This window comes from Rhinichthys klamathensis, unplaced genomic scaffold (genome assembly GCF_029890125.1).
Source record: "Rhinichthys klamathensis goyatoka isolate OS25496 unplaced genomic scaffold, OSU_Roscu_1.1 h1tg000896l_1, whole genome shotgun sequence".
In the NCBI taxonomy this organism is placed as follows: Eukaryota; Metazoa; Chordata; class Actinopteri; order Cypriniformes; family Leuciscidae; genus Rhinichthys; species Rhinichthys klamathensis.
In genome coordinates this window covers 80,266-222,773 of record NW_026607246.1, presented here as the reverse complement: position 1 = coordinate 222,773, position 142,508 = coordinate 80,266, and the positions used below count along the sequence as shown (strand labels likewise).

Sequence of the window (142,508 nt, the reverse complement as noted above, 5' to 3'; positions counted from 1 at the left end):
CTTTGCCAGAAAAGCCTCCATGTGTTCAAAACAGACGGACGGTGAGGTGTGGAATCCACACATGATGTCCAAAGAACAAAAGTATCTGCTTCATCATGCACACTTTGCCAGCCCAGAGAAAATGTTTAAAACATTAAGCAAGTCCATGTGTAGAGACAGTGCAAAAAATGTGTATTGCGCCTACAGGGAAGGGCCAAAACAAATAAGGTTATGAAACACTTTAAAACATTTATTTTCTTGCATTTTCTTAAGAATGAAGGGCAGGTACAATATGTTTTGAGGTGATGGTGGAAAGATATTGGAAAAACATGGAGCATACTTGGATACTGTAAGCCACTTCACTCAATAAATAATCAGTGAATAAAAAACAGGCTTCATGCGTTACGCCAAGAGAAGACAAATCAATAGCAACTGTGCATTTGGGTTTCTAATACCTAAGTGATCTTTAAATAATAAATAAGTTAAGACTTAACCACATACTTTAAATGGATAATTCATCCAAAAATGAAAGTTCTTAACCTCACGTAAATGACTTTCTTCCATGGAACACAAAGTATTATGTATATATCCAAGTTTTTTTTTTTGCAAGAAATTATTTATTTTATTCAGCAAGGATTAAATTGATAAAAAAGGGAGAATTTCATTTGTTATTCACTGATCCTCACCTCTAGTGGACTGGTCACTGAGTTAAACTCGAGAACCGAATCAGTCAATTTGTGGACGAATCATTAAGACTTTAAAAAGTACATCTGACTCAAAAAACTAGGGATGCACCAAAATTTAAATTCTGGGCCGAAACCAAACCTTCAGGATGCACTTGGCCGAAAACCGTTGATCGGTTTAAGTGTGACTGATCCGTGGTGCAGCTTAAACTGAAGCAGCTACAGTGATCGGTCACGCCATATTAAAGAGCGGCAAAAATACATTTATTGTTTGAATTTCGTAATTAAATTGACAGAATTTTAAAGTTGAGACTTTGCTTTATATTAAAAGTAGCAAAGCTTTTTGTGATTATTGGATGGCAGCAATGCTACAAATGTTTACTGAAGTTTTGTTCATGCATCAACAGCAAGCAGCACAAACTAAAAGATTTTAGAAACCATATTGGTGTAATATTGTCAATCCAGAGATAGTGTCCACACAGCTGACATGTTTAACATGTAGCTTATCCATGTTGTGTGCAGGAAACGGACGCTGAACAGTCAAAATGTGCTATTGGAGAAGCGCTAATGAAATGTCCGTTTAGGTCACTGATTTCGGCCTTCCAAAACCAAAAATAGCTGTTTCGGCAGAATAATTTCGGTAGCCAAAAATTCGGTGCACACCTACCCAAATTTTTTTGAAGAAATAAAACCTTATGCATTTGGAGTGACATGAGGGTGATTTAATGAAGACTAAGAATAAGGTTATCTAAAGGTTAAAGGTAAATAAAAAACGAAGGGGAAAAAATTAGCACCCCAGAGACCTCTCTATGGAGTCTCAGGAAAAGCGATAAATCCCCATCTTCAAAAGACAAGCCATTTATTTTTGCTGAGGTTGCCCCGGCCGTGTTTAATGCAACCAAAATCCATAAATCAATGGTCTTTGTTACCTCACACACTTGTGTGTACTGCGTTTGCGTGTGTGTGCTTTTAGTGGCTGAGGTCACTGAGGGGAGAAAGAGTTTAACGTATGAAAATGAACTTTTCAGACAGCAAAACAAGTTTCAACCGCATTTTTTTCCTTACCGTATTTGTCGGGTCATCTTGTAGTATTGAGTCGTACAGCTTATTGGCATCCTCATACCTTCAACAGAGAGAGATCATATTTAAGGATAATCAACAGGAACACCGGTCATGTGAAATTAAGTGGTAGAGCTATCAAATAAAGTTACAAACTTTTTGTATAGAGAACAGCTTGTTTCTATAGTGACAGAGGCTACGTATCCAAGCGGTAGAAATAAACAGCCATTACCGTAGCTGCTCAAATAGCCAGTGTTGTGCGAGGTTTACAAACTCCACAAAGAGCGTAATCCACAAACATGATTGCCTGCACTTTGATTTACCTCTAAACAAATCAGCCTGAACTTCCACCACAAATCAGGCATCGTTTCGAAGCGCATTTCGCTTAAAAGGCATTCCAAAGCAAGACATATACGAGTTACAGATGCAAAAAAATAAAAAAAAACACTCGACGAGCCCTTCAACCTGAACTGAGAGTTGGACAGCACAGTGTTTGAATAAACGTTACGAATTACGATGCTGATCTCATACAGTGTTTTCTGAAGAATGGGAGGACAATGCCACAAGCACTTCACTTGTCATGTCGAATGAAAGCTTGCTTTTTTTATTTTACGAGGGACATCCTGCACAGTTAGCGCTAGCACAGCCAAAGCAGCCGACCTCATGATCATGATCTGTTTCAGCTCGCAACCAACAACAGAAGCAGCTCTGGTTCCTATTATCATTGAGCTCCAACGCCACTCCTGTTCTCACATCCACATTAGAGTTCACTCACTCTCTGGCACATCTCAAATGGCAGCAGCCGCTTTGACTCGCTCTATTTATGTAGGATTCAGCCATGTGGGAGCGGAGGGGAGAGTTTCATTTAAGCCGAGCGTCTGATGGCAATTAGACTCAAATTTGCAGTTTATTTAATCTGACCGTGCAGGCGCAATCACTCTCAATTACGGAACAACCCCTGGCATAACTGATAAACACGTCGAAGACATAGTGACCAGAATGAAACAGATCTGAAATCCTGCTGAAATTCTATACATTAACATCAATTTACGACCTTCTTAATTGTTTGCTCAAACACTGAGAAAGAGTGAAATTCTCTGGGAGAGAAAAAGCAGACCATAGGTTCTATGTTTACAGGTCTGGCCGGCCTTGTTTTCCCAACCGGAGAGACAAAAAGAGAAGGGGGCGGGGGTACAGAGGGACCCCCAGAATAATAGCGGGAGAGACCACTTCCGTCTTTGGAATTCCTAGCACAGGCACAAGAGCCACATGACTACTGAGGGCTGAACCATTCTCTCTCGCTTTTCCACTTAGCAGAAGGAACAGTGGCTTGCAAAATAAACAGCCTCCCTTCCCACGCATCCTGCCACTTACGTCCCAGAACCCCCTTCCTTGCAGCTAATCCAAGGCCTTGGTGTTAAGATGGTGCTGTGGTGTATCTTACCTCTCCAGAGCCTCCAGCCGCATCCCTGCTAATCGCTTCACTCTGTGACTGTCTGGAAACTGCCTTTTCAGCTCCTGTAGGCAACTCTACGCAAAAGAACAACAACGGTGGGGTTGACCATGCAAACATTTAACTTTTCAAAACAGACTCCACAAACAGGTTTTCCAAACCTTCTTCATGTCTGCCAGTGGTTTGTCATACAAAAGTCCTGTTCTAAAGTCATGGTATAGGTTGAGCCAATGTGAGTATTAACCAAAAACAGCTTAGTATTGTCTGCATACGATAAATATTAATAATAGATCTATACATTTCAAAATGACTACCACAAGTTTTTGAAAGAAGTCTATTCTCAACAAGGCTGAATTTATTTGATAAAAAACCCCCAGCAAAAACGGTAATGTTGTGAAATATTTATACATTAGTTATACTTCTGTTTTCTATTTCAATATATAAAAATGTAATTTATTCCTGTGATGGCAAAGCTGATTTTTTAGCATCATTACTCCAGTCTTCAATGTCACATGATCATTCAGAATCATTCTAATACATTTGTTACAGCATTTATTAATAAAGTTAAGTTAAGTGAACAAAAATACAGCTGTTCATTGTTTGTTCATGTTAGTTCACAGTGCATTAACAAATACGACCTTTAATTTGAATTATGTATTAGTAAATATTGAAATTAATATTAACTAAGATTAATAAATGCTGAAGAAGTATTGTTCATTCTTAGTTCATGTTAACAAATAAACCTTATTGTAAAGTGTTACCAAAATGATATAGACAATTCGATTTTTTTTTTTTTTACTATTATTTCATATATCAGGCTTTACAGGGTTACCAACATCAACAAAATACTGACATTACCTTAAACATCAGTCATGATCATTTGCCCAAAAAATAAATTCCTATATTTATTGCACCACAGCTTGAGTGACTATGCAAAGACTGCTGGATTACAGAGCACTTGAAAATTATACTACAACTCTCAGGGGTGATGAAATGTGGGCTTCATACATTTTTCTTTTCATCCACAGCATTCAAAACGTTATAGATCTACTCTAAAAAGTGTGATGTGACTAGTTTGACAAGAGAATATTACAGCGAAGGTTTCTGCTAACCATAAAATGAAACCATAACTTTCCTGTCCGTGGGTGCCATGATAAACAGGTTGGCCATACAGCTGTGAGGGAAGACGGGAAAAATTGCAAGTGGCATGAGTGAGAATTCAGAACACTGCACAGCAGGATCCCACAATTCCACACTGGCTACTATAAAAAGCAGAAGCAGGATGCTACTTTTACCAGTTCTTTCCCACTGAGATGAACAGGACCTTGTTTTTTTGTTGTTTTTCACACACTCATGACTTGGTAAGGAATGGTTACTGTCAAATCCAATGTTTTCCTGGTTAGGATGGAAAGTTTGCTCTGTGGCTTAGCCCGCCTGACCCATCATGCTCTCAGACGTTTTTTTTTCCCGCTGTTTTCCTAGCTTCTGGTAAGAACCTCAGAAACTGACTACTGTAAGTGTCTCAAGTCAACCAGGATCCCTGATTCCTGATCGCTGAAAATCATGCCTGATTTGAATCTCAAGAAATTGTTTTTAGAAAAAGCAACGTGGGAAAACGTTACATTTTCAATGAGCAAAAACAAAAACTTGACGAGTAGGGTGCCCAGTTGAATATATGAGAGAATGCGAGAAAGTTACTTAAAGAAAACTCACCCAGGCCAGATCGTCACGACTGCAGTCCAACGCTGCGATCATCACCTGCTCGTAAATTATCCAAACTGAGCACAGGAGACAAACAGAAAATGACACCATATTAGTGAGTCTATTTTTCAACATGGTAGCGAAGATGACAAATGAACATCTAACCCGCGTGAACTCCTTTCGAGCAAACTGTGACTTTCTTCTCTGTATCATTAGAAAAGACAATTTTTAGCGTCCGTCAACGACGCAGTTTGTCTTCGTAATCTCCGGGTGTGGGCGAGCTGGCAGGTCTCATGGAAACGGTCAGGAAATTCACGCCAAACAAAACGAAGTCGCTGAATTTTGACAAGAAAACCTAAGCGTATTCATCAGTTTTATGTATCAGTTCAGTCAAACACCGCAAAGGGTGAGCGAATTTCACCCTCTATTCGTCATGACATGCGTTACGTGCTGAAATCGCGGAGCTATCGTCGTCTCGGCCCAAAAAGTGTGTCGTTACTTTGACAGATTACAGGAATTTTAAATTCCTGCAATTAAATGCTTAAGTCATTTCCAAGATGGCAATGTTTAACGTTCAACTGGCAATTGTAACAAAGCGAGTGGCTTTAGCTGCTCTATTTACCATAAAGAAAACTGATTAGTGGGCTTGGCTAATGGATCCAATTAATTAAATTAATGCTCCATGACAGACAAGTGTGTTTTGACAAGCATGCCCGAAGTCTTTCAGCTGAATGATTTCAAATGTGCTAATTGAGAAAGAGCAATAAAATCCCACCGAACAAGAAAAAAACTGATATGCCAAAGCAAACAAACGCCTCAAGTTTTTTTTTTTTTAGCTGTTTTTATGATTCCAAGTCTTGCTTTGATAATTACCATCTTGTTTCACAGCCAATTTAAGAGCTGGTTTCAATCAAAACAAGCTGTGTAAAGTATTTACCCTGCTCTTTAAAGACAGTATTGAATAATAATCACAACAACCAAAAATGAAAGTTTCAGTAAGAAGTCGACATCATGCATCAATAAAACAGACTTTTACTCATCTTTGCTTTATTCTTTCCTTAATTTAGATAACAGGCCCATCTAGAAATCTGAAAAGGTTCAACAACGAAAACCATCGTTATTTTTAATTTCTTTGATTGCTTGTATGAGCATATGTATTGCCGTAAAAGCCTTTTTAAGGGCTGTTTGGTAACTTTGACTCTTTCATTGTTGTTTGCTAAGACTCCTCAAAAAGCAGTGTTGTAATCTGATGAACAGCCAAAAGAAGTTTAATAATAGTTATTTGAGATTACATGTGGTTTTAAAATATTAATATGGACAAAGACAAAAAAGCCTAAATTTGATTTGAGTAGAAAAGAGCCCAATTTATCCAATTGGTAAACCGAAAATTGTCAACTATAGGAGTGAGTTTCAGAGCAAGTATGAAGGATCGGATCACCTCTGAGATAATGATTTTAGCTGAAGAGAGTCTTGGCTTTAGTGGCTATGTTTGACAACACGATTGCAGGACTTGTCTGGCTTGTCTGGCTTAGAAACCCATAACTGACCAAAGCAAATAAATATTAAGCCATCTGAAATGTTTCTGCTGTTTCCACTTTAACCTCATTTTAATGTCAAGAGAAAAGCTGAAAAGTCTTTTTGTTATCAGATCTTTCAAATCAAGGACAAATCAAGACAGAGAAAGAAAAAAGAATTGGTGCTCTTTTCCGTTTTCTGCAATAGTCATATTCAAGAGGTCAGATAACCGACTCAAAGACTTCAGCAACTTCATACACGGTATGTTTTTATAAATGTTAACAAAACCTATGCCAAAACAATTGCTGAATATATATTTGTTCTTGCAAATTAGTGGATCCAAATACTTAAGCAAAAGCACTTAAAAAAAAATCTGATATTTAATTTGAAAATTTTCCATTAACTGCTTATTTTCAAATGACTATGCAACTATATTTCCACCACTGAACTTTTGTAACTCTGACTGTGCTAAAGACCGCAAAACCATCTCTAGTCACTTAGTGAGGTTTATCTATATTATTTTATAACAAAACAAAAAAAAGTTTTAGTGGAAGTAGTTTAAAGAGTGAATTTTAAGACTTGTTTTATCTAACATTTTAAATAGCAAACCCTTTCCAAGAAGTTGCACTCTAAACTCATCCTCTTTAAATCACTTCTACAACTGCCATTAAAGCATAGCTTTTGTAACAAAATCAGTGCCTTTAATAAATTTCAAGACAATTACTGTCAAACTTTAGATCGCCTGCTGTAGGAAATGTTCCTATTAACTGTCTAATGGGAATATAACCTCAATATTTTGTTAGGACATGATGGTTCCATGCAATAAAAAGTTATAGTTTCAGCCTATTTATTTGTTAAATATCTGTCAGTTATCCTGTTGAAGGGCTACACTTAGGACCCATCCACACGTTTTAGATTCGAAACGGAGACCTTTTGCTACGTTTGCACCTCCCATCCAGACTAAAACGGCAAAAACGAAGAAGTTTAGAAACGCTGCCGACCCCGTTTTGCGTTTTGAATCTCCGGAGGGCGTTTTAGTGAAGACGGGTCAAAACGGAGGACTTTAGAAACGATGACGCGGAGGCTCACGCTCGGCTCTATGGTTGAGTGTCATCAGTCATGGCAAGCGTTACTGACTTTGATGTCTTTGCTAGCAGCTGTTGTGAAAGTAAATTCTGCCTTTTTTTCAATGCTATAGGCCTAACTGTGTACATACGCCGGAGGCAAGCTATTATTCGAGCGATCTGTGACAATTCCCGTGTGCAGTGGCGGTATCAAACGTACATGGAGCGTCGCTCTTTGCAGAGGTAACTTAGCTACTTTCTTCTTCGTCAAATCTGAGGAATAGTCGATCTGTTTCCTGTTTACACCGGCACGCGCCGTAGGTGTAGGTTAATGGTCACGTGATCTGCGCTTTCAGTCGTTTTTTTATTTTTTTATTTATTTTTTTATTGAAGGCAACATTGGGTACAAACATGATAAACCATCAATATACAAACAAACATTTATACAGACATACCATACCAGAGACGTTTTCAGTCGTTTTAATGTGGACGGATATCAATTCTAATACGCAGCTAAAACGCTGGTGTGGACGGAGATCGTATTCGTTTTAATTCTCCGTTTCTAAACTAAAACGCAGTAGTGTGGATGGGGCCTTAGTGTCCATATGTGCTTAAGAAACTCGTCTGATCGTAGTCAGCCAGACATCACCCTAAACCGGTCCAATTATAAAAGCCATTAACTTTAAGAAATATATAATGCTATAGACACCGAAGGTACTTCATTATTTATTACTTCTTATAAGTTTGCTTTTGTTTACTGTAATTGTACTTACTGTCATCTCCAAGTTTAGACGCATGCTCATTAATCAGCTCTTCACCCACATCCACAATCTGCTCACTGTTCCTGTAATTCTCTTCTCTCCACTTACGGAGTTTGTCACGCATCTCTGAAATGCAATAAAGAAACACATTAGCCCTTGGCTGAAACTTTATCACTTATTTATTTTCATCATCCATCAATTATTTATTGTGAATATAACTTGTAGTTTCTTTATTCATCTTCAAAAAAACAAACATCTATAGTGCTCCAAAATACTGACATGTTTCCTGACTACTATACTTGGTTTAAATTAATCAACACAAAACTTTTTAGAACTGTCTATATAAGAATAAAACACAATTATAATGATGTCAGATTCTGATAATGGTGTCAAAACAACTAAAAGGCCAAAACAAATCTAATTAATTACACATCTACCTTAAAATTACAAAGTACATACAGTGGGGAATAAATGTCTGAGAACATTAAAGAAAATACTTTACATTAAAGAGAACATTAAAGAGAATATATTTAGCAATTTCCCCATTAGAAATCAAATAATCAGAAAAAACATATGAGTGAAAAGCTGTATAGAAAAAAAAAAGTCATTGTTTAAGAATTATTTAAGCAGCATTATTTAAGAAACCAAGTTGTGGGACATGTTATATCTCATGTTTAAAGAGCCAAACACATATATCAGTTGTCAGGTAGTGTTTGTCGGTACTTTTAACAACACTAAGTTAGTTCATCTAAATCTGCATTATTGCACTATATTAGGATGTCAGATCTATGGCAACAAAATATTGACATTATAAAAACAACAAGAGATGATGATAATCTCAAGAGAACTGAATCATTCTTTATTATCTGACTGTAGATGACAACATCAATATGACAAATCACCATTTAACTGACCAGACAGACATAAAAAAAAAAATACAGAATATTCCGCTTAAATTTCAACATGACAATTTCTATAAAGCCCAATATGATAGTTAAATACAGATTGCAACCTAAACACCGTAATCCATTATATGAACAAATATACATGTCTTTCTAGAATAGAGATTTTGTTACTAAACTGTACAGAAGCTAACTGGCTAACTGTTACTTAGATCGCCTGTTGTAGTCTTTAATGAAACGCACCAAAAATAAGGCATTTAGTTCGCAAATCTTTACAAAATGCTCAACTTGCGTAACGGTTGAATGACTACAGATAAATACTGAATCAACTAATAACCGCTGTTAACGAAAACAAAGTCATTTACCTTCCCAAGTGACATCGTACAGCTCCGATACAGACGACATGTTTTCTTAGCTCCGCCTCCTGTGAGCTGATTGGTGGGACGACAGTGACGTCGAGAGTTAACGCTATGAGAAGGGTCATTAAAGGGCAAAGGCCAAATCCAGATTTTTTTTTTTTACTTCAAACATTCCAAACACAGACCTGATCTTTTTATGAATTACTATTAAAAGAAAGATAATGGGAAAAATAAAGTTTGAAGGATATATATGTATATATATAGCCTATATATATATATATATATATGCCAATCAAAGATCGGTGGCAATTAAATAATTATAAATAATTTATTCATTATTTAAAATGTTTATATGAATAATAAATTATATATAATATAAATAATTGTCTCTATTGTTTTCTTTGTTTTATCTGCTAAACTAAATTGGATTTGGTAACAAAAGTTTATAGAGTCTTCGTATCGTAGCATTTCCAAAGGTTATTGTGGTTTTATATGCTGTGTCTATTTTCTCTCTCTATGTACTCAATTGGTCTCTTAGGAGCTGTGGATCTGGCTCAGCGTGTGAGTTTGCTCTGCTGTGTCTACCACACAGTGCACTCACCAAGTGAACTCAGCACATGCTTGTTTATAGCAGCACAACCTAAACTTGATGTCGTTCCTATTGTGGCTGCTTGTCCATTGTCGAAGCTTTACCAATGTTTTTGTTTACTAAAGGACACTGTTAGCATTTAAAGGGCAACTATAATGTCATCCTCTCTGCAAAAAACAAAAACAAAACCCTTGTGCGGTTCATTGTGACCGGTGACTTGTGGATTTATAATTTCCAGGTCATCTAGATGCATGGCAGTCACTTAGTATACTGGAAAGCTATAACAACCACATTAAAACAAGCCAGCGCTATCTGATAGGCAGTGTTGACTGAAAAAAAATAACAATAAGTAAAATTTACTTTATTTTTCTTTCTTAAGTTTTGGCATGCAAATTTTTTAAGTAAATTTCACATACGGAATTGAGTAAACTTTACTTAACTAAGTTAAGTAAAAAAAAAAAAAAAAAAAAAAAAAAAGTACCTTTAACTTGGCCAGAAAAGTTTGTTGAGTAATTTCTACTTACTTGAATGAATTTTACTTTGCAATATTTTTTACTCAAACAATATAAAGCTGTATTAAGCCACGCTTTTAAAATGTAAGCTTTACTTTGAAACAGAAATACTAAATCCAAGAAAATACTACAATACATATTGACATCATTTCTACACATTTGAAGTAATGCCTAAATGCCAGTAGACATACCTAAACACAGAGGCCTCAATTCTATACATACACAATGATGGTAACATTCGATGGATCGTTTTTGAGTAAGAATGTGTCATTTTGAGTAGAAGAAGAACTCCATGTCACAAAATGGCAAGTTACTAAACCTAACAACAAAGCAATGATGAAACAGTGTAAATACAGTTGGAAAATAATGAAAAATCAACCTTATTAATTATTCAAGCCCCAGTGCATGATGGGAACACCAGTATCTGAAAAGTTGAGGTTTTACTTTATTTTCTAATGTTGATATTTACGCATTAATTTCTACAAGCTTTTGGGGTCAGTAATATTTTTAAGAAAGAGAGAATCAAGGACACATTAAAACATAGATTTCTATTTCTTTTTAATCTGTATTCATCAAAGAATCCTGAAAATAGTGTATCTCAGTTTTCACAAAAATATTAAGCAGTACAGCTGTTTTTACATTGATAATAATGAATGTTTCTTGAGCAGCAAATCAGCATATTGGAATGATTTCTGACACTAAAGACTGGAGTAATGGCCGCAGAAAATTCAGCTTTGCCATCACAGGAATAAATTACACTGTTTTAAATTGTATTCATATTTCAGAATATTCCTGTTTTTACTGTATTTTGTTTGATCAAATAAAAGTAGACTTGGTGAGTAGGGATTTCTTTTTAAAAAATCTTAAAATCCTAGGGTTAGGGTCAAACTTTTGAACAGTAGTGTAACATTTTTCCAATGGTGTGAAAATACTTCATCTTTTTTCATAATAAGCTTTTCCAGTAACTAGCTGCTTTTTCCAATGAGGTGTAGTGCGAACAAGCTGTTGTATTGTTGGAAAATCTGCTTTATGAATCGGTTCATCCTAAACAGTCCTCTCTTTCTCATAAAAATTCCAATTTATTCTAAAGAATGGTGGGGTTTTTTAAGGTAAAAAAAAAAAAGAAAAAAGAAATGGATGAAACATTCACAATAAGATCAATAACATACATTTAGAAGATGCCTCATGTTCACAGTTTCTACAAGCTCCTGACAGGCATCAGATTCACTTACAACTGTCCACAGGAAGTGAGGAAAAAGGTAGCACATGCTCTGTGTTTACTTTGGCGCTCCGCTTCTCGCCAGAAGTGTCACCATAAGGAGAGATCAATAGCAGCCATTTGAAAACCGAAATTGTGCTGCTTAACTACTGTGTGCGTAGTTTTCCGTGCCTTTGGAGCACCACATGTGACATGAGGTAGACCTGTGTTTCCCCTATGCCTGCTTCCATAGAAAGAGGGCATTCTCTGAAATACTCTGTTCAGACATTTTATTTTGATTTCTGACAGAAGTAGTCAAGGCTACAGATCTCTGACACGAGCAGTTCTAAAAACGCAAATTGGAGCAATGGGTGAGGTGTTCTGCGGCTTTAAACGACCGCCGCGCTTTTCCAGTCCTTTTTTTCAAGCAATATCTTCCAATTACAGAAAATGAAGGCAACAGTATTTGCTTTGAAAGCAAATCTCGACCCCAGTCTGACAGGATCGCTTTCAATCTTAGACAAATCATACATGACTTCAACTGTGTGCCTGGATTGTTGTAATGAAGCTTCTTCCATGGCACCTTTGACCTCTAGACCTGGACATTGTGGCAAATCCCAATTATTTCCCCAGAGCCGCACCAGCACACAAATACAGTTTACTAACATCTTACACACATCTCTTGTTCCAGTGCCAAGAATAATATTAAGCTCTCAATTGATCCCGTGACATAAAACCTGTGTTTTAAAACCTGTGTAAAAGTGTAATTGCTCACGGTAGAATGTCTGTCAACACATGAACAGCATTACATGTGGCTGGATAGGGTTTAGGATGTCATTCTTTCTCATTAAATTCAATTCAAACTGGGTCTCAAATGACACTTCACTGTGAAAATGAAAATGGGCAGTTGAAGAGTTATTTCTTCTAAAATGACTTTCATTGATGTAACCCAATGCATTCTCGTTGATTCAGTGATAAATTTAACTTAAATAAAGCTCATTTAGATGTTAAACATTAAGTATAATGTATGCTGTAATAAAAATGAGGTGTTTGTTGAAGGCAACAGTATATGAAGGCATTTAATGTCTTGACCGAACTGTCCAAATTGCTTTAAGTTATATCAATATTTCTACACAAGATGAATGTCTTTATTTCTGTTTTTTTTCTCATGCTTTCGTTGGGAAATTTACATGGTAAGCAAACAGCAATTCTTAAATACCGTAATATCACATTAAATTTGCAAAGACATAAAACGGCACACACAGTCCTCAACACTTACATAACACATTTCTGATCGGACACCCATTTAACAACATTGTAAATAAAACTGGCAAACTGCCCTAGTGCATGCTGGGAAGAGGATAAATGGGACTGAACCACAATATATATATATATATATATATATATATATATATATATTCAGTTTAGGCTCATAATGATCATTATAATAATTAATCCTTTGAATTTTAAATAATACAATTTTTCCTGAAAGTTGTAGGTTGTCAGAATGAATAATAAAAAAGCAAACCAAAAATAATAATAATAAAGTAAAATATTATTAACTTCATCTATGTATAGAGTTTATTTTTTAATGACCCTACACATTTGATTAAACCATCAAAATATGAGGAAAATGTTTTAAATTTGAGGGACGAACAAAACACTGAACTTGGTCAAGGTACTTGTTTTTGGTAAACTACAGCAACAGGGTTTATTTTACTACGCAAAAAAATGCATGGAATAACAAAAAGCTCATATAGGAAAAAACATACACCATAATCAATTAATAATATCTGATTGGTTCTCTCTTGTTTTAGCATGCTCGTCATTTCCATGTATGGCAGCATGGCCAAAAACTATGTCCAAACAATTAATACTTGGGGAAAAAAAGTCTCCAAACTATTTCTCGTGACTACGAAATTAGGCATGGATGCTAATATGAATGTGCTTGTAGTCTTGGTCCGTGATATCTCCCCAAAAATGTACAGACACATTTACTGGAGATGTGATTGTAGAAAACAAAGGCCTGTTGAAAAGCTATTGCATTGTCTCTCTACACTCCAACATGTGCTCTAAAGCTGTAAAACCACAACCAAAGAGCACCTCATTTAAGCTGACAGCCTGGAAACCTTTTTCCTGTTGTGAAATACTTCTTAAGCTCACGACACTGCACATTATTCCCCGTCCTCAATTGGAACTCATTTCGTTTAGCAAAACACTTCCTGAGACCGAATGGGTCACGCCTCAGTTGCCCTCAATATGTGAGGGCAATAGAGCATGACCCACAACTCACCCATGCCACTGTCACTCTTTGGACTCGGTCCGTATAAAGATGTTTTAGAGTCTTCCCAAGTGTCTTTTGGGGTTAGCAAAGCACAGCCACATCAGACACGATACAGGACACCTACTGTATAGCAACGCCGATACAAAGGAAGGACTGTTGTCACCAGCTCTGTAAACAGTAAGCACAATTACGAGAAACCACTGGAAATACAGCTTGTTTTTATAGCACGTCTGTAATTTCCTCAACTTTACTCTGGCGGTGAAGAGCAGCCGAAGCACAATGATTTCACAAGACCACTGCTTGATTCTCCACAGAAATAGGTCTATCCAAAGTTGCAGTATCCAAAGTAGCGGCGGTCTGGCCCTTCTCTGCTATTGTTGCAATTGAAGACGTCTACGTCCTCAGGGGGTCGGCAATCATTTGAGGTTTTGGTGCATTACAAAAAATGCAAAGTTAGCACCATAGCATTTTCATTTTTAGCTGCTTCATATTTGCCTCATCTATGTGTTATTTAAGGCACGGCCATCTACGTTTATAATCAAATTCATCTTGTCTTTTTCTCAGTGTTAGCTTTAACCCATGTCCTTTTATCACAGATTTTTCAGACATCATAGAACAAAGTGATGCTAAAATTGTTCTATATGCCTCACTAGCTATCGGTTTTTACATTGAAAATGTTATATATAAATGACTACTTAAATATATACACTATTCAAAACTTTGAGGTCTGTATGATTGTTTAATGATTTTAAAAGAAGTTCCGTTCAATTCAATTCACCAAGGCTGCCTTTAGTTGATCAAAAATATGATTACAAAAATATCACTACAATTTAAAATATCCTTTTTCTATTTGAACATATTTTAAAATGTAATTTATTTTTGTGATGGCAAAGCAGCCATTACTCCAGTCTTCAGTGTCACATGATCCCTCAGAAATTATTCAAATATGCGGATTTGATGCTCAGAAAACAATTCTTATTATTATCAATGTTCAAAACAGTTGTGCTGGAAACCACAATACGTTGAAGAATGAAGTTAACAAGAACAGCCTTTATTTGAAATAGAAATGTTTTGTCACATTATAAATGTCTCTACTGCTGAATAAAATAATTAATTTCTTTACTGATCTCAAATTTCCATGAAATCAAAACTGACCCTATTTACAATCTACCATTCTGGAATTTCACCATCCAGTCAGTTACAAATGGATATACAATCAAATTCATCCCCACATTGTTCGTCAGTTTCACCCTGAAATATATCACATTATGGAACTAAATGAGTTGAAAATAACATTCACAAAAACTTTACTCACATACATAAGATGAACTAGTGGCCTGATAAAAGCGTTTTTTTTTTTTTGCATCAACAAGGACCCTTATAGACAATAAAACAACATGAACAAACAAATGTACACAAATAACCGCCATTAGTGGATATTTTTGCTTCTGTAAATTAAAATAATCATGGCTGACAATTCAACAGAGGCAGAAATGCAATTTAATTTAATTTTATAATTTGCCAATTGTCAAAAAATATATACTTTTTTAATATATGAAATAGAATAATACATTTTAAAATGCATTTCATTACGGTTAAGTATTTAGTAGTAGAGGTTAATTTCAATCACGTTTTTACAATCTCTCAGATGCATTTTCAGGCCCACAAAAACATTATTGGACATTCAGCTTTTCCATTAAATCATTAAAAGCGATTAAAATGCAGTCTTGACATGAACTCTCAGAACAAGCAATTGTGTTCTGGCTTAGGCTACATGTGCGATGCAGATGTTGTCTTTGCTGTGCTCGTGCAATGGGAGGTTCTGTGTGAGTCTGCATTGTTTGCTCACCCCCTTGGCTCCAGAGATAACCCAAGTCCATTGGCATCAAATACAACAGTGCTGAAGTCAGCATCGGACACGGGATAAGGGGTCTGGGATGTTGATTTATTACTAGACACGTCCAAAGAGCAAGGTGATGCATATCTAAAAAACAGGGGGGAAATAATTTAAATTCATATCACTGGCACTGAGGCCCAAAGCGAAGGTTTGACTTTGAGGCATCATGCATGCATGGAGGTATTCGTCTTCAGAGGCAATTGATTTGGATTCATTTGATATAGCAATGAAAAGCAGCTGGAGACTTGTCTGGCAGTGTATTCCACTTAATAAGGCAGCTATCACAGGGGAATGGTTTTTCACGAAAAGTTTGGCTACGTGTTACTATGTTTTTCATTTTTTCATTGCGCGTCATGAATTGCATTGAAACGCTTAAAAAAAAGAAAGAAACAGTTGGGCAATTGTCCTGTCAATATAACATGTTAATTTAGTGCCATACAAAGAGCAATTCAAATTTAAATGTTGAGTTACCATCGTTATTCTTAACAATCAACTCCATGTTTTTAATCAATAACTTGCTTGAAATTACACTCTTTAATCTCATAGGCTGCATCTTACGACTAAAAAGGAACAATAGCTGCAAACTCTATCCTTATGTGCCAGAGAAACAAGTGCGCAGCCATCTTTAGAATATTAGAACTTCCGTTGTTGCGGTCGCTCTGTATATTTCTATGGCATCGCTGTCGATTAGCTGGTGAAGTGGATTTACTTACTGTAAAGTTAACGAAAGTTTTCATGAGGATTGTAATGTTTAAAGCAGATGTCTTAACATATATCAGTAGACCGGGAAGATTTTAAACGAGCCATTCATTCATAAATATGCAAGATCACTGTAGAATACAGACCGGAAGACAAAGACAACGAGCGCAGCGCTGAAAAGGGGCGGAGCCACATAAGGTGCTATCTTTTTTTTTACATAAGTCTTATCACATACCGGTATGCTATGTCCGTCAAACATCACTTAATGAGGTGGAGCTATAATCTCTGTAGGCTATTTGGTTGTGTTGTGAACTTTTGCAGCGCGTTTCTGTATTTGGTTGTGTTGGAGCACACGTGTTGTTAAACTGATGATGATGTTTTCTTAATTAGCGGGGGGGGGTTCTATTTGCATACGTGTTTTCTTCAGTTGCAGCTTGTTGAGCTCTCTCGGCCACCGTAGATTTCCGATTCGGGAACAAATCTAATGAACCGGTTATTCTGAATCAGACAGAAAGAGTCACGAAACCATAAATTATGGATATCTATGCACGAAACGGCTTAAACTCGAACAATATCCGGTTATGTCCGATTTGAAACGAGCTGGAAACCGTTGTATAGCCTTCTTTAGGTTAGTGATACTTACATTGTTTAGGGCTCAACACAAGGATTTTTACACAAGGATTTTTTTCTACTGGCCCGACAGGGCAAGTGGTTCAAATTTGTACTTGCCCTGTCAAACAAAACATGTGCAAATGATAAACTTTCGTGACGATGCGATGCAACACTGGCCCAATCGGGCGAGGACACTTCCGTCAACTGTCCCGCGCTGGCCATCGATCTGGGGCCTATACCATGAAGCCGGTTTAGATGGCTAGCCAGGTATGTTTCAGTTTAGTTTGCGCCAACCTTGGGTTTTAGGCACCATGAAAGTGGTTTGGCTTTTAGCAGTGTTCATCGCCATAAACTCCACGGCTAACCTGGTCCGGGGCAGGTTATGTTCCAGAGGTTGCAAACCGAACTTGGACCAATCAGCTGTGAGCAGAGTGACACGTCTGACGCGATAACGTCACTCCACCTGTTTCTACTCCAAATTAAAGGTCACTACATAGCAAATGATTTTTAAAGACAAAATCATCTGGCTTTTAGTTATGCTTATAGTAATGCTTATGTAATTATTATACCCTTAATCGATCACACATGTACAATTTTAGTTCATTTATTACGCAGATTTTAAATTAATAAATATATAAAGGTAATATACGCCTTAGAATCAATAGATGAAGCTACAAAATGACTACATGTGAGCTTAAATGTTCAATTCTCTCTATACCTTTATCAACTAAACTAACTTCACAACTTTTACTTGCACTGATATACAGTAGCGAGACTTTTTCTTTTAGTTGTCCTCTTTCATAGACAGCTATTTTCTTCTTGCTGTGTAAATTTGTTTAAATTCTTAATATTTTAATACTTTTATTTAATAAGTGAATTGCGCTGTTCGCTACTGATGTCACATCTAAGCTCCTAAACTCAGGATCAAAGCCTGAGTTGACAGAGAAAGTTGATGATCAGCATCATGGTACCAACAAAGCCTGGTTGGATTGGTTTGGTTTTGTCAACTCGAAACTAACCCTGAGTTTGTTCAACTACCATCATGGTACAGGCCCCAGGCAGTCCTTATTGTTGATCTCTGTTAACTCACTGGTTATTTTATATAACAACACATTTATATAATAAATGTGTAATTAAAGATACACATTCAAAGTCAGAAATATTCTTACAAACATCTTACTTATAACACAATCAGGATCCACTGCAACTTCAGATGCAGTAGTTTATGGAAATTGTAAGAAATGTAAGCAAAAAATTAAATCTTAAGGTAGTGTTATAAGAAATATTGAAATGATCCACCTTTGCACTAAAGGTATTTAAACCTCTGGAACTGTTATGTTTAGTTGGTAATGTATACTATAAAATAAACAAAATGGTAATATAATGTAATTATTTCTGATCAACAGAAATTAGAAATATTACTACCACAGTTTGCTATGGCAAAATACTATACCGGAAGCTTGTGTAGCACTGAGACTCACATATTTACAGAAATGCATATGCATAAAGTCCGGTTGAAGTATGCAGTATGTCTCCACTATATATATATATATACACTCACCGGCCACTTTATTAGGTACACCTGTCCAACTGCTCGTTAACACTTAATTTCTAAGCAGCTAATCACATGGCGGCAACTCAGTGCATTTAGGCATGTAGACATGGTCAAGACAATCTCCTGCAGTTCAAACCGAGCATCAGTATGGGGAAGAAAGGTGATTTGAGTGACTTTGAACGTGGCATGATTGTTGGTGCCAGAAGGGCTGGTCTGAGTATTTCAGAAACTGCTAATCTACTGGGATTTTCACGCACAACCATCTCTAGGGTTTACAGAGAATGGTCCGAAAAAGAAAAAACATCCAGTGAGCGGCAGTTCTGTGGGCGGAAATGCCTTGTTGATGCCAGAGGTCAGAGGAGAATGGCCAGACTGGTTCGAGCTGATAGAAGGGCAACAGTGACTGAAATAAGCACTCGTTACAACCGAGGTATGCAGCAAAGCATTTGTGAAGCCACAACACGCACAACCTTGAGGCGGATGGGCTACAACAGCAGAAGACTCCACCGGGTACCACTCATCTCCACTACAAATAGGAAAAAGAGGCTACAATTTGCAAGAGCTCACCAAAATTGAACAGTTGAAGACTGGAAAAATGTTGCCTGGTCTGATGAGTCTCGATTTCTGTTGAGACATTCAGATGTTAGAGTCAGAATTTGGCCTAAACAGAATGAGAACATGGAACCATCATGCCTTGTTACCACTGTGCAGGCTGCTGGTGGTGGTGTAATGGTGTGGGGGATGTTTTCCTGGCACACTTTAGGCCCCTTAGTGCCAATTGGGCATCGTTTAAATGCCACGGCCTACCTGAGCATTGTTTCTGACCATGTCCATCCCTTTATGGCCACCATGTACCCATCCTCTGATGGCTACTTCCACCATGTCACAAAGCTCTAATCATTTCAAATTGGTTTCTTGAACATGACAATGAGTTCACTGTACTAAAATGGCCTCCACAGTCACCAGATCTCAACCCAATAGAGCATCTTTGGGATGTGGTGGAACGGGAGATTCGCATCATGGATGTGCAGCCGACAAATCTGCGGCAACTGTGTGATGCCATCATGTCAATATGGACCAAACTCCCTGAGGAATGCTTCCAGCACCTTGTTGAATCTATGCCACGAAGAATTGAGGCAGTTCTGAAGGCAAAAGGGGGTCCAACCCGTTACTAGCATGGGGTACCTAATAAAGTGGCCGGTGAGTGTATATATATATATATATATATAGTGAAATGGGGGCGTTATTAATAGAAACTAAAATGGCATGTTTTGCTGTGGGTATATATTTTTTTTTTTTTACAAGCATCCAATCAAAATGTACTTTGTCCCTGGCATTTCCCCTGTTATTCACAGTGTGGGCCTACCATGGCTCCTCATTAAGTCTGCCTTCGTCTCTCCCAGGTTGGGGAGACTAGAGAGTGCCTGGCAGCAGAAGCCCACACAAAGGTGCGGAGAAACTGGCCAGACGCGGCTGCTGGACCACCCTCCAATCTTCCTCCCCCTGATGGAGTCAGATAAGTAACAACAAGAGGTCTCCACGACACTGCACTTAACAATAGTTCCCTGCAGTTAATGAGGGGCCTACGGGGCCTTTTCTCTCATGAACTTCCTTTATCACACTCACACGTAATATAAACATACAATGAGGTATATTTATTTATTTTTAGTGTGAAGTGGTATAATACAATGTTCAGTGTTTTGTTTTGTGTATGAATGAATGAATTAAGTGGTATATCTATAAGGGCCAAATTACTCATTAATTAAATAATCAAATAAATGTTATTCAATAAATAAAACATTAAATATTTACTTAATAATTCAAGTAATTTGGCCCTCTAGTGACTCTATGTAACACAATGTTTGTATAATTAGTAAATAAATGCATACATAAAGCAATGCAATTTGTATTGCTTTATGTATGTATTTTTTTTTCTAATTGTGAAGTGGTATAAAACATTGTTTTGCTTTTATTTATTTATTATTGTGGAGTTATAACAGTGTTTTGCTTTATTTATTGTGAAGTTTGTTAATACAATGTTCAATGTTTTATGCATGTATGTATTTATTTATTGTGAAGTCATATAGCACACAGCGTTTACAGGGTTGAACACAGTATTTGGTCGTGTAAAAATGCTAGCCTCTACGTGTAATGTAACTGTCAAGTGTGATAGATTTAATACAAAATGCAGCAGTGGTTTTTTACTTACAAGTCTTATGTAAGGTGCTGGGTTTGAGGTTTATGATAGTGAAAGGAAAAAAGATGTCCATTTGTGCGTGTGCACTCAGAGTGGAATACTTAATTGTGCAAGTTATTATTTTTGTGGTCATACCCACCACTTTTCTCAGTTGGGATGGGTGGAGATGGAGCGTGGGTGTGCAGAATGCCCTCCCGACGTGTTGTGGAGCATCTGCATAGTGCAGTTTCCAGACAGAAGAGTTGTAAAAAAGCAGCAACAACATCTGGGGCAATCAGAACTTTTCCTGCAAACATTTTATTGTCTACCACAGACATTTAAACCATCCATTTCTATCTACATAAACATTGCATGTCCAAAAACATCAAGAAAGATACTTCTGCAAATATATTAATTGAGTCCATTTTTACTTCAAATTGATTTGCAGCATTTTGGAGGGAATATACCCTCAACCATAAGCTCATTCAACACTTCGTCAGTCAAATAAGGTTATAAAAATTTAGGTTATTTAGGCCTCCTTTTAAAACACTGCCTTTAAAGATCCAGAGGGATTTGGGTTTACTAACTTTGCTCCAATTGCAAATGCAGAAAGGCCTCTATTTTCCGGAGCAGTGGGTACGTTTCCCTCAAAGGCACATCAGCAATTTAATCACCTACTGTATAGTGCTCACAGTTTCCCGTGCATTAACAAAGCCACAATTTTGTATGATTCACTGTAAAACAGTTCCTCTTTATAAACGACTCTATTTGTGTTGAAATGAACTGTTAAGGAGGTACCAATGCCAAGAGAACTTTTTTGTGTGTGTGCCATTGCATTTGTACCGCTTAAATTATGGGACACCACCAGCGTCACCTTGAATTGAAATCTGTAGTTGTTTTGGTGATTTTTGTTAGTCACTGTTTTTTTGTCAAGGTCTGTAACCACAGATATTAATAAGCAACGGTTTCACGTGTTCAGGAGTATTAGCTAACGTGTCAGTCTTCAGGAACTATTATTCCTCCATTTCCACAGATGTCACCTCCGTTTCCACATACATGTCACAAATAGGTTGCTTCAAAGGAATATGCACCCTAATATAAGGGTTTTATACATGTAGCTTTAAAACGGACATGCAAGTGAACTAAAAGGTTCATTTTCATCACGCTCGCTGTCTCTTCTAGCCTCAGTCTTGTTTGGTGGAGAGGGTAAACGTGGATTTTCCAATGCTGTGCTCCAGGGCCTCCTTCATTAAAATGATTGGCTGGTTGAAACAGGAGAAACCAGAGCAATTTGGCCTCAGAATTAATTTTTCAAAAGTAGTCTTAATGTCAATTAGTATTCTATTGCCGTCTTTAACCTATTGCTCCTTCCTTTTCCAACAGCCTTTGCCAGCATTGGACTCTTTCTGGAAGTCATTGCCTTATCAAGTTTACAAGCAAAATAATACTAATATAAAAAAGCAGTTGATTATTCTATTTGCTGATTTCAGCATATTGGTTGCATTCGCTCTGAAATATCTAATAAAACCGCTTTGCTGCACTTATATTCGGAAATGAAAAAAAGACCAATTTGAAACACCAAATACGATCATTTTGTCTCAAATTTAGAAAGAGATTATATTTGATAAAACTTGTTACTATCCCTTTCATATAAAAAAAGGACACCTTTATTCCCGAGAGAGACAGTGGAACACTTAGGTACTTTATAAATACGCATAGTGAGGAAAAAAATAATTCCACCTTAAGAGCCGAAGCATTTACAATCCCGACATGGTGCCTATTTGCAGTTAAACCAAACCACTTAGTAACAGCCGGTAATTTCCTTATGTTAAGCCATGGATAATTATTTCACAATAATTTTCATGGAGGTCTTCCCAAGCAGAGTGCCAGCTAGGTTTGATGTGCCAAATTGTTGAAACAGGGAAAATAAATTTTCTCATTGAGAATTATAAAACAAGTAAGTAAAATAAGCCTTAAATAAATTAGCTCCTTGCTTTTCTTTTGTAAAAACTCCAAGGCTATCGCTGTGCATATGCTCGCATGCAAGAAACGCATTATTGATGCTGAATAATTTGGACAAAAGGATTTTCTCATGAACTCTGGGAAGTTGTGGGAACGTATGGTGGGGTGTGACCGCAAACAATATACTCAAAAAAGAAAAACATGATTGGTTTGCAAAGGAAACCTCATGCACACACACAAAGACTGTGAAGACTGGCTCGTATAAAGCAATCGGGACATTTTGGTGTGATATTTCCCATGTTTCAAAGAGAGTTAAAAACCATGTTAACCTTTCAACCTCAAAACTAACAAGATGTCATTCCACGAAATAGCATTCAAAATGTCTGAAAAGGTTTGTCCAAAACACACAACAAAACACGTTCAACTATAAAGGGCTTTGTTCGGATATATAAATCCTCAAACAAAGACATCTTTAACTACATATGTTGTTTTCCCTCCAGCTTTCAGAGTTGCCCAGTTAAACAGAGTTGGCCAAAGTGACAGCTTTACGTTCGTGCTCATTCCACAGTCAGAAGAAACAAGGGTTCGATGTTACAAGAGGGAAATTGTTTTGGGATCCAGGACAGTGCCGTGTGGTTGTCAAGTAAACATAGTGCTTGTGGAACCCATTAGAGATGGACCATTTAGGAGCTGATATTGGCTCTTCTCTGCGGTGTATGGCAACACATGGGCATCTTTATGAGACAGCTGCTGAAGTGAGGAGTATAAAACCCGCTGGATGCTCTTCTGCTCCTGTCTTCAATTTATCATTGAGGTAGGCCCATATTGCATGATTATTTTGACAGTAATTTTTCCTGTTGGACCTCCGTTTTGTTTTGATCTTGAAGTGAAGGTAGCACTGTGTTCCAGAAAGAGGTTACTTCTCTCTGGAACTCTCGCTGATACTTGTCTGCTTGAGGAATTTCAGAGGCCCATTATTTCAGCTGGATTTTTAAAAATTCACCAAGTTCACTTGACCCCTTTAGAAATAAAATGTTTCATTGCATCAATTCTGCAGTCAAATTATATAGTCTTGAAAGGTTTATAGCATATGTGCTCCTATTTAAGTAGGCTATCAGAGAATTACACACTTAGGAGAGATTGTTGTTGGCTATTATATTCATGTAGAGTTTAGTAAACTTATTTTTCTATTTTATTCTATTTGTGAGTACAATAAATTATTCTCTCTCTCTCATTCGAATTCATAAAAAAAAAAGAAAAAAAAGAATTATCTACCGACTATATATCTGTTCCGTCAAATTTTGCACATGAAAACCATTCATGAGTCATGATAGTTATCTTGTCCATGCTGGAAAATAATCATGACCACCTGACATAACAAAAAATGTTTCTGGAACAAATCACCTACCCTGCCTTTAATACAATTTTATTCTTTACATTTCTTCTGTTCTGTTATTTTACAATAGACGAAATGTAATTATTAAACCTAATGTTTTTTTTTTAAAGTCAGTTTATTTTATTCTTTCCTAGAAGTGCAGTTGAGTAAATTTTATTTAAACATTGTATTCTGTTTCATCTGTTAACTTTAGCGGAGAATATTCAAGTAAATTTTATTAATACAATTTCATTTTATTCCTTAAATTATCCCCCATTTCGTTCTGTTTTACATTAGAGTTAGCGTATTATTAATAAACCCATTTGTTTTCAATTTGTTTAAACTTTATTTTATTCTACTCGTTTTTCTTGCATTTATAAGTAAGCTACAGATAATATAGTAAATTAAATATATATATATATATATTCTGTTTATTTTGTTACTTTATGCTAAATAAAAATATTATAGAATAAAGCTACAAAGTAACAAAATAAACAGTATAATATATATATATATATATATATATATATATATATTTTTTATTCTGTTTATTTTGTTACTTTAAGCAAAATAAAAATATTATAGAATAAAGCTACAGAGTAAACAACATTCAATTTAAAACAGTATATTCTCTGATACTCTGTGACTTTTTACTTACACCTGCAGGCTATGGCGCTTTGTACTGTGTGAACACTATATTAAATAAAGTTTTCCCCCTTTTGAAGCGCGTCCTCTTCCGTAGTCAACATGGCGGAATACGATCTGACCACCAAAATCGCCCACTTTTTGGACAGGCATCTCGTTTTCCCACTGCTGGAATTCCTTTCAGTAAAAGAGGTACATGTGTAACATACGTTCGTTTTTGCAGGCGTGTTGTAGCACTGTTTGTTTGTAGAAGGCGGCATAGGTAATGCCACGTGCGCGCAGCCGGTAGCCGCAATAGTGGAGCCGCACCGGTAACTTACGTCCGGTATTGTGTAAAAAAACACAACTCATGAGTTCAGCCGGCAATAAAATAACACACAGTGAATAAAAGACATTGACAGAACCAAAAAACTTTGACCTGAATAATTATGGACCCAGTTTAACCACAGTACAACTAATCCCTCTATTAGTTGTTTGCTAGCTGTGTAGGCTAGCAAAACACCGTGAGCTGCATAGCTTTCACAAGCAGCGTGAAAGAGTTTCTGACCAGCTGACAAACCAGTAACGTAACAATAGTAATATGAAATATCATTACAATTTAAAATAAACGTTTTCTATTTCATTTAAATGTATAATTTATTCCATTTTCAGCATCATTACTCCAGTCTTCAGTGTCACATGATCCTTCAGAATTCATTCTATGCGGTTTTGGTGCCCAATAAACAAAATTATCAATGTTAAAAACTTCATCTATCTTTAAAAAGATGACGAAATAAATACTTTTAATCAAAAAGAACGCATTAAATTGATTTAAATGACAGTAAATAGATTTATAATGTTGCAAAAGATTTCTATTTCAAATGAATGCTGTTCTATTCATCAGAATTCTGAAAAAAAGTATTACAGTTTCCACAGAAATATTAAGCTGGAACTGTTGTCAACATTGATGATAACCTTTATTGATAATTGGGCACCAATTGATACACTATAGAATGATACACTATTGAGCACTAAATCATCATATTATAATGATTTCTGAAGGATCGTGTGCCACTGAACTGAAGACTGGAGTAATGGTGCTGAAAATTCAGATCTGCCATCACAGGGAATAACTTGCATTTTAGAATATTTAAATGGAAAACATTTATTTAAAAAGTAATTATTTCACAAAATCACTGTTTTTCAGCATAGTCATAGTGAGCATAAGATGCTTATTTCAAAAACATTAATAAAATTGTACCTATATATGTATGCATTCTCACATCTGCATGAATGTACGGTCACTGTTTTCTAGATCTACAATGAGAATGAGCTCCTCCATGGAAAACTGGATCTCCTCAGTGACACGAACATGGTGGACTTTGCCATGGATGTATACAGGAATTTATATCCTGATAAAGAAATACCCAGCTGTAAGTGCTTTCAGTTCTAATGGTCTTCAGTGATAAAAGACGCGTCGCTAAATGTGATGCTTGAGAATTGACTAATGTATGAGATTCATATCTAAAATGTGTCACCTGTTTGCAGCTCTCAGAGAGAAGAGGACTGAAGTTGTGGCTCAACTGAAACAACTGCAAGCTGACACAGAGCCGATTGTGAAGGTTTTTGAGGACCCAGAGACCATGAGACAGATGCAGTCTACAAGGTACAGTAAATGCTGAAATTACACATGCACTAAATATTTTCAACTGTCTCGTCACATAATCTTATTGTTTTTTTTTAAAGGGATGGTTAAATCTGTTAATTCACTCACCCTCAGGCCCTCCAAGATGTAGGTGACTTATTTTCCTTCAGTAGAACAGTTAAGAAGTTTAGCTGAAACCGTGGTCCACAGTGATTCAATGCAAGTCAATGGCTACTGTCACTTTAGGAGTCAAAAAAAAAAAAAAGTATACATGCAAAACAAAATTAATACCCATGGCTCCTGACTATAAATTGAGGTCTTAAGTGAAACGATCGCGTAATGTACAAAAAATGTCTGAATGCCAGTGTATGGCAACTGCCATTATTTGCCATACGTAAACGCCGCCCCTGGTTTTAGCTACAAATCTTCTTTACTCTTGTACTTAAGAAAAATTATCCACATCTCGGATGGCCCAAGGGTAAGTAAATTAACAGCAAATTTTCATTTTTGGGTGAATAAAGTATCCATTTATTAAAAGGGTTTGTCTCACCGGAGTATCTAAATATCAATATAAGCCATGTATGAGATGTTCCTTTTAACACACCTGTCTAGATTGTGATCGCTGCATTCATTAAAGGTTGTTCCTGGTCTATGTCTTTAGGAAATTTAATTATCTTTTAGGCAAAACATTTTTTACACTAAAAGTTTGTTTTAAACAATCTGTGTATTGTTATGACCCAGATTAGGGACCAACATAAGTCGTTCAAAAAAAAAAAAAGGTTACAAACAAATCGCAATGGCCAGGGCAAGAAAAGGATTACATTTATTGGCAGTAAAAGTAACAAAACAAAGGAACATATAAACACACAAAACTCAACCAGGACTGTCAAGCTAACTAATCTAAACTACAACTAAGTTAACATTTCCTAACTACCGAGAAAAATAAACTCAAAAGAATCGTCCGGGTCAGCTTACCTATGCTTTCCCTCTATTCTAATACAACTAAACAAACAAAACTCACCATCCTGTACAAAAGAAAAGGAAAAACCACCAACAATAGGTTTCTTGAGGTAGGCCATCATGAGGTGCCACCAGCAGCTCTTAAATAAGCAGAGGCCGCAGGTGTTAGGGATAATCAGGCTCCGCCCCCATCCAATTGGTAACTATGCTCAGAAAGAAAAAGAAAAGAGAAAAAAAGAGAACGAGCAGAGGCTCGTAACAGTTATTATTACTTTGTTTTTACTTTGTCAGTGCTTTTGAATTTCAGTTAATTTATTTATTCAGCCAGTCAAGGACTGCTCGTCTTCATTGGCTCGTTTGTGTATTCAGACGGGTTTGGCCATGCCCTGTTTTTTTTGTATTTTGTGCACGCTTTAGAGTGTACAGTGGTTGACTTCAAATTAGAATTGATCTTTCTGTACTTAACAGTACATTTGTATAGACCTTTACATGTCTGTGGGTTTTACTGGAAGAAGACTGGAGAGTCGTTTAATGTTATGACAGAAGATTAGTCATTGTCTATTCCAAGCAACAGCTGAGATGGTACATTAGTTATTTTGTTGTTCATCTAATGCAAGTTGAACAGTGTACAATTGCACAATTGAGACAAGACAGTCCTCAGGGATGTGGGATGAAGCCCTGCTCGATGCTAGACGATACTCCAAACAGAACATTTGTGGCTCTTTTTCTGGATGGTCTGGCTTAAGTGCCATTTAATTAAGTGGATGGCAGAACATCAGCGGGCATTTGTAATCACAATCGGTTCACATTTGATTGAAATTGCCATGTGGATGAGTATATGGTTTCATTCTGCAAATTTCAGAAGAGCAGAATGTTAGAGCATCCTGTGGTGAGTTTCACGGAGGATACTTTTCGATGCTGACTTTGCCGTAATTAAAATATTTTGGTTAAACTTAGTCCTCATCTAGTGCTCTCTTTTCTTTGATGGATGTGCCTCATTTCTAGCTGCCGGCCAATCTAGATGTTTAAGGTTTAGATATGTGGTGTATTAGGGATTAAGAGATGTTTTTTCTTAATTAAAATAAGGTTGTAGTTGCATTGATCACTAAAGCAAGGAGATATTCTCAAATAGCATTACCATTAGCAGTTGGAGGGATTTGCTGGATTAGAGATAGTGGATTCCTGTTGATTATGTTGGATTGAAAAGACATTGTTCTGCTCTCAATCAGTCGCCATCAAACCTAGATAGAACAGAAGAGAATTTATAGCAATGAGTCAGTCACTGATTTAGCCACTATATTTGAGATCATTTAGACCCGATCATTTAAATATTTGAATCTTTGCCTGTCCTTTATAGCAGGGATTCCCTTTTTTGTCAGCTGATCCTTTAGCCTAAAATGTTTACTTGAAGATCCCTTTGAAGTTAATATTTCAATAATTTAACGACACTTTCACATGTTCAGGCCACGGTTCTCTGATGTTGGTTAATGGCCATATTTTTTAAGGAAGTGGTTTATTTTTATTTAACTTTCATTAGCGTTTCATTAACTAATGAACTGCATGCAGTTTTCTCATGAACCCAGCAAAATCTTATATGCTATTAATATAAATAATTAACCACTAAAATGGCAAATCAAAATACAATGACATGTAGCTTTCAGTTGTTTAAGTAATAATAATTTGAGTAATTATTCAAAAACAGTCAGTAATAAATAAAGATCAGTAAGTGTTTTCTTGTCAATATTGTTTGGTCGATATTAATGAAATAAATTACATTTACCGATCAATTTACATTTATTACTGTGAATGTTCGTGTTGTTAATTATAGTTGTAATTATAGCTTTGTGGTTTTAGCAGATTTAGCCTAGTTAGAATCTAGATTTTTACACATACACAAAAAGAAGTCGATGATACAATACTAGGGTGTTGTGGTTGGTTGCCAGGGTGTTGCTATGCAGTCGGTAATGTGTTCTGGGTAGTTCTTATTGCGGTCCTATAGACCCCTTTTGCGCCGACGTCACAATTACGTCACGGCGCTAGCTGGAGGCAAAACAAACGGACAACTGGAGGCGGCTAATACAAACCAGCACAGATTCGGCTACATAATAAGGAGCTTAAATTATTATTAGTATTATTAAATGTCATCTTGTGTTGTTGGGTGCAAGAATCAATGAAATATTAATATGCTGTATCTGGAATTTTTATTTGTAGAAAATATTCACATCATTAAAATTGCACCGTAATATCACTCTTTAGATTGTCTTCTTTGCGCTGGCTCGGCAGAACTGCGGATCGTACCACACAAGTCTTGTACATGACCATTCAGCACATAGTTATAGGCATCTAAAGATTTATATGCCCTCACCCAGTTTCTCTTTACGCTCAGTTTCTCTATCGGATAGGTGTAGAAGTCAGGCCCCTCAACCGAGGTAACGTTAACGTTAATCCTGTCAGATCGTCCATCCATTGAGTGAGCGTGTACGGGTCAGCCAATCTGGTTCCGTCCGTTAAAATTAACTTTTGCAAATAACAATCGCGGTCCTGGACACCGAGTGACCTTACACATTAAGATAAAATCGAGTTTTCTCCAGTCATTGTTAAAAAACAAGCTAACAAAACTTGAGCTAGCAAACTAACGTTAGGGAAGCGGCCAGAGGGATCGTTCTGCCTCCACCTAAGCTCCGCCCACAAAAAAACGTCACCATGTTTACTAACTGAAAAGGGGTCTAAACGTTTGTTAGGATGTTCAAAATCAAAAGCTGCATGATTTAATGTATCATTCATATCTTTAACACAAACCATGTAGAACAAGGTATGCTCAAGTTTAATATTTGGGTTAGGGGTTTGTTGAAATTTGCTTGCCGCAGCAATAATTGCTAATTGCTTTGGTTAACTTTTTAATCACATTTTGCTAGAGCTGTTTTATATCTTTTTTTGTCTGTGTTCTATGTCTTTTGGCCCCTGCAGGTATAGAGGCAGCAGCTGAGGCCACGATCTGCACTTAGTTATTGTTTAATTGCTTGCTTTGACTAGCGTTAATACAGCACCGCGCTTCCATATATTTTATCAGGCTACCGATGTGTGTTTGTGGTGTCTCTACAGTGTGAAATCTCAGTAGGTGGTATTGCCTTCCCTAGACATTTTTAAACACCAGTTTGCGTTTCGTTTCTCCAAAACATGCTTTTATCACAGTTTAGGATTAAGTATGTGGCCTTAGAACCAGGCGCAGTCTTAATTAACCCACTCAAATGGATGTCTGCTCTTCATTAACGAGCGACTTTGAAGTTTACTTGTTCGATCTGAATATTTCGGGTTTCGGGGGGGCATTTTTCGGTGTCTGGAGTTTCACAGGCCGAGACGACCACGAGGAAGTGCAGATCAGGACTCGTCTTTATTTGTTCTTTTATTTGTTAATAGCTGCTTGTGTGCGACATGTTTCTTTTAAACAACGTCAGTCGGATGTTTACTGGGTCAGCTCCGACAATGCCGCTCACAGGGCGGATGCTGTAAGCAGGTGATATCATGTTTGGAAATCTGTCAGGACCATTGTTCAGGAGAGTTAGGACATATGGAGTGGCGATGGATTTTTTCTTTAACAGACTGAGCGTGATGGATGGATGAGCTGCACTGAATGGCTGAGGGCCGAGTTATCTCGCAGTTCCCTCAGCACCAATGCATTGACCTCCATGGCGAAACCTGCCCTGTCTGTTCCTCATTTCAACCCAGACGGGAGGTGGTGTAAAATATGTAATGTTCTCCTCAGCAGACAGATAAACATGGACTGACTGTTAGTTTTTGGAGTTACTAGGTGAGAGCTGAGGAGGTTGGGCGAATGCAAAAATGTTCAGTATTGACTGTTCTAATCAGGTTTGATGCGACAAGACAAGCAATTTGAAAAGAGCAATCTCGATATTTGTTCTCATTAGTAGATATTTCGTGTTTAAAAGGATAGTTCATCAAAAAATGTGTTGTTTTCAAACCTACATGACATTATTTCTTCTCTGAATCACAAGAGAAGACTTTAAGAATGTTCACACTGCTCTCTTCCATACAGTGACAGTGAATGGGTATTGAGTTAGGCTGCACGATTAATCAGAATAATGTTAATGTGAAATATATTTGTAATACATTTGTAATTTTAAAGTTTTTTTGTTTTTTTGTAATAATAATAATAATTATTATTATTATTATTATATAGTCATATTGATATATAATCACAAAAATGTTGGCCAAATTATGTAGCCCTACAAACAAGCAAATCAAACCTGCAGACAGTTAAAAAAAATGTTTATACTGAAACATTTCTTAGAAAAATTGCAATACATTTTGTTTACCCAATTCATGCAGCCCAAGGACTAGAATCTAGAACTTTTTGACTGTTAGACTGGAGGTCAATGCATTTTATGATGTAGAAAAATACATCATGAAAGTGTTCCATATGACTTATTCTTTATATTCCAAGTCTTCTGAAGCCATACAATAGCTTTGTTTGAAAAACGGACTGAAATGTGAGTCGTTAGTCAAAATTAGCTCGACAGTTGTGCTCACAATTCACTTTCATTGTATGGAAAAGAGCAGCTTGGACATTCAACTAGAAATTTACATTTTTGGGTGAACTATTCCTTGTTTCCTGATGTTCTTATTTGGAGCGAGATTATAGACCAATGAGATTTCTCAAAGGGTGAGGCTCGCCAGCGCAACGGCATAGAAATATAAATCAGACAATTGCATAAATGTACTGTTGCTGGTTGCGGATATGTCTGCTTACATCAATAACCTGATTTACACCGAAGAGAATGGTAGGTTTTTATCACTTATCGCTGTTTAGGACGTGGCGTAAGGGAGGTGGCTCGTCTCCACCCAGAGTCCCAGCATCTGTCAGATGATAGTATAATGGAACAGAAGCAGTTCTGCAGGAGAATGCCTTTATAAACAGCCTTTGAACCTCCCCACAAATAAAATAAACGTGCAAACCTCCTCTTTCTGTCTGGAGCATGCATGGCTTCATTTGCCGAATTCTTCTGAGGCCGGCCACATTTGGCGGAGGTGGTCATGCGGTAAGCTTGGTTACCAGCCCCCCGTGCCGAGCATTTTGGCAAAACTCAATGATACGCACAAGTCGCAGTAGATTCTTACTCCCATCTCACCTGAGGAGGAGACACAATGTGTTTGTTTTTCATTTCTTCGTTACCTTATTTTTTGTTTAATTAGTGGTGTTTCCTAAGTGGTGTTACTTAAGGCTCGTGTTTTGGCTTATTGTTTTTTCTAAACCCCAGTATTAAAGGGATACTCCACCCAAAAATGACAATTCTGTCATCATTTACTCACCCTCAAGTTGTTGCAAACCTGTATGAGTTTCTTTCTTCTGCTGAACACAAAGGAAGATATTTTGAAGAACGATTATATATATATATATATATATATATATATATATATATATATATGAAGAGTTTGGTTCCAAAACGCAATAAATCCATTTAGATTAATTTGAGTTAAAATGTGTTTTCTTTACCAAGAAAGTGGAAAGATGAAAACCACTATTTTCTGTTTCAAACTTTCACATAGGATTTGTAGGTCATAATAACAAAAAAAATTAAAATCCAGGTTTTGATTTTCAAAGATTTATTATAAAAACTGATTATTTTTTCCCCCAAAATGCAATAAATCCATTTTTTTGAAAAAAAAAAATCAAAATGCAATTAATCCATTGAATCAATATAAAAGTTTTTTTTTTTTCACATTGAAACTGTTGAAAATACACAACAACGTAAGTTTATTAGTATAATATTTTTATTAAGAACTGTAAAGAAGATTGAAAACATTTTTCCTCCTCCCGAGTGCCTCATCTTCTTAATCTCCTCACGTAAATGATTCGATGTCGATGCCTTACGTTTCTTACCCACCGCAGAAACAACCACAGGTTCATCAATGCCGTCAAAATTATTCATTTTTTTGTTTGTTTGTTGATCGAAAAGTACAAAATAGATAAGAAAAACTAGGAAGCCGGGTGTATAACGGCGCTGCCGTTACTGTTTACATTGCGTGGAATGGTGCGTTGTGATTGGTTGAGAGCGGATATATCGCATTCTGCAGAGAAGGGAGACTGGCGTTTGTCGCGGTTTGGAAAGAAAGGGAGAAAACATGACAGAATAACACGGCGGATATCGCATTTTACTTAAAATTAAACATTGACTTTTCAATGCCAACCAGATACAATACTGATTTTTGCAGTAACAATTTTTTTTTTAAATGGCGTTTATCGCGTTTTGGAACCAAACTCTTCATATATATATATATATATATTTTTTTTTTAGGTTTTATTTTGTAACAATTTATTTTGATGGTCCCTTTTGAACATTCTGTTGATTATAAGTAACTTAGCAACTACATGTCAACTAACTCTCATTAGAGTATTAGTAGTGTTAGTCTGTTTAATATTTGCAAACTCTTCATTGTGATGCTCCTCCAACAGACATTCTACTGACTATAAGATACTTTGCAACTACATGTCAACTTATTCTAACCCTAACCCTACCAGCATACTAATACTCTAGTAATACATGTAGGTGCAACGTTACATAAGTCAACAGAATGTTAAAGGGACCATCAAAATAAAGTGAAACCTTTATTTTTTTTTATATAAATGTAAAATATTAAAATATGATTTTATTCAATATGATTATTTATACCTTTTAAAAATAAGTGTATTCCATCAACTGTTGCTCACCGCAAAATGTTTCTGTGTTCCAGGGACGGGCGTATGCTGTTCGACTATCTGGCTGACAAGCATGGCGTAAGTACTTCTGCTGACTCTTCCACCCTTCTGAAGAGTTCTCATGACTTCTCTATGAACCCAGTGTTGTTTTCGGGGGCCAACAGGAGGGGCGGCCCTGAGCAGCGAAACGACTTCCCAAACCTTAAGTCATTTTCGGGGATTTTATGGCTTGCAGAAATTTCTGTGGACATTTACATTCTGTGGCGAATTGTTAAGAATAAACAGAACAGCTCGGGACCCGTGGGTATGGCCTCAAGAATGCTGGGGATTCTATATTTGACTTGACGGCACTCCCACCCCAGCATCCTGAGACTGACCTGGGGCCTGTCCTCAGTGCACCTTCACTGCACAGGCTACGCCGTCTTTATGACACGATCCTCGCCTTAACAACCCTCTCGTCGCCGCCCCCAGGAAGGCTCCTGTGGCCTTAACGACATCCGCACCAGGGCTCTAGTTTACTGTGACCACACAAACACACAGATCTAAACTACACACACAATGAGCTCTCTGTTCTAAGACGCTCTGCCAGCAAGTTTCCCGAGCATGTTCTATCGAACTGTCCATCAAACTGCCGGTGCTCTCTGGTCATCGCTGTTAGCTGAAATTGAGGATTGTGTTTGAGGTCATGTTGGTTCACATGTGAACAAAGTTTCCTGAAGAGCTGTTCCTTGATGTTTAAGGTAGCTTATTAGATTTTGAAAGGAATAAACATGTTGTGGGGCGATATATCTAGATCTAGGTAGAGATTTTGGACTGTCGTCTCTATCGTGGTTACGCTCATGTGACGTTGCTGTGCTACGCCGTCACGAAAGCCTATCGTTTGCATGCGTTTTTAAGTATTTCTGTTTAAAAACGAGTGATTTTAAACCGTTGTAGCGCAGTTAGCAACGTAAAGAGATACTGTTTCTCAGCGCTGTCTGAGAGACGCGCACCTAAAGAAGCGTGAGAACTGAACGGAGTGCTTTTCACAGACAGTGAACAGTTAAATACACATACTTATGTGTCAAAGTGACCATGTCTTTTCAAGTAAACAGTCATTTATGTCTTAAGTGAGCATAAACAGTTGAGAAAGAAAGCGCATGAGTATATCCGTGCAGTCGCTCGCATACAAATTTACCTGCTGTCGTTATTAATGTTAATCAAACAACAAAAAAAGAGAAAATCTCTCACTGCTCTTGACTGAATCACTTTTGTAGCTTTAATAAGAATAAATGTATATTTAATTTACATTATAAAGGCTATGCAGTGTTTTTTTTATACATTTGATTACTTTAATAAGTTTAATTATTAATAAAAATTACTCCTATCGTGATATAAGATTTTGGTCAAATCGCCCACCCCTAGTTGTGCCTACTGCCTAGCAAGATTACGTTACGTGATCATATACGTTAAATACGTTACGTTATGTTTCACACCCTGCTGTGAATGTTATAGCCATGAATAAATAAAGGCTTTTTCTAAGTTCTCGATTGCCTTGGCCTTATGATTTTTGTAATTTAATTGTCTATTTAGCTAAATTGTTTAAAGGGACACCAGGCAGGAATCCCGTTTTTGTCAAACAGTGACCCCTAGAGTCGCTGTGGAGAACTTGTATTTAACGTTAATGTCGTAAATACCACTCACGCAGAGCGTGACGTGTTACATAGTATACAATAGTACATTGTTTAATTTGTCGTTTAATGAGATCTAATATATGTTGTTAGTGGTGAGAATTTTCACGTGATTAAATTCATAGATCCGACAATTATCCCCATAAACTTTAATGGTCCAGTGGCAGAACTTTTGCCAAGTGTGTCAGAGGTTCTGGGTTCTAATCCGTACTAGTAGTATAGTTTATTTTCCTCATCAAAACCGATTGTTTATTAGTGATTGTATAGCAGGGACAAGTTCATTAGGTTTTGTGATTTCACCGTAACAAATATAGAGAGTCTCTCAGTCCCCGCAACGGATTGAGGCGCGCGTCCGTGTGAAGACTATGCGCGTCACAACAGAACACTGTATCCACGCCACTGATCGCAGCGGCAACAGTCTGTGAGCGGCAAGTACATTGGTCACTTGATTTCAAAAACAACACATTTCAGATCGCCTCTTATTTAACAAACGAACGAAATGAGTCATAGAACCATTTCAATAACTCTGAAGCTGTTCAGTTAAGCTAAAAGAACTGCATAGAATCCCTTTAAGCAAGTACAAGGCTTATCCGGCATCTTCATATGGCAGAAATGTTATATGTTACTCTTGATTTCCTTTGCGCATAAACACACATTTTGTGTATCAAACTTTATCAGTAGACACTGTGTATGATTAATCACCTTGCATTGAAAAATGACTTTGTTTAACATCTGTCTTTCCTTGCAGTTCCGGCAGGAGTATTTGGACACCCTGTATCGATACGCCAAGTTCCAGTACGAGTGTGGGAACTACTCAGGTGCAGCGGAGTACCTGTATTTCTTCAGAGTCCTGGTATGTGTCTTACCACGCCCCTGTCTTTAACAGATGACAGAGTTGTGTTTTCTAGAATTCTCCTCTGGGACGTTCCCAGTGGGGCAATTTTCAAGAGCTTCTTTTCATCACGACACCCTTTCATTTTCTCCCTCTCAAATTGATGCCATTAAATGCATTCTTGTTTAATAAGTTCTTGTCTAATGGACAAACAGTTTTATTTTGATGGAGAGTCCCCTTGTGGGTGTTAATTGAGCCAGACGGTCGCCCTATTGAGACTTTGAATTATTGTCTCTGCTTAATATGGTTCTGCTTTTTTAGTACGAGACTCTGCCAAATCCCGTGAGTTACGAGCATTACGCATGCACTTAACGTTGTGTTTTTCAAAATGACGCAGATGAAAAGTAGACATGGCTCGCTCACAGGTAAATTTTCTCAAATTAGAATCCAAATCCTTTTATCATGAAATATTGTGTCATTTATTCATTGCTCCACAATACAGGCAACTTTTTTTTTTCTTCACTTGAGGCAATCCAAAGAACTAAAAGCTCACGATCTGTAATTACTTCTGAAAAGTGCCATCCCATGTCTTGTTAAATTCCTTGCATGTCTTGAGTGCTGAAAAGAACCTCTTCAAGGACTTGGTTAGGAGTTGTTTCAGGGCTGTGTTTAGTGGCAGACTTCATAAGCTTATGGGTTTATGGGCAGTGCTGCTCCCCATAGATGATTGGTGGGGATTTTGTGGCCTAATCACTCTTGGTTTGACAGGATTCCCCAGTTTTTGTAAGGGTTAAAGGTTACACAGCTTGTTCCATATATTCCAAAGACACCAAAAAAAGGCTTTTCAACAGAAGATGACTAGAATTTGTGTTCTTTTCCAACAGTCAAACCATTTTGAGACTTTTATCGAGCCACAATCTCTTTAAATAAATGGATACTAAGGCCACATTCATAATGCCGTTAAATGAAGCCCAAATCAGAATTGCATTGTGAAAAGAAAAAAATCCTTTTAAATCATTTCAGTTCTGATCTGGAAATAAATCAATTCATATCTGATTTTTTTGTGTGACTTCAGGTAGTCAGGTTGCAATTCCTTTAAATGAATCGTTACATTTGTTTTAATGCTTTCATGCATTTATTATTATTATGATTAATAATACCAGCTATATTATTCTTGCTTATAATAATAAATGCATATCATGCTATTTATTATTAATAATTATACATGTACATGGATTATTATATCCATGCATTATTATTATTATAATTTTTATTAATTTTGTTTGCATGTATTTATTTTTATTTTCTGTATGTAGCCTATATAATTTGTTTCTGTCCCCTAGGAAGATTTTTTTTTTTTTTTTTTTTTGAAACAAATGCTTTTCAAAAAAGTAATGTGAGTTTTACAAAATAGATTACAAGTGCTTTAAATCTTTTTTATTTTATACTATTTTTTCAGTGATAAAACTTTCAGGATAAGATTTTCACTTGCTGGTTAGTTGTCTCCTGATCATACGCGTGTCTGATATGGACTATATTTAAAAGGTTAAGTGAACAACCTCACCAAAAAAACTAAAATCTGATTCCAGCATAGAATTGGATGTTTTGTCTTGTGGTGTGAAACTAGCCTAGAGCGCACACAAACACTCACATCTTCCTTTAAGTTCCCTTTCCCTTTTTTTTTTTTAAAATGTTGTTGTCTGGATAATGATCCAGGCGGTGATGCACCGAGGACCTTGGATTAAATAATTTTCACCAGTGGAATACTTTTGGAATCAGATAATACCAAAGTAGGTTTGTGGGGGAAGATAATTGCAGTTCACTGAGAGTACTGGCAGTATCCATGTTACACGTGCGTACTTCTTATTTCCTCTATAAACAAAGGGCTCATTGCTGGGGCTCTGGTGTTTGTGGCTTCTCTCCCACTGCCTGTAGAAATGAGTGAAAGATGAACTTATGGGGAAAAGCATCCGGGTGCTCAGAGCCCAGCGCAGTGCTGCTGTCTAGCTAGTGGGGCGGGGGGCAAATGACGGCTGGGAACGAACAAATTGACCCGCTCCTTTCTCTCTGGCTGTGTGGAGGTAGTCCAGTGTCTTAAAGAGAGGTGCCCATTGTCAACGCTGCCCTGGGCCAAAAGTGTTGCAAGAGGCTCCATGCCTGGCTAAGTTATCGGACTCCCTTGCCGGCGAGCTTTTCTCACATAACCACATAGCCTGCCTTCTCACATGGAATACACTCCTGTTTCTTCAGACCAGCTCTCACGTATGATTCACTCAGCCTATATTGTTGTAAAAAAAAACAAAAAACAAAGGCCAGACGTTTGCCAAGCGTCGCTGTGGCAACAAGTGACCGAAAAGAAACCCTTTATTTGATTTTAAATAGTCTTGGTTTTAGCATTTCAGAGGTGTGATGAAGACTGTGTTGTTTAGATTTGCAACATGTTTCCCATTTGTGAATGATCTGCAGCGTCAGTCACGCTGTTTGTTTGTTTGTTTGTTGTGTCCCTGTGGTTTTCGTGGGAGCCGAGGGAAGGAACGGCCGACGAGCCTTGAATTACACCCTTCAGTTTTTGTCACTCTTTTTTTCATATATTAATTAGTATAGATGCTTCAAGGACATACTAAAAGGGATACTTGAGAATTCTGTCATCATTTTTCACTATCATGTCATCCAAAACATGTATGACTTTCTATGTTTTTGCGGAAAAAACACAACACAGTGTTTTTAATTATTTATTTATTTTTTAAAGAATGTTTTTATCCATATAATAAAAGTCAGCGGGGTCCAAAACAAACAACACTGGACCCAATAAACTTGTATAGACAAAAACATTGAAACATCAAAAGTTTGGGCTTGGTAATAAAAAAAAGGCTATACAGTAATATTGTGAAATATGAATACAATTTAAAATAACTGTTTTCTATTAGCTGTGATGGCAAAACTGATTTTTCAGAAGCCATTGCTCCAGTCTTCAGTGTCACATAATCCTTCAGAAATCATTCTAATATGCTGATTTAATGCTCACGAAGCATTTTTTATTATCAGTGTTGAAAACATCTGCTTAGTTTTTTTGTGGATTTTTTTTACAGGATTCTTTGATGAATAGAAAGTTCAAAAGAACAGCATTTATTTGAAAAAAAGTATTTATTTATTTAAAAAAAGTACTGACCCCAAACTTTGAATGGTAGTGTATCTTTTGTGTTCATACAGGTTTGGAGCAATATGAGGTTGAGTAAATGACAGAATTTTTATCTTGAGGAGAACTATTCCTTGTGTAAGTGTGCCCTGCCGAGAGCTTAGGAAACATGCATGTTAGGTTTTTCTCAAGGTTTTTTTAGGATAAGTTAAAATATAATAGTCTACTCATCCTAGAAAAACCACATTATTGGTATTGTGAACACATCAAGCGTTTTGAGTGGATTAGACTGTTCACACAACAACCAGCCTTGGTTATGTGTTCACTGCTCGATCTAAATAAATGGAAATAGCTTCCAGAAATGTTCTCCCTGTGGAGGTTTTGAAGCGTTTAAATTGTTATCCTTTTATTTCAAATTCTCAGATAATATGCTTTGTAACTCTTCTTCTATTCTTCTATCTTCTATTTTCATCAACAGTGAGAAGGCGATTGGAATAGCCATAATGTAACTGGTTTTAGTGGAGCTTTCTTACCGAATACCTGCCCCTTTTTCTTTTCTTATTTACTATCCATTTATTATCCACCTCTTTTCAAGCCGGACCTCCCATCTCCTTGGATGGCTCCTAGCATGGGAGATGTCAGGCTCTAGAACTCCTCTAGCGTGGGAAACACAGCCATTTAACGAAGGAAGCCAGGCTTGCAAAATCCAGACCCGAGGTCCTGTTACAGTGAGGGCCCGGTGCGAAAAGAGCAACTTATTCATATCATCTGTTAATGCAGGGATTGGATGTTGAGAATAAAGATTGAGTGTCCCGTCAGATCCCCAGCACAGTAAATTTATTGTTGCTGGTCAGTCAGTGAAAATGTGCCCGTTTCAGGAGGCAATGGAAACTCAAGGTAACTTGTGGAAAAACCCAGGTATTGAAACTATTCTTGCATGGCCAGTGCTGAAAGCCAGTTAGTGTGCAGAAAGCTGCCATAATGACATGGAGCGTCGCCAAATGTAGCAGGCAGGGACTTCCAGGAAAAAAAAACAAAAAAAACAAACACTTTTCGAAATGAAACGTTGACCTTTATATTGGCAGCATGGATGGCTTTTTCCCCGGTTGTCCCTCCGAGCTGATCTCTCAAAGTTTTTGGGCTTTGACTATTGTTTAGACACATCCAACTTGGGAATTTTGATGAAAGGGCTCCATTGTTGCAGGATGATTGGGACTGTACTGTATGGATTTTAGAAACATACTACTGTGTGTCACTATGCAAATATAGAAGTAGATTTTATCCTGCCATAAATCTACAGAGATTTATTTTAGGGCTGGATTTCTCGATTTTAACTGATGATTTATCTTATTTTGCTGAACCAATATCAATTTTTAAATCCCAAGAATCGATTTTTTTTAACAAAACTTTGTAGCATACCTCCAATCCAATAAATCGCAATAAGCTTTGTGCTTTGTCTCAGCTTTTAAATTCTGTCATTTTATTACGAAACCAAACAATAAATACCGTTTTGGCGATAGCATCTCTGTTCAAGCGAAGCTAAAGCACAGAGTATGAGAACCGATAACTTTGTTCTTTATTATTAGTTTAAGCACGCATTAAACATGAATGAACATCAGAAGGTATGTTGAAAGATACAGTGCAACTTAACGAAATACAGATCATGTCTCATAATCACTGTGTTTCAACTGCGGAAAGACATCAATAGAACATTTAACGCTTTCAAAGAATCCTGAAAAAAATTTACACTCATTTTTTTTTTTCAACATTGATGATAATAAGAATGGTCTCTTTAGCAGCAAATCAGCATATTAGAATGATTTCTGAAGGATCATGTGACACATATCTTTGATCACAGGAATAAATTACATTTCAAAATATATTAAAACAGAAAACAATTATTTTAAATTGTAATTGTGGCGAGCAGGACGAGGCCGAGGGACGTGAGTGATAATGAACGACACCTGTGAGACGCACCGGTCTCGCATCTCTCACTGTCGTCGCTCCTCCTTTATGCTTCCGCTCCTCCGTGAGAGATGCGAGACCGGTGCGTCTCACAGGTGTCGTTCATGATCACTCCTGCCACCGGCCTCGCGCCGCTCTCACATCCCTCGGCCTCGTCCTGCTCGCACAGTAATGATATTTCACAATATTTCTGTTTTTACTGTATTTTTGATTAAATAAATTCAGCCTGGGCGAGCTTAAGAGACTTCTTTCAAAAACATAATAAAATCTTACCGATCCCTAACTTTTGAACAGCAGTGTACATGAGGAGCAGTGTCCATCCAATCAGATTTCAGTGTCTGTCATAGGTCTAATAACTCCATTTCCCATGAGCCTTTGGCTATAGCTCATCCCCCTTTTTTCATGAAACATGCTGAGATGCTTCAGCAGCTCGCTAATCTGCAACACATTATCTCTTCCCTTTGTTTGTTTTTGTTTTGAGTCATAATTTAAAACATCTTATGTTCCTTTGAAGTTGATTGTCTGCAGAGATGCACCATGTTAAATCTTGTTCATATTTACATACAAGAAGCTGAGCTTCTTTCAGGGGTTTCATAACTCGATTCCGCAGGATGTTTTTCTTTTGTGCCAAATGTTCAGGAGATTATCACAATTACTAGTTAATCAAGTTACCTAAACATTATTTTCAAGGGCCTGTTTCTGTTAACAAGACTTATGTTTTTGGCTTCTGCTGTCAAAGGATTTTAGTCAAGGTAGATGTGACACAGAACCTTAGGACTGTTCAGCCTTTCGAACATATTGTCTGTGTGAATGTAAATTAAATAATACATTTAATCATTACTTGTCCAGCAAAGACCTACTCAAATGGTTTTCATTAACTTTGGCACCGCACAACTATCCATCCTCACCAAGTGTTTGTTTAGTTTGTCCTTCTATTTGGTTAGTTGATTTTCTTTACCTAATGTCTGGACCTCATTCTCTCACTCCTCCACAAGCAGACATTTTGATTAGCATCCCGCCACTCCGGTCCTGTCCACATCTCGGGGCTGATCAAAGCTTGCAGACATGTGTTAGGGCCAGTAACAGAGGCTGTAGCAGTAGTAGCACACCACACATCATTAAAGACCCTCACCAAAGGCAATGCATTAAGGTCATCGTAAGTTCACATGACCTTCGGGGAGCTTTTGTTCCTCATTTGTACTTGATGATGCTCCATACCGGATATCAGAAAGAATTACTATAATAGTAACTTATTTTAAACTAATTTGATTTATATGTTGTGCTTCTGAATAAAAAAAAAATTAAATAAAAAAAAAACGTTCCTATTCGTTTTGGTGATTTGAAGCCATTTTCAACTCTTGACGTGACCCTCCTTTCCCTCAAGATAGCACTTGACCCCAGGCTAGTTAAAGAGCACTTGTTTAACTTGCGTAATTATTTCCCAGCAATATCACAGACAAGTTGGCCTTTAACCTTTGGCCCTTGTCTTATGACCCCTTCAACCCAACCACTTCAAAAACACACTTTCTTGAATAAAAAACAAACAGATTCTTTAAATAAAATTTTTAAATGAATCATCATTATAAACATCAGAGTAAAATGATTAAACTTTCATTAGGTCATTCCTAACATTAGAAAACAGATTTTTTAATTTTTTTTTTTTTTTTTTTTTTTTTTTACCTCAGATGTGCTTAATAAGGAGAAGGGTTTGTGTGTGGTGCAGCAGTGACTTTATCGCAGAAATACAGCAAAAGAAGTTCTATAAAAAGCTAAATAGTCTTTCAAGATCCATTTTTCCCTTACGAGCCCAATTCTCGAACCATACTCCACCGAGCAGCTTAACAAAGAGCTTAACTTTTAACTCTGTGAAATGGCAGATGTCAGAAATACAGTATTTAGAAAGTGGAAAGGGACCAAGACTGCCACCCTACCAGTGTAATTTTATGGGGAGTGAGTGAGTTGATTTCATTGTCTACCTCTGTTTACAGTGGTTCAATGTATTTTTCTATGTTTGTGTGTGTTTGTGCAGGTCCCCGCCACAGACAGAAATGCGCTGAACTCTCTTTGGGGCAAGCTTGCCTCAGAGATCCTGATGCAGAACTGGGAAGCTGCCATGGAGGACCTCACCCGCCTGAGAGAGACTATCGATAACAATGTAATGCCCCGCCACTCAGAATTCAATACCACACTCAGATTCCCTTACATAGGCCGTAATATTGACCGCCTTGTGTTTGAGCATAGCACCGCTGCTGTTGCCGTTCCTCCCCTCCTCTTCTCCATCTCCTCAAATCCTTCTCACCGCAACTCACAAGTCAAGCAAAACCTTAATTGCTGTGTTATGTCGGTGCAGCTTGATTTTTAATTGGAGGAATTGAGCTGGGAAAGAAGGGTTTGGCTTTGGGAGAAGTATGAGTAAATAAAAAATTAAAGTCTTTGGACATTGTAAATTTCAATTCTGAACTTTTATTTGTACTGAGTCTGGAAGGCAGCGGAAGCCAAGTGTTGCTTTTCCGGAGTCAGAAGTTCATCTTGTTATGATCAAGTCACGATCAAGACAAATCACCTTTTAAAGGGATAGTTCAACTAAAAATGAACAGTTTATCAGTATTTACTTACATTCATGTTATTCACTATATTCTTTTGGTGGAAATTAATTTGTTTTCAACAAAAATGCATTAAACTGATCAAAAGTGACAGTAACGGCACTTATAATGTTCTTAAAGATTTCTATTTCAAATAAATAGTTAGAATTGGACACTAAACTAAAGTGTTACTGAATTTTCGAACTAGTTGCTCATTAGCATGCATATTACTAGGATATTGGCTGTTTATTAGTACTTCTAAAGCACATATTAATGCCGTATTCTGCATGACCATAAACCATCTCTTAATCCTACCTACCCAATACCTAAACTAACTACCTTACTAACTATTAATAAGCACTAATTATGAGTTAATTGAGGCAAAAGTCATTTAATAGTTAGTTAATAGTGAGAGTTGGACCCTAATCTAAAATGTGACTGAAATTCCTATTGAATTGCCATTTATTTAGAATCCACAAAAAATATTAAGCAGCACAACTGTTTTAAACACCAAATCAGCATATTAGAATGATTTCTGAAGAATCATGTGACACTGGAGTAATGGCTGTTGAAAATTCAGCTTTACCCTCGCAGGAATTAAAATATATTAAAATAGTAAATGGTTATTTTAAATTGTAATAATATTTGACAATATTACCGTTTTTACTGTATTTATCAAATAAATTATATAATCAAATAAATCTCCTTTTGTTTTCCATGGATGTTTTCCACAGTCATGCAGGTTTGGAACAACATGATGCTTAGAAAAAAATTAATTTGGGGTTGAACCAATCCTTGTCAATGATTTTTAATACCTTTTCCCCTCTATTTTTGTTATATCTCTACAGACTGTAAGTTCTCCTCTCCAGTCTCTCCAGCAAAGGACTTGGCTGATCCACTGGTCACTCTTTGTGTTCTTCAACCATCCCAAAGGCAGAGACAACATCATCGAGCTTTTCCTCTACCAGCCACAGTAAGCACCTTCTGAAGCTGCTCGTTTTCCATCTGGGATTTGGTTTTGCTTTGGTTTGACTCTAATAAAAACGGATGAGGTAGGAAGAGAGCACAGCTCCAGGTTGGAAAGCCCACCACAGTCCGCAAATGAAACTGCTGATGCTGGGCTCACCAGCCAGCCGCTCACAGACCCACGACCCCAGTGGTCAGCTCGAAAATGAGTCTGGCAGCACGGACGAATGCTGACAATGGCAAATGGGCTGCTTAACTCGCGTGTTTAATGTTTTAAGCTTCTTAAAAAGCAGTGTTGTCGATCCTGGACAAGCATGTTTATCTTTATTTAATCATTTTCAGAAATGTTTCCAAATGGGAAAATTATTTTAATGAATCACCCCTGACTTTCATTCCCAATCAGGTCTGAATGTTACATGAGGGAAAAGGGGTAGTTTCTAGTCACAAACCCAAAATTCATTTAACATTTGTACATATATTCACACACACACTTATTTTTCATAAGTGTGCATTCTAGAAGAATAATCTGGGGCTTTTTGTTGCTGACTAGTCAAGGTTTAACACATTAAAGGGCTACGAGGCTCTGTCTTGTTGTGTGCACATGAGTACAAAGAAGCTTTAAGGGTCTGCTAGCTTTTTTTAGTGGGTTTACACCTGGTACCTAAGGTAGGAAACTTGATCTACTAAATAATTCTACATTCCATCTATTTTAAGGCCACACTTTTCCACTAATGCACTTTTGTGGATCCTAATGCCTATACACTATTCAAAGACAAAATGGACTTCTGCCTCTAAGATGTTGTTTTCCATCGGTTTTCACCAGCATAGATGATTAAGGACGACCAGACCAATAATTAGTCATTAGAACCTGACCATAGTGGGTGAAAAGACAGATTGAGGTTGCTTATTGCACTGTTGCTAGCTGGAAAACCATATTTATGTTTGGCTTTTTCTTTGGCCCTAAAAAACAGTACACAGTGGTCATGACCTGTGGCCGTGAACCTAGAGTGAATGTTTGACCTGCCTTTCAGACAATTGGCTGGCTTAACAGCAGCCCTTTGGACGTAGGTGGTCATTATACAAGAACATTCCTTATGCTTCATTAAAACCACTCCAAAAAGGTACTTCTAAATTGCGGTTGGGCTCGTCAGATCAGAGGTCTTTCAATGCTGGCAGCGTACTTTTCGTTTTTGTGTTGTTCTCTCACCTCTTCTGCCTTCAGTTTTTATTTGCAGTGCTGTGGCCACGTAGAGCAATCAGACCCCATAAATCTGAATCCGAGTGTAATTTACTGCATTAGATGCACTGCGTTTTATGTACAATAACAGTATTGTCATGTTTTAGTTGGAAAACGGGATCATGGTCTGTTATTGACCCTGTGAAAAGATCTTTTCCTTTTTGTTATTCTTGAAGTTTTGTTGACAATTAGACTGACATCAGCTGGTGTCATTCAGGTTCAATTCATAGTTGTTTGGCTGTCATTCAGGACAGGGTACGATCCAGTGCTCTCGGCCTGAAGATCGTTCGTGTAGTCATGCCGTCGAGCAGACGGCCAAAACAAAAACCGAAATTTTTTTAGTGCAGGAAAAACGATACCAACGATAGGCTATCATATAATACGTTCTAACCAAGTCCAAGGGCAGTTCGAGAAAGAATATTGTCACAAGATGACCTATGATGTAGGTGCAAACAGGAAAGCTAATACCGCCGAAACACTATCCCGGCCATGCAGCGGAGAGTGGATTCAGAGTTTCACTTGATTTACCTCTTAATTCCCCTCCTCCCTTCAGATGCATCATGAAATTGGAACTGCACCACTGTTCTTTCCTTCGCCTCGTTTCTACCTTTTTCTCTCTCTGCTCTCTCGGACCAGCCAAATTAGGACTGCAACAGCTAAGAGCCTCCATCAGTGAAGCCACTTTAAAGTAGTAAAAACGCATTTGTTGTTTATTGTGCATTTATTTAAAAGTGACTGTGAAGACATTGTTATAAAACATTTCTATTTCAAATAAATGTTGTTCTATTGAACTTTCATCATTCAACACTAAAATATTAGAAAAAATCTTGCTGACCCTAAATGTTTTTGTATATTTTAATTTAATATCATTTATTATGTTGAACAATTTTGTGACTATTCACTTAAATGTTTTAAAAGCATGACATAGAATAATCATCTTTTTTATCATTTATTGTCAATAACATTAAAATAATCACCAGCTTATTGGTATCAGCCAGAGTTTGAATAATGGTGCAGTTTTGGTTATTTAAACACAGAAGAAGATATTTTGAAGAATGTTGGTAACCAGACAGTTGACGGTAGAAAAAAAATACTATGAAAGCCAATGGCTACTGTCAACTGTCTGGTTACCAACATTCTTCAAAATATCTTCTTCTGTGTTCAACAGAAGAAAGAAACTCGTACTGGTTTGGAAAAACTTGAGGGTGAGCAAATGACAAAACTTTCATTTTTGGGTGAGTTATCACTTAAAAACGCTCCAACAGGAAAGTACGTTGAGAGAGAGTCGAAACAGGAGCGGAACATGACCTAGGCCAGACTCGAACACGGGTCAACAACACAATCAAAACCTTAATCTATTATCAAAGTAGTTTTTAGTTGCAGCCCTATCCTAAATCCCTACCTCCCTGAGGAGAATGTGACGCACTCAAATTGAACTACTACTTCCTGTTTTGCCCTTTTCCTTGCGAAGTCATTTAGCAACCGATTAAGCCGTATCATGGCTTTGGTCGTAGCTGTTGGGCTCCGTTAGATAATGTTTTTTTTTTTTTGTGCGAAGCCCAGATATGGCATCATGACTCATGTGAGCGGTCTGGCCATCGGAGCCTCCCCGGGAGAGCGAGTAGGTGTAAGTTAATCAGGAACACAGCATGAAGTGTTGTGGTTTGCCATGAAGTCAGACAACTACAAAGGGAGGAGAGACCGAAGGCTGCGCCAACTGGGATCACACACCGCCGAAGCCCGCTGCTGTTTTTAGCTCCAACATCACAAGTGCCACAGGCCCCCTTGTCCCTTTAATTGTTTCGGCTAATTAAACCATCCGGCAGCCCTCCTCCTTTTCCTCCAAGTGACATGTGTTTCTCCGTGCTGATCTGTAAGGGAGCTTTAGGGCCTGGCCAAGACAGAGCAGCTCCACTTCCTCCTTGAAATTTAATTTGGTCCTCGTATGGGGGGATGAGGGAGAGAGGGGGGTCAAAGATGTTCGTACAGATACTGCAGGCGCGGAGGCCGTTCTCCAAATTGACTCGAAATGTTAAGTGCACTTTAACAGGAGCTCTTAGCCCTATGACAAGGCATCTGTTGTATGTTTTTTTTTTTTTTTTTTTTTTGTCCATATAAGAAAGCTCTTGCACGTCTCTAGTCGGTAGAGAGGAAACTTTGTCTTGGGTTGTAATAGTAGTGCTATGTAGCTTTCATTCTCGGTGAAGCCCACAGCTAGTTGACCTGTGGCTGAAAAACAAGTCCCTGGTGGATAGTGTTTCACTGCTCTGCAGGCCTGTAGCTGGTGATCCGTGTCTAGAAAGGGGCTTTTCCTTTTCCCTTCCCTCCACAGTGGGACCAATGAACAGAGGTGCTTTCAACACGGTCTGATTCTTGTTCTTCTGTTTAACAAGAATCTGCAAGTTCACTATATGAGAATAGGGAAACTGATAGTTCATCGTTCTTATAGAACATTTTTGCTGTGAAAAAAGGTGTCCAAACTTGACAAATTACATCATGTGACTTTCACTGTAGAGATGATAGCTGTCCTTCAAGCGTGTGACTGTTGTTGTTGTTGTTTTTGTTTGCAGGTACCTAAATGCTATTCAGACCATGTGCCCACACATACTGCGCTATCTGACCACAGCTGTCATCACCAACAAGGACGTCCGCAAGCGTAGGCAGGTGCTGAAGGATCTGGTGAAAGTCATCCAGCAGGTATCAGACAGGACTTTGCTTTTTCATTTATGTACTGGTTTTCACTGTCTTTCAGTCAATTTGTATTCTTTTATTGCATCATATTTTTATGAATATTTTTCAATAATAAATAAAGTAATGCTATTAAATTAATTTGATTACATTTTTAAATCAACTGACAGCCCTTGTATCAACATTTAAAGAAATATATATATATATATATATAATATTTATGAGTATTTTAATATTTATGCATGCATGTATAATATATTAATGTTTAATTTGATAGTTTTTTATGGTGCATCACTATAACTATCAAATTAAACATTATTATTAAGGTGTATATATAAATATTAAAATATATATTATAAATGATTTTTTTACATTAAATTAAAATGTTTATACTAGGGCTGTCAATTGAATTAAAATGTAAGTAAATTAATGTAATCAATATATGCTGAGAAATTGTATTATGTATTGTTTTTTTTATTTATTAATTTATGAACACATTAAATGGATTGGCCTCATGTTTGTGTGCCTAGATAAAAATAAAAAAAAGTTACAATATATTTCATTTGCATTCATGCTACTTTGTGTGTATCCTCAGGCTTATTAAATTCGAAGCCTTTTTTCTTTTAATTCAATTTGAGCAATTTGTCAGGTGGTGCTTTTTTATTGATAACTGTTTCGTACTCTGTTGGTCTTCCTGCAATCATCCACACTGGCCTTGCGAGTACTGCAAGATGTTTTCAATAAGAGGTTACTCATTACCAGATAAACAATGCTTTCTCTCTCTGTTGAATAAGAGTGTATTTTTATTTGAATTTAATACATCTAGGACGTTGCAGGGAATCTTATATCTCGCTGCGTCTGTGGAAATTAATGAATGAATGAGCGGTGTACATTGGCCTGAAAATAAAAGCTCTGTTTATCTATGTGCCTCCTCAGGCCGTGCGAGTCTTGAACCTATTAGATTTGATGAATGGTGCTGGACAGTCTGATTGTAGTGTTCTGATGTGTGTGTCCAACAACAGTAGCTTCTTCAGAGATCAATGGCACTGAAATCCAAATAAGTACATCCCGCAGCCTTTGCGTAATCATTTAAACATGTGTCCTGAGGTGCTCACCATATTCCCTGCACAAGTTTCTCTTCTCATGGTTACTCAAGCATCTATGGTATTTAGATCCAGGGAAGACCCAAAGACTATCACATATCCAAATGGGATTCATCCCATCAGGTTCTCTGCTAAAGGGATTGTACTGTACTAAAGTCTTTCAGCTCATGGCTGTTTATAGACATGGCACATTAAGCAGAGGTTATTCTCATTATTATATACAACCAGACAGGCAGAGTTCAACCAAAAATAAAAGTTCTCTGATCATCTGCTCACCCTTATATTGTTTGAAACCAGTAAGATTTTTTAATTCTACAATGGAACAACACAGAAGATATTTTGCAGAATGTTAAAGCTATTGTTTTTCATACACAGCAAAATAGAATGGAAGTTGCAAATTTAATTTATTTGATATTTTAACATTTCTATTAGTTATATTAGTTCATTTACCGTATTATTTTAGCCACGTATTAGTGTTTCCATTCAGCATTGTTATGTGGTATCCCAAAATCTGCATTACAATGTGGTTGGAAAAACCAGGCTGCTGTCGAGAACAGAAAGTGCCATAAAAGTAGTCCATATTACTTGTACACTGTTTTCAAGTCTTCTCAGAGACAGTTTTACTATTTTCCATATACGTGACTTGATTTCTTTACTGTAGGCAAATTAACTGTCAGCTTGTATCAATTAAGAAAATATATGCAACAGTTTGTCGACAGCCATGTTTGTAACCACAAGATGAAAGAAGCAGTAATTCTGTGCTTGAACAGCTGATATCAGTTCTGGTTGTAATGTGAAACTATTTGTTAATAAAAAGGACACATTTATAATGAAAACTAAAGCACACCCTAGTTTGAGAACCAATGGTGGAAGTTTATTTCTTGCGTGAACTTTCCCTTAAAGAACTATTTTGCATAAATTTTTCTTTTGTTCTCTTCTTTTTAGGAGTCATACACCTACAAAGATCCAATCACGGAGTTTGTGGAGTGTCTGTATGTGAACTTTGACTTTGATAGTGCTCAGAAGAAGCTGCGAGAGTGTGAGGCGGTAAGTTCCAGCTGTCTTTTCCAGCTACCTTTTTATTAGCTTGTTTCTTTGCGTGTCCTTAAAAGCATGGCACACCCTCCTCTTTATAGGGACTTCACAGATTGATTGTATCTTCTGTCATGTACCTGTTTTTTTCAAAAGCATAAGATTCATAACGTTTCATAACGGGTTCCATTAGTGAATGCGTTTGAAGAGACTATCCTTCTTCTAAGATGTTGAGCTCATCCTTCACTTCTTGTTTGGCCACAAAAAGCCTTTAACTTTGTATTTACGCAGATGATGTCTCAATTTCCCTAATGATGAGTTGTGATGACATCACACTGAGTCTCCGACCTCTGATTTGTCAGAAGTGTCCTCTGAACTTTACCATAACTGTTGATGGTCATTAGCGATGCTGTCTGTCACTTTTCTGCAGTCACAAACAGCCTACCCTTCTGTTTCAGGCCCTGAAAGGGGTCTTAAAGCTCAGGCGGTCTCTGCATGCTGCGGTGTCATGGGCAGCTGTGGAAGTGGGCCCCTGAAAGAGCCTCTGACTCACCATTTGTCATGTTTTTATGATAGCCGGTAATTGTCAGATCAGTGGGATGGTTAACAAGAAGTGCTTTTGGTGTGCAGAGGCGGACACGCGCACTGGAAAGAGCTTTCTGCGGTACAGACAAGCCAGTGATCTGTATTTTTGTTCCCGTTTATAAATGGCCTTCCATAATGGTCACTTCATCAGTTTTCACCCTTGCCCTGCTGTGTCATTCTTTCTGTTTTTACAGTTAAACTACTGACTCCCAGTGCCAACACCGCACCGAACAAAACAAAAACACAACGGAATAGAGTAAAAAGCTCTGTTTCAAAGGAATAGCTCACCTCAAAAATCAATCTTTTCCATGCAGTTTTTATTGAAAAGAGACTGAAGCTTTTAAAGGGGGGGGGTGAAACACTCAGTTTCAGTCAATCTAATGTTAATCTTGAGTACCTATAAAGTAATATTGCATCCATCATATCTCCAAAAAGTCTTTAGTTTTATTATATTTATAAAAGAAAGATAGGCTGTACCGAGTCTTTCCGGAAAAAGCCGAGCGGGTGGAGGCGTGCCGTGTGGGCGGAGCTAACACGCTGATAGACCGCGATAGACACACACAGATATTTGAAGCAGTTCTACTCACCGCCTGCGGTTCCAACGCAAGACCGTTAACCTTTAGTGTTGGGACTGCTCCATCCTTGAGAACTAAACGATTAGCAAATCCGGCTTCGAACTGGGTCTTGTTTATAAAAAAATCATCCTCGAAATGCATGGAACAAACAAGAACACTTGCACAACTGTGTTGATGTTCTGGAAAAACAAACTCCATCCACTGGTCCCTTAACGCTTGATTCTTGGGGAATCTGTGCAGTGTTTTCTTGCCTTGGCAAGCGAAAACACACTTCTTTGGTGACATATTGAGCGCAGCCGATGCACAGCGCTTTGATGGGCACAGGTTACGGCTAACGCTCTACAGCTGCGCGCGCGCCCTTCCGAGAGAAGTGCCCTTAGGACCGTATAAGGACATTCCGGCACTTCTGACGTCATACGCGCCCATACTCGAAAAAAACTTTCCGAAACTTGTGACAACCAGGAAGGAGTATTTTGAGAACAGAAATACTCAATCAAACGTACAACTTAATTTTTGAAACTTTGTCCATGTTTAGCATGGGAATCCAACTCTATAACAGTGTAAAAAACTCACTATGCATGAAATGGCATTTCACCCCCCCTTTAAGCTTCAAAAAAATCCAAGGCACCATAAAAGTGGTCCACATACTACTTGTGAACTTTTTTCCAAGCCTGTTGTCATACGGTAGTTTCATGTGAGGAGGACCAAATTTAAATTTAAGTCTATTCACTTGTAATCTATGTAACTATCAGATCAACTATCAAATCATAAATTAATCTTTCAGACTAATTGATTGAAAATATCAGACTCAAAAGAACGATTTGTTCATGAATCATACATTGGTATTTTTCTTATGAATTCAGATGACTAGGGTGGATATATTGCATGTTGTAGTTTATGTATAATGAATTTGTTCTTTGTCTTTCTCACACAAAACTATCTCAAGTCTTGGAATACGAGTCTTAAGGACCACTTTTATAGTGCTTTTGCATTTTTGTTTTAAACTTGAAAGCTTTAATCCACTCTCACCATCTTCAAAATTTCTCCTTTTGTGTTCTACGTAAAGAAACAACTTTTGGAACAAAGTGAAGATACATAAATTATGACAATTTCATTTTCAATTTTCAAGATTTTAGAGCTGCTGGTACAAAACACTGAACACTGAATTAATCACGTCTTGGCTTTAGTAAGAGAGGATTTTAATTTTTTTCAGTGAATTGGTATTAACATTAACATAGTGTAGGGAATAGTTCAAATGACTTTTGCTACCATGCGATTACAGACATTGTTGGCACAGCACAGAGATTTGTTCGCCATCCTGACCCTGGAAAACATTACATTTCAACCTAAATGCATTTGGTAAGCTTCCCCACAAACGTGCCAAATCTTAAACGGCAAAAAGTATTATAAGAAAGTCTTAGTGTGATAAAAGCCAGAAATGGCCTTCAGGCGCATTCTTGGTTGCAGTAAACACATTACATTACAAAGATTCATCCCAAGCGTAATTAGCTTGAGTGCCTTTAGCCTAGTGTGCACTTATGTCGAAGCTCATTCCCATTCTCTAAATTATTATGAATTCAAAGACCAGTCGCACTGCCCGTTGTCTACCATTGCCCAAAATAAAACAATTCAGTTTTGTTTATTAACAAGCTATGTTAAATAGCAGGCTTTTTATAGGAGAATGAAAAAACCCAACTTAACACTGAAATGGGAACCTTCCTAAAACGCTGACGTGATTTATAAACATTTACTCTTTTGCGAGTGCCCATTTGATCAGGCCAGCTGTTTTTCATTCTAGACGTTTATCGTCAAGAAGCATAGAAGAAAACGAGTGCTGGTCTAAATGATCGAGTCATTTGGGAGATCTCTATTACACTTTGCATGCTTGGAGTCCAGGGTTTGTAAGGCTAGGAATAATTAGCACACCTGCATCTGTGAGATCTCGTGAGAGCCCCCCGGCTACTGGACCACCAGAACCAGGCGTATTCCACAACCAGAGTTCAGCCCAGACACTGCATAAACGGCCACTAATAATTAGTCCTGACCCTGATTATGAAAGCCTGAGGCTTTATCGAGATCACAAGCTGCACACACACACAACAAAAAGTTAAACTATGTGGCATGTGAGCATAACTGGCTAGGCTCAGATGTATGTCAGCTATAAATGCTTACAAAATCACAGTCTGATTGAGTGGTGACTTACAAAATCAGAGTTGCCCTTCTACAACAGCCCAAGGCTTTTCCTGTTAGACTGCCGAAGCCTTGCGAGTCATCAGATTGTTTGCTCTTAACCGCCTTTACTCGTACAAAAACAAACATCCCCTCCCCTTCAAACAAGTTTGTTACAGTAACTATTTATTTTAGTGATTGTACAAGAAAAAATAAGTTGTATGACCCAAATGAGCAACTTATAAGTGGGTAAAAAGGATATTAACACTTTTCGCTAATAGGGCTCAATTTATTTATTTATTTTATTAATAAAGAAAATATTATTGAAAGGGGAGATGCTTAAGGTCCAAAAAAATATATATATAAAAAATATATTGTGTTGCTTTATATATATATATATATATATATATTAGTGCTGTCAAACGATTAAAATATTTAATCGCGATTAATCGCATTAATGTCATAGTTAACTCGCGATTAATCGCATTTAATCGCACATTTTTATCTATTCTAAATGTCTCTTGATTTCTTTTTGTCCCATTATTTTTTTCTCATTTTAATGCTCTTATCAACATGGAAAAGTGGATCGGCTTGCTTTGTGCAAATGTTTTTTATTGAAAACAATATTGGCATATACTGTTCAATTTCACACTAAAACATTATCACTTGGAGCAAATAATCTCTCACACAATATAACACTGTCCATCAATAAAAGGGTGAAATGAATACTGACGAGGTCCTGATATTGACGAGGGGGCGGAGAATTCGCATCAGCTGTGTGTGTGTGTGTGTGTGTGCTGGCCATCATCAAGTGGTATTCAGACTGGACGTGCTGCGATGATGATAGCTCAGTTCACAACGACAAAACACACAGATCACTTTGGTCTTGTCAATGGAACCATTTGGCAACTTTTTAAAAGTAAACTTTCCATTCAGAATCTTATTGGCATCCATTTCGGCGTCTCACGCTCGTCATCCACTCAAAACTGGACGTTTTGAACGTTCCTATAACATTCAGAAATAACGTTTTTATAACTTAATGGGAACGTTATGAAAACATTCTTATAACCTAAAATTGTTAGCTGGGGAAGAGGAGAGATTCGCGATTGCACTGACTGAACACGTTTTAAGTGCAGGCATATTCTCTGAGTGAGCCCAGAGAAAATTCTTACAAGAGCAGCGTGTATCTGAGAGCGCGCGCGACTCGAGCAGAGAGATTCGTGCTCGGCACATTATATTCCGCGCGCGAGCAGAGAGATTCGCGCTCGCGCATCCGGCTCGCAAGCCCAAACAAGTGTGTGCGGCGTGCCTGTTGTTTTGTTTCCGGTCTAGCTAGATCCGCTTGCGCTTTCAAAACGTCCTCGCGCGCCGCAAGCCATTGAAATGAATGGGTTTCATAGCGCAGCGGCCCGCATGCCGTCCTGTTGCAAAAGCATGTGAAAAAAAAACTACAAAGTTTGCTAGGCCAAAAAGACCGTTAATCGCGCGATAAAACAATTAACGCCGTTAAAATGGGTTTGCGTTAACGCCGTTAATAACGCGTTTAACTGACAGCCCTAATATATATATATATATATATATATATATGTGCGCGCATATGTCTGTTGACTGCTGCTAACTTTTCACCATTTAAAAAAAGTAATTTACGAAAGTCATAAAGATCTAGTGAAAAGTATTCCCCTCTTCATTTTATATATGTATTACCCTTTAAATTGAAATGTGTTTTGTAAATTAATATAACAGTTTTTTTTATATATTTTCAATTGTAATTTACTTATGTGATGCAAAGCTGAATTTTCAGCATCATTACTCCAGTCTTCAGTGTCACATGATCCACATGATCCTTGAAACATTTCTTATTATTATCAATGTTGAAAACGGTAGTTGATTTATTTAAAAAATAAACCATACTACTGACCTCATACTTGATGTCTAAAATAAGCTCAAATAACCCAAATACAGTACTGTTGTTTATAAGCAATTCCTTAGCATATCATTGGCACCCATGGCTCCAGAGGTTCTGCAGGCCTGTGATTCAGTCCAACTGGACACGGTCCTGGATCTGTAGAGACTGACCGCATAAGTGTTCTGGGATTTTCTTCAAGCTGTGGATCATCACATTGCTTACTTTGCATCGTGATTACCTTATCATGCTTATCCAGTCAGCTTTTGTAATTTTTCATTCTTCAGTTGATCCATCTCAGCGGAGAGGGGCCATTTGCACAATGGTTTGGGCTCATGATGTCTATGCTATGCATAAAACATAGACACAACCTTATATAGCCCTGTTTTCAATCTTTTGGAAGACTGGAAAAAAAACCCCTAAAACTGCACTTTTAGATTCCAGTAAGTTAAGCATAAATTTAATTTTTTTTGTTCTGCTACAAAGTTGTTGTAGCTGCCTTCTCTCCCCCTCTTACTAAAAAAAACCTCAACAGTAATTATAGCACTTATGCGAACCGTTATCAGCTTAAGATAAGACAATGTCAATGATGAAATGTGTGTCGGCTGATAGGGCCATGGCCATGTAGTTGGGATTGCTTCAAGCAGAACAACGGAGATAGTAGTTCTCAAGCCTAAGCAAACAAAGCGGGGGCTGTGAGCGCAGACGTGCACACGAAGACGCGGGACGGGGGACTGCATGTGAACCGTGCAGAGACAGCAGGGGCTCGCACATGTCTTCAGCTGAGTGGAATGCACCTCACTATTCGTGTTTTGACAGCAAGGTAAAGCACACCAGGTCTCTTTAGGATGTGGAGGTTAGTATGCGGTGATCAGAGCTCAGCTGAGATTGTAGACGCTAGTTGAGATGTTTGAAAGCAGTGGCACTATAAATTGGTTCCACCACGCAGTCCGATGGACCCTGCGGCAATGGGCAAGACAAACGGCGATAAGTCACAGCCATTGCGGTGGATTCAGTGGCTGGCTCTGTTCCTGCCCCGTTTCATGTGGGGACTGTGGAATTCCAAGATCTGTGGTTAGTTTAGAGTGCTGAGAATGACCCCAGATTTTCCTTTTTTTTGTGCTTCCAGATAATGGTTTTCTCCTAAGGATAGCATTAAACACTGTTGTATATGTGTTAACTATAGGCTTCCATTGCTTTAACTTGCAGCTAAAAATTAATTTCCATAATTTGTCATAATGCTTGCTTTTGGCTTTTTTCCGGCGTTACCCCAACCAGGTGCTATTACAGAGATCTCGGATGAAGTGGAACTGTTTTTATTTCAGTTCTGAGTTTATATAAACTTCCTGTTCTGCTCATTGTCCAGTTTAGCCACAGAGATTTCTGTGTTCCAGCAAACCTTTGGACCAAACTCTTCTCCTAATCCTAAAACATTAAAACAGTGATTTTTTTTTTTCTCTCTCTCTCCCAGTTTTGACATCAAACTGTAGACAGGCCAGGCGCTTACATTAATATTTGTATGTATATGCATATATATAATCTGTCTCAATATAACTTAAAACATGGAGAGATTTTATTTTTTAAATACTAATTTACAATAAAGACTTGCATACATTTACAAAAAAAATATTATTTAAAATACATGCTGTTCTTTCTTAACTTTATTCTCATTAAAGAATACTGAAAATAACGTATCACAGTTAAACAGCGCAACTGTTTTCAACATTGATTTGGGGCTCAGAAAGTTTCGTATTATTATCATTGCATTAGAAATCTTTTATGAAGGATCTTGTGACACTGAAGACTGAAGAAATGGCTGCTGAAAATGTTTTTAATCAAATAAATGAAGCCTTGGAAAAGAGATGAAATTCTTTAAAAAAAGTTCAAAAATCTTGCCGACCCCACCCTACACTTTTGAACTGTAGTGTATGAAAATAAAAATCCTTTGTGTTTCAGGGGTTCATGCAAAGGAATCATCATATTTGAGCGTCTGTGATATCAAACAGTTTGAAAATCCCTGGTTTTACTATAATCAGTGTAAGATTGTGTGCATGAAAATGCATGCAGTGTCTAATGTAAGCATTTAAATCTTTTGAAGGTGCTGGTGAATGATTTTTTTCTTGTGGCGTGCCTTGAGGACTTCATTGAAAATGCTCGTTTGTTCATCTTTGAGACCTTCTGCCGAATTCACCAGTGCATCAGTATAAAGTAAGTACTTGTGATTTTCAGTGTAGTACAAAATAACTGCTGGATCATGTAACAGATTTTAAAATTCCATTTAAAGTGGACAAATTGATGGATAAATTGTTGTCAGGAATGAAAAAAAAAAAGGTAGCAGGTCTGAAAATGTGTCCACAATGTGGGAACGCTTCCTGTTTCCTCTCTTCCATTCCCACTCCACTCTCTGATAAGTTTTTATTACCCAGTGTGCTAGAGGAAGCATGTCCAGAGACCGGCTGCCAGCACCTCAATCTCACACATGGAGACACGCATTCAGAACCAGACATCCCAGGCACATCCACCCATCTGTTTTGAAGCATGTATAAAGGGTCTACATATTGGCCCTCGGGAGGATCTTAATGGGTGCGCCCCCCGTCTGTGGATAATACAGCAGATTTTTCTCTTCTAAGCGCCACTTACTCCGTTATTGTCTGTTGCGTCTTGTCACGTCGTCGTAAAAGAAAGTGGCGTTTGGAATTTTTGTCTGCGCTAATTCACTTAGAGCGCAACCGAAGAGGAATATTGCCTTAATTAAACCGATTAAAGAGAATAGTTAAGATAAATTTACAGTGATTTATGTTGTTCATTGATCCACATGGTTCAATTACCACTGACACGATGCATCTTCTGAACTCCTCATAGACTCTCCGGTCTGCGTTACGGCAGGTGTTTTATTACCACTTTACTCTGGTTGCACTTTTTTATTGCCACTTTTACGGTATTTATAAGGCATTGTAGGCTTCCAGAGAAGACATGCAATGGTTTCAGTCCCCAACATTTTCCATTGGTGGAAAAGAAGTGGTCTGCATGGAAAGAGAGGTTTGGGCGGGTGTCACTGGTTTCCCTGTGTCTGGTTCCTATTAGCCTTTCAGTGACGGAGTGCAGAGCAGAGAGGCCGCGTTGCCCTCCTGCCTGTTTAATGAGCTTTCATAACTAGTAGTCGTTGAGCATCTGTCCTGCATTCTTTTTCCCGCCACCGCCTCTGTGCCAAGCAGAAAGCACTTGACGGCAAACTGGAGATCTGCTAACAGGTTGCATCTACCTCTGGGGATTTATGACATCCTGTAAATCCTGAAAGTCCATGTTCGTGAATGCATACACTCACCCGACACAATATCATATACCATGTTTGATGAAAGGAGGGTTTTTTTCCTAGCAGTGCACGTGCAAACATTGACAGACATTCGGAATCTGTTATTTCTCTTCTAAACGCACACCCGGCGATCAAAAAGGTTCTCGCACCATTTCCATGCTTCATTGTACAGCCTAATTGCTCGCTCACATTTTCTGAGCTGTATTAAACCGAGAAGGGCTGGAGTCAAGGTTGAAACATGGAATGTGATCAGGCTCTGTCCAAATCTCCAGTTGCAGATAGTCTGGAATTGATTTGGAGTCTTGGCTCTTTTTTGGCAGTCTCGTTGCAATTGAATCCATTTTCTTGTCAAAGGCAACAAAGGTAATGCTGAACTAGGAAACCGAATTGTGATTGCTGTTTATCTGTTCAGGTTAGTAGCTCAAAAGAGTCTCCTGAAATACAGTGTTATGTCTGTTTAGAGGATTGGAAAACATCCATTTTTGGTTTACTAGTGCATGTCATTGGTACATTACGCAGAAGGCCTCTGCAGCTAATTGTGGGCTCAAATGAAACGCATGCACGTTTTGTAGCAGTTTTGTTATGTTTACAGTTGTTGGCCTTGAACGGGTAGGCAGAATATATTTTTCCTGTGTTTTTGCCCTCAGCCTACACCAAAAAAAAAACCACAACTACAAATGGCTTTATAAAAATGTCTGAGAAGGCTCTATTTGAAATCTGATTTTATGACTTGCACTTATGAAGGCATTTGTATTAGTCTCTTGCCCTCAAAAGTCTTAAATTCCCAATTTTGCATTCATTGGCCTTTATTTGAGAAGAGAGTTTGTGTGCATTTGATGAAAATTTTAGTTTTAATATGGATGTCTACAATCTTGTCATCTGTAAAACAATGTGATCTCTTACAGTCCACATTAATCCATTTTGCAGTTGATTTGTGGGGCCAAAGCACATAGGAGACATTGTTGTATTCAATCTGCATGGTTTTATTTTTGGTAAAACATTTTTTTTTAATTCCCTTCCCACCGGGTTGGAATTGTTAATTTTTTACTCTTTTTAAAATTAACAATTAGAAAGAGGGGAGGTTGTTTTAGTGGGAAGAGGGGAATACATTTCCCCCCAAGATATGAAGCAGGGGTCACTTCCAATGATGTGAATCTCTTTGTGCCTTCATATGGAAATATTTAACAATGCGTTTGTCTTAAGTACACTATGTTAAAAACTTCTGTAAAGCAGGTCGGCACTGTAAGAATTCACAGCTGACCTTTTAGCTGTCTACGGATCCTGGAGTGAGACCGGTTGCCTCAGTCCCACCGGCCTGGAATCGGAATTGGATAAATCAACTGCGAGGAGTCGGTACATGTAAGGGGGTTGAAGTGAAAACGATCCTTACCCTTCACCCCCTAACCCCAGAGGACCAGGTTTATTCCTGTGTAAAATGAGACTGCAGCGAGGGGAGTCAAGCAACTTGGCTTAAAACACCATGTCAGGCACTTATGCTTGAGTGGTTCATTCACCCGACCTTTCTTTTCCATAATTACTTCTTTCAGCGTTTGTATATTTTTGGTTTCAGTTCAGACTTTCATTCATATTAGTGGCAAGCATGTGCAAGTACGACTTTTTTTCCTTCTTGTTTTAAAGTCAAACTTCTGGGTAAAATTAGATTAGTGTGTGTGTGTGTGTGGGCCATTTCATTGCACCGAGGCAGTGGTTGACCTTGGTCTCTGGTTTAGCTTGTCCGGAGGGTCAGCTCCCCTAAGAGGAAACTCAATCTTATTTGTTTTTTGAGTTGATCTTTGACTTTGGCTTGACTGACATGTGTCACATCTTAATCAAATCAGTGAAATATTCATTGTCTCTTGCATCACTAGAGTTAACCAGCACAGAGTTTGTCTTGGATGTTTATCTATCATGCAATTCTCTTCTAAAACCAGTGTTTTTGGCATTTCCATTTATTTTTCTGTAAAAGCTCACAATCTGTCTGCTTCATTTCAGACATGGTCTTAGACCTCTAGGTCTGTGGGCCTGTAATGGATGTTCAGCTATTTAAACTTTCCAGTGTCTTAATTGGTTTCCTGTTCCTTTTCGGCTGTAATTGTTCATCAGTGCGCCGCATGCTTCGCGGAGCGCTTTGGGGCTGCCGAAGGGCTTGGATTTCATGTCCCTGCTTTAACCCCTGGAGTCGACAGGCATTCCCTTTTCCCGCACCGAGTGTCACTGCTTGATGTTGGACATGTGTTAACCATCACCAGCTTGGAACTCGTGATGTGACAACCGGCACATTCGTTGGCGGTTAGCTCTTAAATAATGAGCTTTATGACCAATCTAGCCTGTCACGCATCATTTTCTGAGGGTTTCACTGGGAGTGAAATGATATAAGCTGTCATCTCTGCCTGTCTCCAGACCCATGCTGTTGCCACGGTGGGTGATTGAGTTAACCTTTCACTGCGAAAGCATTGGAAACCTGGTGTGTTGGCTTTACTTACAGAACAGAATGGGACAAGCCGGCTCTTTCTGACTAGCACGGAATGAGCTTAGTCGAAAAGAAAGCCAGCTGCGGTATTGTAGGATTTTGGATCAAAGAACACTTGAGCCCCTGCTGCCACCTTCCTCCCTTAATGACACATTCGTGGAGGAGACACCTGGCTTTATTTATGGATGGTTTTTCCAAAATGCCATAGGATGGTCAGTAGCCATGCAAGCCCAAGCTGTGTCATGTTATTCTTGTCTGCAAAGTTTGTTTTATCGTTACCTTGACCTCATATCCACGAAAGCGCAATGATGTAATTGTACTCCATATTTATGGGTTTCTTAGTACGATTAGAATCACAGATAATGCAAAGCATTTGTCACTCTTGAACAGACGTCTAAATGCTGAGGTATGACAGTAAACCCATTATCATCCAGCACTTTCGATCAGCACTTTAAACCTGCATACACACACTCCACAAGCTTGTTATATACCTCACAATTTTCACGTAATAGCATCAGTGTATATAATGTTCTCCCTTTACTTAAGTTTGTCCTAATGGACTGTGTTTGCCTCGCAGTATGCTGGCCGATAAGCTGAATATGACTCCCGAGGAGGCAGAAAGATGGATCGTCAACCTCATTCGCAATGCCAGGCTGGATGCCAAAATCGACTCCAAACTGGTGAGAGTCTCTCATATTTTATTTCACTCTTGTTTCTCTGCCGCCCTCCTCAAATAGCGAACGATTGATAGATGCTGCGTTAGTGTCCTTTAATTAGTCCCAAAATCAAATGCAGCCTCTTTTGTGCGGGGATTAAGTTCTGCTTTAATACATAAAGGAGAGGCAATCAATTACGTCAGTAATTCTGCCCGGTGCCCGCTTACTCACCATATCCTTCCTCGAGGGTAAGAGGACTGTCATTACAGTCCAGAAGGAGGGTCATTCCCAATATGGTGACAAACGTGTAGCTTCACTTTTTAGTCATGACAAAGATTAATATTCTAGAAACTATTAACATTCTAGAAAACTATATAAAAAAAAAAATAAAAATAAAAAATATATATATATATATATATTAGGGGTGGAACGGTACATGTATTCGTATCGAACCGAAACGGTACGGGCGTCACGGTTCGGTGCACGAATTTACACGGAGAATACACGGTATAAAAATAAATAAAACTCGCGTGCAAATTAATTAATGTAATGCGGAACTACTGTTAGATACGCGGGTTCTTTAGGGACACATAATCTGTAGCATCGGTAGCTCTGAACGCGCGTTCACTTCAAACGTTGGCTTTATACGCGCGTCCTATTCGCTTTGGACTAGCGTCGAACTAGACGCGAATGGTGTGACCGTGACCGCATAATGAACAGGCTGCGATGTCAAGATTGCAATGCTGGTGTGTGTGTGTGTGTGTGTGTGTGTATGTCGTGTGTGTGTGTGTGTGTGAGTGAGAGAGAGAGAGAGAGAGAGAGAGAGAGAGAGAGAGAGAGAGAGAGAGAGAGGCGCGCGATCGAACAGTGGAAACATAAAAAACATACTCCGTCATTTTGTTCATACAGATCATTAAACCTGCAAAGTGTTTACTTATATTTGTGTACACTCGCAATAAAACACAACATTGTGCTTTTGTCACACTGTAAACTCTTGTCAAACTGTAACCTACAACTGTCACCCAACCAAAATCACACACACACACACACACACTGTTTTAAAAGCAAAACATATTTATCCAACTCCATTTCAAAACAGTCTGTGGGTCCCATCTTTTGGACATTCATCATATCGCATTGGTTTTCATTTCTCGTCCTCGGAGCACTAATCTTACACACTCTACATTGATTAAAAAAAGAAAATCGAATGTTTTTAATGGTAGGATTATTTTATACAGAAATCAATTATTTATAATTCAGATGAGAATAATGTTACATTGTCAATTAATAATGTTAATTAAAATTAAGGAAAACAAATATATTGATCTGAAATATAGCAAAATAATTTTAAATTAATAGTACAATTACCAAACATATTGCAAGGTCTTTTTGTCTTTTTATTAATTTAATTAATAAACAAATTATATAAAACTATTGCAAGTGCACTACAAATAAACTGGTTCTATGCCTTTATTAATCAAACTTATTTAAAAAATACAATGCCTTCTGCATTTTTGTTTTGCTTTTCCCTCCATTGTACCGAAATCGTACCGAACCGTGATGTCTGAACCGAGGTATGAACCGAACCGTGACTTCTGTGTACCGTTCCACCCCTAATATATATATATATATATATATATATATATATATATATATTAATTTACATTTTTTTTGTATTTACTCGTTTTGTTTTTTATACACCTGTTAGACCCTGCACTAATGCCTAACCCAGACAAACAAAATAAGTAATAATTTTAATATATAATAAGTAATACTATAAATAATTTTAAATGTATCATTAATGTTAAAAACTATTTGAAAATACAAGTTCAGATGAAGTTTAATTGCCATTATAAATTTGCACATGGTGATTGTCCCCTACCACTTAATACATTGTATTATATTGTTTAAATTAATACATTTAAAAAAAATCTTCTAATTTTCAATGTTTTACACTACTTAAAGTTTTGGGCCACTAAGATTTGTTTTATGTTTTCAAAGTAATCAGTAATATTGTGAAATATGATTTATCCAGCTTTTATTAATATGATATTCTAATAATGATCTAGCTTAATGCAATGTGCAACGAGTAGAGTAACATTATAACATAATTTCAACACACTCAATTGTACATAGTAGATTGTTTGAGCAAGTAAAACAGCTCAAGTTAAAGGGGCATTATGCAGAAATCCCGTTTTTGTCAAACAGCGACCCCTAGAGTTACTGTGGAGTACTTGAATTTAACGTTACTGTCGTAAATACCACTCACAGTATACAATAGTACATTGTGTTTAATTTGTCGTTTAATGAGATATAATATATGTTGTTAGTGGTGAGAATTTTCACGTGATTAAATACATAGATCCGACAATTTTTATGGTCCAGAGGCAGAACTTTTGCCAAGTGTGTCAGAGGTTCTGGGTTCTAATCGGTACTAGTAGTATAGTTTATTTTCCTCATCAAAACCGATTGTTTATTAGTGGTTGTATTTCAAGCAGGGATATGTTTTTTGTGCATTAGATTTTGTGATTTCACCATAACAAAATATAGAGAGTCTCTCAGTCCCCGCAACGGATTCAGGCGCGCGTCACAACAGAACACTGTAACTTATCTGCACCACTGATCGCAGAGGCAACGAGCACTTTGGTCACTTGATTTCAAAAATAACACATTTCAGATCGCCTCTTATTTAACAAACGAACGAAATGAATGCTCTACTAGAGTTACCTGGAGATGTTTTATTTGTTTGTAATGGTAACGTTACATCCGTGCCGCGAGAAGTTTCAATGGGGACATAACACACCCGCAAATTACGCCTATGCTCGTGCCCGACTCCTCGCTCGGTCAGTCTGCCGTTTCCTCTTTCTCTGTTCCTCCGACAATGCTTTCCTAGCTTTCTGCATCTTAAATGCCGGCTCAGCCATGACGATAGTGTGACAAACTCCATCCATCTATACCTTGTTCCTGTGTGTATGTGTGAGTTGCCGTAAAGGAATTTGTTACATCGCGAGAGCTGATATCACGCGATACTTCCTGACGCGGCCCGCCGCACCGAAGTTGCAAGTGAGATTTTTGCGCTCACAGGCACCAGGGGGGGTCGAGACGCCCACCATTCAACCCGAAAGAAGTTATATAACCATTTCAATAACTCTGAAGCTGTTCAGTTAAGCTAAAAAAGCTGCATAGTGTCCCTTTAATTAGTTAAAAAAGTGACCTGAATGAGTATGAATAAAAGCTCCAGAGCTCCTCCATGGGGCTCGAGACCAGTGTGTCGCGGAGGTATTTCTCGTTAGCGTTCGCTCGTTCTGCTCCCACGGTTCTCGGTCCCGTCCTGCTTCAAACCACAGTAACGTTAATACAACTTTAATATGTTCGCTCATCCATGAACATGATTTCTGCCTGAGTCCCGTAAGATTGCTTTCCATCGGCTGTGGAGGTGAAGATGACAACTTCCATGATTCCACACTTGTTCGCAACGTCATCAAGCTACCTTTGTTATTGTTTTGAATAAGCGACCTCTAGTGGCGAAACTTGCATACTGTGCTTTTAATTTTCAGTAGCCATTACTCCAGTCTTCAGTGTCACATGATCTTTCAAAATCATTCTGAAATCAATCAAAATCATTCTCTCAAAACGCTGATTTGGTGCTTAAAACACTTAATGTGGTGCACATTAATTTCTCCTTATTATCATCAATTGTATTGTACTGCTTAATATTTTGTGGAAACTGATATATTTTTTGATAAATAGAAAGTTCAAAAAGCAGTATTTGCAAAAGAAATCTTTTGTAATGCTATGTCTTTACTGTAAATTTTGATTAATTTAATGAGTTCATGCCTAATACAAGTATTTCATTTTTTTTAAACTGATAACTTCCGAGCATGTAATGTTTGTATGAAAGACTTTTTTTTTTTTTTTGTCAAATGATCTAGGAACTTAACATGTCATAACACCACAAACAAGTAACGAGACTTCTGATCTCACAAATCACATGGCATTCTACTGGAATGACCTAGAATTAGCTCCTGTGTGTTTCGAGCTGACTGTGAGGAGGTTGTGAATACAGGTCTGTGTGTCTGTGGGAACAGAAAAGGATTGGTGTTCCCTGAGTTTAGCTCTGACACTGTTTTCCTCTCCTCTTTCCTTTGGCAGGGACACGTGGTGATGGGCAACAACGCCATATCGCCATATCAGCAGGTGATCGAGAAAACCAAGAGCCTTTCGTTCCGCAGCCAAATGCTGGCCATGAACATCGAGAAGAAGCAGACCAACGCGAACAGGACTGAGGTCAGCATCTCTCCATCTCTTTTATCTGATCTCATCTCTTTTTGTCTTGAGCCCTGTAGTTTACACACACAAATGATCTATCCAGAAGAATGCCGAGCGGCAATCAGCCCAGAACTGTCTTTACACAGTGTAAACCAGTAAGAGCAGGTTTAACACAGCGAGCGCTTTCATCATGCCGTTTTTCTTCAAAGGCCTAATGACAAGGTAGCACAGCTCAGCCATAAAGAAGAAGGTCTGAGTCCCATGACTCAGCGCTGCAGAGTAAATAACGCTTGCACACAATCACACACACGCTCCATGGAGTTGCCTGCGTTTAGGAGTCACCACAGATGTTTTGCTTGGGGTCCAGTCGGTCTCCGTTTGATCTTGTATGTGTGCACTGATTGGCCCACGACAAACGTGCCCTCTCTTTTGTTTGAAATAGAACGTTTCCAAAATAACGGCCTTTAAATGTCTCGGTCCCTCAAACCACGTCATTTAAGTGACTCACTCGCAAAAACACCACAATGGCAAAGGTCATAACACACAGCCCTTTATTTTGATGTGTTTGGCCAGACGCAATTTAATTGAACATTTTCTCTTTCCCAACGGAAAAGGTGCGAACGTGAACTTGAACTGCTTGTACTTACGAAACGACTGCGGTTTTGTAGCAGATAGTCTCAGTTGCATGTTCAGTCGTTTATAATGAACTCACCTTCATTTGTGTTGGGTAATGACATCTTTTGGCTCTCTCTTCCTCTCTATTCAGACTCCAAACTGGGCGGGTCAGGATTCTGGCTTCTGAGTGGATCTTTGCAGACCGTATGCTCCCATCTAACCTTCCAGCATTCCCATATTGCGGCCGAACATCCTGTTCTCCCTCTCGTGTCCCTCAAAGGCCTTGTTTTTGCACTTGGGTTCAATGCATCTGGTATTAAATAAAAAAAAAAACGTATAAAACCATCTTCACCTCATGCTTGCATTTTATTCCTGGACATTACGAATGGTGGTTGAGGGTTAAGTGGTTGTGATCTTTTGTGTAATAGATGAAGTTTTAATGTGCTCTGAGTCACTGAGTGGGATGGGGGGTTTTGTGCCGCTGCACATGCATGCGCCGTAATGATGAATGAGTGTTTAGTCTGCTGCGTTTACGGCGCTGTTATGCGAAGAGGGCACGGAAAGGTGATCATCCCCAACTCTCGTTGTCATTTTCAATGCCGCTCGTCCTCTTTGACGTCAGATGCGCTATACAATCAACGTAATGCCTCTCCACCTTTCCCATCTCATCACATCTTCCGCGCATGACACCTACAGTCTAACGCTCTATACGTTTTCTATTTCTATCCCTGCCGTTCACAGACGCTGCAGGCTGGGATTCGAAGCGTGTCTTAATGCCTGCTTTGGCCTCTCTATCAGCTGACATGTTTATGGGCCCTGTCTCTCTGGACGAGTGAAGAGGGGGCTTATAGCTGCCACAGCGCTTGGGCTCCCAGCCAGACATCTAAAACAACTGACGTCACCTTTACTTTCCCAGCGAGCGAGCGAGCAGGCGGGGAGGAAGGGGGGGTGGGCTAAAGTGATTGGTTTACCGGTCCTGTGCCATGACACATTACGAAAATAAAACCCTCCTAGCCCTTAATTATCACATTCACCTTAGGAGTGCTGTCTCAGATGTTGTTTTAGTAAGACATCCAGACCAACAGCAGACGTGCGGCTGAGAAGGTTGTCCACCACAACGTCTGTCACTTCACTTAAAATAAATAAACAAACACCCAAACGAAAAGGTCAACGTAGGTTTTGGTTAAAAGGGCTACATAATCTTTCCCTTTTTCGCATTGTTCATTCCTTTTCCCCTACGTGAAAAGGTTAAGGCATTTGTTCAAACACAGGCCACATAATTAAAATATACAACGCATGTTCCCTAATAAATTTTTGTCGGGATTATTCCTCGAGTCTTGTTTTCCAACTCGCAAATGCATTTTACAAGGTAATGCCCATATTTAGAGTAGCTTTTCCGTAATATGAGCGATCATTGCAGTGTCTGTCCTAATGCAGAAGCTTTAAATAGTCAGGGAATCACTTGTTTTGAATTTAGGTTTTGCGTATAGTATGCACTCAAATGTCTATCCACTAAAAGCGTATAGTAAACCAAGATGGAAAGTCTTCAGGTACTCTTAAGGAGAAAAGCAACCTGATACAACTCTAGTTAGGAAGGCAGGTGAATAAATACATATCTTCAATAAGATTTTCTTTAATGAGAAATGAAACTCTATTGTGTTGTACTGATGGAGAGAAATAGCTGTCATATAATTAACATTGACTTTAGGAGATTTTCACTTTGATCTGAACATCAAAGGGCTCTTGAGGAGAGAGTGTCATCACTTAGAAATGACAAATGTTTTTTTTTTTCCTGAGGAGGGTAACAGAGATTCTGTGCGGACGGTTGGACTTTCCTGTGGTGTATATAAAGTGCTGCCTTGCATAACACCTGTTTGTTATATATAAGTCTATTGGTACCTGAATCAGGTGCTGTGCTGCACACCTTGACCTAACCTGGAAGAGTTCTAGCTAATCTGAGCCAAACTGATAAAAGGGAGAAATGCATTTTAAGATGAAGTCAAAGAACATGGGGGAAAAAAAAAAGATATAAAAATAAAAGATTAAGTGCCACACCTAGTGGTCAAGCTGGGTAAAACATTTCTTGCATTTCAAAGCAATTAATGTCCATTTTGGCAAAGAAGCTTCTCATGGAAAATTGCCTCAGCAGCACTCATTCTTTTTGTATTTTAAATGGTTCAAAAACGTGTGTAAACTCATTTTAATATCTTAAATGAAAGCTGTTAAAATCGACCTCCTGAATAGATTAAGTTGTATTAATGCTAATATATAAAAAATAAAATTGCAGTCTTTAAATTTTAATAGTGTTAACAGTTTCTAAACATCAAACTGAGACATTTGCATCATTACAACAGGGATGATATGAGTACAAATATGTTTCCTTCTCATGATCTATTATTTTTAGTTTTCTGATTTCATCCTGGCTAAAAAAAAAAAAAAAAAAAAAAAAAACTTAGCAGGTTTCAACTTGTTTCTCAGTCTGGCCGAACTAAAGTTCAGCTGGTTTATTGGGTCGCCAAGCTGGTCTTCTCACCAACGTATAGGCTGTTTTAATTTGTGTTTGTTTGTTTTGCCAACAGGATGGAACAATAAAATAAAGATTGCAGCTCAGGTACTGTATGCAGTATTATAAGTTGTATTTTATGTGATGTTACTGTTTTTGTTTATTTTTATGTGTCAGGTTTATGATTAGAGAAAAACAAATGTAATGAATAAACTACAAATTGCACACTACTTTTAATTCAAGCCAATGCACTAGGACCCTGGGGAAGCTCATCTGTGTTGTATAGATACAGTAGGAGAAATTCCATTTGTCATCTTCTAAAACTTAAACAAGGAGGGGGAGAACAGCCCTTTCTCTGGCCGAGGGGCTTCTGAAAGTGCTCCGAAAAACCCCACAAGATCTTGGGAGTCTCCACGTGACAGCAGCGCCTATATAGCATCAGCACCAGTAGAGTGATACTCCATCACCAGCCGAGCACTGCAGCATATGCCACAGTTACACACACATCCTCATGCACCTCAAGGGTTTATTCTAGAGCTTTTGCAGACTATTGCATCCATGTGTTTTCTCACTCTGTCTAGGGGACGAAAGGACTAAACTTTTCCTGCGAGAGGGATGCTGGATGTTCCAAGTCCACTTTGGCAGTCGGAAGGAACTTGATGTATAGGCAAAGTTTCTCTTTTTTTGGACTGGACTCGCGCAGGTATATTTCTTTCGCTCTGTGCATCTACTTTTGAGGGCACCCATCACGTCTCGTGCGCTTTTGGAGATTCGCTAATTCCTTCAGTCATTTTGAATGAAATAGTTCACTGGCAAACAACATTGATCCATCAAGGTGTATTTTTTTGTCAAAGAAGCTCAAGTTAAAAGCTTTTTCTTTCTCCACAGACATTAACGAGACACTTTTTTTGTGTGTGTGTAAAAAGCACGTTTCGCTCTCTAAAATGACATTAACCGGTGGTGAGAAATGGTGTTTTCTCTATGTGTGACACAACCGAGTCCGGACTCCTCAACTCCCTGCTCTTCAGTGGGAAAATATACATATTGAAACCTCATATACGGACCTTGAAGGCTCGCGGCGAGTACCTTTGACGCTTTCTACCGTGAGTCGGGACAATCATACAGCCGCCCAGATGCAGTTTCGTCTGTTCTCATTTGCGCTGATCGTGTTGAACTGTGTGGACTACAGCCACTGTCAGACGCAGCAGTCTCACCGCTGGAGAAGAAACAAAAGAGGTGAGTGACCTAGTGTGCGTGTGGATTTGATAGAAGCTTCAGTTTATTAATTCACAAATTAGTCGTTTAGTTGACGCTTCTACATAGATAGACTTTCGGTAAGCGCATGACAGGGACAGTCCCACCTGGTGTTACGCTACTTCGTCACAAAAAATACCATGGTAACAGTAGCACGCTTTCTGAATCTTTTCGTCAATTTAACTTTTTGATGGAAGCGGTGGCAAGTTGCCATAGTTTTACAATTGTAAAAAAATAACTAGTTTTAACTATTTGGCGAAAATGTATCGTTACCATGGTAATTTCTGTAGAACGAGGTTCGCTGAGAGATGTTCATGGATCATTTAAATTCACGTTTGAACGTACAACATTACGGTTAATACTAAGGTAAGTTAACTGTTAGCACTGGGCACCGCAACTTCTCGAAGTTTTAGTCACACGCATGTTGGCAAAACGTAAAAAAAAATAAGACGCTTTTATTTTTTTTTTATTAACAGTAAATAACCTGTTACTCGTCCATGTAACGTTATTTTGTTTTGTTGTATATTTTGGCATGTTGAAGTGAATCCAAGAAAGCGATTTTAGGACATTTAGCCTAGCTACTGTCTGAATTTAAAAAAAAGTCAAGGGTTGTTGTACCTTCAAGATGAGAATTTAGGATTGGGATTGTGTTTCAGCATCTGTTCCTGTCAGAGAAAGCTCTACGGTGTCTCCATTTGATGCATTCAAACGTGAAAAAAGCGTATCGTTTTTTTCATCGGCGTCATGTTTAACTATAGCCTACATTACTCATTTAATTTGTTATAAATTACGGCGCCCATTGTCTTACGGAGAACTCCGTTTAAGAGCTTTGAAACGCACATATTAGGTTGGTAACGTTAGACAACATGACATGAACAATTGAGAGCTGGTTTAAAAAAAATCAATAGATCAGTAGCTGAAAAGTTTGACAGAGTGCGTTACTTTCGTCTACAGATGTTTCGTCCAGTTCTACTGAACGTAAGTAGCTATCTATGTATCATTTTATTATAAATTCACACATTTATCATTTAATCTTTAATGTTTTGCATTGAAAGTCTATAATATTCTACAGACGGTTGAATGTGTTAGCGACGCCATAAAATTATTATTATTTTTTTAAAAGTCGACACCCTGAAAGTCTGAATAATCCACACTGCACTTTACTGAAGCCTTACTATATATTTTTAATGTCAAATCTCATTTTGATTGTGATGAGGTGGTTAGTTCACATTTGCACGTCATGTTTTGTAGAGCTGTGTTCAAAGTATGAATAATCTCAATTCATTCTCAAAGTACTGACTGTAGAACAGACCCTCACAGTGAGGCGCTGTGTGGTGGCCATTTGATGAGTTGAGCTTTCCTTTCCCCTTTTCAAATGCACTGACCCCCCTCTTGCCCTAAGCCGCTTTTAATTGATCTCACAGACAGACAGTATTGATTAAGCTTTGAACAACTGCTGCAAGTATAACAATCCACACTTAAGATCCACAGGGATTTAACCCATCAGTAAATATAAGGGGTTGCCTTGCTTAGCCAATGCATATGGACCCGGGGTGGGGGCTGGAAGTCAAACATTTCCAACGTAACTGTCCCCCCTAAGCCTTAAACTCTTGAAAATCATTCATTCACTGCATGTGACAGGACAACCGCCTACATGTCTCCCAATTGAACTTGAGCCAAAATGAAGACACTTGCTGACACCATGGCTGATATGCGCTCTTAAATCCGCAAAGATGTAAATTGGTAAGCATTCATTCATAGATTTAATCATATGCATGGCATGCCAGGGGAAACCTCTGCTCCGGCTGAGAGCCCCAACCACTGACCATCTGCAAATAATCAGCCAGACACTGTAGGGAACTGGCACACACAAGTTTTCAGCCCCACTGTTTTTCTACAAGATTTGCGATTTCAGATACTACGTAATATAATTTTCTTAATAGGATCAAACTTGTTGGCAGAGGCAGACTAGTTAAGCATTTTCAGGAGGATTGAAAGATTTTGATGGGGAAAATGGTGGCAGAAGTGCATCTGGAGGTGAGCGGGATCCTCTGTACTGTATTTGTAAATGGTGATGCATCTGTAAAACATGCCTTTTGAGTTTGATCCTGCAAACTGAAAGGTGTGTGTACTATATGGCTTGTTTCGGTTTGAAATGCCATTAAGCTTTTAGATGTGCTTCGTTCCTATATTTATCATGCTTATTGAGGGCTGTATCACTATTCAATTAAGTCTAAAACACTGAAGTGTTTTTCTTGCCCTCGGCACACTTGAGACAGCTTAATGTGCAGTCTTTTCTGGCGTGCTTGTGTGCACTACCATCCCACATCGCCCCAGCGGCACAGTCAATCCTCTTGAACCGTGTTTTACAAGGCTTTGTCTTAACCACCCCACAAGTGTGTTTATTTGCAACAGATACTCCACTAAAGCTGAGCAGACTGAAATCGAAGCTCAAATCATACTTTTTCTGTGTTTTTGTTCGTGATTGGTTTTGTGTCAGCTCTTTGTATTCACACAGCCTTGCTCAGATGAATATAACAAAGCCAACAGAAAGACACATTAAATTTGCACCTCTGTACCCCCCATTCAGTGCTTTACAGATGCCAGCGAGTTTGCAATGATATCATTGCTTGGCCCAGGGGTAATACTTTTCATTTTTATTCTTTGGCTAATGATGCCACCTGCTGACTACATAAAACTGTGGGCTCGCGTACCAGCGCAGACTAGAGAACATTCTCATACAGGACTTGCGGGTTTGACAGGCCAGGCTCAGGAGGGGTGTTAATGCTTTTACCTCAGAGCTACTACTCTCAATACGACAACTTTTGACTGTTTGTTTTAAGAACATACAAATTTGAATTTGACCAATCTCTGTACTCAACCTATCTTCTTGCACTTTAAGTGAAACTCTGCACTACGGGAGGTTAAGGAGCGGCTAGCTCTGATGAACGGCCCGATTAAGCTCACAGTAATGGAACTAATAGAAGTCTGTTTCCAGAGAAACACAGTCGCGGTAATCCATGGGAAAGTGGAAGAGAGGAAAGGCTTAGCTCCATCCCTGAGCTCCTCAACTTCACCCTGAAGGGATTAGGGGGAAAGCACCTGTATTTTAACACTATCGAACAGTTATATCTTAATCTGCTGGCAGCAAACGGCAATCTGTCCCATTATGCCTCAGAAACTGTTTTGTATTGATTAAAAATGAAATGCAAGATGATCAGTTTATATGGTTCATAGTTGAGCAAATCCAAACCTATATGGGTTTCTTTCTTCTGTGACGCACAAAAGATGACATTTTGAACAATGTCTCAATGTTGCTGGTTTTTTTTATTGCAATGATAGTCAATGTTTGCATAAAGGTTTGGGACAATGAGTAAAGATGCAATCATTTTCATATTTGGATTAAATTTTGATGCAAGAGACATGGTGTGTGCAGCTCAATGCATGTAATTAGAGAATACATGTAAGAAAAAATGGCCTGAGCGGTTAAACTGCGAGAGTGTAGGATGTAAAAGACTTCTTTGTTATTAAAATCTGTCCGGGAAGACGTCTAAAATGAGTAAGGACAGAAAGAACTGTTTGGAGCTACGCTTTCTACAAGTTTACGTAAGGTCCCAGGTTTATGGGTGTAAGTGTTAATGTTGGCTCTTGCTATGTCCGTGCCATTTAATGTCCTGATGAAGTGCGTGACAGAATGGGTGACTGCTCCAGAGCCTCTTTATTTAAAAAAAAAAACAAAAAAAACATTTGCCACTCTTCTTTTGGAAAATGTGACATTTCCTTTCATTCTAATCCATAATGGAAGTGATGTTTTATGAAATTGATGTTCATTTAATTTTGTCAAGTACAGCCAACTCTCTCACCCAGCCAATTATTCCGCTGGCCAGGAGTGACTTTTTTATTCCAGCAGGTTAGACGGTGTTGGGTGTGTTCGCTGTGTCCCTTTCCTGTCGCACCATAGCTTGCCATCGATCTGTGGAGTGATCGCTTTGGTGAATCTCTGAGAATTGAGTGTGCGTGAGAGTGAATATCATTAGATGAAGAGTTTGATCTGGGGGCACAGGAGAGACAATGGGAGAGATGGATGGCATATTTGAGGAGATCAGATGGGAGAACCATCACCTGAGACGGATTAAATCTTTTGGTGTTCTCTAAGCGAACAAATATCCGATGAGATGTCCCTCTCTCTTTCTTTCTCTCTCTCACTTTCGCCATTCTGCTATCCTGAAGGTGTGTTTTTGATAGTAATACATTGTATTAACTGGATTTTTACATTACCTGCAGAATGTGGTGCTTGTGTATAGATAGACGTGGGGCTGATTGCATCTAAAGGTAGTAGCATGATTAATTAGCCAACAATTTATGTTACGCAATTTTTAAATACCCTTAAAGGGATAGTTCGCCCAAAAATGTAAATTCTGCCATCATTTACTCACCCTCAAGTTGTTCCAAACCTGTATGAATTTCTTTCTCCTGCAGAACACACAAGAAGATATTATAAGAACATTTGATGGGCCACATTTTCCCATAGTATGGGAAAAACAAAGTCATTGGGGCCCATCAACTGTTTGGGGCCCTATCCCTTTAAATGTACTACTAAAAGACTTTGCCCACATCCACTTCACTATTAACTCAATTAACTCTGTAAATTTAAACAGTCGCGAACTTGCTGTCCAGACCAGGCATCCTTTGTGTGAACATTTTCCTCATCACCAGGGTACTGCCTCATGTTCAAAGTGGAGCATTGATGAGAATTGAATGCATGCCGCTCAGAGAGGTTTTGTAACACTTTCCACGCCTTTATTTGTCATGTCGCGGCAGAGAAATACCCATTGTGCATTCATAGTTTTTTTTTTTGTTTTTTTTTGTAATGTAACCAAGGGCATCCTCTCCACTGGCTTTAATCGTTGTCATCAGAAGATCCCATATGTTGGCAAAGCTAAATGCCAAACAGATGGTTTGCTCTCAGGCTACAATTTACCACACTGTAAAAGTTCATTTTCGGAAATGTGAAATAAAATAGACTTATATAAATCTTATTATAATAAGCTCCATATTTCCCGACGGTGATTGAAAACCGTTTTGCCACAGACAAAAAGTCCACTGTGCTTTTTAAATTCCTTGGAAGGTTTATTTTATTTTATTTTTTTTACATGCTCACCTCTGTTATTTCCACAACAGCCAGACCCTAAAGTAATTGTACTTGAATGCATTTCTTATTAGGCTGCTAAATACGTTAAGCCAGTTGAGTCTGATTCTCTTGAGTTTGAGCTATAAAACTTTTGAAAATAGGACTTCCAAGAGGTGAACACAACACAAGTTGTTTTAACAGTAAACTTGTTTAAAATTGTTTAAAATAGTAACTTGAATCATACAATGACACAAACAAGTGATATTTGAAGATGTTGATGTGCAAATGTAAATGAGGTGGACATATCCATTGTCTCAATTTTTTTCACCATCGGGAGCATGAGCTTGCACTTCTAAAATGGCATGTCAAGTTTTTATTTTTTATTTTTAAAAGGTAGGCCTAGGCCTTCCATTTTGACCCCTGCTTTCTGTTTCATTCTGCACTGTCTTTTTGATTTTGAAAGTAAGAATACGTAATTTACATTTGCACATCTGTGCATGTTATTCAAAAGCATTGCTTTTTACATCAAGTTCTGGTTCTACTTGGTATCATCTGGACATTTGATGAAGTGAGACAAACATTGTACATGTCACTAACATAGTTTTGCCTGTTCTGTAACAGATATTTGCTGTGTTCCAAATCGATTCCCCTGTAGGCTACTTTTTAAAGCATCATCTGTCTTTTCCAAGAGAAAAGAAAAGAAAAAAAAAGACATCTTAATTATGCTGTCATCTAAGATGCTCACTTTTTGCCCAATTTGTAAGGCAGTATTGCTTGTGTCTTTCACATAGAAGCCATGTGTGTATATTTTCACACAATTCAAAAATATTCAATCATCCTAATGCTTATTGAAGTACCGTGTCATTCCTCTTGTGTTTTCTACATTGAAACTGAGGTGAATGTCCCATGTATAGCATTATTTGTATGATGAATTCCTTTGTAGAGCGTTCCAAATCACTTAAGATTTGGTGGTTACATTTCAGTAAGGACTCCGCTCTAGAATGCAGCTGCCTGTGTAGGTAGTAGACAGCGAGGAAGTTCACTAGGTTTTGAAACAGAGCTTGAATGCAAAACAAACCTGCTGGTCTTTTACATAATACAGTTCCTTATGAATCACTCACCCCTCGCATCTTGAACCAGCTATATGAGAAAAGATGGGAGAGCACAGACAGGGTAATGGGGTGTCAGTTGAGTGTGCAGGACATTTTGAAGAATTTAATTGATGGTTCAAAATGTCCTGGAAGGGTTGGAGAAAATCGAACTGCCTTGACTAGGCTCTCTGTGTTCCCGGGCTTTGCCAGGTTCTATTCCGTACCACATTTGTTCTCCATGTGCGAGTATGTCCGTCCGTGTGCATTCAGGCTTTCTACCTAGTCCGAATCGATCTGCGAGGGCCTTGTTGTAATGTGAGCTCTAGAGGCTTCCTCCATAAAAAAATAAAAAAACACACACACATAGCTACATATGCAGGCGTGTGTGGCCTGTCTCTGATAGATATTTACATCCACGCCTACACAAATCGCTGGAACAACAACAAGGGGGAATGTTGGGTTGCCGTTTCCCCCTCCCCATCTCTCTAACACCCGACAGATGGACAGGCCTCCTCTGTTCCCCTGCGCTTGATAGGACCTCTAATTACGCATCCAGACCACATCAAACCAGCCATCCACACGCCTTGCTTTCAGTATAGTGCGGAAGTGATACGGTCAGGGGCAATAAAGCTACACCACTTGCTTGTAATTTGTTTGTGAATCGAGCTTGGGTCTCGTCCCCTTTGCCCTGTCATTGTGCCCGTCTCCATCGTGAGTCTAGGTCGAAGATGTCTGGACCTTCTAAGAGCTTGAAAGGGAGGCTGAGACACCCTGCCTGCTGCCCGCCTGCCTGTGGAACCCAGAAGTCCTGGTGTGGTTTTAATCAAGGCCAGGCATGGTAGTCATTATAGTGCCCTGGCACTAAGCTCATTGTCTTTCTTTGTCTCTCTCCCTCCCTCTCTCTCTCTCTTTCTGTCATGATTCAACATGCAACTCAGATGTGAAGGGGTCCTCAAGGGTCAAGGGCCCTTGATGAGAAAGTGTCAGTGGTTTGTGTGCAGTAGCCAGCTCGTATCTGTTATCAGCGTAGGCTATTTGTTTGGAGTCACGAGTCATTGCAAAACTCGCTTAATGCAAAAAGAAACTAAACAAAAAGGTCTTTAAAACATTCTGTTCTCTATTATATAATAAGCTGTGCAATGGGAAATGATCGTTGTAAGCTATTATTCAGACGATTCTGTGTCAATCTTATAAATTTGGTATGGCTAGGAGTATAAAATTATAAATGCACTTCATTACTATAATGCCGTCACTAACATGGTTTAGGCTACAAGTTCTCTCTCGCAGACTGAGCTAATATACGGTATAGGGACACAGTTATATATTAGGAAAATATTGAATTAGCTTACACTATTCAGAAGTTTGGGGTCAGTTAGAATTTGGTTCTTTTGAACTTTTTTATTTATCAACGATTCCTCAAAAAAGCATCATGGTTTCCACAAACATGAAGCAGCACAACTGTTTTCAACATTGATAATGATAAGAAATCAATGCACCAAATCAATGATTTCTGAAGGATCATGTGACACTGAAAACTGGAATAATGGCTGCTGAAAATTCTGCTTTGCATCACAGGAATAAATTACATTTTAAAATATATTATAATAAAAAACAGTTATTTTAATTTGTAATAATATTTCACAATATTACTGTTACTGTTGGATCAAGTAAATTCATCCTTGGTGACCATAAGAGACTTTTTTGAAAAACTTAAAAAAAATCTTACTGATCCCAAACTAAACAGTAGGCTAGTGCATATTTGAGATTATATTTGAATCCTATATATTTAGAAAATAGTTATCAGGACTAATTCCTTACTTCATGCGCAGGATCCTGATTCTTATTCATATTTTGCAGTCACGTGACTACCATGGATACCTGGCGGGCAACAAACGGGTATTTTCAACGTAGAGTCCTGTGGTTCCAGGTCTTATGGGTCTTAGTAGCTATCAAGTCTGTTAGCGAGCTAGCTGCATAACTATGGACTAGAAATAGGATTAACTCCAAGGTAGCTAAATTGTGCAAAGCAGACAAGGTTTTTTAAGATAATCGAGCAGTAATAATTCCTCCGTAAATAATCTAGCTCTACTGTTGGGTCATCTCATTGAAAACCATAGATATCACAAACCTCAAAACACCAACTTTTGTATAGTAAAACTGGCGACGTCCTGGCAAGATCCTTGATTAGTTTACTGGGTTTCGGTGCTGGAGAACGACGTTCTTGCCCGCCAGCCAGTACTTGTGACGTCACGTGCAAAGTATGAATTGGAGAGGTCTTGTATCACCCTTATTTGGCTTATTTTGATATCCTGATGTTTTAAATGTCTTGAATACTTGCGGTTAAATATGTAAGGAGTTTGATATTGATTTGAGCTAAAATAGTTGTATTATGTTTTACAGTTTAGTGGGCATTATATTTTTGACTGCAGATTGACCAATCAGAATCAAGTATTCCAGTGAGCTGCGTGATAACAGGAAGTATCAGTGTAGTATTGCAGCAGCTATAGGGTGGTGCAGGGATGATGTATTTTTTGTCAAGGGTGATGCTAACCAGGGTAATGCTAACTTCTGGGTTGGCCTACAAAAATACGTCCTCCCTCCACCACTCTATTGTCTGTTTTTGCGTTGTCTTTGCTGATGCTGGGTCATGTGCCTGCATGGAATGTAGTCTGGCATTGTGCCACCTAAATAAACACAACTGAAGAGAAAAATACGTGTTTTGTGCTTTGTAATCTTTTGCGCATAATTTGAAGAAATTCACAAGCTCAAGTTATGATTTTAGTGTGGTCTTCAATAGTCTCTGTTTTTGTCCCTTTATTGTCCATTTCTCTTTAACTACACACTGGGCTCAGTGGTAGATAGATATTTAGAGGGGGTCAGGCCAGTGGCGGCGCGAATGATAAAGAAAAGGTTTAGGATGTGGGGAAAGAGAAAATATCCATGCACATTTCACAAATTCCTCCTTTTTTCACCCACTCAGTTATCCACTTGTATTACATCTTGGCTGACTTCAACGGTGTATTATTTTATTTGAACCAGAGCCAGACCTCAGAAGCACACCGTCTTCTCTTGTGTAAACAGCTGTCACGGAGAGGGACGGTGCGTTGAAGGTATCCGCAGGCAGGGGTCACATGTAGTTTTCATGTTCATATGCTAATAATGGCTTTGGTGGTGGCACTCCAGTAATGGAGAATACCAGCTTGTCACTGTAATTAACATGCACAAAGGTCTGGTGTCTTTGAAACAAAATACATTTTTGCACACATTTTTGTTTTGTCATTGTCTTTTGATGAAGATTTTCTTTAAATGCATTCAGTATGTCATATACATTCATTTCAGTCAATTATAATTTGAGTAAAACTGTTTTGTTGCCAAAAATAGCATTTTATTAATTGACAATGTGCTGTAAGATGTAAAAGTTTCTTTTTGAAAAATAAAAGACCTGTCGTTTATCAGCATAAACAATCACTGTGTTTTAGAGATAATTTACGGTAAGTTATTGCTTTATGCACAAGTACTTAAACGGATAGGCTAGTTCACAAAAAAAAAAAAAATCTGTAATTAATACCTCATATCGTTCCAAACCCTTAACTTTCGTTCATGACATTTCGTTCATCTTCGGAACACAAATGGAAATCTTTTTGATGAAATCTGAGAGTTTTCTGTCCCTCCATTAACAGCTACACAACTGACACTTTGACGCTTAAAAAAGTTCATAAAGAGATTGTAAAACTAATCCAAATGAATTGAGTGGTTTAGTCCCACATTTTCTGAAGAGACAATCGCTTTATATGATGAACAGATTGGATTTCCAGCATCATTACTCCAGTCTTCAGTCACATGATACTTCTAATGTGCTGAATTAAGGCCATTGCACACTGAGTCCGAAATTTTCGTATGCGTTTTTTCGTATTCGAGATTCGGTGGCTCTGAATTGTCAAAACATCATTCAAACACCATTCAAACTGATTGCTACGGATGCGAAAAACGCAGAAAATCGAACCCGATTCGGGGTTTTTTATGACGGACGAAAGTTTCGGAGGCAGTGTGCAAGCGTGATTGACATAACGTGAGGTCGTATTTATTTTTTAACGTGCGAAAATTACGGATGCGAATTTCGGACTCAGTGTGCAATGGCCTTTAGTGCTCAAGAAACATTTCTTATTATTATCAAATTTGAAAACAGTTGTGCTGCTTAATTTTTTATTTTATTTTTTGAAAACTTGGTATTTTTTTATATTTTGAAAGTTCAAAAGTACAGTATTTAAATAGAAATGTCCTTGCTGAATAAAAAAAAGTATTGATTTCTTTAAAAAAAAAAAAATCTTACTGACCCAAAACCTTTGAATAGTGTAATATTATGTTAATGTTGTAGTTAAAGTAATTTAATTATTATTATGATGCTTTTTCGCCTCGTCTAAGTTATCACTTTTTGCCAACAAACATTTTTAGCAAGAATTTCTTTGACAAGATCAACAGTGCTTTCAAGTCTCAAAAGCAAAAGAAGAAAGTTGCATGGTGTGGCCAACGTGTTTATGGGAGTACGGGGCCATACAGGGGCCGTATCTGAGATGTATCTGGCTGCCAGACAGGTTTGTTTTAGTAAGAGCAAGAAGAGGTTGAAGTTGAGTGATTATAACAGAGCTCTTTAGTGTAAGCTCTGCCCTGGGGAGCAGATGAGATGAGCGGCCATTACATAAAACCCTGCCCTGGTGTTCATTTGTATCTGGAAGTATTCTGGCATGTCCTCGCTGGCCAGGTTTCACGGGGATTTGACAAATTTGTAACAATACACGCAGATTTTATACATCGTGCCACCCATGTGTGCAGGAAACCGCAACTGTAGAACCTGTTTGTGTTATTTTCAAGCTTATGCTTATCGTATGCCTGCCGTTTTTGAAGTCGATGGCATGGGTGTTGCGTGGTATCCTGTTGAATTTTTGCTTAATTAGCTCAATAGAAGTTTTTGAGGGTCTGCTGAAGCTATTTATGGAGTAGAAGACTCAGTCTTGGGCATCAGGCTTTGAAGTCCCCTCACAGTGGTTGGGACCATATGAGGTTCCTCGGCATGTTTCTGCCTGCCACCCCCGTGGTGCTCTCCACTTTTGACCTTGTGGATCACTTCTGATCTGGCCTGGTAGGGAAGGGTTGAGGCAGGGAGGTGGAGAAGAGGTCTCGTTAAAGGGTTAATGAGGTAATACCTTTCATGTTCCCCAGCATAGCACAGACTCAGGCGTGAAGGCAAACAATACTGTGTAGAGGGAGGTCTGATGGGTAGTGTGTCTGTATATGTATGTGTGGATGGGTGAGTTTTATGTGCACTCATAATTCTAAACTTAGTTTTTAGAGGTGTTTGCGAAGGCAAGCTTCACGAATACTAGTGCTCTAACTCACGGTTTAAGTTTTGACAACCCCTTAATGCTTATTATTAAAGTAATATCAAATAACAAAAATGATTGGAGTAGGTTTTACAAGAAAATACTATTTCAGACTTTCTACGTCAAAATGTCATGTTTAATTCAATGTGTTAGGCCTACTTGCCGTTTCTTTGTAATTATTTGTCAAATTTACTAGCAATCTCGAGTGATTGTTTCAAAGTGAATCCTACACCAAATTCATAATTTAAGCTAATGCCATGAATGATACCTTAAACCATGTGGCTTGAGAACAACTGTGCTATTACTTTTCCAAGCGACTCATGAACGAATAAAGGGAACCATGTCATGTCTACCATTCTTCTATAACAAAATTTAAAGGAATTTTAAATGACAATTTCTAGAAAAAAAGCATATTCTTAATTAAAACAAAATACCCATGGTGTTTTAAGATTTTGATTTACATTACATTTCTAGGTCTATAAATCACTTTTTAAAATTAGGGTACCTCATATTGTCATGTTTGCTGGTGTGGTGCTGGTTAGCAAGCATGATGGAGAAGATACATTCAAACAGTCTTTATTAACAATCCTAAACAACTCTTTAAGAGTTGAGAAATTAAACTTGACCAAACTTCACACTAAAGTTAACCCATAGGTTGACAAGAATCGACAACTACAAACTGAAACACAGGAAAAACTGAGATGATAGCTATTGGACCAACTAGATTAGGTCATTTGTATGACAATTTTACTCTGTCCATTGATGATTCGGTCATTCAGTGCAAGGATAGAGTAAATAATCTTGGGGTAGTTTTTGATCGGTCACTGTCATTTGATTTGCATATTAAAGAGGTGACCAAAGTAGCTTTCTTTCATCTCCGAAAAATCGCAAAGATTAGATCAATACCGGCACGGAAAGATGCTGAGGCCCTTATTCATGCCTTTGTTACATCGAGGCTGGATTATTGTAATGTATTGTTTTCGGGGCTGCCTAAGAAAAGTTTGCGAGGTCTGCAGATGGTCCAGAATGCTGCAGCTCGTATTCTGACTGGATCATCTAAATACATGCATATAACTCCTGTGCTGGCCTCACTGCATTGGCTCCCTGTTCAGGCTAGAGCTGACTTCAAGGTTTTGTTGTTAACATACAAAATAGTGAATGGCCTCGCACCATTATATCTGTCTGATCTTTTAAATTCTTATGTGCCTACTCGGTTGCTGCGCTCCCACGGGACAGGACTTCTGACTGTACCAAAGGTTAGGAAGAAAACGGTTGGTGAGCGAGCCTTTTCGTTTCGTGCTTCAACACTATGGAACAGTCTTCCGGCAGATATTAGACTGGCATGTTCGATTGAGGTTTTTAAATCTAAGCTTAAGACCTACTTATTCGCTGCTGCGTATGAGTTCTAAGGGTGTACTCACACCAGGAAAGTCTGATAGTTCACTTGCTTTGGTCCGGACCAAATACATTTTTTTTGGTACGGTTCGCTTTCACACTGCTCTCTTTGCAAAATTTGTAAACAAAACCACACGTGTGCTAAGGTCGTCCATTCATTGGACAAGGATTCTTAAGTAGGGAAATCAGGAAGTGCAAAAAAGGCTTAACGTAAATTAACGCAGCATCATCCTTGTATTGTAACTATCGTTACATTATATGAACTGCAAATGCTTTTTTTTGCATCTATGCGCGATTAGACTAAAGAGAACGCTCTGTATGTGAATGTCCTGATGCACACACTCATTCATTCATTCCATTCCAATGATGCACACACACGACGCGCAGAAAGATGCGCAACAGATGTAATGTAGTAGGCTACAACAGATCACTTTGCCATAACGCAACTCCGACTACGGAAGCCTGTTAACTCAAAGGCGCAGTGCTTTCTTGCAATTGGGTCGGTTCATGTTCACACCGTAAAAGAACCGTACCAGAGTTCGTTTGGAACCGTACCGAGACCACCTCTTCAGCTGAGTCTCGGTTCGGTTCTTTGGTCCACACCCGAGTTCGATTGCTGTATTCACACCTGCCCAAAAGGTCCGCACCAAGGGGGGAAACGAACTAGAGTTCGATTCAATCGAACCAAACAAGGCAGGTGTGAATACACCCTAAATGTTCAGTTATCTCTCTTTGTATAGTGGTATTACTTCGCAGTCTCGATGTACTGCGAGGGACTGGTAACCTGTTTGGAGTTCACCTCGCCTTTTTTGTCGTCGATGTGGGATGGGATTGCGGGATTGGCTGTAGCCCCCGGCGGCACTGTGCGCTAGGTGGGATGGATGGATGGATGTCTCGATTTTAAAAGTTTTATGGTATTATGTGTATTTTACCTATATTCTGTTTGTAAAGCACTTTGATTGAAAGCGCTCTATAAATAAATGTATTATTATTAATTACAGAAGAATAACATAAAGCATATTTTGTCACCTTTTGGAGCTTGGAAGGGTTCTGTTCGAGCAGATGTTTTATACCATCATCACTGTCCTCATCAGAGCTCATTTAGTATCTGGCTCATATTTGCGATCTCAAACATATTCTCAAAACTATCATTTTCAAAATCAATATTTTGATCGCTGACAGCTTCTTCACCAGACCACAAAACTGCATTTCGTACTTGCCTTAAATGGATAAGAAATTCTGCATTTACCTTCATGTTGTTCCAAACCTGTATACTTACTTTTTGTCAAATGCTAAAAGGAGGTTTAAAAAAAGAAATTTGATTGGATCACTGTCAGGCAGAAAAGGAGGGTCTTGTTAGGTCTGCAAATGCTCAATGTTGTGAAACAATCCCAGGCACGTCTCTTCTCTGATCTTTTGGCAGCGACATTGCTCTTTCTCCATGCAAAAAACCCACTGCTAGCTGCTTAGCATGTGTGTAGAACAGCATGTGTGACTGAATTGTGGGATTCAGAACCCATTGTGCCACAGGTGTGAAAATTAGGTGTGAGGTTTATGTGTGATAAATTACCAACAGGTGTGCTAATTTTAACCGTTCCACTTCCCACCCTCTCCACCACCCTCATGTCTTTGCTTCTGCCACTCTTTTTACACGGCTATCATTTTTATGCTTTTTATAAGCATAAATAAAACAATTTAATACAAATTGAATGATTTTAATTCATTTTAAAATAAAAATTAACTAAATAATAACAATAATAATAATATTAAAATATTTTGCTAGTGGTAGAAAAATAAAAAACTGCTCATAACAGATAGTCTCTTTGGAAAGTCTTACTATTGTGCACAGTTTTGTAAATCACTTGTATTGATCTTTTATTAAGGATGCTTCGATATTTTAACTGGAAAAAAGACCAAAATACTGATCGAGAAAATGATTCATCTCAGACCTCACCTCTGAACTTTCTTTACAGACCTGAGACCATAACAGAACATCTCACTCTGAAAAGAATTCATGGAGTGGAAAAAGCTACTAACTTCCAAATTCCGTTCTAAAAAAGAAGAGTGAGCTGTGCAGAAACATAAACATGTCTTCTCACACATGACAGATTGCCTTTTGCACCTTACAGCACCTGTCTTTGGTCCACACATAAAGATATTTTTTTTCGTGTTTACGAGATTCATAACAAGTAAAGTGCTATTTGACCTCTCATTCAAAACTCTCATTGTAGAATTACAGCATATCAGCAGGTATTCATTGTATTTTTCCATTGTTTGCTTTTTTAAATGAGAATTTACATGAATCAAAAAATTGTCCTCTTTCATGCTTAATTGCAGTTTGCCTGAAGATAATGCTAATCCCTTTTCACAGCCCGTTAATATGATATATTTCAGAATGAAATGGGATATCCAACACGAAAATATATATATTTTTTGTTGAATTCAGTTTCTTTAAACTATTTTTCTCACGTCTCATTCATTCCCACCAGGGATTGAACCAACAACATTTTTGGTTACCAAATACCAACCCTAAGTTTTAAAAACTTTTAGGGCCAGATTTACGAAACAAGGCAAACTAGCACGAAAGCGCAATAAATAAAAAAAACGCAGATGGGAGTGGAAAGTTCTGCGCGTGATTTACTGACGAGGCGCAATTTAAAGACCACAGACACAGGCGGATCATTTCCATAATGAGCAATGCAATCTACCAAGAGCAGCGCAAATTAGCATCTGGTTTAAGACGTGCTTTTTTTGGGCGGTAAATAATGACGCAAAGTAACCAGTAACTTGACTAGCACAAACCTTAGTAAATCACCTTGCATGATTAATTGAAATACTGTCCTCCCATGAATTTTTCGTCTTAAAAGGGAAACTCCTACAAATGCATATGCAATACAGTCAGCCGCAAAAATAACTGAGTCCGCCTTTTCCACACTAATTTTTCACTGTAGTTTTTAACGGCAAAAGAAGGTTTGAGTTGGTGCAACTGTTAGTAAATCTGTCCCTAAGTCAACTAAATAAATGAACAAATGCTTCATCAATGGGAAAATTCTAGAGTTCAGTGTAAGTAATTGGCTACCTTAAATGACTGTATTTCCTACTTTAAATGAATGACAATAATCAGCCCGTATGTGTGCTCTGCAATCTCTCTGCGGACTTAAAAGCCAAGCCAAGGTATTAGCATACACGTCAGCAGGTTTGCCCTCGGGTCTGAATCCCCTTTTGTCTTGCACCAACTGCAAAGAAACACTAACACCAGTACCAGCTGCCCAAACTTACAAGGCATGTTTGGATGTCAAGTCCACCGATTCAATCGCGGTGATCCAATCTACAAATCTATCGGTGCTTGCCATGCCTCCCGGGCCTGTATCACAGGAACACTCTCACTAAGCTAATAAGCCAGTGCCGTGAAACAAATGTGTTTACTCAGACACATGGTGCAGAATCATTATAAGTAATGGGATTGCCCTAAATTGTAAACATATGCATACAGTACAATCTGTTAAAGTAAACTGGAGTTAGGGGGGAACAACATGGATGCCTAAATCCTGACTATTTCCAGCTGTAAAGTAGTCGGAGGTGAGGTCCAGCATATTTTCTGCTAAATTTGAGGAGAAATGTGCCTGTAGAGCAAAAACGTACCCTTGCCATATCCCACCATTCTGGCTCTGGTGTATTAATCTTCAGCAAAGTGTGATTTCCATACCCATGACCATGACAAATAAAGTCAGATGCAACAAATGCGGGTGGATTGATGCAGTTTTCCATGTACTGCCTTCAACCATGTGGAACAATGTGGGGACTGGCACACTTTTAGTGGATGATCTGAAAGTTTTATTGCATTCTCCCAGTTTCTTTTCCATTATAAGAGGCGAGCTTTTCTGATTCTAAATGGATGGTTTACCCAAAAAGATTTGCCCTCATGTTGTTCCAATGCCGTATGACTTTCTTCCTTCCACAAATGGAGATTACAAAAGTGAATAGTGACTGAGGCTGTCATTCAGCCTAACACCTCCTTTTGTGTTCCACTGAAGAAAGAAAGTTAAACAAATTGGAACAACATGAGAGTGAGGAAATGATGACAGAATTTCAAAATGAGACAGCTGACTCTGACTTTTCTCTCGATTCTCATTCATGTAATGCTGATTACTCATTAACAGATACAAATCCTCATTTTAATAGAACTTTGAATGGTCTTAGTATTTTGTATCATGTTATTCTATGTGCTCCAATTCTTATGGATTTGGTATGGTTGTTTAAAGCAGTGTTGTTTTTGATATTTACAACAATACAAATTAATTTTTGTTATATATATATATATATATATATATATATATATATATATATATATATATATATATATATATATAAATAAAAATAAACCAGAAAAAAAAAAAAAAAATATTAGATGGAAAAAAAAACACTTGCAGAAACAGCCTTGGCAACTAACTAAAATAAATAAGTACTAAAACTACTAAAACTGAAATAAAATAAAGCTAAATTGAAAATAACTCGAAAATAAAACTTGAAAATACAAATGACAAAAGCACATAACAAAATTACTAAAAACTTAAATGAAAAAAATATATATAAAGGCTAATTCAAAATATTAATAAAAACTATATTATTATATTAATGATACAAAAATAATGCAGGTTTAAAGGTAAAGTTTTTTTTTTCTTCATTTAAGTAAATTTTACTTATCCCAGTTTGCTGGTCTGACAACTTTTAGCTCAACCAATCTTTTTTTTTTTTTAAGTTGGTGGTTTTAACTTTAAAACACAATTCTGACATTTTAGTGAAAATGTCATTTGAAGTTCCTCTAAATCTAGTTTATGTGCAAATTTAAGACCAAGCAGATTGTAATTGATCCTACTTTTGCTTTACTTAACAGTAGCAGAATTATACCTTAGAGAGAGACAGAGAATGATCTCACATCTATCTTTCAAACAATTATTACTAATTGAATGAACATTGAACTAGCCTCATAGTTGTAGGCACTATATGCTTCTTCATGGCTTCCTCTTTTTCTTCTAGAGATTTTTGTATTTGAACTTTTTACAGCTTTGAATTTTGACGGATGATGCATGATATCATCTAGAATTCTAGATTGTAGGGAAAGGGATGATGTCACCGTATGATGTCATAGGTTTGTGTGAGTGTGAGAAAGAGAGATCATTGGGAGTTGTTGGCAGGCAGTGTTGTGAGTGTTTGTTTGAGGTGAGGGGTTTGCCCTTTCTTCCCAGCTCTGGCGGCCAGAGGCGATGAACGGCACAGTTGTTTAAGAGTCTTTAAATGTACCTAAGACAGTTTTTTTTTTTTCTGTCGGTTCTCACTCTGTAATTACTGTAGATCAGGATTCAAAACAAAGCCAGCCAAAGTTGAATGAAGGCAACACAGTCCAACAATGCTGTCATACGTTGTGTTATGAGCTTGTGATTCGCATGAATGAAGGACCAAGAATTTTGCGTTTACCTGAATGAACCACAGTCTCCCCACAGAAACTGGGCACAGTGAAACTAGCACAAAATATTGTTGGTTAGATATTTGACTCCTCATAAGTTAAATTTTATTGCATTAATGTCTGCAGATGAATAGTTGTCTGCAGTTGGATGCCATACCTGTCATTTGATGTTCCTGAGAGGATGCCGATTAGATGAGAGAGGAAAGATTGAGAGAATAAAGGAAAGAAATGAAAATAACGACCCTATATTTTGCTCCCCAAACAAATCAAGACATCCACCTCTAATCCGTTTGTACTGTTGATTTTCTGTTGCCTAATAAAGCCTCATTCTTGAATAAACGCCTTTGTAAATACAGTTGTTTAGGTTGTAGATGGATCGTTTAATGCATGATGAAAGAAGGCACTTGCATATTTTGGGTTTGTGAAACATTTGTCCCGTGCTCTCAGTGTAAACTATTTTGCTTTGTAATGGGAAAGGGCAGTTCAAAGAGAGTTGCACAGGTTGTCCTGTTGATGTCAAGGGCCATTGGAACAGTTTAAAAGTAGCGTGGAAGCATTGAAGTCAACATGCATTTGCAACCTACTTTATTTCTGTAATGTGTCAGATGAACAAAGCCTCTTATTTCTTTTAAGAAAATATTACAATGACAGTTTTTTCCCCCTTGGAATAATGTGTTGAATATGGGTTTAAAGCTGCATCATTGCATGGATAATGAAATGTAATAATCCATTATAATACCTAATGTGTAACGGAGGCCATCTCAGATTATCCACTTGCGCTTGCAACAGAAGCAGACAAACGCACAATTTAAATTAGGAAAGTTCATGCTGCAGAGTTTGGATTTCAGCATTATTATTCATAATTGCATTCATCAATTTCAGAAAAGTAAGTTAACTGTTGTTGTTTTGTTCCCCAGATGTGATTCTTTAGTTTGTTGATGTGATTTTATCCTTTCATTTTATTGGCCCAGTAATGTGCACAAATTAAAACTTGGAACATTGAGACTATGAATGTAAAGCCTGATATATTACTTTGTTTAACTATAGTTCAATCAAATCGTAGTCTGAACAGGGGTGCATTTTTGTGAACTTAAAACAAGAAAAAAAAAATCTTAGTTGTAGTTCTGCAATATACACTTGCCAGCATAAGTTTCACTCCGGCAGGTTAACATGACAGACTTATGGTAAAGTTTAAAGCTCAAGCTGGTATGATTCTTGGAACAAAAAACACTCTTAGCAGCCAAATTGGGCTTATCCACTGTAATTTACATAGAACTCGAAATTCTGCCAGACCGACACACTTAGATAATTAGTGTTCTAGAGTGACTTAAAAACATAGCCGGAGATGTTGTTTACATGTATGGAAGCCTCTTGGATCGTTCAGTTTTTCTTGGATGGCCTTTTATCATTCAAACAACGAGGGAATTTATCATTCAAACATATTTCTGTGCGAATAAGACGCATAAATGCCACATGATGGCTATGACATAACTTTAAATTTTCTATTTAGCTTGAGTTTAAGGATAAGTAGAGTTGAATGCAGAATATGAATGGGGTCCTACGGGCACTTTTTCTTGTTTGTTTCCCCTCTTGGGTCCCAGTGTCTCTTTAAGGCCTGATTTGACAGTGATATTGGAAAGCCATCAAATTTTCTGGTTTAGAGCTTGAATTTAATCCCCTTGATGAATTGATGAAAATACGATTCAGAATGGAAGACTCCGGTCATAGCTCCAGGTATAAATCAGCTGGCGGTGAAAAGATTTCCGTAAAATGTGGAAGCGCTGGGCCCTCTAGGGTGGCTCTTGGACACCCTTGCCCTAGACACACCAGATCCCAGCATCCTTTTTGACATGCCTGTGGTCAGAGCTGGGAAAGCCGTCCTCAGACATGCTGCTGTTCCAAAAATCTCGTATGAGGCAAAAAAAACGTCAGCTGTGCCGTCTCCATTACTCTTTCCATTTATAATTACTAGGCCAGTGAGAGCATGTCCCGTCAGTGCTGGTCTGAATATCATGCCATGCAATTGATAACAAGCAAAACCCTGCCAAACACAAGGCGATGAGGGAAGCGGTATGATCATGCAGGGCAATCGTTGCACTGATGTGATTGTTCACAGCTGATTGTGTTGTTCAAGCTCATGTTGACAGCAACAGTTAAAGTAATCATTTAACTGCCGCAAGGCTTTGCTGAAACAGCTCTGACAGTGGGATGAAAGGAATAACACCCCTATGATTAAGGAACAGGGGAAACGGTTTGTGATATTGCCATACCACCCTCAATTAACAAAATTCAATATGGGAAACGCTCTGATAGTTTTTGGCTTTTTGAAGTCCCAACCTCACGCCAGTCCTGGTTTCCGCCTGTTCTCTGCACTACGATCGCAATCAGGTCTGAAGTGTGTGGGCTGAGTCGGGGAGATTTTTTACCAATTTACGGTGAATGTCAGGTTTCTATAAACATGTTCAAACTGTATACCATATGTCTTTATGTGTGGTTGGGGAAAAAATGTGTCCAGATCATTTCCTTGTCACAAAAACACTGAGGTCACGTGACATGAATCAAGCTACACAATAATTTTGTCTATTTTTTGGTTAACATGAAAACAACATGATAAAAACCAAAAAATGCTATAAATATTCTCTTTTGATGTAGCCTTCCTAATCCGTTCTAGAGCTTTTTGTTCCAGGATAGTTGATTGGCAACATTGCAATTTGATAACGTAAACTTAAATGTGTATAGCACATAGTATAGCACACTGTGTTGCATATAGATAACATAAATGCTGTGATGAATACAAAAAAATATTCAACATCACTGATTTTTTGGAAGAACTACCTCCACTACAAGAGATAAATTCCTGTATGGTTCCTCCTGTATGTCTGTTGTCACATATTAAAGGTCTAAAGCATATCTGATCCCAAGCAGTCAAGCAATTTTACTTAAAATTTCCAGTCCTTTATCAAATTTGAAAATGTACGTCTATTTCACGTAATATTTATTAATTAAAAATTGTTGCTGCTCCAATTAAGCTCATCCACATTGAACGTCTATGTAAATACCTCATAAACAGACTTTAAATATTAACTGATGGTTGTCACTTTAAGTTTATCTTTATAAGATAATTAGTAACTTATTTTTTTCACAGCCTTGAGATGACAAAATCTAGACAGAACTATAGTTTATTCTGAACTACCGACTTCAGAGCTCTTACACACGGGAGCGTTTGAAAGCAGGCGTCTATCAGCGGATCAGTTTATCAGTGGATATATTAGGGATACTCTGATAGACGTGCTTTCAAACACTGATAAGAAAAGCGCTCGGTGAAGACAACATGTTTTTGAAGCGTTGATCATTGTGGCCAATCACAGACATATATTGAACACATTGGCCAATCAGAGGTGTTTAAAGGAGTAGTTCACTTTAAAATGAAAATTACCCCATGATTTACTCACCCTCAAGCCATAGGTGTATATGACTTTCTTCTTTCAGACTAGAGCCCGACTGATATGGATTTTTAGGGGCCGATACCGATATTAGGGAGTAAAAAAAGCCCGATACCGATATATCGGCCGATATTATTTATGTGTATATTATAATACAGTAGCAATATTATTTATGTGTATTATAGTACAGTATACCAGTCAAAAGTTTGGACACTTTCCTATTGGTGTGTACAAACTTTTGATTGGTACTTTACACAGTAGCTATAAACAGAATAAATATATTTTATAAACACGTTTTGCAATGATCACTCAAATGTGGTGATCAAACTCTTGTGTGACAAAGATATGTAATGGAGGCAGGGGGAATGATAGAATGAGAATTATACAGCTGAGCTGTAACCAAACTAGTTTGCATTGCATGTTATATTATATTCTAAATACTGTTGCATAATCTTCACTAACGACTTTGTCTTTTAATTTAGTCATAACTTGTATCAATAAATATATAAAAAGTGTCACTAACAAAACCTTATTATCTTCTATTTTTACTCTTAATTCCTCTAATCTCTACCAGTGGAGGAAGAACTCAGATCTTTTTACTAAAGTAAAATTAATAATATCATAATGAAAACGTTTTTAATTACATATGTACAGTACTTTTATACTATTTTAAATAATTAGTAAGCAAAATGTACTAAACGTGAAACTAGGCTACTCTTAATGCAAAATGGCCCTATATAAAGTGTTATAATTATATACATTTTTGGAATATTGCTTGATGTTGTAACGTAGCGTTATAGGCAGAATGAGCTTTAACACTGTGTCTACACCGGACGCGGCCGTTACTGCTCGCGTCGCAACAGCTGTTCACCCTAGATAAAGCAGAATCAGTTTACTGTCGGAGATCGCTCGCGCCACGCATTTTAATCAATGTTTCATCAACCAATTGCCTTAATAAATAAGAAGTAGGCCTAAATATAGCAGACAATATAATCAGGACTTCTCAGCTGCGCGCTTGCAATAGTCACAAGCTCACACAATACGTGACAGAGGGTTGTAGCAGAGAAATCAATTCTGTGAATTACACTGCGCAAATCACAAGTAGGCTACTACCCACCGGATGAAGAAGGGTTGGCTCTCAGTCTCCACAGGCTACATAAAATATTCATTTTATTTTATTTTATTTTTCGTGTTCGCATTTATGAGGAAAAAACAATGTTACAGACGCGACAGTTCAGCACTACGGACGTGAGCGCTCTGAAAGCGGCACTAAAATGCTTTGAAACTTTCACATAGACATCAAACAGAAAGCACAAAACCTTTCGTTTCAAAGTGAATTTCGTTTTGTATTAATTGTATCTTAATTTTAATCAATCATCAACCATTTGCCTGGATTTAATTTATAAGAAGTAAATATAGCAGACGATAGATAATCTCGACACGGAGGCGCCTGCGGGTGAACTGGAGCTGGTCTCATGAACCGAAACTCAGCGTATAGACCTGAGAATTGAAATATATCTATATTGAAATGTCTACTTTTAAACAGAACAATTCAAAACGAAAGACAGACAGACTCATGTAATCGTATGAAATGTGCATTTCTCTCTGGCACGCGTTCACTGAAGATCGCGAGTCAGCATCGTCAACTTCATCTTTGGCTGACACTGACTGAAAACACTTGTTTATTAATAAACAATTAAAATGTCTCCTTGCTATATTTGTTGTATTCATAATCATTACTTTTGCCAGTTCTTTGTGATAGCTTTTAGGTGCTTTATTGGCAGCGCCACCCTTACATGAATCACCGCACCCGCATTTTTTTTAAATATTCATTTATCGGCCATTATAAATGCCGATACCGATAGTTAGGAAAATGCCTAAAATCGGCCGATATATCGGCCGGGCTCTATTTCAGACGAATACAGTCGGAGTTATATTACTAAACACCCTGACACTTCCGAGCTTTATAATGGCAGTGAATTGCAACCATCAGTTTGAAGCTCAAAAAAGTGCATCCATCCATCATAAAAGTGCATCTATCATGATAAAAGTGCATCTATCCATCATAAAAGTGCATCTATCCATCATAAAAGTATTCCACACGGCTCCGGGGGGTTAATAAAGGCCTTCTGAAGCAAAGCCATGAGTGTAAGAAAAATATTTATATTTAAAACTTTATGAAGTAAAGTAACTAGCTTACAGCCAAACTAGCATACAGATTCAACTTAAGTGTAAAGCGCAACTTGGGCGAGTATTGTGACGCACTGCTGATATTTAGGCTATGCCATGACACACTTCGCTACATCTGACATCACCAGTTGCGTAAGTTGCGCTTTAGACGCAAGTGGAGTACCAGATCTGGGGTCTCATTTATAAAACTGTGCGTAGGATCCTTACTAAAAGTGTACGTGCGTCCGAAAGCCAAAAATGGCGTACGCAAACAAATATTCTGACTTATAAAAGAGACCAGAACCTGCGCAGAATTCACTTTATAAATCCCAGTCAGCGGAAGATTGTGCGCACATGCGTCTCCTCCCCGAAACAACCATATATGGAGATTATAACGCCTAGTTTTACTATGCATATCCTCATCTGCATATAATTTGCATATGATTATTCATCCACGTGATAACATGTTTAACGGTACAAGACATTTGGAAAATATGAAATACGGATGTGCCGTCACATTAGTTACATTAATAAAAAATAATTTAGTAGCCTATATCCTTGCCTTGTTTTTGAATAAATAAATCAAATAGTGTAAAATACATTTCAGAGAAAGTTTTTCTCAATCTTTTCCACTGGCCAAAGAGTATTTTTAATTGATTTATATTTTTAATGGAAACAGATAGACCTTGTAGTGCATTATTTGGACGAAACTATTTTCTCAGACAATCTGCTATATCTTGATAAGCAATTATCTCTGTAGTTAACACATTAAAACACAGCATGCCAGAGGAAAAGTGTTTGAAAGAATTGTATCCACAACAAATATTTCTATTTATTGAATATAAAAAAATGTTGTAACTTCTCAGTAATGATTTCATGTAATTTAAGTGTCTAACTCCATTAATCAGAATGGCATATTTAATCTAAATGTTTATATCAGAAGTAAAACATAGTTTTAATTATTTAAACTGTTATTGTGAACATATTTCACAGAACACTGTATTTATGATTATAATGAAGATTTACGGTTTTAGATAGGTTGCGTCAGTTTCACTAAAGAACAAAGCGACCGGACCGAGACCCTTTGTTAAATATCCGGACATTTAAAAAGGGATGGATGTTTGCTTCATGTGATAGGCTTGGTGAGTGAAATTATATTTGTATTATCTTTCTGTATACTGTATGTATAATTTTCTTTAGATTTTCGGTCTAAAAGTGACCAAAAAGACATTTAGCTCCAGCTCACCAATGTCACCAGTGTCGCCAAACTGCTCCGTCTCCAAAACGTGCGTACGCACTGCTCAAAGTTTGCTTAAAGGTGCGCACATTCTCCCGTCAAGTTTGTTTTTTATAGATCACAACCTTTGCGTGGAAACTGGCGTACGTACGTTTCCAGCCCCGTTTTGTGCGTACGCACGCTTTATAAATGAGACCCCTGATCTTTTAGAATCTGTGCTTGATTTTAGAGTTCTTTTTTTTTTTTGTGATAGACTCTGTACCTTCAAATAAAAAAAATTTCAATTATTCTTTAAAAAGGTTGTTTAAAATAAACACACATTTTTAATAAAACATCTTGTGAGCTTATTGGCAACAACAGGGGTGTGCTTAAAGGGTACAAAACGTACCCATTAAGCACAGCCAGACTTTTTATATTTAATGATGTACATGTTCATTGAAATACTTATCAATTAAGATGTCATTTAAAATAAAATGAAATATTATAGTGTGAGAGATTCATATTTTATTTTAAAATAACTTCTTGTACTAAAACCAATATCTTGAGAACTACAAATGTCTCAATGTAGATTTTGGTGAGCTTTACCCTGGTTCATTTGGGGAGCAGATTGATTGATGAAGAGTATTAGAACAGTGAGGATTATTTTAAACGGCAAACCTTCCCTCCTCCTTGTGTATGGTTTGTCCATCTCTCTAAGCTTTCTCTTGTATCATTTTCTGGAAAATGTTTATGAATGACACATATTAAGCCATGCAGAATTTTCTTTTTATATGGTGCGCTCTTAATTATTTATTCAGACTGAAGAAAAGATTAGGGAAAAAGGGAATGGGAAAAAGGTCAGCGAAATGCATGATATTTTATAAAGCGTTGTGGTGGGTCGTCCAGTTCGGACTGTTACTCTATCTCGGTTTGTGATATTTAAAACTTGGCTCCAATCAATAGCAATGTCTCTGGTTTGCAGCTATTGTGTGCGCCCAAGGACATTTTCCTGTAAAGGGGAGGCTAAGGCGCTTACATTAAGAGACCTTTATTGTGAAACGGAATGGTCGTTACTGGCTCCTTTGTCTTCTACCAGCAACATGATCCTTCTCGGAGTCAATGCGGTTTTGGGCTTTCAGCGGCTGTCTGAACTATACTTACAGGAGTTGAGCTTTGAATCAAATCACTGTGCTGCGAAAACGTCAGGCCTCGCTAGTGTCACAGTAATGACAGTTTCTTTAGTCAATGAAAGTTTTATGTGTCAATGAAAATGTCTTAGACAGTTCTATAGCAGCACACGTTTATCCATTCAACAGAGCCCTTTGTAGTCAGCTTGCTCTGTGGTTAAGCGGTTACAACTTAACGTTTCTGGTTTGATTGCAAGAAAGCAGTCATGAACTATCACCGTGCTCCCTTGAGCAAAGCACTTAACCTCAGTAAGTGTAAGTGTACAGTACGTTTTTATTTCAGTACATTCTGCATGATGTAGGTCAAGATTAAGGTTGCTGATAGTCCTGTATTTAAGCAAAGAATCTTGCGTTTATATATTCATTCCATACGGCATGCAATTTGTCCCTTATTTTAGCGTCTCACATTAAAACACTTGGGAAAGCTTCTGTATCTCATTTGAATTGATTTACCATTCAGTATACAATTGTCATTGTTAAACTATTGCATATTATAATATATTAGAAAACAAATTGCATGCAAGGATGATAATGATTATAACATATTCATGTTATATTTAGGCTGAAGTCAAGTCAATAAAATGTCTTCATTTCTTATACGTACATACACGGTGACTGCAGCATTTTGTTTTTGTTTTTTACTTTGAGTAATTGTCACAATTGTTACTGGTTACTGAAATCTCAAGTGGCATGTTCTATAAAGAAATGTAGATTGTTGGCAACCCTAGTCAAGATGTCACTTTTGCATTATTTGGTAAAGTGTCTGTTTTGTGTCTTCCTTTATTGCAGCTAGCTATGGAGCGTATCCCATTTGTAAAGGCTGCTCGGTGTGTTCAAAGGACAACGGGTGTATGAACTGCCAGCCCAAGCTCTTCCTGTTCCTGAGGAGGGAGAGGATGAGGCAGTACGGCGAGTGTCTCCACGCCTGTCCTTCAGGCTACTACGGCATGCGCGGGACAGAGATCAACATGTGCTCCAGTAAGATCCTACACTTACTCATTCACATATATGCACATAGTACACACACTGCCTATTTGTAGCACAGGTGTGTGGATGCTACAGCACAGACATGCTGCTTTAGCATTCTTTACTCTGTAGATAATATATTTACTGTGTCACATACTGTGAATAGGCCTACTCAAAGTAATTTGGCCTTGTATTTGATACAATAAGCTTGTTTTGAGTGAACTGACAAATCTGACAACTGTCGATTTGGCAGACTTTGCATATAGGATATTCACTATTGAAATCTGTAATCTTAATCTTAGATAAATATTTCTCCTGAAGAGTGGTGTGATTTGTGAAGACACTTTTTCCAGCATTTTCCATGTGTTCTACTATATGTTTAAGTGTTGTCTGTAGTTCCTAAACTACGATCAAACAAATCTAACTTTTATATTACATTCATGTGTATGAAACAAGTAGGGATGTGCAAAACAATTTTTTTCCCTAAATCAACTAGTCATTTGGGCAACTGAAATCTTTTTTAAATATTTTTTATGAACTGAATGCAATAATTGATTTGAGTATTGACTAATGAGTTTCGGTTTGACCTGATCGGACACATTTTCTAGGGTGTGTTTATATAAGATGTGTTTTTGCAAGGGTCTCGAGATGAGTTTTTAAAAGTTATAATATTTTTTTCTTGACCTAGTGTGTTAATACGTGGCGTTTGAGATGGGATTCTTTATGAGAAGAGGACGTTTAGTCGACTTCAATTATTGACTTGTCAGATGTTGGATGTCACCCATCTCTAGAAACAAGAATGATTTAGGAAAACAACATTCTTATATTTTTCTGCAAAGAGCAATATAATAGTCCTATTGGAATTGTGTATCCCCCTCCTTCCATGCCCTGTATTTCATAACCTTATTTTAACATTTGCGCCAGGCCTGAGACACTCCGGACCTTTGAGGTTAAGTGAAAAGCCTGAGGTGTTGGCTTTGTACTTTATGTGAAAACAAAACACTAACTCTTTGGATTGTTCGAGCCAAACTCCTGACAGACAGACTTGAAACCTCAGAGGAGTGTGTCAGGACCTACAATGCTAATAAACCCAGATGGAGTACAGACACCCCTGTATAAAAACATGTCCCTTCTCACTCAGCAAACTCTATACTGATTTATCTGCCAATTTTATCAAAAGAGGAGGAGGGGGAAACACCTAAAACGCCTCATTTACCATAAAATGGATGTACCAATTGAGGCTACTTAGCGTTATAGAGCTTGCCTGTTCTCCACTAGTAATCAAAGTCATTGCACCTACATTTTGTAAGTTCTTAAGTTGTGGAGAAGGGACAAAGGCATGTTGTTTTCTGAGACTGTCCTCCAACCATTCGTTGTCCTGGTTGAATTTTGATTTTAAATGATACTGATATGTGGCCAGTTAATCTGGATTCCTTTCCAGGAGAACTTCTCCCAGAACAAAACCTCACATTGTCACGTAGCATCAAATCTCCGAGCAAAGCCTACTTTGATGTGATCACTGTTTCAGTCATGACTTTGTAATCCAGCTTCGCATTTGACCCATCTCCTTAAGTTATGCTTTTTCTGTCATCTTCGCTAAGCTCTTCATGTGTGCCAGTCATAATGGTATGTTCTATCAGGGTAAGTGCGAGAACTAATCGTCGGGTCACTGGGAACAATTTCGAACACACGGCATCCGTTCAAACTCGCTCCGCAAGTCCGCATTCTCTCTTGTCCGGGTTTTCAGCACAACTGAAGTTCGTTCTTCCAAGAGCCTGAAATGGTGGATTACATTGGAGTTGATCGTGTTTTTAAAAAACATGCTCTGAAATCACTTAAGCAGCAGCTGCTTATCATTAGACCTTGAATGTGTGTGTGATCCTATCTCGTTTAAGAATGCTTCGCAGTATCGCCAGGCCTGAGTGAAAACAAAATGCAAAGAGGAGACAGGTTTGCACTACATCAGTCCAGACTCTTCCGCTGGAGCCGTGGGGTGGGGTCGAGCGCTTTTGAAATCCAAATTGAACACTGACCTACCTTTGGCGAGCATCATATGCGTGACCCAACCATCTCAAATGTGTAGAAGGAAGATTGCATAATTGATTTAAATGGATAGTTCACCAAAAAAAAAAAAAAAAAATTCTGTCATCATTTACTGTCAATGCAAACAAACATGACTGGTCTACAAAGGAAGATACTTTGAAAGATGTCCCATACAATGAAAGTCAATGGGGTCCAGTGTTGTTTTATTGTGGAAAAGGGTTCTTTAGATTATTAAAACATTCTTTACGTGAAGAAAAAAAGGGTTCTTTAGATTATTAAAACATTCTTTACCTGAAGAAAAAAGGATTCTTTTAAGAACTGTTCACTAAAAGGTTCTTTGGGGAACCAAAAATGGTTCTTCAATGGCATCACTTTTGAAAACTTTATTTTTAAGAGTGAAGGGCCATCTAAATTCTCAAATGATCTGTAAAACTCAGTAGATGATGATTGATAGAACTTTTTGAGAGAGACATACTTGGAGAGCTGGTTTAATTATTACCTGATCTCACAAGATTGTTTGACTGTGCGCAATAGCCTTTCTGCTTTTGGTTAGTTGCTCCTAAACACTGCTGCAGCCTACCACTTAAAGCTAACCAGATAAAAAGAGAGTGTGGGGAGGATGAAGGAGAGATAAACGCTGGAAAAGAGATTCAGAATGCAGACAGAACTGGTGTGCTGGTACCATCAGTTTTTCCACAGGTTGTCAAGTGGAAGCCCTCTTCCTCATCTATCTTGAACCCTCCTTTTTTCCCTTTACATTTTAAAAATGTCAGTGCCCCCCCCCCCCCTTTCTCACGGATACATAAGCAGATAAATGCATGAAAAGCCTCTAGACTGAGAATTAGGGTATAACATGCAATCAGGGAGAATCATAACCTTTACAGTAGCCAACAAGCTGATCCATCTCTTTTATGGACATGTGACTTCACAGTGACAGGGCTGTGAGTTTTAATGCTGACTTTATGAAATCATTTTGGCATGATTAATAATAGCCCATGTTAGTAAGCAGCCTTCCACTGAATGATAGATATTGGCCCCAGATGACCTCCTGTTTGTCCATACGTGAAGTTTCCTGTCATCTCTTTAATCACATAGAAACCCTTTTTTAGAGCTTTCTGATTGCCAATATCCTAGACGTGTAGTTCAAGTATTTTTGACAGCTCATCCAGGACTAGTATATGTGCCACATGAGAGCCCCCATGTCAAGGATAATTGTTTCATCCAATTTTTTACTATGTTTTATCGTCATTGGTGTTGTAAAATCTGTTCCTATTGTACTGTTGTTGTAATAATTCCCACGTTGACACTAATTTAAATGGGCAAATGCAGGCGTTTGGGTAAGTCTGTTCGAAACCTTCCTGAGCTTCTGAGTTTTACAGGTAGTTATGATAATCCAATGGGACTGAGGTGGACCTCAGCCACACGAAAGGACCGTTGCCTGAAGTGATACCCAATTGTTAAAGAATCAACACAATTCCACAATATACCCTTCCAATGAGGTAATGAGTCCTGTACCCTCTGGAAAAGAATGAGTTGTTGCAGTTAAAGTTATGTCATTTGGGACCTGCAAAAGAGCAATTGCCGTTGGCCCCTCTGTCTTACTCTCACACCAGAGAGCTCGATTTGCCAGACTGTGTAAGTGGTACACCTATCCTTCACCCTGTTTCTACTGAGTTTTACACGTCTGAATGATCATTTGAGAATTTAGATGGCCCCAGTTGAAGTGAATATACATTTACGGACACTTTAGTAGTTGGTATTTTTGTTATTATTATAGTAGCCTACATCTTAAAACGGACCACAGTTAAAATGAATGACTGTTGTTGCATTAAATAACGAAACATCAAACCAAGTGATTTCTGCAAACAATTGATGTTAGACTTTTTCTCAGCCAATTTTGGAATGACTTTCCAGCCAATTGGACCTTTAACCACTAACTTTGACAACCAGAATAGCCACTAACTTTGACAACCAGAATGTTCTTTTTATTTAAATTATTTATAAAATCTTATTTGAGTATTGTTATATAGTGTTGCTATAACAGTATATACTGTATTTGGTTTCAGATTTACTAATGTCAGTTGGGTTTGATGAGCTTTTTATCAAACTTGGCTTTCTATGCTGTAATCAGTGCTACATGGCTAGACAAAATAGAAAATGGGCTGTGATGTTCTCTTTTGCCAAAAAACAAACACCCCAAAAACTTCAACACCCAAAATGCACTTTTGAACTTGGCACCAACCTTCTGACAATCTGACTATCCATGGGAGGGAATACATATACGGAAGTTCGATCTGTAATTTCAATAAACGCCTTGGGGCTGTCAAAAGTCTGTCGGATGACTCAAAATAACATGTTGACAAAATGACAAGTCCAGCTGACCTTTGCTGACAAATAAGTCAGGTAGCATGGAGAAAGATTATACATTGTTCATATACTGTATATATGAACAATGTGTAATCTTTCTCCATAAATATATACTATCAACATTGTAACAATACAGAACTGATTGAACATCTGTGAACTTATCTTTTAAGTGTCTAAATGTACGGACAAAACATCAACAGTCCTCTCTTGCAGGAAGTTGCATGAGGATCATGCAAATAGGTGCTGCAAGGTCCTCAAGAAAAACCCAGAGGGCTTGGTCTGGTGCACCCACTGTCACAGCAAAATGACATTTTGGGGTGTGAGAAAGTCAACTGCCTAATGCTCTCCAGGGGGAAAAAAGCAGGTCAGATGAGACAGGCTCTTTCAGTGAAGCTCTCTGGGTTGGAGAAATGGAAAAATGTGGCTGGATTTAGAACTCCCCAAGCATGGGCATCCCTTTTGCACCTCAGATGGCTGCAGAATACTATGCACTGGTTTCTGTGACCTCAAGGCCCGGCTACCAAATTTACCCCTTGTTTACAAGGCAATGTCATAGGATTTAATGTTGAATTTTATTTGAAAAAGAAGTTACTGAAAATTACATGTTTAATTGCTTAAAAATGATAGTAAACTTTCAACAGCCCTGGCTAAGGTGGTTTGCAGCCGCTTGAATATAACACTGGCTCGAATGTCCACATAATAATTTGCTTTATTGTGTTCTTTAAAAAAAAAAAAAATCATCCAGACCACAGCAGAGAGGCATTCCTGCCACAAGTCTTTCAGGATTAGATCACCCCTAAAGCTTGATGATTCAACTCAACATGCACTTGACTTGAAAACCACATTGAAAGCCAAGTGGAAAAAAAAGTATAAAAATAAATCTCAAGCAACAGTTTGCAGAATAGTAGGCAATTTCCTATAATGTTCTGTTTAGGAAATTTTTTTTTGTCCTTTTTGCATTGGGCTTTCATCAGATTCCCACCGCCTGTTCTTATCCTCATGTCTGTGGAAGAACAAGTAATCTAATTATGTCATATTAGCCTCATGTTATCATCTAGGCCTTCAAAAGTGGCACCAAGCTTAATCCTGCTGGAACAAGTGTCTCATGTCGGTGGCCTTTTTTTTTTTACACTTAAAAAAAAAAAAAGATTGTATTTATATATAACCAACATATATCTTCATAGATTTAAAAATAATTTATAAAAATGCATATATATATGATATATATATTTATGTATATATGTGTGTGCGTGGGTGCATTTTTATAAATTATATAATACATTGTAATGTAAAAAAATATTGCTTGAATTGCAGGCTGGATTTAAGGATAAGCTCTTAATAGCAGTTTGGTGGTTTGAGACCCTAAATGATCTTCTCACTGATGGTTAGATTATTGATTCAATATGAGGCTTTTGAACCCAGGCTCACCTTATTCAGATACACAGATATAGCATTACTAATTTCTAACAGATATTCCAACACAGAGGATATTGATATTGCAGCATCTGCACATGATCATGGATGACAAATGACATTTCATGTCAAGTCAGTCCAGTCACTGTCTGAGTCGTGTGCCAGTAGTTGCTCTTTTTTCTTTTTCGTCCTCAATTCCCTGTTGAAGTAAGCGATCCAAAAGGTGATGACAGCCTCCCAACGGCTGCAGTATATCAGGCCGAGGACAGAGGCGGCTTTTCTGTTACAAAGCTCATTTATTAGCTGTTGCTCCCTGTCATAGATTGGACATGTAGGGACACAGAGACTGAGACAGAGCTCTGATTAATCTGGGAACAAAAGCAAGTAGATCCATCTGTGTGGCCTTCCTCTTCTCAGACTTTGCGCCAAGATCTCTACAGCACAGTGTAATTCGACCAGCCAGAGCATGTGTTTATCAAACAAAAGATGCAGTTCTGCCCTGGTGTCTTGGCTGATGTAAAGACAAGGGTGTTAAAAATAATGACATGATGAAGATGTACTTTTTTTTTGTCCTTTTTTTTCTTTTTGAATAGCGTGCTTTACATTGCCTGCAGCAAAGCTACGAGACAACTCGTCTCGTCTCTATAATCTGTGTATCTCATCGGTTCAGACTGAGTGTGTATTACATTTGTTGCAAACTATGGCTTAGCAGTTTGAACGCATGTGAACACATTGATCGTTGGTGCTCATACGGGCACCACAAGTTGGAGTCTTGCTCCCGTAATAGGGTTCAACAATAAGGATGGCCTGCTGGCTTTTTTGTATTTTGAAAAGAAATAAATGATGAATGAAAACTTGTTTTGTCAAGACAACTATACGTTTTAAAGAAAAATAAAGATATAATTAAAGAAATAATAATAATAATAAAAACAAAAAATAAATGAATAATAAAAAAATAGATTGAAAAAATTTTTTTTTAAATAATACAAATTATTTTGTGGTGGTGCCAGTAAAAAAAATCGGGCAGGGCAAAGTATCAGGCTTCTGTCACTTCGGTCTATTTATTCTTGGTTTGGTGACAGAGATCTGACACTCCTGTCTTGTGAGCGTGGTTCCGAGTTCGCTTGGGCCGTACGCTGTTTTGTCCGTGTGAGTTGTTGTGTTCTGTGTGGTACGCAGTTTGCGTCTTGTGTGAACACGCGGCTTATGAGTGTTCTCATTAGCTGCGTGTTCTTGTCTTACACTTGGTGTTCCCTGGCCATGTGCTCTTGTTTTTGTTTTGTTTAGTGTGAGCACATGGTTGTCATGTCTGTTTCTTTGTGCCATGTGCTCCCATGTATATTGTGTAACCCCACCCTTCTTGTTATCTGATTATTGGTTCATTTGTCCAACCTGTCCTCCCTCATTACCTGCCTTATTTGCTCCCTATTTATTCTCCTTGTGTCTGTTTGTGTCCTGTGCCAGATCTTCTTCAAATGTTCCCTCTTTTGTGTTCCCCTGCCTTGTTGTTGGTCCAGTCAAGACCTGCTGCTGGTCCTGTTTTTCCCCTTGGGGGTAGTTTTTTTATTTAATTGTTTTTATTAAATTCTGCATTATTGAGTCGTGACCTCATCCCTTCACCCAACCCTGACACAAAGTATCAGAATTGGGCCAGCTGGAAAAAAATCTTACTGATCTCTCCATAATTTCTCCCATGATTTCCTGATTTCTCTACTATAATTAAGTATAATTAAGTAAGTATGAAGGTCGAACCTATTGTGCATGTAATTAGGCTAAAGGAGTGTTGCTTGACGCCTGTATTCACAGTAAATTACAACCTCAATTTATTGCATACAGGTTTTAAAAGTTGCAAAAAGGTCAAAAAATACTTTATCACAATCATTCCCCTGGGAGTGATAATGATGGTGATTATGGTTGTCGGAGTGCTGTGTGCGTGTGTGTGTATTTTCTCGCCATGAGATTGTTTGGACTGGATAAAGAAAGCGTGAGAGATCAGGAAAAGTGGGCTGAGGCTTCAGGGGTTCAAAGGGAGAATGGGAAGGACTCATTTGTTGGGAAGGAATGTAGCTGAGGAGACAGGCTGGTTAACTGGAGATGGTCTAATTAGGGGGGTGTGATGGTGAGAACCTTCACGAAACCCAGAGAGGTCAGAGATTAAAGCCCAAGCCTTATCTCTTTGTACTGTGCCAGATTTTCCTCTTTCAAACCTTTTATTAAATGCATCCTTACCTGCAGACTGGTAAAAGTACAAACCTTCCACTAAAGATCTACAAACAGGTGCCTTAAGCTACCTGAGTGGAACCAGCAACCAGCTTCACATGTTTGTGGATAGCTGTAATCTGAGATCCTTTGCCTATCTGGCAATAAGCTTTTTAGAAGCGCCATAAATTAGACAGCTCCCAGTGGCTCTTTTTAATTATGCAGGCCAGCGTATCGCCCTGTTGGTGAGGCTCATGTAATTTCGCTCTGCTTGACGTGCTATTTGCAGAGTCACAGCTTGATGACATGCTGGCACGCTGCCCTTGATATGCTGTGGCAAGGCGGGGCGTGGGAGGATCGGTTCGGCGGTATTGCCTCATTCACAGAGTGTCTTGACTCCTCTTTCTCTTTCTCTTCCACCCAACTCTGATGTTAACACAGGAGACCATCATCATCTGCCTGACTAGATTATTTCACATAGGCCTAGACTACCTTTTAAGATTTTATGCTAATAATGATTGTATGCTAAGGTCTTGCTGAAAATTTGCTCAAATTTGCTCCTAAGCTCCTCCTAAAAATGTTGGTAAGATTTTATGATGCATATGAATTTATGCTGAGTTCTTATTTATAATTTGTGAAATTTGTATGCTAATAATGACTGCATGTTAAATTCTTCTTAAAACTTTGCTCAGATTTTATGCTAATAATGATTTTATGCTGAGTTCTTGCTGAAGTATGCTAATAATGATTGTATGCTCATAAAGTGTGCCGCCACTTGCTCAGTCAAGAGAGCGAATGAGAGCCAAACTTTCCTTCTAACTCTGTACTCTTGGAGGCTGAGATGTTCTGCTTTCCTTTCTTCTGTGAAGGGGTCATGGTGAGGTAATTCCTCATTCCGGATGTCGTCACATCTTTGGAGTTGTATGCAGCCCTAAAAACTCTCACACCCCACACTCCCTGGCTCAACATGCATGTCAGTGGAAGTTGCACTGGAATATCTCACTCCCCTGAAGTGAAAAGCTTCACATGGCATCAAAATGCCTTTTTCCCAACCTCATAATCCATCTCTCACGTCGATCCCCTCCCCCACCCTTCAGTTTGCTCCAGATGAGGAGGTTTTGTCTGCTGTCCCGACTGACGTCTGTCTCTCTTGTTTCTTCACAGGGTGTAGGATAGATAACTGTGAGGCCTGCTTTAGCAAAGACTTCTGCACAAAGTGCAAGCCTGGTTTTTACTTGCACAAGGGCCATTGCTTCGAAAAGTGTCCGGAGGGCTTTGCTCCCCTGGAGGACAGCATGGAGTGCGGAGGTAAGTATCATTTTATACACGCCTACTGGAAAATCCAGATAAATCTGTTAGCTGTTCTGGAACATGATTACTGGTTTGTAATGACACCATCACAAAATCTCTCTGGTTTGCGCGTTAGCTGTTCCAAGATGGTCGTTTGCATCAGCTAGACCATCTTAGACCAGCAACAAACCAGCTACCAACTGGTCAAACCAATTTAAGGTGGTCAAGCTGGCTTCTGGGACATAGTTGCTGGTCAATCAGCAAATGATTAGCTTGTGCCAGATAATGACCAGCTTGGAACAGTTAATGACCTTTTTAGACTAGAACCAGCTACTATATTCCAAAAACAGCTACCAGTTTAAGCCGGATTTTTACAAATATCATCTTTCTCTAATATCCAATGCTTTGTTCCACAAAAGACTTTCAAAACCTCTATCTCTCTTTTTTTTTTTTTTACCTAAAACTTCTCTGAATAAAGATATTGTTGACATCAGATATGTTATCATATCCAAACCTTCATAGCCATTATCATTGGTTTTCATTATCATTATCATCTAGTTCTCTAAATAAGTTTTCTTTCACCCAATAGAGGGCTGTGAGGTGGGCCAGTGGAGTGAGTGGGGGACCTGCGCCAGAAGAAACAAGACCTGTGGTTTCAAGTGGGGTCTGGAAACCCGAACACGGCATATTGTGAAGAAGCCACCAAAGGACACAATACCATGTCCAACCATCGCCGAGTCCAGGAGATGCAAAATGGCTATGCGACATTGCAGGAGAGGTGCGTGTGTGTGTGTGTGTGTGTGTGTGTGTGTGTGTGTGTGTGTGATTGGATCAGCATATGTGGATCTAGGCCTGCTCATGCCTTCAATACAAGCCTTGGTTTAAGATAAAAATCATTAATTCCTTCTGCAAATCATCAATTTCATTAGATTTCCAAACCTTTTCCACTTGAAGAAGGAAATATAACTGTGGCCATTTCGACTGCATCTCACCTGTTTAATCTTGAGCTCTGTATTTTTGGATTGAAAAGTCAGCCGATTGGGTTTTCAATGTCGACTGGCATTTTCATTCATGATTTATTAGTATTTTTCCATGCTCACTTTAGCCAGCTCGCCTTAGGTTTTTTTCTCTCTCTTTTTTTGAGAGCGTATGTGTTCTCTCACTTATTCTCCTCTCCTCCCAGTGGAATTCCTTAAAGTATGAAGTGCAGGTTTCCTCAATGGTACTCTGTTTCCTTTCTCTAAGAGAGTTATTTGCGGTAGGTGGTGCATGTATTTTACCACTAAAACGAGAAGTCAAATCGGAGGGAAAATATTTTTTGAGTAAATAGAGCCAAGGAAACATATTTTATAAAGTGTTTAGTTTTAGAAGAGATGGGCCAAGTTTACTCGTGGAAATAATTGCCGTATTCAGGAGGGCTTATCAGGAAAACTCACGATGATAATTAATCGAGACGTTTCCTCGCAGCTTTTTTTCATTCTGCTCACCTGAACAAACTTAAATCTTTTGTGGTCACTGACTTATGATACTGTCACACCGAGTACACATGCAATTTCAATTTCTGAGGTCAGTAAAGGACAACACATTCACATTGAGAAAGTTTTTGACTGATTATGGAAAGGTTAATTGTCAACCCAGAGACCTGAGGCAATATAAAGCTGAACTTGCTCAGTTTCCATTGTTTATTTAGGTACCCCAGTCTCGTACTGTATCTAAATTTCCATAACGTCCACCTTAGTATCAGGTCACAGCCACTGAATTTTGCTCCATGAGCTATTAGTTTTGAGAAGTGCATCGCTAAAACTGAATCCATTCATCTTCATTTAAATCATTTGGAAGAAATAAAAAAATGTGTCTACTTTGGTACATATGCACTCTGACAGCTGCTTTAGAGACGTGCTGATTGAGTAAGTATGTTTCTAACATGTCACATGGCTCTTTTCCCCTTTCGGTGCTTGTAAGGTGCGGAGCGAAGGTTGGAAATAGTGATTTTCTGGCATGTCTTCCTTCTGTACCCTATGTTGGCTCTCTCCACAGGAATTTCCCTCCCTAATTCAGTTCCTCCTGACCTTTTCCAAAAGTACTTTATAGTCATATTTAATTAAAAACTGGCATTGTGATGCATGGTTCCTGGTTTCAATTACAGTATCTCATCTGAGGTCAGTGATTAGGAGCCATTGTTAAAGTCTTAATTAAACACGCAGTGCTCGCTCCTTTTTTACATTTAGAAACCAATAACCAAGTAACCTTATGGAAAAGTCCTACATGGTAATATGGTCATTATGAGTCACTAACTGGAAATAGCATATAAATAGCAAGTTGTAACATGGACAATCAGTCAGTAATGATACTGACACAATACTTTATTTCGATATAGATATCATTAAATACAATGATGATGACTCTGATCAATTCAGTTCAATAAAGGATTTGTCTGACGGATTAAAAGCAGTAAAGTATTTTTGAGCAATTCATTAAAAGAACGACATATTAAGAGTCATTAGTTTGGGAATCAGACTACTCTGGGCATGCTGTACAGAACCAATTAAAAATATAATTTGTTAATTAATCAGGCTACACTTAGTCATGCTGTGTGGTTTTCATAATAATAAAAAAAGCACTTGCTCATAAGAATCATTTGTCTGGGAATTGAGCTGCAGTGGTCGCGCATTATGTATTTGATTCACGAAAAGACTCATTCATAAGATTCATAAAAGTAATTTGATTAGTGAATCAGGCTACACTGGTAGTTCGATGTCGCATCCTGAAGCTCAACACACACTTATCTTAATTAAAAGTAGTGAGACTAAATTATCTCACCGGTACTGATGCCACTCTCTCTCCTATTGCAGTCTTTGATCTTGAAATGCAGCCCATATCTGTTGCTTTCTCTGACGTGAACACCGTTAAATTAGCATATAGAGCGGGAATTAAAGATCAGATTTATATTTGTTTTGCGTAGGAACATTTATGTGGCCAAGTGTGAATTGAACAGTTTTAACAAATCGGATCGCTATCTGATCATTAAAAACGCATGAAGTGACCAGGTGTAATAGGCCCTTTAGATATGCATGTGATGTTCTATAGAAATAATAATGTTATAGTCATTGTCTTGCATCCCAGTGCAGGTACGGCAGATAAAATATTGTGCATGGTTGACCAGGAAGTAGCCAAAGCCTTTGTATAAGGATATGGGCGCTTGGTTTAGAGTCTTCATTAAACGAGAGGCCAGGATAACATAGCCCCCGACTAACCTCTTACATTACACTGGATTCCAAGGACTTTACCAATAAGTCCCTGAATGCTACCTAATACGACAGCTTTGCTCTGCAATATAACAAATTACTTTGTGAGACATAAATAGGATTACAGCCAGACTATAAACATGTACGCATGTGTAAGTTTATGTATGCCCTGCTGCCAAGCAAATTGCTCTACATGAGAATAAAAATGAGGTAAAAGGTGACTGTGGGGGAGTGTGCTAGAATACAACCCTGTTACCATAATGCACATAACATTAGATACTAGACACCCGCTTGTGGAAATCGGTATAAGATTACATAACAGCAGACTTTGCAGATTGCTATGGATTAGACAAAGGCAGGAAATATGAGTAGGTAAATAACATCAGAGGAGTTATACATGTGAATGTATTTCTGGCATTGTTTATCTGATCATCCAGCTTCCGTTTCTTTGAGCTTAAATGTCGCCAGACGTCATTTACAGACCCTAGCTTGAACTTGACGCACGAGCGACTTAAGAAAAGATGAAAACATCTGGACACCAGTAGTTTAAAGCACTCACATGCACCAGTGCAACAGTAAGTAGTAGGCCCTTTTTTTCTGTAGATATTTACAATTACTTTAGATTGGGGGTTAGCACATGAATTCCGATATTTTCAGGTCGGTTTCAGGTCTCATTGATATGTGGAATGAATGATATGTGGTACGTGCATTTGCCATGTAAGCGGACAGATCGAATTTTCCCGTCAGTGCGAGTCGTACGTCATTGACGTGGCTAATGACATCAACTCAGGTGGACACCAAATGCAATCACATGACTCTTTTCAATGGCACAATGGAGGGCGAAGGCTCAACCCAATGCATTGCTGACCTTTAAAGGTGGTGCAGAAAGCAAAAGCTTGTATTATCATTTTGTCTGCGTCCATTGCTAATCTGTTTTTACTTCCTTTTCCTGGTCTGTACATCTACCTTGGTTTGTTTCGCCAACTGTATTGTGTAAATGCCGATATCGGATATGGGTCACTTTTAAAAGAAGATGTAAGCTAGTCGTCAAATAAATCGGATATAGTCAACAAATCCGAATTGGGCAGTGTAAATGCGGCCAAAGTAACTTTGCATGTACATGCCAACTTATTCTAACCCTTACAACTTACTAATACTCTTGACTTGAGAGTTAGTTGACATGTTGTTGCAAAGTTACTTATAGTTAGTAGAATGTCTAAAGTAGGCTATTGAAGTACAGTAAAATATATTTTTTTATAATTTAAATGCTATAAATTGTTAATAATACCTAATTCATTAAATACTGTTAATTGATTTTGTCTTTTTATAAGTGTTACCAAAAAACATAATCATAATTTAAATTAAATGAATAAATCTGATCATTACATTACTTAGGGCAAAACATTACAGATATAGTGCAGTCCATTTCCCAAACAAATGAATCTTATAAAACAGTTCTTTCAATTAATCACTTTTTTAAAAAAAGTATCAAACTCACACGTTGTTGATTTGAATGAATCTGATAAAATTAACTTTGAATTAACGTCTTGCTGACTATTGTTGAATATCACCATCGTTCACTTTCCTACTTAGGATCTGGGAGTCGGTTGCCGGGCCGACGCTCTCCCAGCAGGCTAGACGGCCTCTTTCTGGCAGCGTGACGGGACTCCTCAGGGTGGTGTATAGAGTGGGCTGTAAACACAATTTATTAATAGTCGCCCGGCTGTTCGCGAAAATGAAATGCCTGCTGAGCTCTAGCTTTCACCTAACCAAGCCCCTGTCATCAAATCAACTGACTGACCAGCCACACTAGAGAGAGAGCAATGCTAAGACAATTCTGCCATGAAAGTGCTCTGTAGAGTGATATTCCAGCAGCGTCATCAGCGTCTGTCCGTAGAACTGCTGTTCTGTGGATAGATTTTCCTTCGTTCCCAGAGCAAAGGTTTTCCACAAAGGTTGTTAGCCCTCTGCCTTTTTGCAACCAACAAGCAGCAGGTTACTTAATGTCAATTGTATTAAATGTTGTGTAAACAACTTAGACTCTTATTGCCTCCAATCATCTCCCTAATCCTAGTAGTAATTCCCTAAGATTGTATTTGGTGTGACTGAGGTTCAGACACAAACACGACATTGAGACTTATTGGATAATTTTTCTGTTCGTAGCAAAGCGGCTTTCAGATTCTCAGACAGCTAGAAGTTGTGTATTGAATGACATTTTGGTACACTCATAACCACGTCTGCGCCACTTATGAGTGGCTCTATCGGGTGGGGGGAAATGTTACTTCAGGAACAAGTAAGACTCCATAGTGCAATGATATGCATGCTCAACTTCTCGTAACGATTCTCTGTGGTTTCTAGATTCTATAGCTCAGGGCCAAAGAGCCTTGCATGGTGCAATTGATTTCCCATTTTTGAAGCAGGCGAAACATACCGTTTTTCCTATATGCCCTGCTATCTGTGACAGTTCCTTGTCCTTCTTGGGTTGCTCATGATCCTTTCTCACTCTTAAATGTATCATTTAGACACTTTGGCTTCTTGCAAGAGTTTTACGCTTTTCAGAATTCAATTGAGAATGCCTTTAAAATTCAAATTAAATTTCATGTTTTAAGGTACAGAATGTTATATGTTAACGTCTACTGTCTAGTTGTCTATTAACAAAAATAAGCGTTTTACAAGCACATGGTTGGACATGTTTCTCGGTTATATGCGACAGCATGGAAAAACACCTTCCTTTTTCCTGCTAAGACAAATGTAACAGGGTGAGGTCAGAAGCATCATGTCTGTGGAAATTGAAAAAGATAGCCTATGACACCATAGTGAGACTGAAACGGGACTAAAGAAATCAATGTAGATCTGTAGATCTGTTTTAACAAAGCATAAAAGTAGCGGGCAAGGAGCAGGAAGAAATATATAGACACTTATTTTTAGCGGGCGCAGGAGTGAAAAAAAACAAACCACTATTTTGGACCCCCATTGACCTTTAATTGACCCCATTGACCGCTTGCAACACCAAGGTCATGGGTTCGATTCCCAGGGAAAGCAAGAACTGATAAGAATATAAAATGTGTACCTTGAATTGAATACAATGTAAGTTGCTTTGGATAAAAGCGTCTGCCAAATGCATAAATGTAAATGTAAGGGTGTATTCACACCTGCCTTGTTTGGTTCGATTGAATCGAACATTTCCCCCCTTGGTGCGGACCTTTTGGGCAGGTGTGAATACAGCAATCGAACTCGGGTGCGGACCAAACAACCGAACCAAGACCCAGTTGAAGAGGTGGTCTCGGTACGGTTCCAAACGAACTCTGGTACGGTTCGTTTACGGTGTGAACATGAACCGACCCAATTGCAAGAAAGCACTGCGCCTTTGAGTTAACAGGCTTCCGTAGTCGGAGTTGCGTTATGGGAATGTGATCTGTTGTAGCCTACTACATTACATCTGTTGTGCGTCTTTCTGCGCGTTGTGTGTGCATCATTGGAATGGAATGAATGAGTGTGTGCATCAGGACATTCACATACAGAGCGTTCTCTTTAGTCTAATCGTGCATAGATGCAAAAAAAAAAACATTTGCAGTTCATATAATGTAACGATAGTTACAATACAAGGATGATGCTGCGTTAATTTACGTTAAGCCTTTTTTGCACTTCCTGATTTCCCTACTTGAGAATCCTTGTCCAATGAATGGACGACCTTAGCACACGTGTGGTTTTGTTTACAAATTTTGGTTCACTTGCAAAAAGAGCAGTGTGAAAGCGAACCGTACCAAAAAAAAACAAAAAAACAATTTATTTGGTCCGGACCAAAGCAAGTGAACTATCGGACTTTCCTGGTGTGAATACACCCTAAAATGGAATGTATGGACAAAAAAGCTGAAACGTTCTTCAAAATATTATCTTTTGTGTCTCTTTATATTGCGTCAATTTAAATGCACCACAGGGCCTTAAAGGAACAGTATTTCACCCCCTCTGTATACTTCTATATGGCTAGTGTGACATTAAAGCTCTCTTGAATTTTGAAACTAATACTCCCTTTAGAAGTTGTGGGGGGATCAGTGGCTGCAGAGGCGCTATTTGCCTTCCCGTCTTCGGATGAGGATGGAGCTCCACCGCCTCCCCCTAAATCCTCTGCTTGTCAGTCCAGGCCAGTCTGGGAACCAGATGGAGACTATGGTAAAGTGATGCCCACAGAGGAGTAATTGCCTTTAATCTGTTATTGAGGGAAGCAGGATGAGACCCGCAGCAAGGCATACCCCTCTGTGCCACAGAGAAAACACTGGCGGAGTTTCGTTTTAATGTGTGCGCGGCTTTGTGTGGCACTGGTGTGTTTATGGTTAGTTAGCGGAGTGAATTCGGGGGCTTGGCAGGATAACCTTGTCCTCCGAGCATTTTAATTACGCTCTATGATCTGACTCTGGGCCTGTGTTTAGTTTGGAAAACCAAAAATCCAAATCCATATTTGAACGTCTTTTGAGTGTCAAACATTCCTGCTACAGATGCGAGCGTCCACAGACAACTAATTCACTTCTTATGCGAGTCTCTTACGCGCGCCCTGTGCCGAGCGCCCCTCCAAAACAAATAGCGGACGCCTCTCGCCACTGCTGCCGAGAGTGTGTGCTTGCACTTATTTATTTAATAACTGTCAGGCTGCCTTGCGCTTCCCACTAAAACTTGGGCTTCTCGCAGGAGAAAGTGATCCGCAGATGACGACTCCCGATGAGATCCTGACTCAGTGTTGAAATTCAGGAATGATAAATGGTGTATTACGTCTGGGTAATATTGCGGGCTATCATTGGATAGAGCAGGAGTGCAGCGTGCGCTGTTTTCCCAGGGCAAGAGGAGCTCACTAATTGGCTGCCGTGTTGGGTGATTATCCGTGCCTTGCGCCCAGGTCTGTTGTGACTGGTGTGCCAATGGACTAATCTTTCTTTAATTAGCTGACTCCGCAGGACTGACTGACCGCTGTTTCACAGCCAACTCGCATTCACACAACAGCTCCCATACTTTTCCCAGCTACCTCTAAACCTCTTTTTTTTTTTTTTAAGTTTGTATTGCGGCACCGCTAATGTTATTGGCTCTGTATGATTAATCGCTCGTTTGTTTCTCGCTCGTAGGTCGATTTGGATAAAAGTGTCTCCAAAACATAAATATCCATTTAAAGCCTGACTGAAGATGAGGCATCTGAGATTGGACATCTGGTCCGAGGTCAACAGTAAATGGTGTTTGTCAATAGTTATTGATCCTTAAAGATTCTTATTGAATTATTCATAAGAAGTCATTGAGATATTGATATCCCAGCCCATTGATTGCAGTTTTCGTGATTTTCGGTTGGCTTTTCTAAAGGTGCCTGATTGCAAGAAATTACTTTCTCTTCATTGTTTAATCTGAAATCAACTTCAACTACAACATCAACTACGATCTTACTTATTAAGTGATACAGTAACTTACAATTTTTATATGGAAGCCCTTTTCCATTAAAAGAAAAAGGTAACTTTTATTGTAATTGCGGCTTTATATCTACCAATTGTGCCATTGTACAAAATAACTATTTCTTAATTTGACACTTAAAGGAGCTGTATGTAAGAAATTTATTTCAATTAATCATAAAATGGCCCTGAAATGTCACTAGACATTAAGAAATCATGTACATTTCAAATACTTATATCACTGACAACAGTAGTATGGCCAGGATATTGTCATTTAAAAAGTGCAGTTGCAGCCCTCAACTGATGTTGATGTTGTCATGTTGTGTTTTGGTCTGATGCTCCACCCTCCACCTATCTACCAATCACGAAGTCAGTAGTGTTGCGGCATCTGGGTTGCCAGCTCTGCTCTAGTTACCACAGCTGCAGCTCGTCACGTTCCTGCTGGATCCTGCAGCCGATCTGGCAACCTCGAGTCAGGGAGGAGGGGGAGGGGATACACCACTCTACAGTAATTTGAAAGTGATTGCAGTACTAGTTTTGGCCACAATCTTGCATACAGCTCCTTTAATGTTTTTGTGAATTTAAATCTCAAAATGAAACTTTATATTATAATTCTTACATTGTATCTCAAAATTGCATATTTTACAATCTAACAATTGCAACTTTAATTCTAACATTATATCTCACAATTGTGACTTTATTGCTCATAATTGTCACAGTTTGACTTCATATCTTAAGTTACAATGTGACTAAATTTCTTATTTTAAAGTCTATCACTATAAACCTTTTTTTATTTTTTACTCAAGTGGAAAAGGGCTTCCATACTTTTGTATATCTACAAACTTTTGAAGTTTTAGAGAATAAGTAATAATCAAAGCAATCTGTCTATCTAGCTTTGCTAACCTGACACATGTGTAGCTTGCTAACTATCAAGCTTCATGATGAGTCTCAGTCTCACTCCAGAATTTGCTGGATGTTTATCACTGTGTTTACATAGAATTGCCCCCTTGATAGCAGAAAATTGCAGCTTTTGAGAATTATAAAAATATATATATTCCCTACTGGAGAGACCAGGTCATTCAAGTCAGAAGCCATGTAAAAGTCATAGCTGTCAGTCAGGGAGTGCATCAGTTCAGGCAACTTCTCACCTGCTGTACAATTTGTGTGACACCCTCTGCCTAAATGTGATCTCTGAAGAGTTCTGCCAGTGCTAAATCTTCCACAAAGAGCGGAGGTCATTACCAGTAGCCCTGGGCTGTCTTTTCTTCACAGTTACATTCCTTGTAGAGGGGGGAGAGGGATCTGATTAACTCCCCACAAAAAGCCCTGCTCCCTGACCAAAATAAATATGGCCCCTGTCATTCTGTCAGCAACTGTCTTCAATATTTGAAACACCCCATGATCCCGCCGGCTTTTATATGGAGAATCCGTCGTCATTCCACAGGCATGAACCATAAACGTGGAGTCCTGTGAAAGAGGGACTGGGGTGTAGGGGATCTATCTTTCTGCCTATCTGCCTGTCTGTCTGATATGCCTGCTTTTTGTTTTCTTCTTTTATTTTTTTCAAATCATGTAGATTCTTAATATTTCATGAGGGGTTTTCAGTCAGGGGTCTGGGGACCCTCAGTGCTTCAGAAAAGGGTGTCTGGGAAGAATTTGAGAAAGAATTGTAAGATATTAAGTACATTTAAAATTCATATCCACCTATTATTTTATTATGTCATTCTGCTTTCTGAGTATCCTGATTATTATAATGATTATTTAATTCTATTGACAGTCAAAGTTTAAGTCGTTTTCATTATCTTGATATCTTGATTTGATCTTTTTATACTTTAGCGAAGAAAAGATAAATTGTTAGTTCCAGGTACACTAACTTCACAATTACAGAGTATTAATTGGGATTTATTCAAATATATAGCTGCTTATATATTTTAGGGAAGGGGTCTCTTGCAAAGGGATCATCAAATTTAGGAGTCTTTGGCATCAAAACCTTCCTTCCTTCCTTCCTTCTGCTTGCATCATGCTCTACCAGTTGAAATGCAGAATAAAGCTGCAGTCCGTAACTTTTTTTGCATTCAAAATGTACAAAATTGATATTATATGCGTATCATGAATTCATTTTCCACACTGTGTTTCTGTCTTACCCTGAATCACTAAGGTGCACCTATAAAAAGGTATTTATATTCAGACTATTTTAGACTGGTTCAGGTCGTATCACTGCGGAGTAGCCCAGTACCTGCGTGACTCATCATAGATATAAACAGAGACTGCTAGAGCGCCAAACACAATATACATTCTAGCGACATTCACTTTCAGCTGTTATTTTGTCTCATGATAGCGTCATAGGTTTACCATCACTCGAATTGTTTGCCATTTGAATGTGGCCCTTCTGTCTTCCAGGCGTCTGCATAGCCCACTGCAAGCCCTTCCGCAAGGCCCCACACATGCTTTCATCTCCACAGACACACACAACAGCCATACACACATCACACATGACACATGACAGGCAAGACACTTCCTCCACACAGCATTCAATAAACACGCATTCATACATTCCCACACATAAGCACTAATGTATAAGCTCAACTTTTGATAATGTGTATGCTGAGGTTCCGTTTCATGTACCCGCAATATCAGTGGGACACTGGCACGTCCTAGACCACCCCCCTCTTCGGGGCTAGATGGGAGCGGGGTATGACTTTCAACATCTGGTGCACAGTTGCACCAACTCAACCGCTAAAATCTTCGGTCCTCTCTCGGGCATTTTTATTGAGACATCACAGCTTGTAATCAGAGCCTCACAATACTGAGGGAAGCTGTGGCTTCTGACCCACTCACATCCAGTGGCTTGGACCAACGAAACAGACACCCAGACAAAACAAAGTGTCGTTTGCTGCTGGATGCATGTGTTTTTAGGTGTTTGTACATCCAAGCTTGCATACACACAGCAGCGAATAGCCAAAAGAGACTGTGTCAATTTGCAATTGGGTAAATTCAATAAAATAAACAGATGGGTTGTAAATGGGGTCGTGCACTATTTGGAACTGAAATGAGTTACTTTAAATTCCAGTGAAATTCCTGAATTGGATTTGGTAACAAACAGAATGCAGAATTGTAATTTGGTTTTAAATGTAAGGAAGTAGAATTAAAATGAATTGCAATACAAGAAAAAAAATAGGAAAAATTAGAAGGTTTTTAGGCCTTTTAATCATTGTAATATTTTATGTTTTAGTCATTTGTTATGTGCTTTTCTCATTTTTATTATTTTTTATTGAGCTTTAATTTATTTTCATTTTAGTTTGATTAAATTTAGTACTAGAACATCATCTTGAATTTCAGTTAGTTGCCAAGGCAACATTTCTAATCTTTTTTTTAATCCAATGTACATATTTTACGATTACTTCAGCTTTATTTCAATTAATAGAAACTAGCCAATTTTTTGCCAATTAGCCAGTTCTTCATTTCTTAAATTTGCACAACCCTTGTTTTAAGTTAAAAATATACCCTCAAATTTCCTATTTAAATGGTGCAGTTGCTCTTGGTTGAAACTCTAGCTTTCTTTATGCTAAATTTATGCAGATTTTATTCAGAACTGTAACTTCAGTATTGCTGGTTTTAGTTGGTTTGTTTGCCTCTCAACATTCATCCAGATCCCAAGTCTCCAGTGTTTATACTTAATACCTGGATGTAGGACAAATCCCTGCTACCTCTAGTTACTTTTGGATCTTTTCCCTGACATGTTCCTGTTTTTCTAACCATTGCGGTGGTGTGAAACCCCTGACCCAATTGGGCCTTGAAAGAGCTTATAGCAGAAGTACTGTAGTAGAACCAGGGGAATTACTGGCACCGGAGCGGCTCCATAAAAGCTGCCAGTTTCACTCAGGTGAGTGGTTTTGGGTTGACAGGAACCTTTGCACCTAGATCCTGAAAACATTAAACACACCTCACAGCCCCACAGGCCCACAGATGCAAGTACAAAGTTTATATTGCTCTTCTTTAAAGTTAAGTTGTCTCGAAAGGATACAAGCACACCATTTAGACACATGAAAGCTCTTTGAAGGGAATTTTATAAATAGAGGTAAGGAAAGGAAAGCAGGCGTGACGTCATTAACTTGAAGCATTTCACAGAGGGTCCCTGCCCTCGAAAACACACGCTTACACACTACTCTCTTCCATTTTTAGTGTGTAAGCCTGTCTGATTTGGCACAGCTCGTCTGCCTCATGGGCACTTCCTCTTTATGTAGAAAACCACTTGGTTCCTGGAGACAAGAGGCAGGTTTCCTCTCCGTTCCCCATTGGAGATGGAGATTGAAGGCCTTGTTTCTGAAATGAGATATAAAGAACACATCATGCCGCACAATTTCCTCTTACATCCTCCAGAAGCGCCCTTGGGGAGCAAACAGATTTCGGGTGTATTGCTCACAAACACATATGGCCCAGACAGGGCTATGACAGGTACTTTCTTGACTCAAGATGTAGCCTAAAGCTTTGCTTTATAGTATGGCTGCACCTCAGTGTGTATTCATATAAGGAACAGATTAGATTGTATGAATTTAACATGGACCCCTGATTGAAAAGCCCCAGTGGTGACGGCGGCCCCAAATGTTTCCCATAACTCCACAATAATGAACGTTCACTCTCCTGCCAGGACAACCGCACATAGGGGTGTCAAATTGTTCTACCCCTGCATCCATATGTACAGTACATGACAAAATCTGAATTTTGGCCCATGTGTAAGGGGGTTACGATGTTCTCATTTGCCATGACGCACACACATATAGGCCGTACTTCCATCACCCACAGCACTCACAGGAAATGCAGCCTCAGGAGTAAAATCGAAAACAAATGTTCCATCAAATAGTTTGTGTAATTTTAGTGTGACGAGGTCACATCCTTGGCGAAGCTGTTGAATTTTTTCCCCTTATTTTTCCTTTTGTTCCATTTTCAGAACAAACATGAAAATGAGATTTTAAACATACAGTAACTGTACAGTTGTGCACTCCTGGAGCAAGCGAAAAAGTGACGGATTCCAGGGACGAGATTTTTTCCTGTTTGTATGTATCAGCCAAGATAGAAGCCTTAATCATGAGCTATTTATAGCAACAGTTTTTTTTTTATTCATATAAACAAAAGGTGTTCTTAAACATTCCGAGATGTTAGTTACAAAATGCCTGGGCGAGTAGAACAGCACATCAGTTCCTTTCCTCGCAATCCGACGATGGCTGATTTGATAAGAACCACTCTTAGTATCTCATTCCTTCGTTCTATCAGCACGAAACAGATGTTTACGTAAATCTGACAGATCAAAGCGCCGCGCTGAAGTTTACACTTAAGCGAATCCAGAAAAACAGAATAGTTTTACCTCGGCTGTAGCCGTCATTTGCCTTATCAGAAATGATACATTCGTGAAACTGTGGCATGTGACACAAATTATAAATATGTGGTATTCTCTTGATCTTTTTTATCATCCTACTGCCGTTTTCTCAGTCCTGGTTGGTAATAGTCCATTGGATGCTTGCTAAAATAGCACAGAGGTTCTCTTTGATAAAGCTGTGGAAGCTTTTTATGTCGTTCGTCAGAAATGTAACATAACATTTAGGCAGTAATTAAATGAAACTAAAGCTAATTACGCCTCATTTTCTGAGGGACACAAGATTTCAGCTCTATGTACTTATGCCCAGATGTGGGGGTGAGTCAGGCAGTGAGATAGGAGACCACAGAAGCTGTTTTGCAGCCTTCTCTATGGGTTTGCGGTGGCAGGCATATCAGCGTCTGTGTGTGGCGTAGAGGGCAGCTGGCTTGGCTGTGGTAACTTGTAGTGGACATCACTCAAGTCTGCAGGTGATTGACAGAATTCTGTATAGAATGATAGCTCCACATATTTTTAATCAGACTACACAGTAGCATTGGTCAGAATAATTGATCTGCCTTAACATCTCTAGTGATTGACTAAGGATTTCTTTAATGTTCTGCCTAGAAGCAAAGCCGTCATGATGCCAAACCCCTTATGGGAGAAGAAGCTGTTGTGTTTACAACTGTGACAATGAGCGCTTATCAGGATCAACTAAACGCTGGATTTTCAAAAGTATGTGAAGTTCACAGCATTGTTGCACCATTAGTCATGTTTCCATCCATTTTATGCGCATTTTGCGTTATCGCATAAAAAAAACGCTGGATGGAAACACCAATATGCGCATAAATTCTAAAGATGCGCATAAAAAACGTAAGTTTTTTTATCCGCTAAGAAAACATAAGCATAAACGATGATGGAAACACATTTACCGAATAAATTCCTCGATGCGCATGTGACTTTGCGCGATGGGACGGCATAACTGGACCAAACCAGCGGGATCTTTTTGCACAGCATCTGAAATGCTGTTTTGGTAGTTCTGAAATGCCTAACATACAAAGTATGTCGTCAAAGCGGTTCAGTATAGCTACCTGCCAGAACTGTCTTACATGACTGCGTTCTCATACAGCAGGCATCCAAAAGCAAGCGGTTTATTTTTCTGTAACTATATCTTGTTTTCAGGGTGCTTTGAAAGTCAAAAATATTAATTATTTTTATCATAGCTCCTATTATCTTTCTTATTTTTTGATTAAATGCAGGCTGGATCAGCTGGCTTGCAGTTAGATATTTAGCTGCAGTGCTCCTGTATCATTTACGATATCTATGATCAATAAAGTTACAAAAAATACATTTTATTCATAATTTTATTCATCAGTCTTTAATGATATCCAGCTCTGATCTGGGAATAGTCTGGACACATTATTTGTATTGCATTAAAGATAATGTGTTCAGACTTTTCCAGTTCAGCTCTGGCCCATGACCTGATAACTGTGCAGTAGTAACCACCAGATAAATCACTGCACCAGTCATGCGTGTTTTTGTGCTAAAGATGATGATCTAACGGCAGTGGACATATCACCGCGGATATCTTCAAAGAACCAATACGGTACACTCACCTGCTCCTTAATCTCTCTACACTTCTACAGTTGCACAGATTCAAGACAATAATGACCCACCTAATCTCAACATTAGCTTTGAGTTCGGAATGTATGTGTTTTAAATCATTCCTTCTGATAGTAAGCAGAGCTTCAGAGGGAGAGAGAGAGAGAGAGAGAGAGAGAGAGAGAGAGAGAGAGAGAGAGAGGAGGGGAGAGAAGTATGATCCAGAGTAACCTTGTTAGGCTAAGTGACACTGTGCAGAGAAGCTTCTTGTCAGCTGGTTAGCAAGATGGACTTCTACCTATAAATGATCGTCTTCTCAGGGCAGTGTTGGGGAAGGTGCTTTGAAACTGTAAATTAAGCTACTAGCTAATCATAATTTACAGTAGTTCAACTACAGTTAAGATACTTTTTTGAAAAAGCGTTTAGCAATACTACAAGCTTGGATGTTCAGATATTCATACAACAAAATATTCTGGGGCCCATGAAAGTTTTGTGAAAATTATCAAATGTTGGCTGGCCACTTTTTTCAAAAACGCTGGCGGGGAAAGAGTTAAGTTCACTTGCTGCCTTAGATCTTTAAGTACAATCAAATTGTCTGTACAAGTCATTTCAACTTAAGTTATATTAAACTGACTTAAATCGAGTTGAATCTACTATGACCTATACAAAAAAAGTTGAAATTGCTTAAATCATTTTGATGAGTTAATGTAAAAACATATGTTGCCATGACTTATTGATCATATACTTTTTTACTGTGTAGATGGCAGTATATTTCAAATACTATCTATCTATCTGATGACATCATTTATAATTAAAATACTATATACTGTATGTATTATATAAACGTTAAATATGTTTTATTTATGTTAATGTTAATGTAATGATTTAAATGTTTGTGCTATCAGTTATTTTTCTATTTTGAGGATTATTTAAATTATTGTTATTTGATGTATTTATTGATATGTTACATATAGAACAACCTGGTGTAGCCCATGCCTGTTTGAAGATGAGAAATGACTAAATAAAGCAAATAGAAACTTCACAATTTTATTTTAAATACTACAATATAGTACAACGATAATATTCCACTTGAAAAAAAAAAGTTTAAAATGAAGAGAACATAAAATGAATTGCAGGGACTTGAATCAATTAATCTTTATTAGTAATTCATCTGATAATAAGTATAGTTTTGTTCTTTTTACTGATTTTCTTTTCTTTATTTTTTTTATCTCCTAACAACTGATGAATAACGGTTGCTATGGGGATTATAAAAGATAGACAACACACAATTAAATTTGGTCAATTACAACATTAATTGCACCAGGGCATTAGTTCTGACCTTTGAAAAAAAGGCATAATCCATAATTAGCTTAATTTATTTCGAAACGTGACGTTATGAGACCGGTAAAACTGGATTGCTGTGATTGAATAAAACAGGGTTTTGCGCTGAAATGTTGTGCGTAAAACTGACGCAACAGTTTAGTGAATTCTCCGTCTGAGTTCTGCCAGGCTCACTGTATCTCCTTCCAGACACATTGTCCACAGTGTAAGTCAAGGGGAGCTGGTTGCAGTTACGCATCTCTTCACAGCATTATAAATGTATGTGTTAGGAGGCCCTTAATGGCTGCTAATCCAATTTCTGCTACTGAAATCAAATCTCGCTGGCGCCAGTGGTCCTCTCCTTCACTCATAAATAATGACTCTGCGTTTGGTGTCTTTATGAAAATGATGGACCACCAAAACAGCAGCTTAATCATCTCTTACTTCCACTAGAAGCATCGTACCCTGGTTTCCATTTTGCGTCTTTCCTCCTCATTCTCTCTTTAGCTCTTTTTTTTTTGAGAGGGGGGGGGGGGGTGAGATTAAGGATCAGCAGAGAAGGCAATTATTAATTGTTGATCCCTTGAAAGATGAGAAGGTTCTGAGCAGGAGAAGAGCCTTTGCAGAGAGGCCCATTTACCGCTCGCTCGTAATGCTTTCCTGAGGTCAGGCATCGATTTCCTTAAACCACATGCTGTGCTGATAAGATTAGGCCTTTCGATTCCTGAACTACTTGAGTCATGCAGATGAAGTCACTTTGGGTTGGATTTTAAGGCTGGAAGGACGTGTTTTCATTTGGTCACGGCCTCTTCAGCATCTTTTCAGCAGGTCACTGCCGGCCTCAGATGGAATATGGGGACTTTTTATGCATTTTCCACTGATTTGGTGGGAAAAAATCTCTAGAATTTGTAAGGGATAATCCACGGCTAGCCGTGCATTAAATGTTTTTAATGCACGGCGTGTGCATTAAAATGCTAACCGTGGATTATCCTGCTTATACCATGCTCATTTGCCAGGATTGACAACTTAAAGCTGTTATTGATTGACCGGAAGGGTAAAATTGATGGTTAGTTTCGTCAGTTATGGGTCGATCTATCATATTCTGCCCGCTTTGAATCAGACACAGAGATAAAGTAGTGTGCAAGTTTACATTTATTGGAATGAATGAATTATAGCATTTATTTTAATTAATTATCGAGAGACAGAGAGATTTGTACCTGCGTTCTCTATTTAAACAACGAAGCTGTGAGTTTAATCACTTCAAAATAGCGATATAACGAAGAACCTGTCCTTTTGACTGATGTCTTTGAAATTATTTGATAAATTAGCCATAATTGCGCAGCCATAAACTGCGTGCGTGCAACGCGATCTCCGCTCTCTGTGTGTGAGACGTATGTGTGTGTGTGTGTGTGTGCTTCAATGAAAACAGCGCATTAATATGATTATGAAGTATATGAAACTATCTTGGACTTGGAACTATCTATGCATTAAACATTTTATTGCACAATTTCCAGCCAATCAGAATCAAGTATTTAGACTCACTATGGTATAAACACTTTTTTAATTGTAAGGAGAAGCCTTTTCAAATGAAGCATAACAGGAATAGATTTTCAACATTACTGCATGTTGTTCTTTTCAGCCCATATTATATTATATATTTAAATATTTATTTAGTTATATGCATTTGGTATAAAATAATTTAAAATATATTATACGTTTATAATAATACTTGTAATAACCATTATTAATAACTGAGCACCAATAATAATTTATTATAATTGATCAATAAATCAGCATATTATAATGATTTCTGAAGGATCATGTGACACTGAAGACTGGAGTAATGCTGCTGAAAATTCAGCTTTGTCATCACAGGAATAAATTACATTATAAACTACATTAAAGTAGAAAACAGTAAATTGTGACAATATTTTATAATATCGCTGTTTTTACTGTATTTGTATCAAATAAATTCAGCCTTGGTGAGCAGAAGAGACTTATTTCAAAATCATTAAAAAAAAATCTTTATTCCAGACTGTCAGTGTATACATTTTATCAATTCATGTATTTCCTGGGAATCAAACCCATGACCTTGGTGTTGCTAGTGTCATGCTCTAAATTATTGGGATGGCTATTTGTGCTGCAGGAATGGATACTAGTTTCACAAGCATGTGATTAGAGTTTTTCATCTTGATGAATACCATTTCAAGCATAAAAAACCCTATATGAAATGATGTGTTATTTTGATGACATGAAAGAAAATAAACGCATGCAGTCAGAGCCAGGTAGAGGATTGAAAGGAGAGAGTAACCATGCGCTGAAGGAATTTGTGGTTGGGAGTGGAACTTCCACTCAGTGGTCTACCATTGCCAGGTGTTTCAGCAGCAGATCATATCCATGCGTGTGGCAGAAACCAGGAGAAGAAAGAAAGTTATGAGGAAATCACACGGACATAAACTACAGAATGTGTTTCAACTTACACCTGTGTTCTCTTTGCTTTGCTTTCCTTTCTTGACACTCGTACACTCAGGGGAAAACTCTCTCTTTTGTTGGAAAGGAGTGGTAATCAATTTTCCGTACAGATATCGGAACATTAGAGCGCACACTAGCACACTGTTTCTGATTAGCACTAACTTGTTTATTTGTTTGATGCTGAAAGTTATGTAAAACTGAGGGTCTTTTGGCAGATGCTTGTTTTATCTACAAAAGGAAAGCAATCAGTGTCGGAAAGACTTTTTTAATTCCACTGAAAAAAAAAAAAAGGAAAAATGAACCAGTGTTTATAGATAAAAACCATTCAGGCATGCTTGCTTTCAGCCTTCCCAATCAGAAATGCTAAAAACACATCAGTTTTTCCCCTCACGTCTCTCCGCGGTAATTCAAACTGTGGGGTTGTAGCGAAAGGCAGCGTTGTCTTGACCTCACTCTGTGAACCTTGCTAATTAAAGTTGGCAATTAATTGTAAATATTAGATCAAAACTGCAAACACAATCCTAATTCACAAAATCATACACCTGACAGCAATTCAGTTTGAGGCACATTAAATAGTTGCAGACATCTTGATATGATTTTCCATTTCAGGCATTGTTTTGACCCGCACAGACATAAGGCTTTCAGTTAGTTTTGGTTGCCCTCTAGCTGTCAGTTATGAAATATTATGAGATTTCCAACAGCATTTTTTTCAGAATTCACAAATTAATGATGATTTGAGCATCCAATGGGATGTGTAATTGAAAGCTGTTACTTGTTGGAAGTTCTACGTGACATTGTTTCTTGAGACAGACATTTCTAGTTTCAACAGTCAAATTTGCAGTGTTATTGCCATTTTTGAGGTGGAACCAGTAAAAAAAAAAAAAGGAAACCCCGGCTTACTGTATTTTGACTGTGGTAAATATAGTACTGTCATGAACTATAGTAGGCCTATATAATACTCTGTCATACTAAATTTATTTTAGTAATCAACACACTTGCTTGTTGAATGACAATGATGTCAAAGTACATCCAAAGCTTGAAATAAGTTCCATTTTAAATGCACAATAGAAACTTAGAGGACTTTCCAAGGACATTTCCAGCTGGGAAAGGCCACCAAAAACCACCAGGTACATAACAAAAATATGTTCTAAGAACATTTTGCTAACGTTCCTATCAAGTTATATTTTCAAGTTATGAAAACATTATTTATTAATTTGTATCATTTTGCAAACATTATGTATGAATCAAGTAGTCACGTTTTTTTTTTAAATGTTATATGAAAAAAAAATGTTTCATGAATGATGTATAAATAATGTTTTTGCATAACATTATGTTTGTCACATTGAAACAAGTATTCACATTTTTTGTAAATGTTATAAGATTTTTTTTTTTTTTTTTCATGAGCGATGTATAAATTATGTTTTTAAGCTAACATTTTGAGAACATTATTAAAGACCAGGTAACTGAACAAACATTCTATTAATGTGACTGGAAGAACGTTTGTTCATAACTTTGAGAGAACCTTAGCCCAAGTTCTAAGAACATTCCCTGTTAGCTGGGATCTGGTAACGTGTAATGCCTTTGACAAATATTTACTACAATAGTCCTTTAGAAGAACCTGTGCTTTTGACTGATGTCTTTGAAATGATTTGATCAGCCATAGAGGCATAGCCTGAGGTTTAGTTCTCTTTTAGGTAATCACACTGCTCTCCACTACTATAAACAGAACTTAATGAGACAGGATATTGTTCTAATGGTTGGGAGGAAAGAACATATGTGCTCTGGCCTGCAACATAGAACTTATTAATGTAGACCTCTGCTCTTTACTGCCATCAAACTGCACCCCCGAATTGATCGCATTGCAGAGTAGACTGTTTATAAAGCGCACAGTTTTGAATCAAAATGGCCTCTTAAAATGGAAAACGAAAAGATATTGCCTGTGGTCATTATGAACTTGCATATTGTGCCTGAGTAAATCCATTCTAGCTCACTTGGAGCAATTGGAAGCGACATTTATCGAAGAGGTTCAACGGTTACGCTGTTGCTGTAGTTTTTATGTGAGGCGCATGGAGATTCGGTTCAGTGAAATCGGACCCCTAGCGCTTTTTCGAGGCGTTTCTGAAGGCATAACGAGCCGTCGTGTAAAGACAACATTTTTGCATTGTGCCAAATTGCGAGACCGCAAGAAATAAGGCCCAAAAATAGAACGATTGTATTAATTGCAGGAAATTGCCGGTGGAAGATTACGATTCTTTTCTTTCTCGTGCCACCAAAAGAGAGAGCATTTTCTCAGGGTTGTTTCCACTTAAGAAAATCATTTTCTTGAGAATTCACATCGTTGGGGCTGGGAATGGCAATCGGGCAGCTGCGAGCGAGCCAAGAGCTGGGACGGCGTTTGAGAGAGAGGCCCACTTGAGATAAAGTCACCCCACATTATGCAGTCTTGCCTCATTTTGTGGTGCTAAATGGCCTGAACAAGTGCAATAATAAGACTGTGTGCCAGGCCTTGAAATACAACTATAGAAAGATTCTTTTCTGCAGCCTGTATGTGAACCGTAGCACAGCTAACGAAGAATGTGTGCCAGATCGGGATCCAGATACCACCCGGCATCCAAGTCTGATTCGCTTTTCCCCTGTTGACAAATTTTCTGTGCCTTTCAGTCACACTTTTTCCTTCGAACGTTCACACACTCAATCATACGCACCTCGTTATCTTATTTGCCACTGTTGGATTTAGCAAGCCACCCTTCGTTGTGTGCGATATGCCACACAGTCTTTCCCAGAATGCTTTGCCTGCGACACCTGGCTTGCATTAATTCTGGTCTGAGAAGCCTGGCTGAGAAGCGAACGAGTGTTATGCACTTTGCTCCACTGGAGTGTGAGGAGTGGAGAAGGGGTGAAGAAAGGTTCATTTGATTTGGGGTTCTGCTTGGAGAGCGGCTGTCTTTAAATCATTAAAAATATCATTCACGGGCAGCTAAAGGTCTCGCTTGGTATTTTAACCCTTTAACTGTTTAACTCCATAAAACGGTTAAGAGACTTTTTTTTTAAATAAAACACTTTGAGTGAGTTAAAAGGTTCTTGTACTTGTTTTCATTCTGAGCTTTAACAATAAAAAAAAAAAATACTTTCTATTCAACAAGTATAAGTATCACAGTTTCCATAAAAATACTAAGAAGCACCAAATTAGCACATTATGATTTCTGAAGGAAATACAATGATTCATACAGTGATTTCTGAAGGATCATGTGACACTGAAGACTGAAGAAATCCAGCTTTGCCGTCACAGGAATAAATTGCATTAAAATTGCACAAAAATTCTAAAAAGTATTTTTAAAATAAAAAACCCTCTTAATTTCGGGTTAAAATGCGTTGTTGTAACGTGCGTCACTGAGATTGTAACGAGTATTATATTACAAAAAATGTATTATATATTACTGTAATCTAATTACTTTTGTAATGCGCTACTCCCAACACTGAACATGAATATTAATAAACTTCTGTTGCAACTAAAATTTCTGCTCGGTCTTAAAGCTGTTGTTTTATGCAACCGGAATTGTATTTTTTTTCTTGATTATTACTCAAAAAGCCTTTAAGAAATTTCTAAAAATGGATGTAATGTTTGCTACATCCCCTGATCACGAATCAGAAAATGAGCGTATCAACAGAATTAATAGAATGAATGTGTTTTTTCTTTGCCATAGGGGGTTCGGGGAAGGGCCACCGGACCAAAGAGCAGAAGAAGAAGTCCAACAAGCAGAGGCTGCGCTTCCGGGCCCAGAACCAACACAGCGACCACCTCGCCTCTGTTCGGGCCAGCCAGTAGAAAAAAAAGACTTTACGATGGAACAAAGACCACAAAGCTGCTAGCCACGCTCCACACACACCTACCCTGATGAGATCACACACACACACACGCATCCAAACGGGATTATCCACATTCATGTGGTCACACTGTGTCTCTGTGCCTCCTGCTGCTTCCCTCACCGGTGACACGTCCCCCCCGACCCATGACCCCACTGTGATATCATGGAACACTACAGCAGCTGTTCATATAGCTCATATCTCGTCCTATTTGAGGAGAAAGAAGAGAGAGACTGAGCTGGAAGCACAGAAAGCTCGGGCATGGAGACCTGGAGGAGTCGAACGAGCACAGACTGGCGAAAGGAGCAGAAGAGATTGGAAAGGTTACTCAAACGTGATTGACTGATTATGATGCCCTGAAAAACAAGAGAGAGACTTATCTGTATTTATGTACAATTTACAGCATTCCCCTTCCTTAAGAATCAAGGCAGAGGGCATCATGTATGGCCTTTCTTGTCAAATAGGTACTTTGTTTTTCATAGCAATGTTGCAATCCATGCATAGTTGCGAAATTATTATTCTCAGCACAAGATGTTTACGTCCAGACCGCTTTATGCTTTAACTGTATATTGTGGGTAAGAATCTTAGTTGTTCAACTAGCATGGCCACAAACTCATGTGTACATAGTCGGTGAGTTTATCTAATAAAGGTAACATTGATGATAAATATATTAAAAAAAAACCTTACTGTATTTTCAGTATTGACACTTCAGCGTTTAAATGTGTAAAGGGTTATAATACCAGCTACAGTTAAATGAATTTAAAAAGAACAAAAAAGCTCAATAAAAAACATAGCCTTCACATAGCTATTACATTTATATGGTATATAATTGATTTATTTATTGATTCTTTTTTTATTTTTTATTATTATTATTATTTTTATGTTTGGTGAAAATGATGTCTCTGTACCTGATACTTCTCAGTGCTGAAGTATTCTTTCAAACACTTATAACAATACAAAATATCTCCAACAGTGGAAACCGATTGTGTCCGATTTGCTGGTAAATGTTCCTCAGAAAATCACTGTGTAAACCTGGTTTAACATCTTGTACTTTATGTTGATCACACATCCTGCAGCAGCTCAAGTATATCGTCAACTGATTGATAATGTGTATATTGTGTGCTATTAAAACGCAGTTCATGTTGCACTTGGTGCCGTTGTATACTTTCCGCCAACCTTCCGTCGAGTCCTGAAGCTCTATTACGTAGCATTTGTCATTTCACAGCACACCAACAGATATGGCCAATTGGCAGCAGAGAATAGGGCCCTTATTGGAATGTGACATCATTCAGAGCAGCTGTAGGCCCTAAGTCTTTCTGACAGGTGCAAACGGCATCACGCATCCATCTTTACAGGCACTGCAACCACTTCAAACAACCTCTCAGAAAGAAAATGAATAAACATTTTCTTCAGGTAGGTCCAAAACTGTTTAATTTGAGTCATGGACAATTAACCTAGTGCTGTGTGCTGTATAATCGTTACCTCTGGGGGAAAAAAACACACACAAAAAAACAAGCCTGATCTTCCAAACGGAGTCCATTTATCATGTACTAAAAGTCGGACAGCAGACATCCAGAGTCTAATGTAGCATATGTGTGAACCTAGAAATTATTTCCAGACGAGGATAAGAATAAGTATATACCAAACCAAAAATTATTCAGACACCAGAAATCATTTTTTATATATTTATTTACTAGTGGGTGAAGGACACTATAGTTAAGTATTAGTCAAATAGCAAAGTAAAGTAAACTGTGACGTATTATACACAAAAATACTTCATACAGTGTAGATGAAGTATTTCAGTATTTTACTGGTATGTAAAATACTTTACAAACCAGTAAAAAAAATTTTTTTTTTAAATTGGCACCAAACCTTTGACCTGACCATGTTTTGCTTAAGTGTTTTTTCTTTCAATTTTTACACCACAGACTGAACAAAATGAAGCATTGCTTGTTAATTGGTTGACCTAAATTGGTATTATTTAATTGTGTACTTAAATTTAACAGCTGACAGCTATTCAACCTAATTCATTTGTGACAGTCAAACAGAAGGATGGCCAAAACCAGTGAAATATCAACTGATTTGATAACTCTTGAGTTCTTGTCATATTTTATTACCATTTTCTAAACTATAGCGAATAAACTGTTATGTGAGAAATGTTGAAGATGTCTGAATAAATGTTGGTTTGACTGTATACAGTATTAGTCTCAAACAAACGAATGCATACATTACAACATTTAAATGAAAACTAATAAATCAGTTATTAATAAAATTAACTTTTTATTAAATCATTTAAATAAAATTTTAATTGAATGCTCATTGTTGATGTATAGAGTCATATACTCATGCACATTACATTACATTAAATTTGAATTTTATTTAAGTTGGATGGGAAAATGGCTGGTGCCAGAGGGAAAGTGTGAAGTAGGCCTATCTTTCCACAATTACCGTTTGCATTTCACAATTTGATGCGTTACCCTCGTGATTATGTTGAAAGACACCTGGACAAAACTGTTGATTGGATGCAAAAAAAAAAAAAAAAACATGCTTTAAAATCAGTATAATTTGGGCCATCTTTGAAGTAGTGGGGTCCATAAACTCTCCATGTAGTCAATGTATGTAAACTTACTGTATAAACACCCATCTGCTGTGGGTTACAAGTTAATGAACTCCTCACAGATGTCACCTCGGGGGCCACACCATCACCAAACCGAGCTGGAAACTTACAGTCAAGAAAAAGGCACACTGAAGTTTTTAAAAAGAATAGGCTACTACCAAAAAACTATAGAAAGCTAGGCTTCATAATTTTTGCTGTATAAAAATCTACCGCTGTGTGTACATCATTATAAATCCTGGATGAAATCCTATCAACATACAAAAAGTTTTTTTTTTTCAAGTGTGTTATTACTAAACTTCTTTTAAACAACAACAAAAAAAGTATTCATTCAGTCTACTTTTTATGTACTTCTCAGAAATATCCATTATGTAGGCCTACTTCTCAGAAATTTACGACAGAAAGTCAAAGTATGTAGCCCCGCCCCTTTCCCGCTCGACGCTCGTTGTTGTGTTCTGTCTTCAGGTTTGGCCTGTTTCTACAGCATGAAGGTAAGATCTCACGGATATATGAATGAACCGCTCGTTTTAAAATCTTCCCGGTCTACTGACATTTGTTATGGTATCCGCTTCAAACATTACAATGCTCATGATAACTTTCGTTAGCCCTAGCTACAGTTTTAAAAATCCACTTTAGCAGCTAATTAGGCTACCCTTCCACACGATGCCATTGAAATAACAGAGCAAAGTTACTGCAAAAACGGAAGTTCAAAGACGGCTACGCTCTTGTTTCTCTGGAGCATAAGGCATATTACCTATATCGAGATCTACTTAAAAGTATAATTGAGGATTCTTTCTGTAGTTGTGTTTACTCTTTGATAGTAGCCTTATGAATAAGGTAACTTACAACAGCGCTAAAGGTGCATTTTACTATTCTCTTTTTAATCCACTAGATGGCAAAAAAAAAAGCTCAGCACTTTTCTTGACAAACGCTTTTGATGATAAATTGTAAATTTGGCTGATCCTTGACGCAACATGATCACAGCTGTGCAAAGTTTATTCTGGGCTAATTTGATCTAATATTAATTATTTTTTTTAAGTGACGCTGTAGTCAATCTGTTAAATCTCATCTTTGATCAGCAAAATTACATATTTAAATGTTTTTTTTTTCCTTGAAAAATAGCTTGGATGTAACTCTACACCCTTGCCTCATTTAGTATGTACACGGTTCTATGCAAATTCGCCTCCACTCGCTCACACCAGCTCAGAGATCCACTCGTTGACGTGATTGGTTGCAAGGTAGTTTCTGACGTCAGAAACACCAACGATTTTAAACTGCGTTTTTGAGACTGTCTTTGGTTCATTGCAGTTTTAAGAAGAAAATACTTAGCAATGGTGTTGACTTATGCATTTGCTCATGGTTTGTCTTAAGTGTCCCTATTATGGATTTTTGAAAATGACCTTTCATGTTGTGTGTAACATAGCTCTAAGTGAATGAAAACATCCTGCAAAGTTTTAAATCTGAGAGTGCACCGTATATAAAGTTATTGTCTTTCAAAAGTAAGAGTCGACTCTGAGTCAATGAAATGATTGGTTTTTAAACGAGTCATAAGCCGTTTCGTTGTGACGTCAAGACAAAAGATTAGCATATTGCCCGTCCACTTATTGCGTGTGCAGACACCAGGGAAAACTTGAACCTCAAACACTGCAGCTGATTCCTGTGGATGCTGGACAGCGTCATGTCCAGAAGACGCTGTGCTCTACAATGTGAAGGTAGCCAGTTTTTTTTCCACTGCCCAAGGACGAGCATGTGAATAATCAGTAGTTAAAGTTCATCTTTACCACAGCAGTATATTCCTAAACTTTTACTGTGTTCCCTTTATTCTACTGACGACTGCTTCTCAAATCTCGGAGTTCAATGCAGGATTGGCAAACCACTTGCTCTTGAAAGATGGTGTTCAAAATACTTAGTTTTGAGTTTTATATTGTGTTGGTCTCCTGCTAACTGGTTAACTCACATTATTACTGTCTTACTGAAATACTTCTGCTAAACAGTTGTGGGCCAAGTTAACGTTACCTAAAACTGTCTATTAATGCAGATTGTCTGTCGTTCTCACTACTTTGAGGAAAGATTATCGAGCAAGATTTGTTTTACCAACGTTTATGTTTCATCAGTCATTCACGCTAGAGCTCGGCTAATGTATGCACTGTTATTGATACAGTTTCCACATGTTCACCGCAATAAATTAGAAAAATACTCTGTAAATAAATAAGTAGAAGTAAAATAATCGGTTTGTTGATGGACATGCACTTGTTAATGCTGATGGTGAGGAATTACAGTTGCAACATCTCATAATGTACCTCAAACTGAATAGCTTATCACTGAGAAACGTCCTGCTCGAGTCGTCCTTGCGATGGAGGTTCGGGTTGAATAACTAGTTCTTCCAATGTTTCATTATCGCACTCGCGGTCGGATTGATATGTCAAATCGATGTCATTGTTCATTACTGTTTAGTTTACGGTGTAGGAAGCCTCAGGACACACAGAGCTGACATTGTTATGGCAATGGGCGTTTTTGTTTCACAACAGACTGAGCTGCCTGGCCAATCAGAGCAGAGTAGCTCTCGGGAAGGAGGGATTTAGAGAGATTGATTCATCTGAAGAGTTGTTTGTGAATCATTGAAAATGTGGTGATGTGCCAAAAATGTATATTATGAGGAAATGAAACAGTTTTTTGACCTCTGATGCATGTAAACCTGTTGTAGGAGACTCCAAAACAACATTAGGAAACTTTAAAATAGCATAATAGGGGCACTTTAAAAGCATATTAAAAACACCACATAAACATAAACAACTTTAAAAGCTTGATTTTCACCACAGGGGGAACTTTAAATGTTGAAGATTTATTTTGCAAATGAGAATTGATTCAATGTTTTGAGACAAAGGTCTTGTTAATGATTTTCAGTTTTGTTCAAGGTAATTAAAGCAAGTTTTTCAATAAGGGAAGAATGTAAAAGTATGGTATTTGGGGTATTTGGCTCCCCTGCTGTTGGGGCTAAAGGCACAATAATTAACATTATAATAAATAGCCGTTTTTTCATTTGTTGACATGACATGGTTAGATTCAGTGAGATGGTAAATATCATATATGGGTTTCCAACTTAGATAATCCCCATTTTTATAATGAAACCATCATATTTAAAAATACGATATTAATCATATCATATAATAAAATATCATATTTCTTTGTTACTACTGTAAAGCTTTATTAAATTATTATGGGATTTCATTCAATGCTTTCAGAATCTTTACTTTTGAAAATAATTCTGTTTCTGTATTTTTAAAATGAACATTTTAATGACATTATATTAATTGAACAAAAATGAATTATTTTATTTATCAAAATAAATTGAAAATAGTACAAACTTTGCTAAAGTGATTGTTTTCGAACAAGTATTAATTTAGACATTATTAAAGCTGAAGTATTTGTATTAATATGTTGTGCCACCTCATACATTTATAAGATTTTCAAACAAACCACTTTTATGATTTATTTGCACACAAAATCTGTTGCTCTATCAATGTTCAATAAAAACAAAGAAACATTTCTGAAATGATACACTTATGGGAGTAGTGAAAAGCCAATTTTTCTTAGGCAGTGCCTTTAGTCCCGTTCTACCCTACTTTTTCCACATAGTTGTACATGCTTTGTTCCTGACCCAAACCTATTAGGCTATATGAATTCAGTGGAAATATATCATATACGTGGTTTGGGCGACTTTTATCATGTTTTTATGACACTGTTGTATCCCTTTTGAAGTTTGAAAGTTCCACTTGCTATCAACTGTAACTGAATGGGAAAAATACAACCAATCTCCTTTTGTGTTCCACAGAAGAAAGCCAGGTTTGGAGCGACATATGGGTGAGTAAATGATGACAGAATGTTTATTTTTGGGCGAAGTAATCCAGGACACACTGCACATGCTGTTATGGTATCTAATGCCGGTCCACACATCAGAAGTTTGCGTTGCCCATTTCCTCTTGCCATATTGCGATTCTCTTTTCATCATAAAACCACTTCTGTAAACTACGCGGCAGCGCCTTAAAGGCAGAGTATCATAGTGAGGATGTCTGTATGTTCCTGGTGTGTGTGTGTGTGTTTGCCTGTGGTATGAGGTTCTGGTCTAGTTGAGTCTACGGCTTCCTTTTAATCTGACGGAGTGCGTTTTCATTAGCTCCATTTGGTTCTATTATTACGGCACACTTCAAAGACTGAGCAAGTGGAACCACAAACAGGAAATGCTGTTTGTGAGGCCTGAGTGCTAGTGGTCCTCATTCTCCTGCCATGCCATTTCCCTCTCATCATTCTGTCATGTACAGAACGTTTGCTGCCTCAATGACACGCTTGTTCCAAAGCAGATGCCGGAGATGGAAGTTATGACATGGCATCGCCGGAATAATGACTTTGCCCGGGACAATAAATGTTGAAATAATTTGCTGTTTTCAATAACTGTGTAATGGGGCATTGGTTGCCCACCGAGGCAAAGGAAATCTGGGATCATTAGCTCTCTCGCTGAAAATGATTTTTTTTTTTGGCGAGAGATCCTGGGTGGATATATATGCTCTGATGTTACAGGCCAAATGTGTCTGCTGGTGTATAGTGTATCCTACAACTTTACCATATGTTTACTATCAATGCCCAAAACATACAAAATTAAAATCACTGAGGGAGAGAGAGGGGGAGATAGAGCGAGCATAATTATTTTTTTATGCAAATATTATCCAGACTCTCAGTCCTTTTGGGAAATGTGTGCTCATACTGACCCCAAAAAAACATGTTTGAATAAATCAATCAATGAAAAGAAATGGATTTTTGCACTTTATCTATCTATCTATCTATCTCTATCTCTATCTCTCTCTCTCTCTCTCTCTCTCTCTCTCTCTCTCTCTCTCTCTCTCTCTCTCTCTCTCTCTCTCTCTCTCTCTCTCTCTCTCTCTCTCTCTCTCTCTCTCTCTCTCTCTCTCTCTCTCTCTCTCTCTCTCTCTCTCTCTCTCTCTCTAAATTACATTTGTTTAATGGTTTAAACAAAATATCATACTAAATATCCATCGCAGTGGGTGTGAATGGGACCTCCAGAATTTAGTAGTCCTTTGGGTGGGTGATGTAATTTCTGTAATGTCAAGTATAATGATGTTGTTTTTTAGAGGTGCAAAGTAAAGGCTCTATTGTATTCAGTCAATACTGGTCTGTCACTGTAGGGAAACCTACAGCTCAGTCGAGTAGTTTTAATGAAACTATCTGAATACAGCATGTGAGAATTATGTCATTTTTGGTGCGTTAATGCATTACAGGGGTTTATCACAATTAGACAAATCCTCTTTTATGTTTCTATCAATTTAAACGCCTGGCCCTCTTCATGCTCACTTTCAGCCTTGAAGTCAAGAGGGAGTAAAATAATATTTTATAAGAGTCATTTTTGAGCCCGGTCATCTTGATTTCATTATGGCAGGTGCAGCGGTGGATATGGGCTCGATGTGATTCCCATTGGAGAGAGACTTCTTGGCAGGTCTGGGATGGGGTACGATATTATTATGGGGCATACGATATTATTCTTAGAGCCTTTTCCCTTGCCATGGCTAGTTTCCTTGCAAATGACCACTGCACCGCCACACTAAGTCAGCTGTTTTATTTCAGTCAGACAACCGCACAAGACCTCACGTCTTCTGTTGAGGCCTTGAGGTCTCGTAATCACATGAGAGGTCAAAACCGTGAGTCGACCGCACCATCACCACCTTCCTCTGGACTCCAGTTCAGGTCTTACCAGAAGGATCTTTAACATATGTTCTTTATCAGTGCCGCTGAGTACAGTTACGTATATTTAAAAGACATTAGCTAGAGCTCTGAGCTCCCTTTATGGCCAGACAGCGGTATGTGGAGACAAAAGTCACTTTTGGCCAAGCTTCCGTGCCCCGTTGCTGTGGACGAAATTAAAACCTTCATCGTGATTCTGCGTTCTCCTTTTTTGTTTGGCAACAGCTCTCCATTTATTGAATTTTATAGGGGTCTAGTAGCTACATTAGCTAGCGGTTTCAAGGGAGGATTAATACAAAACAGCCCTTATTAAACCATAATAGAAAGACTGCTGCCTATAGAATTACCAGTAAGGACCCAGAAGGGCGATATCAATCCCATTGCTGACACAAATAACTGTGAGGAATGGGGGATATTACTTTGCTTTGAAAAAAGAGGGAAGTAACAGGGAATTAAATTGGAATTTTGGAGGTGGGGATTCTCCAAAAAAGTGGCATTGCTTCATGTAATATTGCTAAATGAATATTGCATAATGCTTTAAATGTTTGATTTTTTTTGAGGAATATGTGTACTGGATCATACAAAAACTGGCCTGGAGCATACAGAAAGTGGATCGGATTGAGAAATAAATGTCTGATTATTGTTTTCTATTTTGATTCAAAGGTGCCGGAATGCTGTTACGGATTGTTCCGGCCTAATTTAACCCCTGGACATAACAATGCTAACATGCAGCGAGGGTTTTTATAGAGGTCAAACCGTGTACAGGAGGTAGCTTGAGGTGCAAAACCGGAATATTTTTTCCACATAGCAATTCTTTGAGGTGAGTAGTTAGCTAAATCACACCTCCCTCACACACTCACACTTATAGGTGGTCTCTGATAAAAATCACCCTTAACATAACCACAGATTACAAAAGGAAACACAAAGTAATGCCCGCGTAGAGTTGAAAAGAATGCTGGTTTTATTAGATGTATTATTGAAAGATTTTTGTGCAGAATGGGGTGGCCACACTATTCTTCTGCCTACGGTCTCTGCTGTTTTCACACTTCTCTGGTGCCATAACACCTGGAGATTCAGTCTAACACTCAACTCGGCCTCTGCCAGGCCATTCCGTGCTTGCTTCTAAATGGTGCGTGGAGTACTTTCTCAATGTTCTGTACATTTTAATGTGAAAAAATTAGTTTAAATCATTATGTTGTTTTATACTACGGGGCTGTTAAATGCTTCAATCTGATTGGTTGACAAACGTTCTGAGGTGTGCAATTATTTAATAAGGCAAACGCACGGCAGATCTCGACCGCATTACAGTTCCATATCACTTCGCCAAATGATTTCAGTTATTTCAAAGGTCCTCACAGCCTACAACAGCAAAAGAATAATGACACTGACCAAGCAAAAAATTTTGTAAACAAGACAATTTGTTTCCATTGTTTTTACCACAAAATTACATTTTAGTACAGACAGCATATACTCTCTTTCTCCCGCTCTCTCTCCCACTCAAACGCACACACAGAGAATACGGACACACACGCCGTGCACAGAAACGTGTTGTCATCACTGTTCTGACGATTTTCTCAGTAAAACAGTTTAACAACTTAAAAGCTACATGGCATTTCTCACTAGCGAGGTAATAACGGCGCCGTTCTTGGAGCAGATAAACACTTAACAGTTTCGCTATTAGTAGAGACGGACAGTGTTGAGAGACGCACAGACTCAGGTATACCTACTTCACATACACTTAATCTCTCTCTCTCTCTCTCTGTCTGCATTAGTCTGCTATCAGTGGCTGAAGCCTCCATTACTAGCTCTAAAATGACGCTTGGGATTAGAAGCGCAAGACACACAAGAGTGATTTAAGGACAAAAACCTAACAAATGCCTTGAAATACATCATCTGAACAATGTTTTGAGGTTTGGTAAACGTAGTATAAGCGGAATAATTGATTTCGGGCCTTTGAATTATTGAAAAATGCACCTCGGGTGTGCATTATTTTTCTAACAATTCAACAGCCCGTTGTCTATTATTCCTTACATAATTATCCATAAAATTAAATTATCCGACCTTTATATTTGTGTGTTAAGTAGGCTATATTGCAATAGTTCACCTAGAAATGTAAATTCCGTCATTATATACTCTCCCTCATATTATGGAACACACAAGATCTTTTCAAAGATATTTAAAAATATTTGAGTTTGCGCACTTTTATTATGTTTTTAGAAAAATGTTGAGCACATTTGACATTTTATTCACAACCTATATCCACCGTTGCACTTCAGACTCCAGTCAAACTCACATGCAGTCATTTTTACACCA

General features: G+C 38.1%; 3 protein-coding genes across 4 annotated transcripts; 2 read left to right on the top strand and 1 right to left on the bottom strand.

Moving 5' to 3' along the window:
* Window positions 1-1,639: 1,639 nt before the first annotated feature.
* On the bottom strand, window positions 1,640-9,575 carry LOC130078497 (ER membrane protein complex subunit 2-like). The gene is made up of 5 exons (XM_056244010.1): window positions 9,483-9,575; window positions 8,228-8,341; window positions 4,888-4,952; window positions 3,166-3,251; window positions 1,640-1,785 (listed from the first exon to the last, which is right to left on the bottom strand). Exons 1-5 carry the CDS (start codon window positions 9,520-9,522, stop codon window positions 1,665-1,667), a joined length of 426 nt encoding a protein of 141 aa, XP_056099985.1. The 5' UTR covers window positions 9,523-9,575; the 3' UTR covers window positions 1,640-1,664.
* Window positions 9,576-25,015: 15,440 nt separating this feature from the next.
* eif3ea (eukaryotic translation initiation factor 3, subunit E, a) lies at window positions 25,016-68,345 on the top strand. Its single transcript, XM_056244003.1, has 13 exons — window positions 25,016-25,172; window positions 26,275-26,392; window positions 26,508-26,625; window positions 34,315-34,357; window positions 36,698-36,802; window positions 43,912-44,037; window positions 45,313-45,437; window positions 49,238-49,364; window positions 51,404-51,505; window positions 58,821-58,930; window positions 63,083-63,185; window positions 67,314-67,448; window positions 68,197-68,345. The coding sequence occupies exons 1-13, from the start codon at window positions 25,083-25,085 to the stop codon at window positions 68,230-68,232; spliced, it is 1,338 nt and encodes a 445-aa protein (XP_056099978.1). The 5' UTR covers window positions 25,016-25,082; the 3' UTR covers window positions 68,233-68,345.
* Window positions 68,346-70,792: 2,447 nt separating this feature from the next.
* Window positions 70,793-132,977, top strand: rspo2 (R-spondin 2). Of its 2 annotated transcripts, XM_056244005.1 has the most exons (6): window positions 70,793-71,784; window positions 72,757-72,780; window positions 99,066-99,254; window positions 108,429-108,572; window positions 109,144-109,332; window positions 131,671-132,977. In XM_056244005.1, exons 1-6 carry the CDS (start codon window positions 71,682-71,684, stop codon window positions 131,790-131,792), a joined length of 771 nt encoding a protein of 256 aa, XP_056099980.1. In that variant the 5' UTR covers window positions 70,793-71,681; the 3' UTR covers window positions 131,793-132,977. The 2 variants fall into 2 exon arrangements, with proteins under 2 accessions (XP_056099980.1, XP_056099981.1); XM_056244006.1 differs by lacking the exon at window positions 72,757-72,780 and having other exon boundaries at window positions 70,798-71,784.
* The last annotated feature ends 9,531 nt before the right edge of the window (window positions 132,978-142,508 follow it).

Bases quoted from the DNA above. Each gene is read 5' to 3' on its own strand.
- LOC130078497 (XM_056244010.1), bottom strand. From the start codon at position 9,522: ATGTCGTCTGTATCGGAGCTGTACGATGTCACTTGGGAAG. The intron at 8,342-9,482 runs GTAAATGACTTT...ATTGCATTTCAG, and splicing joins GTACGATGTCACTTGGGAAG to AGATGCGTGACAAACTCCGT. The intron at 1,786-3,165 runs GTAAGATACACC...TCTCTGTTGAAG, and splicing joins CGGCTGGAGGCTCTGGAGAG to GTATGAGGATGCCAATAAGC.
- eif3ea (XM_056244003.1), top strand. From the start codon at position 25,083: ATGGCGGAATACGATCTGACCACCAAAATCGCCCACTTTTTGGACAGG. The intron at 36,803-43,911 runs GTATGTGTCTTA...GTGTTTGTGCAG, and splicing joins TGTATTTCTTCAGAGTCCTG to GTCCCCGCCACAGACAGAAA. The intron at 44,038-45,312 runs GTAATGCCCCGC...ATATCTCTACAG, and splicing joins GAGAGACTATCGATAACAAT to ACTGTAAGTTCTCCTCTCCA.
- rspo2 (XM_056244005.1), top strand. From the start codon at position 71,682: ATGCAGTTTCGTCTGTTCTCATTTGCGCTGATCGTGTTGAACTGTGTG. The intron at 71,785-72,756 runs GTGAGTGACCTA...TTTCGTCTACAG, and splicing joins CTGGAGAAGAAACAAAAGAG to ATGTTTCGTCCAGTTCTACT. The intron at 99,255-108,428 runs GTAAGATCCTAC...GTTTCTTCACAG, and splicing joins AGAGATCAACATGTGCTCCA to GGTGTAGGATAGATAACTGT.